Genomic DNA, 144,179 nt, shown 5'->3' with positions numbered 1-144,179 from the left:
GAATTAGATTTAGTAAAAAGTGCACTCATTGCTACTGCTGAGAAGTACTCTCCTTTTACACTGTTTGTAACAAGTCCATTCAAAGAACTGCAACATCTGAAGCTCCCATGCTCTTTCTGCAGAGGTCAACTGCTCATGGTTTGACCCCGAGTATGCATGTAAAATGTGACATGTTATTATTCAGACCTGAGGGACTGATCATAATAGATTGCCTAAAAATACAGACTTTTTTGAATTATCAATAATCAAAGAACATCCTTGTCACTATCATTTGTACAGAGCTTTCCTGACTACATATATATTATTCATGAAAAGCTCTCTGAAAACTGAAGTAGCTCTTATCATCCTGGCTTTTACTGACAATATTGGAGAAATCAGAAGTGATGAAATTCTGACCTCAATTTGGTTTGGGATTGTGACTGCCTTCAAATGTTCCCATTTATTCTGATCAGTTATCCTCATCTGGGCCTTGTCTTAAGTCCATTTCCATTCATACTGTGTCTACTGCATAAAGAAAAATGTAGGAAACACTATTAAAGTTGCAAATTATTCATTGTAACGTTCTTTAGTAGCTAGTTATCTGTTCTTCTCACTCTTTGTACTGAAAATTTTCTTTTCACCCATCAGTAAGCTTCATGAAATTGGATTTGAATAAAAGTGACTTGGTTATTCCTGTGTTCATCAGAGATGGAGAGAAAAAGATACACATTCTTTTATGCGTTTCAAGTCTTCCAGGCAAAACAAGTGTGCTAAAAGAAAAGGGATATTATTAGGGGTATCTCTGTCAGACATTGACTGTGTTCTTTTCCAGAAGAAATTTGTTTTGGTTTCAGGAGGCTTAGAAGGTTTGAAAACTGCATATCAGTGAAGTATGTAATCATCTGGAAAATGCTGGTGTAATGAAGAAAAGACTTATTGTTCTAATAAAAACTTAGGCCCAGAATATGTACAGCATGTACGAAAGATCACATTCAGGAAAACTAGATTCTAGTCTTGTCTCTTCTGGGTGATCACAGGCATGTATTTAATTTTCTCTAATTTAGTTTCTCCTCCTGAAAAATGGTGATAAGATAACTTCTCCATCTAAAGAGAGTTCTGCTTAAAAAAACATGTTAGAACATATCACTATTTCAATGGAAAACCAAATCTGCAGGAAATGCATCAGGGAGGTCAGCCTGACCCGATAACTACTATATTTGGCAGACCCTCTGAAATCTGGCCATCATTCCTTACGTGAAGCTCCCCTGCTGTAGAGTTCCTATCTGCTGTCCTCCAGCCTGTTTACACTGTCTTGGACATAGGCATTGTCTCTTGTGATATGGCTTGAACGATGCCTACTACTATGGAGCTACCTGGGTCTGGAGTGGGCTGCTTTATATTAATTGTAATTCAAATAATGGATCACAATAAATAACTCTCCCATGAAATTCAATAATATAGTTGTATATACAGTCAGAAGAGTGGGGAAGTTTAGGCATTCACATGACTAAAACCAGGAACCTAGTTTCAGGAAAAATGATGTTGCTACAACATAAAGAAAGAAATAAAGAGACAAAATTCTCTCATAAATCACATATCGTTAGATGTGCTTTTAACTATATATAAAAATATTTTCAGAGACAGGGGGAACAGCAAGCTCTCAAAAACATCCATCCATTTTTCACACAAAATATCTCCATAAAATATTGTACTGTCTTAACACCTCATATCAGTTCTAAATTATCTTTACTTCTAAATTTGAAAATTACAGTGGAAACAGTAAATTCTCTTCATTTTCCCATAATATTGTTGTTTAATCCATAACCCTTACCGATTCCTCTTTATGGAGATGCCAAGGTGGCAAGGCAGAGGTGATGCCATGCCAGGATAGAGGAGACCTCTCCTGACACGATCTTTTGAAGGTGAAGCTCTGCTCCAGTGCTCTGCCCCAGCCAGGACCTGGGAAACATAGGCCCATCATGCATAGGTATTAAGCAGCTGTAATTATGTATCCCTCAGATACAATTAACAAGGAATAATAAACGAAAATAATACACATGAAGTGACATAGAATCCTTCCACGACTCTACAGGTATTTTCACAGCCTGCTGTACTCAATGTAGAGTGAGTTCCCCTATAAACAAGCTAAATCATCAAACAGGATCGGTTTTTAAAGATTCACACATAACAGGCTTTCCCAGATTCTTCTGTGGCACTTAGGTGTAACTGGCTACTTAAGAGTCTTAAAGGCAGGTATGTGATTGTCCTCAGCAGATGGAAAAACTATGGCATGAAGGATTAAAAATTGGGAGTTTAAGAAACTATCAGGTTTTGTAGAGCTACAGTACTATGCCTTCCTACAGTAATAGACAACTTCCGATTTGTGCATCTTTGATTAAATCAGTATGAAATCCTAAAGAAGGACTGATTTGGCTGGGTTTTACACTACTTCTGTGAAGTTTTCTACCACCATGTCCCACCTCCTTTTCTGAAGTGCTGCCAAAAGAATGTTTAGAGCTCTCAGAATTTAGGAGCAAAGATGGAAGAGGACAACAAAATGGCAATAAGAATGGAAAAACTGTAAAGGGAATAATCTGTGCAGTAGATGGAAGCCCCTCAGAAAAATTGTACAATATATAAAACCTGCTCTCAGAAAATAATCCCGGTCCAAAAGAGAAATAAACAATTGTGCTGCGTAGTCATTAAAGAGCGACACCTCTATGTATGTCTGGAATCACACATACTTTCTTGCATGCTTCAGAAACAATATAACAGGGCCACCTACTGAAATTCAGCATCTCTTTTCCATATTATTTATTTCATTTTAGTACTGAAGCAGCATAATAAGGACAAATTAATCATAGGAGCTTCAGGGACTTATTTCACAGTGTATCGAGCAATTATATATTGAAGGTGATGAAATAATAGTATCTTTGATGTAACTTCCCACCTAGCACCTACAAAAGAAACCACTAGAACGTAGAAAATAAGAAAAGAAAGGAAAGAAAATTAGGGAGAAAAATAATTATAAAGGAATAGCCAAGACTACATTGCTCTAATGTTCTTTTCTTAGCATTCTTAAGACATTCAAACTGTTTGAAAAAAATTAACAAAAAATCAATCAGAAAGGGGGAATGAGGGGAAGAGTGTTGTCATTTTTATTACCAGGAAAGTCCTATAAGGGAGTAACCCTACTGTTCATTATGCACATTAAAATATACATGTATAACATAATTTAGCTCATTTTAGCTTTCCATTCTTTTCCTATTGCTCTGAGAGAGGGGCTGTATACTCAAGATAAACTGATTAGAAATGCACAGATGCTGCAAATAGAATTTTATGTATCTGAACAAAATAAACATAGTGCTGATACCAACAGAAAATATTAATTTGTCAGTAAATATGTAATTGTAACTGGCCACAGATTTGGCAAGGAGACAAAAAACCATTCACACAGATGAATTCCATGCCAGAAAATAAAGAAAGTAAACTGAAGAAGATAAGTTGTACCCCATCAACAAGCTGGACAGCTATAGCATCATCTTGTGCTCTCTGACTAGCAGGAACTCAGGGCCAGCCCACAGATTTGTTCTATTTTTGACAATGGCACACAGCTCAAAAAAATCTAAATACAATAAACAAACAAACAAATAAATAAATAAATGCACATATTAGAGTGACAGTCAGAAAACAAAGTGCTGGCATTTTGTTAAAAAGAGTAACTTTACCCTGGATTTATAAAATGTGCTCAGCAGAAGACAGACCAGCAGCTGTCTTGCAGCCTTGACAAATCCTTATAGTGCTTTGAATATCAAACATTTTCAAGGAAAAAAGATATAACTTATTTATAATGGCAAAATTGCAGCTACGCTGCCTTCTATCAACTTCTGTACACAGGAGGCACAGGGAAGGATTGTACTACTGTCCACCTACTGACCTCTGCTGTGGTATAAGATTTCAAGCCCATAGGGGCAGAGGGAGCTGCTTTCAAAATCTGGACATCACCCAGCAGAAACATAGTCTTCACCTCAGAGATGAGGGATCATGGCCCAAGAGGCAAGGACATAATCAGCTCTTGGTGTTGAGGCTAGAGTTCTGCAGGAAAAGCAAAATATAACTACAGGGATCTCAAGCTTTTTGTCAGTATGGATGTCTTGCATTTACTCTCCTTCTCTACCACTGACAATAAGGTTACCTCTAAAATCAGTCAGTCTACTTTGTTTGTGGTAATGTAATCCATTTTACTCATAGATAGCTACTCATCTCTTTCTGTATGGGACTAGGCTGGGGTTTGTGCCATGTACATCCATATTTATCACTCAAAAGTGCAGAAGGTTAATAGAATAAAAAATTTAAAAAAATATCAAAAGAGGAGAATAATCACAACAACCCACAGTAAACTCCTGAGTCCCAGCTATATGGAAGTATTATGTGAGTTTCTGAAGGAAATAAAGTGTGGTGTGGAGCCCTGCACTACCTTCTAAGGTTCCATGTAATATTAGACTAGGAACACTGTGAAATGCTGGGACATCCCTTATATTAATTTTATTTTCTCTAACAGCAGTCTAGGAACCTAAGGTTGACCTTGCTGCCATGAATTGTAACTACCAAAAGGAAGCCTCTAGATTTTATTTTTTTTTACAGATCAGTTCACTGGAAGACCAATAATGAATGTTCTCTTTTTTAAGTGTGACAAGTAATATGAAATAATAGAATATAATTTAATTTGGATAAAGATGCTGTGTTGACTTTGTCTAGCAATGTAGAGTTAACTTCTGCTACTGTTGTATTAGCAAAGCTATACAGAAGAGAGTAGAAGAGGACTCGCTCTGTCTCCACGCAAAACTCTACTTTATCTTTTGATTAATAAGAAACTATAGTATTTGAGTCAGATGAGACTAGCACTGATCCCCATGCTACTATTTTATCTTAGAGAGTGTTGGTGTGCTTGCAAAACCTCAGGCACCGATTTCATTCATAGTTTACGTTTTCACCAGAAATATCAATCACCATGCAGGTCAGAAAAGGTACAATTTTGTGTGCAGTGTATCGATACTGTTTTTGTCTGAACAACTCTGCATGCATTATTTCTGGTTGGTGACTATGAAGGCCACAGCAAAAAGGAAAGACACTATCAAGCACCAGGAGTCTACTGGCTCCTTTCAGGATGCACACACTTCCGTGCACTGTAATATGTGCTGAACACAACAGCAGGACAAGAGACCTAGATACCATGAAGAGATATCAGATGCCAAATTACCATTACTCTGTACCAGTAGAGAACACCCAGATGATTTGTCTAGAGGTGAAATTAAAATGAATTTATATAAATTGTTAGCACATTTTGCAGCTCCCTCAGACACAAGAAAAAGTAAATTTTCAGTAAGTATAACATACTACATGGCAAATATTTGAGCTAAGCGAGGTTAGTGATCGAATTTGTTGGAAAAAGATTTTATTAAAGAAAAAAAATCCATAAGTGAGGTTGTTAATCCTGCAGTGAAACTATTGTAGCTTGCATATTTCATTGTAGAACTGGGGACAAAGTTATAATATACTTCCATGTTGTACTACCTCTAAATTTAGGGAACCATGTAAGATTTGACTTTTTCTTCACCACCAAACTTTTAACTACAATAATCCATTAAAAATAGCAGAGTCTTCTGCAGTGCCTGATAAGAAAAAAAAAATGTATCATGGCTATTATTAGTCAAAGATCACTATTTTCTTCTGTATGTTAGCCTATGCTAACTTTAAATAAAATTCCTATTAACTTTGTGAGTTAAGAGTAGGCTTAGATCTGCTGGCTTCATAGTGGTTACTTTCATTCAGTTCTTTCACTTTTTTCCTCCTTAGATTACCACTGCACACTTGAGAGGGCTATTTTACACCTCCTCATAAATGAACCCAGTACAAACAACTGTTTCTCAGATAAACCCCTTTCAGTACAAGGATGATAAAGAAAATGGAGTAAAGGTAGCAAAACATTTGTCATTTACTTAACTGGAAGTAATATCTAGCAACTCTGATCACCTCCCCTTCCTTGAAGTCCCCTTTATATCTGTACCAGTGTTTCAGTTTTTAATGTTGAATAAAGTTATATTATTGGAAATCATCATGCAAAATACATTAACACTGAAGCTTATGCAAGCATTAGTATACTTGCTTCAAATCCTTCTAGTATGCCCAGAGCCTCCTCTCCAGAGTCTACCAGCATCAGGCAGGTCTTGAGACATAGTCAAAGAAGTGAATCAAACTATTGACTGAAACATGGTCTGTCTCTCTACAAAAACAAGATGAGGCAGTTTGCCCCAGTGAAGACATTACAACAATCCATTCACCATACAAACTACAAATACAGGCTTTACGCTTTGAGAGAAGCAAGCTCCAGTGCCTTTCTTGCAGCAGTTCTGGCCAGATATTAGCTTTCAGTTCTAGTCCTGAAAAGCAGAGGCTTCTTGAGAGATGTGTTGAACAAGTGCATCTTTGATCCTCTGCTAGGCTGGCCTCCCTAATGCTATGAAATATCCTCAGAAGATCTGGGCCATTTTTTTCCTGGCAGTATGGGCAGTGTCATTCTTTGCGGCACCTCTTGCCTTTCTGGGGCCCACAGGCTGGCTTCTACAGCCACCAAGCTACCTGTCATTGTCTAAATCTGGCTTGCAACTTTATGTTTCATAATACATGAAAAAGCAAAAGGACTAAGTTTTGCCCATCAAGTACTTTCTGTGAACAGACTTCTCACCCACAGGTGCACTGATAGGTAGCATAGAGACTTCCCTTCAAGTGTCTCTGGTGTCTCCTGACCTTCCCACATGATTCATCAACATCTCAGCCTACTCATGTTTAACATTTTCATCCAGTCGTTGTCAAACTTCTTTTCATATAAAATGCTTCCATTCTTCATTGAAATGCTTCCATTCTTCATTCATTGGTACACCAAATATTGAATTGATGCATTAATTTAAAATTCCCTTGCAGGGCACTAATTGTGTTTATTGGTCTCAGGAGTAGTTTTTAAGCAGCCTCTGCTTTGAGACCTTTGGCTAGTTTTATTGTCTGATATTTCATGCTTACCTGATTGTACAGGGTATCCTTTAAAATGGCACAAGTTAATCAGGGTCATCATTAAATGACAGGATTACAGAAAGGCTGAATACTGGAGAAATACTGCTTGTATTCAACATACATTACTCACAAAATTAAACACCAAGCACATGATATAAAAAGGGAACTGGAAGAGCAAAGGGTAAAGTATCTGAACAGGGATAGGAAGGGTGTTTTACTGATTTGCGGTTAGCTGGACTCTAATGGTGCTTACAGTCTGTCTTCCTAAATGTTTCAAACATAGATGCCACTATTCATTTCATAGTAGTCTGATTTCAGTTTTCATACTGTCAGTCCCCCTGGTGACTGCTACTTGATATTAATTCAGAGAAAAATTGCATGCCACTCTACTGTTAGCTGCTGTACGCCAGTCTGAATGTAGTTGTATTCCTGTGGTGGGGAAATAAATCCTATTGACCTTATCTCCATGGATTTCTGATACCTAATTACTGCTTGAAAAACTCTCTGAGATCATTCTTTTTTTTAAAAAAAAATAAAGCCCTTCAGCCATACCAAGAATCAGAATACAGTTGTCCTAATAATATCTTCAGTTTGAAAGTCCTGTAGTATTTCTCTGAATAGAGCTGCAAAAGAAATGAGTTATTATGCTTGGGTTTTTTTTTTTTTTGGGGGGGGGTGTTGTTTGTTTTTTTTTTTAAGATCTAGATCAGTCAGTTCAACCATCATAGTAAAATACATCAGGCCAACCTCCAGATCCATTATCTTCCACACAGAGCATTAATTCAGGCTTACAGCACAAACGCAGTTCCTCATAATATCAGTCTGTTACCAAGATCAAAATAATTCTTTGACAGAAAACATGTATTTTGTATGAGGTCTAGATATGTACTGTAGAAGCACTTAAGAGTCACTGTTGTTTGCCTTTTGACAAACTGGAGACAGGCATTTGTAATTTTTATTTATTTATTTATTATGCATACTGGAACATCTCTGCAACTGAGACTCCAAAAAGAAAAACCTAAATTGCCCCAAGTGAAGTACAAAGAAATTCAAGATTAGATTTTGGCTCTAAAGCTTTACCAGTACTCTAACACTAAATTTCATAGGCCACTGAAATGGTTACAAATTATTTCCAATATTTCTACGGGGCTGCTGAAGAAAGAGTGGAAGGAAAAAGAAAAAAAAAAAAAACAAACATACTTCTTAGGGACTGTCAGAGTGAGGTGCATTATCATCAAAAGAAAATAATGCTGTGTATCCCTAGAACTCCCTGCATTGGAAATAAGCTAAGACACCAAGGTGTAGGTTAGCCAATATTGGTATTGTAACAGCTACAGACACCACCATGTTGTGGGAATCTTGAGCTGCTCTGTAAAAGATTTTTCTAGACTTTTTTCTTCTAATCTATCAAGTCCTCAGCTGCTATTTCTGAGAAGCATATCACAATTTCACTTTATGTCTTTCCAGATTCACCAACAGGAGATTTATTTTATAGATCTCCTGAATCATGAACAGTCATCAAATTTTCTTTATTAAAAAATCAGTTCATTCTCACAACTTGCAGTCCTGTGGTATACTCTAGGTGATTATGATCTGCATTTTAATGTCTCACATCAGCAGAAACAGAATGCAGGCATTTATTAGCACATCTGTCATTTGTTCCTATTTAATAGCATAGTCTATGTCTTATTAAAGAAAATGGATATTTATCTCCAAAAACTTAGAGCTAGGAATCTTAATATAAAGATTTAAAAAAAAAAAAAAAAAAGTATTAAAAAAAAAAAATCAGATTCTTTGTCCTAAATGAAATTCAACTTAAATCAATAGCAATTAAAAAGAATATATTCCTTTTACAAAATCAACAGCCATGTCTAGTTCTTCTAAATATACAGAGCGATAGCTATAAAAAATAATAACCTCACAAATTCAGTTACAAAAAAGTGAATTAGCTTTCTGGTCTGTCACCCTACTTTCTGTTGCACTTCTTTATCAGAAGCATTAAAAGTAATCTTTTTTCTCAAATAAAGCCCATGGTTTTGGTGACTTGACTGCCACCCCCAGTGATTTCCCACACTGTCCAACTGTTCTAGCTGTTGAAGACTTTTTTTAAATGCTTGACTTAAGCTTTTACTTTCCTATCTTCAGGCCATCACTTGTTGTCATGCCATCTTCTGAGACAGTATAATTCCATTCATTCATTTTTATTGTTACCTTGATGGTGTTTACAGACTGTGATCATCTTCCTCTTGAGCCTTCTCTTTCCAAGACTATAAAATGTTGTTATTTCCCCATACTTATCCTTGGACTGGATTATTCTTGTTGAATCTCATCATATTTTCTGACTCCCTCCCTGCATCCTCCCACTCTTCACTATCAGATGTGCCTGCAGTTTGTCAAGTGACATGCCCAGGATCCTTCAGGTCGTGCTGGTGCATCATAACAATGCATGAGCTTTTTGTTGTGTTACAAAAAAAAAAAAAAAAAAGGAATGTACAGGAGCTGTATTCTCACTTGCTGTCCCTGGGGTGGGCAGGGGCAGGACCTGGCAGCCAGGGTCCATTTGGTGGTAGGGCGGACTCTGCCTGTGGGGTCCTGCCCTGTCTGCCCCCAGCCAGAAGCAGGGCAAACCAGGGCAGCAGCAAGCAGCAGCCCCAGCTCCATGCTTCGGGCACCTCCCTGGGGACAGGGACGAGCCTGGACAAGCTGTGTAATTCTTACCTTCTTGCCCTAGAATTAACTTGTTTATCATTTCTGGCCGTGCATTTCATACAACTTTTACTCTTTTGGTATGGTCAGGTCATTCTGCAATTAGCTTTTGTATCTCAGTGGCTTTTCTACGCAGTTGGTACTGGCTTTCAGAGAATTCTTCCATTTTGCTGGAAACAAGACAGGGGACTGAGGGGGTCAGAAGACACAGAAATGAAGCACTAAATTGTGCTGAGCTGGAAACCTCAGCCTCTCTAATCAAAAAAAGTACTCCAAAAGCATTAATATGATCACTGTAAACAGGAATGATATATCAGATTAATATATATCATCATAAACAGATAGATTTAAAACAGATACATTTAAAAAATTAATTTTTTACAACAGCTCCACTCCTATCAAATAATTTTCTTCCAAGGAAAAACAGCTTCACTGAGGAAAATTTATTTGTTCTGCTTAAGAGTAGTGAGCTGGTAGAAAAAAAGGTGTAGCAAGTGTTGAATAACTATAAAATAAACACTTAACAGTTATGGTAGGCTAGGTATATCTGATGTCATAAATTAGGACTACAGCATGCTATGGTTATCTTAACTAATGTGAAGAAAAAAAAAAAAATCCATACAAAGAAGCAAGCCAGCAATGGGAAATTAATAACAAAGGCAAGTGACAAGTGGGCATTTTCTGAGTGTTGTTACCTTTGTACCACAACAGATGTTATCTGCAGACATGATTATGGTTTAAGTTACACTTTATTCCACAAAACTTCAATTGCTTATACTTCAGTAATACTATTCCCCTTCTTAACCCCCTTAATAGACATCAAATCCATGCTACAGCATTTTGGTCCACCTAGTATACATTACACAAATATGCTGTTCTACAACTGATAGAATTCCTTTACTGAACTCACTTTACCACATAAATCAGGACATTGAGGACAAGGAATTGCATTCAATTGACATAATCACTTTAGTAAACCCGCCTAGCTTATTAGCTACCAAGGGCCTTTTTCCAAATATGGTCTCTTTTCCAAAAGATGTTGAGATAAGTGGTCATGTGCTGGGCCTTAATGCAGTGATGGGGAGCCCAGTGCCCACATGTCAGTATAGCCATATAGTGCCAGTGGCACATTCACAGAACCCTCCCCACCTCCTTCCTCACCATCTTTCCTTACTCTTTTTTTTTTTTTTTTTTGGTATAATCAGTTGCTAAGGGGTTAACATAGCTAACACAGAAATCATGTGGATTTGTGGAAACAGAATAAAAGATTAAATTGTTCATCATTCTGTATATTTCTCTGTGTCCTACCAAGGGTGGATTTGCTAGGGGAAGGAGAAATATGGAGGTTATATATTGCAACCACACAGCCCTATGCAGAAGAAGATAACATTCAGCAGTGTGTGTGTATGTATATGTTTGTTCACTTCTGTTTTATTCTCAAATTTAACTTATTGGAATTCAATTACATTGACCTTTCTCTAAATTCCTTCTGACTCTTCTCAGTGTGTAATATATGTGTGTATATATATACAGACACATATATATATTTCAATTCTAATACCTAGAAGAAAAGAATAGAATCATAGTTACTTATACAATTTCATTCCATGCCTGTTATTTCAGTAATACAAACAGTACATGCCTTTTTTCTTTTTTTCTTCCCCCTCCCCCCGCCCTGGAATATGAAACAAGACCGAGGAAACACATTTCCACACTGCCATCCACTGATTAACTCGCTAGGACAGTTATTAGCCAGACTCCATTTGCAACCCATGTGGCGTGCTGCTGGGAGAGCTGACAGCCAGAAGAAGAATGACAGTAAGGGGTCATACGCTGCTCTGCTACCCAGGAGGAACCCTCAAAATAACTCCACTGACTTTGAAATCAAAGAGTAAGCGTGTTGCCACAAAATTTCAACATGCAGCAGGACACAATGTAATCATTGAGCCGAGCATCTCTCTTCAGTAGATACATACTTAATGTTTCTCTGAAAATGTTTAGGAAATCTTCAGTCAAGTTAGGCCAGCTCCAGTGCCTACTGAAGTCCATGACAACAGTCCTACAAGAAGCCAGCCTGAACTCTCCCTGCTATCTGTAACATTCTTACATTGAAGGCTTTCAAGTGTTTCTCTCATTATTTCACAGACTTGTTTTACATTCCCAGTCTTACTGTGGAAAATGAAGTAGGAACAAAATTACTGTATAGTTTTTGTATAAAAGAAAGTGGGTCAAAAGAAGAAAACTGCAGGCCAGAGTTAAGATCAGTTCCAACAACACTGCTCTTAGCTCTGACCTCTCTTGAAGTTCTTTCCCCAAATTCTTTTTTGGCACCATTTCAAACATAAAGAAAGGAGTATGAAAGTTCTCTCTTTAGTGAAAAATCTCATTTATAGAATATCCATGTATATGTTTGTGTCTCCGCATTCTCTGCTACAATTTTTAATTTTTCAGCCTAAGACTATCTATTTAAATGCACTGGTTTCAAACAGCAGCAAAACCAGCCCACTATGTTGACTTGTATCTCTAGCAGAGTTTACTCTTTTTCATTTATAGACTGTTTTTTTTTCTGTTCCAAGATTTATCTACAGTACTGCTTGTAACTCATTATTATGTGCAAACATGAACATCTCTGTGGGGCAGTGTTGTAATGAGGATCAAGAAATTCCACTTAAAAGATCATTAATAGTAGGGAAGGGGTGGTATTAGCACCACATTTTACTTTTAAAGCTCCTCCTCTACCAGTCAATGGAAATCAACCAATGCTGCTTTTTGTTCCAAAACATATAGAAATTAACTGTAAGTAAAGCATATTTTTTACAAAGGAATACCCAATGGATTGAATTATGAAGAAAGACTGTGACACTTATGGAATAAATATGATACTATTTTCAAGCCTTTTATGTATCCTTCATCCACTTGAGATTGCTGAAGCTTACCCCACTGCAGCTGAGGAGTCAGAAATCTCATTTCTAATGTCATAATCACAGCGATTAGTACATAGTGTCTGGATTTTTACACATCAGGCAGAGTCAGAAGAGTCTGTAAAATATGGTCTACTAAGGAAAAAAACAAACAAACAAACAAACAAAAATAAACCAAAAACCTCACACACACACACACAAACTCAAACTAAAAGAAAATCCAGATAGACTTAGAGCAATCCTGCAGAGCTGATTCTACACATGTAGGTGGATCCATGCCTCCAAGTGGCTCAGCTTCATGACCTGTAGTGCATTCAGTAAATCCTGGGTGCCAAAACTAAGCTTAGTAAATTTTTTTAAGAGAGTTGTCTGAATTCTGAGTTATTTAATTTTTATCAAAAAAATCAAAGTACAGATTTGGAGGACAACATAAAATCTACTTGCAGTGTTTCTGTGTGGGAGAACAAGAATTAAGAGCCAGAACCAGGGGCCACTGACCTCTTTTCCTTTGAATCTGAGGTGCTAACAGGGGTAACTGCCTTGTCCTTGTCTCTTTGCTTTATCCTTTCCTCCACCCAATGAGGTCACTCTGTTTTCAGTTAGAGTAAAAGGCAACTGCATGACTGAATATAACATTTGTATTAGGATAAAAAAATATCCCGTATTATCTGAATGAGGTAACAACTCCTAGGTTCTATGGTGTGACACGAGTGTGATCAGCCATTCCTACTCCATGTTGTTATTTTGAATAAATGAACAGGTACAGAAGCAAGTGTGAATTAGAAATGCATTTTAAAGTGTTTCAGTTTAATGGAAATTGCAACAGATGTGGATATAAAAGACCATATTCTCTGTTCTATTCCATCTATTTTCTCAGAACCATGCAGATATATGACTATATAGGCATCTCTTAATTTTTCTGCAGGCTACCTGTTTTATGTGGAGAGATGTTGGAAGGCCACAATTGCTAATGTAATTTCTGACTGGTTCACAGTCTCTTAAGGGCTATTATAAATTGGCACAGAACATTTCAGACTTAAGGTTAAACTATGCATTCAAAGTCTAGTACAGAGCAGGCTCAGGAATCAGAGATTGAAAATGGGATCCTTCAGCCTTCCTTCTTTATCTCCTAGATACAATGGAGAGAAAGTATCAAGAAAACTGAAACAAAGTGGTGTGTCATTAGTCAAGATTTCTGCTCAGTTCTCATCTGTTTCAAACATTGCCAGTCTTTCAGTTTCTTCTTCTCACTGGGAAAGGACTGAGTATAATTTGACATGATTTAGGGTATATTTTGATGGGGTTTTTCTTCTGTGGTGGAAAGTGGAGATAATGGAATGGTCTCCATGGCTAAAAAGTTACCTGCTTTGAAGTTAATGGGACTGGATTTCATCACCTGACTGTAGCAATGTTAGCACACTACTCAGCATGTGCTAGTGTAATTGTTCCGCATCTCTTCGCCATCATTAAGCAGTTTCTGTTTAGAGCAGTTGAGGATCCTACTTTCTGTATACCACAGGACAGAATTTCATTTTAAGTGGTCAATAGATACATATTCATGAAATTATTTCAATAAGGGTTTGTGGTGAACAAATATCTCAGGACAAAATATATTCAAAGTTAATTAAGTTAAAATTTCATCATCTCCTTTAGTTTAATCAAATATGAGTTTCATTCATTTAGTAGTAGGATTTATTTCACTTACCTATGTGTGAAATTTGGGTTTGTCATTGTTCTCTAACCCATGGAGAGAAATGAGCACACCCGGAGAGAAATTAATCCCATTCTGTATTGAAAATCTATTTCAGGCTATAATGACCAACGCTCTGAAAATATCTTCACTGACTAAGCAGCTGTCTAGACAACCACCTTAGGCTAAACATGTAATTTTCATATAACCGAAGTTAGGTACGACATATCCTATTAAAGTGTCAATAAAGTTAGCTTCATACCATTTTCCAGGCTAATAGAAAATGTTTATCCACAAAATTCACATGCTGAAATCTGTGTTATCAACAAATAACATGTTTTTAATTAAAATTTTCACTACTTTTCAAGCAAATATCAAGCCACCTACTTTCATACTAGCATCCATTTTGGAAGTGCACAGTCGTCCATCAACAATAGGCATTGCTTTGTGGCCATAGCAAATATATAAAAAATTACTGCTCTGGATTCTTAAAATGTAACCTATACAGTGAGGAATTCTACTAAACAACATCTAGATTCTTGAAAGAGGGTAGGTGACACATTTATTGTTAAAGGTGGACCCTCATTAACTCTTGTACACCCTCTGTACAGTCATTATGGACAAAGGCTAAAATACTTGCTTCCAGAAACGTAAGACAGGCAATGTTAAACTCTTAATTTCACCTTTAGTCCATTTCAGTATTTGTAGAAGTACAACATATAACACAAATCTACTGACTGCCTTTTAAAGAAAATTAATTTATTCTGCCACTAAATCCTCCGAGTAACATACAGTAATTTCTAGCTGTTAAGAAAATCCAGAGATATCTTTTCCAAGTGTCATGCATTTCTGTATGCGAGCAGTGTGTGATGGTAGTTCAAGGTACTTTGTTCTTACTGCCAAACACAGAACAAGCTTCTTAAATATTCTCTTACCTAGTTTTATCCATAATATCCTCTTAAACAGGACTAACACTATCTGAGATATATTTACATTTATACTGGAAGATTAAAGATGCAATTTGTAAGCCAAAAGATTTTTTAAAATTATCTCAGACAGCATTTTCCAAAACCATCCCAGAGAGATCATGATGCTATTTTTATGCCAGTCCCTCTGTCAAATCATTGGCACTGTCACTATGAGATTTGCTGCCAAAAAAGAAGGCAGCAGATACAGTACTTTTTGTATGACAGCCACATCACAAAACTGCTTCTTAGCTAAGAAATGTGGAATATTTGTCATGTTATTGTCATGAATGCACCAGTCAACACAGTTCTGCGAAGATGATGACATGTTATGAATAATTTTCTGTTATGTTTTCGTGTTACCCACTGGGTAATATATGTTAGGTATTGCTTTCTGTGACTGATCTACATAGTATTTAGAGTTGTTACAGCAGAAAGTTAAGATCAAGCTGTACTGAATCATGATCACACATCTGAAAATCTGCAGTTTGGATTTTAGTGCATCAGAGAGTCATGGCTATGGCAACAGTGAGAAAGGAGAGGACTGAGGCTTTGAAATGCTTGGGGTGAGATCTTGTAATGAAAGGGTATTCTTTTATGTTTTGGAACTGCAAAAAAAAACCACTGGTCACAGTGTTACTGTCCCCTTCTGTGCTTAGTTGCACCTTATGTGTAAAAGGCTTTCTGCTGTGAGAGACTACACTAGGGGCTGAAAATCTTTTTTCCTTACTCTTTTAACCTGACATACCTACTGAAATGCTTACTATGTTAATTCCAGAAGACTGAAGACTCTCAGAAGAATGCTCACACATATTTCAAGCCTCGTGCTGTCAAGAGGTGCCTCCTATCTTCTGAAACTCTATCTGCCCGGAGCTACAAATGTGCAAGTTCCATTTAGTTTGTCTGAGGCATGTCAAAGGCGTGTAATAATATATAGTGCAGAATTAGCATGCACTGTATTTCATATATTCTTCCCTTTCATAGCAAAATCACACACAGTAAAAGTTTTTCTGTTGGCTTGGCATAGTGGGAGCAAACTAGATGGCATAAAGACAAACAACAGTGTGCATGCATACTCTTGAAGCAGAAAGGAGCTTCTTCAATCAGTTCTTTCCTTTTTCTTTTATTTCCTGCTCATTATGCGAAGAGCAGAGATACCACATCAATGAGCACAATGGGCATGCTTATATTAATAGGTTTTCCTCAAAGTATACTTTCAAAAACATTAATTTGCTCACATTACTTATGCATAAATTAAATCCCTTTAACAAACTAAAATCTTGCTGAGTTTGACTCAAAATCATATAATAGGTCATATTCACAACAGTTTTAAAAGGGATACAACTGACACAAAGTGATATCAACTTCAACTTATATATGCTGAGGAATGAGAGGTCTTAATATGGTTTCAATGGATGTGGCATACCTATATATTAACAAATGCGAACAGAAAGACACCCCAGTGGCAGTCTTTACAGTGGTCAGGGGAGGCTGATCACACTTCCTAAATCTTTTTAATGGCTAAAGTGTCCTACAGTTAGAACAATGCCACCATTTTAAAATTTTTTAGCAGAGGAGACTCTACTTATAATATCATGACACAGTATATTCTACAGAGTTGCATTGTTTATTTGTACCCATGTGATGCAGGCCCCAATAACTTTAATAGAGATTACAATTTAAAGGACAGAAGCATGCTTTTCCACAGTGTTTACATGCATTGTAAGTTTTAGTCCATAGACATGATGAGCATCTGAATATGGAAAGGTTTTGTCACTGTATCAGATCATGTACACTTATAATGTGATATGTGCTCCAGTCTTTTGCAGTAAACAGAGAAACTGATCATTGTAACAGAACCTAAAGAAAAGGTAGAACTATGACCTCTGGGGAACACTAAGACAATTTCACTATGTGCCTTAATGCTAAAAGAGAAAACTGTATTAAAAAATAGCTCTTCTATTTGGTTTTAAGAAATATCTGTAAGTCATAGCTACCTTTCAGATTTTTTTTTAAAGAACAGCACACTAATTAGAAGATACAAATGCAGATGTAAAATATTATTTTTTTTTAATTATTTTATTATTCCTATTAACTTGGACATTCCTTAAAGATATTAAAGTGCTTAAATGAAATGACTGCTTTCAAAAGCCCAAAACTGCCCAAAACCTGGGCTTTGTTCCTTGGGGACAAAAAAATTCTTCTCATCTGTTTCCTGGTGATTTGTCTGATTGCAGCTGGCAGTACTGGTGACTTGTTCCAGCCTGAAGCTTAGGAATTTTGCAGGGGGGCACTATGTCTTGAAAGTTGAGAATATGTAGGAAACCTCTTGCATTTCACCACAGCAAATGGTCAGCTTGTCAATTCTAAATGTAAGTTATCCTAATCTATGGAAAAAGTAAATTAAAAAAAGGTAAAAAAATCACTCAAGGTACAAGAAACAGAAGGATTTAGTATTGGAAATCTGTAGATGGAAAGAAATCTGGGAAGGAGAAGATCAGGAAGAACACTGGCACTTGGCAAAAGCATATCTACATGAGTGAAACTTCATATTTAGAAATAATTTTTTAGTCTGTCACTGTAATGTTTCTAAAATTACTTGTTGCTTGCCATGATCGAGGATATGCATTGTAGATGAAGGGGCTGAAGAGAAAGGTAACTACAACAGGTATCCTGACTGTGCTTTACACTGCAGTGCATGACTGCCAGTATCCCACAGGAAGGTGTCACGTCCCTCACAGAAGGGTGCATGGAGGATTACACAGATCTGCAGAAGAGGCTTACAGAAGTACAGGCCAAAGAGTTTTTTTCTAAAGAAGTAAAGACAGGATAATGCAAATGAAAAGGTGATTTAATCATGTGAAAAGCTGGGAAATCTTAGCACTGGGAGAATTTATTTAAGGATTAATTCTCTCAGTTGATGAAATCCATGTAAGTAGCTGGGAAAATACAGATAACACAAATTTTCAATTGCTAAATTACTGAATCACATAACAGCCATGCCTGATTTCAGTACAAAAGAAAAGGAAAATCAAGACACAGGAAAGAGAAGGACTGCAAGGGGAGTAAAATGGTAAGATTTATAGGAAAAAGGCACTAGGAACACAATCACTGATAGAATGAAATCTAATCTACCTGGAAAATTTCGTGAGGGCAGTAAAAATCTCAGAAAACTTGTGCGCTGTTTCAAGGAACAAAACAGAAGCATGTGAATTACTGCCATAAGACATAAAAAACTTATAGTTTACAAGCAGCAGACAGGCAAGAATAATAAAACACAGTTTCTGAAAGTTATCTGTTATTAAAGATAGCTAGAAATAAAAGTGCTGAGGAAACACTAAGTAAATAATGTTACAGGGAGAAGTGATAGAGCAGATAGAACTGAGTTAAGCACTGGAAAATAGTATGGAGGAATTTGTTTCAAAGTCCAGAATCAACTTTAAATACTGATGCTGTCTCAAACCCTGGAACTATTTATTCATTTACATTATGTAGAAGATTGATATAATCCTGAGAACTGGAGAGGCTGAAACCCAGATTTTTTATACTGCATTTGAGCATCCAGTTCTTTCTCATTCACTTTTTTTGTGCATTTGCTATGCTCTGAGGCTCTCTGTCCACTGGTTAAACTGGGGACTCTGGCCATGAGCTAGGCGCTCATGGTTTCCCCAGACTGGACTGCTTCTGTGTATAAGTAGGAGTCTTACTTCACAGGGCTGAGGAACTCTGAAGTTCTAATGTTGACACCAAATTAAGCGATGAGTTCTGGGGAATAAGCTTTCTTAATAACTGTGTTGCATTGTCCAGCCACATGTTCAGATTCCACCAAAAACCTATCCTAGATGCCAAAGAAAACCCTCTGAATGTTACCTGGCCTCAGCAAGACTAAAAACAGGATTGCTGAGACCTTCAATTTCACAGATCTCTTTGATCACAGCAGAGACATTTCTTATGGGTTTAGGGCATCTTCTCTTATTGGTAAGTATGAAGAAAGCCAAAATTCATTTTACTTCCGTATACTGTTCTACTAAGCCAATCTGCACTGCTTGTGGAGAGGAAGGTTTGGGGCAGAAGGAAGACAAAATAAATCAACTGAATAGTAGCACATTTTATTAGACAGATTAAGGAATAGGATCCTGCTCCACAAATACCCTACCTTTCTACCTCTGGCCCATTGCTAATGGAACACTTCGATTATTTATTTTTCAACCATAGATAAGGAAGGTATACATTTATAAATGTAGTGCTCCTTTCTAAATTCATTTACAAGTGTGTCTATACAAATTTGCAGATATGTAAACAACTGCATGTTTATCTGAGGTGAAGCTAATAAATGTTTAATGTATTCTAAAGCAAAATAACCTTTTCAAGACAGCACCACAGCTGAGTCTAATGCTTGCTGACAGACTCTATTTTGGCAATTATTTTTAAAGGTCTGTTTCTCTTCATTTTATTAGTGCATGATAAAGTCAAGCCGTAAGGCATTCAATTTCTGAGTTAAATGATTAAATACAGTAGTTACTGAAGAGGACTAAATTAAAAAGATAGAAATGATAGTAAGTTTGCAAAAAGAAACCTCCACACAGAGTGATTTTTTAGAAACTTGGGCTCTTACAAAGAGTAAGAGTACATAGTAAGCATAAAGTGACAGTATTTTGTTGACATCCCATGCTTTATAGTTCAGTTTTCATGACTTCCAGTTGTACTAGATGGTAAGGTACATGTTGCTACTGAATGCAAGACAGAATATTAACCCCTCTGACTTTGTGCTGTTTAGTCAGTTAGTTGTTGGGATTCAAGAGGACTTTCTGTGAGAGAATGGACATGTGAGCAATCTTGCGTGAGAACAAGATTGATAAGAGCCTCAGCCTGAGCAAGAATGTGATAAGGATGTGACCCTGAATGAGGGGGGAGAAACTCGAAGAGACAAACCCCTGGAAGGGGTTGGGACGGAAGAGGAAGTTCCACAAGGCAGGAAGCCTGGCAAGGCTGATGTGGCACTTTTTATCCAATTATAAGAAGGTTTAAAGCGCGGGCTAAGTTAACTGTCCAATCTTGAGGACTTGTACTGCATGTTACTCACGTGTGCGGGAGAACATTATAAAAGGGTTTTCTTAGTTGTAATAAATGGGCATTGCTTGATCACATTGGTCGTGTGTGTGCTCAGCTCTCCCACAGTTGTTAACAGATTTGGTAGGAAAGGTATTGACAAATCTGCTGAGAAAGGCAGCAAGCAGGCAAACCAGCAACAGCTACACCAAGGGTGAGAGGATGCAAGCTAACAATTAAAGCCTCTTCATTTTGGAATTGCAATGATAGAGACAGAAATGTGAGCAGAAAAGCTGACTATCATTTCAAAACGTACCTTTTTGTCCAATAAAAAAGCATGAAATAACTGATCTAAGCTCAAAGACATGTTTCACTAATTATCCAGACAAGTCTAACACCAGGGAAAAAGGATTTAAAGCAGAACACTGTTTCATCTTCTTAGGACTGCTTATTTACAATTTATGGAGAAGTCTTAGGATAAATGATCCTGTGCAATAGATGGATGTAAAGAAAACCTGACCTGTCTTTTTGGATACATAAAATATATTACATTGTCAATAAGAAAGTATACATAAAATATTTTGAACTGTAGATGTGAGAAAGAGGCCTGGGACAGCAGCAATAATAGCTTACATAAGCTATTCAAAATAAACAGCATCTAGTGACAGCATTGCAGCATGACTAGTAAAAGGCCTGCAATTTAAATAAATACTGCCTTTAGGGAAAAGAAGCTTACTGATTTTGTAACGCCCATCTATAAGAAGGGTCAGAAGGATGATCTGGGAAATTACAGGCCTGTCAGCTTGACTTTGGTGCCTGGGAAGCTGATGGAGCAGCTCATCCTGAGTACCATCACACAACACATGTGGGACAACCCAATGCTCAGGCCCAGTCAGCATGGGTTTATGAAAGGCAGGTCCTGCTTGACAAACCTGATCTCCTTCTACGACAGGGTGACCTGCTTATTGGATGAGGGAAAGGCTGTGGATGTTGTCTACCTCGACTTCAGTAAGGCCTTTGACACCATTTCCTACGGCATTCTCCTGGTGAAACTGGTTGCTCGTGGCTTGGATGGGCACACACTTGGCTGGGTTAAAAAACTGTCTGGATGGCCGGGCCCAAAGAGTTGTGGTGAACGGAGTTAAATCCAGTTGGCGGCCGGTCACAAGTGGTGTCCCCCAGGGCTCGGTTTTGGGGCCACTCCTGTTTCACATCTTTATTGATGATCTAGACAAGGGGATTGAGTGCACCCTCAGTCAGTTTGCAGCTGACACCCAGTTGGGTGGGAGTGTTGATCTGCTCGAGGGCAGGGAGGCTCTGCAGAGAGACCTGGACAGGCTGGAGCCATGGGCTGAGGCCAACTGTGTGAGTTTCCATAAGGCCAAATGCCGGGGGCTGCCCTTGGGCCACAACAACCCCCAGCAGCGCTACAGGCTTGGGGAGGAGTGGCTGGAGAGCTGCCAGTCAGAGAGGGACCTGGGGGTGTTGATTGACAGCCGGCTGCACAGGAGCCAGCAGTGTGCCCAGGTGGCCAAGAAGGCCAATGGCATCCTGGCTTGTGTCAGCAATAGCGTGGCCAGCAGGGACAGGGAAGGGATCTTGCCCCTGGACTCGGCACTGGTGAGGCCGCCCCTCGATTCCTGTGTTCAGTTTTGGGCCCCTCACTACAAACCCTCACTACAAAAAGGACATTGACTTCTTCTTTCAGACTGTGAAATTCTTGTGTATCTGTTTTGTTTATTCTTTCCTTTCCAACAACCAAGAAGAAAGGAATGGACTGCAGTGATATGATTTTTTTCTATATGCTTCCAGTCAGTGCTATAGACTTCAGAGTCAGAGCTTCTATTTCAACAAAATCTCCAATAATCTAACACTGCCTTGTTTTAACATGATCCCTCTGAAAATTTGGAGTAAGAATTTTAGGCTGATAGCTAAATCCCACAGAAAATAATCAGGAACAAAATAAAGAAAATACCCAAGCCTATGTCATTTACTCATAAAAATGGCTGAGAGCATTATTGGTAATGTTCTAAAATATAACAATAAAAATCAAATTAAGTAATAAAAATATATGTTTAAATAACATTTAAAGCTTTAGCTACTAGCGCTCATAAGCCAGATGATGGAAGTTATAACATATTTTCTTCCTTCATGTTACAACTACATTTCTGAACAGGAGCCGCAATATTTTACAGTGTAATAGGCAGAGACTATAATAAAATGGTTAAAGAATGGAGTTAAAATGCTAATTTTGTATTCTTTGTGTGAAGTGGGCCCTTATGTGCAATACACTTATGATGAGAGAGCTTCTTGACAAGAAGAAAGATTTGCCTATTTTTCAAAGATAATTAAGAAGCAAAGCAACAACTGAACAACATTAGTACTACGCAACATTTCCAGCCCTCAGTCTGAAGAGAGCTACTTCTCTCAAAACATAATTATTAGTTATGATTAATTGTTCTCCCATACAGACTGGCTAGGACCATTGATTCACTTCAGAACTTAACAGTTTATTGTCTCAAAGGAGGATATTTAAGTCAACAGCAAACAGGAATAATGCTGAGCTAGAAATGATGTCGAAGTATTTAAACTGAAAGGGCTGAAACACAAAAACATATACCAAAAGGACAACGTGCAAAATTTACATGTTTGTTCTTGCCTTTCAACGAAGAAATGCAATGTAACACCTCTCAAAGTCTGCTTGCTCCTTCCATTAGCTTTGCCTGTTTGATTTTATCTTTTAAAAATAGGTCTGTTGAAGGATGATTCCATGCTTGGATTTTATGCTGAGCAAATTTTTTTGTCTGTTAATGCTACATAAATTGTTGCTCATAGACAGTCTGGTTAAAGAATACACATACACCCTTGCACTTATCCAAATTAAGGCTCTTCAGATCCAGGGAAGTTTATTCAGAAAACTGTTTCAGTCCCCTCTGTGCTACTGCTACCGTCTAGTTGATCATTTAAACTAACAGATTACATGACTGCTAGTACACTTCAAAAGCACACAAAACTTCAGTTTATGTTCCCATTGAAACAATGGGTATTTATCATGGATATTAGTGGGTTCTAACTTGACATAGATGTCTTTTTTGAGGCATTTGGTGGTTAAGATAAATAATTTTGCAATGATAAATCACAGGAATAACAGGCTATTGGAACAGAATTCAGCAGGGTTTTTGTCTTAAAATGAAATGCGAGAAGTAATTTGGGAGGTATTCCAGTTCAGATCCCTCAGCCCTCATGATGTGGCTGAACTGTGCATTGGGAAGCCAGATACTCTAGGGCCAGGAACAGATAGGTCTTCCAGGGTGCTGCAGGCCATGCAACCTGTTGAATTTAGCTTTGAAAAACTGGAACAGCCACTGAATTGAAAAATGCCCTCAAGACTAAGCCCCATTCCTTGCCAAAAGTGTTGCTGAGAAGGAGCAATAGGCAGGGTGCTTCCCAGGGAGTGCAAATCACAGCCAAGGTTATGCACAGCACAGGATCACTGTGTCCTCAGCAGCAGGGCACACACCCACAGTAGCCGAGCAGGGCAAGCACAGCAGAGATGCCCATCACAGTGGGTCCCACCCACAGGCCAGACAAAGCTGAAGTAAGAAGTCATTGTCTAATATCAGTCCAGAAAATCTAATCAACAGCTCAGAAATGGCGGTGGACAGGGCTGGAGAGAAGCAGATGAGGCAAAGACAAGGGGCCCAGGCTTGAGCTGAAAGGGGGCTCCTGGCCATGGACAGAGCAGGTGGGTAGGTGGGAGGCCCAGGTGAGGCTTGTCAGGGCACTAAGGCTATTTCACAAGGGGATTCAGGAGCCTCAGCAGAGGAGGTTTTCACAGTTAGAAAGAGGAAAATGCTCACAGCAGGGCCTCCAAGTTGTTCTCTTACTTCTGTAGCAAAACAGTCTCATTAGAGTTAGAATTACCTCGGGTAACCGACTGTGAAGGAAAAGCAAATGACTGTAGACAGACCCATAAAACCAAAGAAATAATTAAATAGGTCCTTGTGGGTAAGTAGCATTCCAGAAAACAGAGCAATGTTTGAGCCTATTTATTATTTGGTAGATGGTGTTCTGACTTTATGGGAAGAATTAAAGCTGCTTATTACTTCTCCCATTTTCTGTATTGATCCTGGTATGAAAAATAGTGCTTGGATTATGATTCCAACTGGTTCCTGGGAAAGTAGAAAGTACACAAACCGTATCTTTCACATTTCCCTCCTGATGCAACACCAGCGCCCATCCTGCCTGTTTCACCCATGATTAGTGTTAGTTAAATTTAAAATTAATAAAACCCTAGCAGTATAGATTAAAAGAGACCTTCTTGCTCTCTGATTCCAGTCCCTTGCTTTCTGTTCTATAATACAATCAATAAATTACTAAGCTTGGTATTTGAAGTAACTGGTGTTTGTGCCATCACTTTTTTTTGAAGGCTACTCCAAGCTATTTCTTTCTTCACACTCTGTAATCAGGATGTGCAATTGTTAACACTGGTAGGTCTTACAATCAAATGTTCCTGGCAGATTTTTAAAAGAAATGGCTAATTTTATGACTGGCAGTATCAAGTCATTTATTTTATCAACAAAAATTGATCAATTCTTACTCTTCACTGAATCCACAAGTGGAAAGACCATTACAGAATTGATAAGTAAACGGTCCTATACTGCAGGGCAGGAATGGGTCATCAGATCATTGCAGTTTTCTCAGCAACATCACTAAGACTCTTTCAAATGTGTTTATCAAGTTGAATAAATGGTTTGATCAGAATTAACAGCTTCACTTGACTTCCATATTGAGATTTTTCTGAGTTCTGCTTCATTCTCTGTCCCTTCCCCCAAATTTTCTCTGGTATGTGCCAGAAACATGCTAATACTTGCCCAATAATGGCATAACATTTAAATTAATTCTCTTTCCTCCAGCTCTGCCATTTTTTTCAACTATTTGACTACTGCCACTCTATTTATCTTATATTTCATTTATCTTTATACCACTGTGGCTACAACAGTACTACTAATGGTGAAAGAAGATCACTTAGAGCAGCCTTAGTACTGGCAAAACAGTTTGAGTGCTGAAGTAGCGGATTTGCTGTGTAAACTTAGAATATCAAACTACTCTTATTCATAAGAAGAGTTGAACTGTTTCTTGGCTTACCAGGATCGTAGAAACAGAAATTGGACTTTAAGCATAGTTCACCAGAACTCAAGGGAAGCTGTTTGGGCTTAAATAGTTACTCGCTGGTCTTAGCTTAGTGTCTGAGTATTATTTAATATGGCTATACAGAATTTTTAAAAAGTAAATATCCCATGGAGAAAGGATCGGTTCTCCTAATTGCCATCTTTAACTTTACATGTTGTGAGCTGGATCCATATCTCTCTGAACACCTGCCAATTACTCTTCCATCAGGAAATCTGGTATAGTAAAAAAAAAAAAAAAGAAACAAAAAACTAGGCTAGCCAGAAGGGCTTGTAATAACTTACCTCTACTCCTTAATAAAATCTAGGTGATTTCCCTTGAGGGAAATCACAATTTTACAGCATGAGATTACATTAAATTTTAAAAAACTGAGGTAAAATTCTGGGGTGATAGTTTTTTCTTTCTTATGTGAACTTTCACTGGAACAGAGAAGCCAAAGTCACTGCTTCCTTTTAAGCGAACTGACCCCTGGGGTTTTATTTATTTTGTGGTCATGAAAATGTCTACATTTTTTACTAAGTCTGCTCCATCTGACTATGGAATTTTAAAAGAAAAAAAAAGTTTTATTTTACCTATATGTGATGCTGCTGCAATTACCAGTGTTTGTCCATAATATCAGCCACTGTGAGATGTCCTTCTGATTTCACAAGTATTACTTATGTCAGTAATATTAAATGCATGCATCTATGACAACAGAGAGTTTAAAATAATGTAGTATATGAATTACTGTATGCCTTCAAGGACTTCCGCAGTTAATTTTATGCACTTCTTGTATTTTATTATGTTTTGTTGCATATTACATTTACAGGAAAGTTTACTGACAATTTCTTTTTCCAAAGCCTCAGTGTATTCTGGTGATTCATGAGAAGCAAAAATATTAAATTACTAGACCTAGGTAGTTGCAGAGAAGTCTGAACATCTGAGATATAACACTTATGGTAACTTGAAGCAATAAAAGAAACCTCAAGTTATTTTCTTAGTTGACCTTTCAGCCAGTTTCCTAAGTATGAAAGACCCAACTTACTTTTTCTGAATGCAGTTTCAGTAACTCAGGGTTGTAACAGATCAGAGGGAGTTTTATGGAGATCAAGTAAAAATGAAGGGAAAAGTAAGATAAGACACCTGAGAATTATGCTAGTAAATGAAATTTACTGAGAGTATTCCTGGGTCTTGAAACCAGCTGGCACAGAAAAGCCTGTTTCTACAGTAGTAATTGCTGTTATCCTGGATAATCGGGCAGTTGGATGCAATTTATTGGCAGCCCTCACTGGAACTTTCCAACTCCAGTATCCTGCCCAGGAGTTCTTTTGGTAAGTTACTCATGGCGTACAAAAATATCATGCCAAAAACACCAGCTAAAGCTAAAAGCTTACTAGCATAGGCAGTTGTGTTCCAACACTCGGAAACAGCACTACACATTACATAAAGAGCTAGTAGTTTGTATCCAGTATTAACATTGCATGGAATATATATATATATATATATATAAAATTTTAGATATACATAAAATAAACATATTTTTAAAAATGCTGTAACAGCCATATAATGTGACAACAACTCCTGTAGCTTTCTACATATGTTACAGTCTCAAACACTATGACTATTCATAATGATTAAATTTTACACCATGCCCTTACATTGGGTTAATCTAATGCTATGTTTACTTATTCACTATTCATCTCACACATTGCTCTTCTGCCCCAAGTTACAGCTAACTACCCTGGCAAGGGAACCTGCTGCATTTTCACTGAAAAAACCCAGAGAGTACAGCACAGAAGCAAAACACAGGATGTCTGACACGCACATGTTCCTTTTGTCACATATTTTCTGACATTGTTTATAGCTCTGCCATTCTTCAAGAAAATCCTCTAACTCACTGTATCATGATCACAGAACACTCTCAGACTGAGCTGACCCTTCCACCATCAGTAGAGCAGCACCTTACATGGACAGGCTGGAGTAAATGGAGCTGTTGACCAGTAGCTATTAACAGTCTCCACAATAAGTACAAGCTATGATAACATACAGCAGCAGGGAATTTCTCCTGTCTAAGTAAACTCTGTTGGTATAAAGTTAGCAAAAAAATGTATGCAAGGAGCATAGCTGGACTAGACAAAACTGTTTTCACACAGCTCCAAACAATTCTAAATTGCTTTGAACTATGTTGCTGCACTTGCCTACTTGCAGTTGTCCTGTTCTATTATGCCCAGCCTCTGGAAGGTATTTTGAATGCAGAGATCACAACCTCAGGATGAGGAAACTTATTGCAGAAGACTACCAAACAGTCCTTCCTGTTAACAGAAAAAAGAAAGAACACTATGGCTCTTGTTGGCCAAACCAGCCATGATCATCTCCTGTAGCTGTTTCCAGGTGATTAATAGAGTGAACACTGTCTCGAGGCACGAGAAATTGTGGAAGGCTTTGTGAACAAAGTGCTACACAAACTGCAGGCTGGGACAAATGTCTTGGACTCAAAGAAAGTAAAAAACCATTCTCCTATTCTGAGGCATTTTTCATCTTGAGGACGGAACATCAGGTTTGGGAAATTTACAAACCTGCCAGGTGAAACAGTCAAATTGATTTCCAGAAAAGTGTTTTGAGCAAGAGTGGTTCAATTTGTCAAATTTGGTTGTTCTCTCTGCTGACAGAGAAAATGTCAGGTGTAGTAGCACAAATCAAGCTACCTCAGGTAATGTTTCCATGCATGTAGCAAGAACAAAAGGGTTTTCTTATTACTCTGGGCTTTCTGACATATAACTGCCACAGCAGAGCCAAGCACACTGGTTAGTACTAAGGCTGTGAGGCAGAAATGATTGCATAAAAGATTGAAGGTCACATTTCTAGTGCTGTTTATGCCATAAATCCTCCGAGGACTTCTGTGAGTTTGTGAATATCAATTACACATCTCTGCCCACACATTCAACTAATCTCATGCTCAAACTTCTGCCAATAACTGAAAGAGTCCTGCTGCTTTGGCCAGCACTGAAAGACCACTTCTCATCCTCTGAAGCAACACTATATATGTTGCTTTGCTAAGCAACAAATCTGCTCTGTCTTTGTTCAGAGTCTGGTATTGTTATTCAGAAAAGCCAATGCAGTTTTCAAAAACCTGAACTAATCTCTCCACTTCATGCAAGAGATTAAATCAGTACAGAAGACAGTAAAAAAAATGAATCCCTCCAAATTTCTACATCACATCATGCAATGATACTATATCAATAGGCTATACCATTTCATAAAGTACAATGATGTGAATGAAACTTAATTCCAGTTTAGAATTTCACACAGTCAGAATTGGTTTATATGTTTGTATTTTTATTTTTCCTCTTCACTCATTTTTCCCCTAGTAATTTAGATAGTTTCACTTCTTTTAACTCATGGCATCTGATAAAACATGACAAAAATCGATTTCACTAAAATATCACAAATCACATATGTGAAAAGAAAGTGGGAGGGAGACATATTAGGATCTAACCTAACTTTTCTTAATTTAATGTTGTATGTATTGTAACAGCTTAATACCCTGCTCTTTGAAATAGGGAAATAAAAATAGGTTAAAAAAAAAAAATCCATGAAGTGGAAAACTTCTTTGAAAACATAACTTCAAAAAGATGACAATATTTGAGGAATGGAGGACTCAAGTTGTTTATCCAGCCAGCAAAACAAGTGGGTTTTTTTGATTATCCAAGTGCTTAGAGGTTGTATCCTAATCATTTTTATAACATACACTCTAAGAGCTTACAGATAGGGTCCAAATACTTCCTCAAGGGAAGCTCTGAGGTTTCCTAGACCAGTGAGAATTTTCTGAAATAAATCTTTGCTGCACAGCAGACTCTCAGATGTTGTTAGATAATTTTTAATGACGCCCTCCTGCTACCTTCTGAGCTCCTTTCTTTTGTCAAGATTTAAAAATATCTTACACTATTTCTAAATTAGTCACACTTGAAGCAATCACCAGGGGTTTCCTTGCAGGTCTCTCAGAATTGGTTGCTTCACTGAAATGTTGACTTTATGAACTGTGAAAAGATTGGAGAAACTGACAAATTTGTCAAGCCTGAACTGGAATGTAAAGACAACTTGTTTGATGCAGTAAATCATGTGAAAGCTATTTCCAAGGAGCCTATTGACAAGCTGTCAGGGCATTGGTTGGACAAGCACCGGGTAACGCTACTCGGGAGTGAAATGGTGACAATGGTGAAGAAACTCATGTCATTTCAGCTGTGTCCCACTTCTTGAGAACCAGTTGTCATAGCATAGAAAATATCTTTCCTGTCAGATTGATTTTATGCACTAGGGCTCTACAAGCTGTCTGCTTAAAAAGTGCACATTCACAAAGTGTAACTTCAGGCACAAGAGCTTAAACTATGTAGGTTCCTCCTTTCTCAGCCAGTGGTGAGAGACAAACTCTTCTGCAAACTCCTTCAGAGATCACAGGTGAGGCTCTTTTCATTAATTCACTCTAAAATGGCTTGTCTCCTGGTTTCTTGTTGTCCCACTTCTTTAGCCTGTTGGGGTCTCTCTGAAAGGTAGCACAACCATCAACCACTCCTCCCAGTTCTGCATCATATTCAAGCTTACTGAAGGTAATTTCCAGGCTGTTAATGAAGACATACTGGCCCCAATATTAGTTCCTGGGGCATACCACTAGCGACGGCCCTCCAGGACTTTATCCTGATGATTGCAGCCCTGTGAGCCCAGTTCTTCAGCCAGTCTTTAGCCTACTTCATTATCCACTTCTCTAGCCTGTACTTAATCAGCCTGTCCTCAGAGACAAGCTGTTATAAAAAATAGAGACGTTATCACCTAAATTTTTCTACTTTATTACAGATTACCACAAGTACCACAAAAATCACCACTAGCCAGTATACCTATAGGTAATAAAGAAAAAGAACATATATAGATGTCAAGCTATTACAAATTATTATCAGAAGTCAGTAATATAATATCAGTTAATGGTATGGCAACAATCAACTACAGTAACAATCATAGGACACCACCACTTCGAGCAGCCAATGGGTCTCGTTAATTTTTATTTTTCACCTGGAACAGCCAGCAGATGATGATGTTTTCTATTCTCTCAGATGAACTTTTATTTTTCCAGACTGTTTTCCTATTCTTACAGTTAAAACAGACAATGGCAGTTACTGATTCTTAATTTCTGAGGGTGTTTCCCCTTTTTGTGGAAAATTGTGAACAATTTTAAACAGTATTTAAAAAGATTATAATTATTACTGCACTGATTTAAAAGAAAAGCATTATGTCAGACTCATAGGCCCACACGATGAGCTCTGATGTTTCACAAGACCCACCAACAACTGACATCCTTTGGCTTTTATAAGAGCCTTATAAAATTTTGAAGTCTACTGTAGGGATAATTCTCCTTAGTTATATATAAACCTCAGACCTAATTGTCAGTCTCCCCTTTCCTAGAGTTCTTATTCATCCTAGTTTATGCCATAAAGGACAAGGTATAGACTTACAGTAAGTTATAGATGTCTGGACAGATAGTAAAACCTATGTTTTTGGTTTTAGAGCCTTCTTTTTTTCTTGTCCTGTTCTTTTTCTAGCCTGTCTTCCATATCTTCATATCAGCTTTCTCTGGTTTTCTATGTAGATATGCACATGACAGTTAAATAATTCATATAAGGATTGTTCATGACTTTTCCTAAATATCCATTAATTTCTGGAATGTCATTCTATATCATAGAGTCCACATCAGTTCTCAGATGGTTACATGCAATACCTGTTGGTATCAGTGGAAGCTGTGCTCTGTGGTATGTTATATCACCTGATAAACATTTCCAGAACAATCTGATTCCTGACACCAATATAAGAAAGGAAGATTTTTAATATTCTGGGCAGTGTGTGATGATACTTTGCTTTACAAGCACATCGTGGGAAATCACGCTATATTTCAGTGATTATTAAGTTTAGAGTGAAATTACAGTAGTAAACAGCCTACCAGTTAAACAATGTCTTACTATTATCTTGCCTATGAACTTCATGATTGTCATCTCTGCATCTTTTCATTTGTGAGATGTGCCAAACTGCAGTACCACTCTCCTAAGAAAACTCTGTAGCAAAGTCCTCTCCATAGAGACCAGAGGTACTGACCCACAGAATGCAGAAACTTCATCTCTTTGTCTTCTTCTTCTGATCCCAAGAGTTTCGTGAAACTACTATGAAGGGTAGATGAGAAAAAAGGCAGAGATAAAAGGTAGTGATGGCATTTTCAGAGTTTAAGAGATGTACAAAGTCATTATCTTTAATCACTACCGCAGTCCTTTTTTTCCCTTTTTTTCCCCTAATTATCTCTGTTTGTGATTTCTACTATCATTTAGCCAAATACACTAGCTGCGGGATATGTGAATCCTCTGGAATGGTTATTGGATATTTCTCCAATGAAGGTAATGACCTACACTGCTCATTATGATCCTTTTTTAAAAAATCTTGTCCACCACAGTTCATGCCTTCTGGCTTTTTTTCCCTCTTGACTTTTTCTCACACATGAAGACTGGCTTCTATCAGACCAACAGGAAAATGGACAGATGACTCACTAAGAAATTGGACTGCTGACCTTGGCAACACTTAATTTGCTGCTGTGTTAAAACTACCTCTCATCAGGCTGACCTTATTACCTGGCTGGCTTTCTCTTGCCTTCTACTGGTTGAAAGCACTTACTGACTGCAGCTGTTTTTCTCTTCAGGACAACGTGGTGTTAATTTCTGATAAAGCTCATACTTATTACAGTAATAAACCTAATAAATAAGAATAAAATTTGCCCACCCTGAGAGAAATTTAGAGCTGGAGGTCAATATAAATGATAAATTCTCTTTGTCAGTGCATAGCTATATCTCTTGAATATCACATAAGTCAGACTAATAGCTTAAAATACACATTTCATATATTATCTGATTAAAAGCCATGAGGCAGGCTGAGAAGAAAGGAATGATGAAAGATGATGGGAGCATGCAGAACTTCAAATTTCTGGTGATTCTATTCAGTTCATAGTGTGATTTTCTGCCTGAAAAAGCAATCTAAAGTTCCTGTGTTGGTGTGGCAAGGTTTTGGTAGTGGAATGTTGCAGGGGTGGCCTCTCTGGAATTTGGTCAGGGACTGTCCTGCACTGGACATAGTCAGCTCTGGATGGCTCTGGACCCATCTCAGGCCAAAGCTGAACCTATCAGTGAAGCTGGCGTTGCCTTTATGAAAATGTATTTTAAAAAGGACAGAAAATTCCAGAGAGAGGAGGAGGGAACATGGAGAGAATGAGCGAACAGAGATGGGAGGAGGAAATTAGAGGGAAACAGCAAAACATTGAGGTCAGATGTGCTCCATGGCAGAGCACATATTCATGAAGGAACAAAGCCCATGGAAGACCTACACCAGAGCAGAGAAAAAGAGCAAAGAAGGAGCAACAGAAGGAACCACTATGTCCTGACTGCAGACACCACCACTGCTCCACCATTGCTGCTGCTTGCCACACTGAAGGCACTGCGACCATAACAAAGTGGGAGGAGAAGTGTCTGTTGTGAAGTTGAGCCTGTGAAAAGGTGTGGTGTGTTTTCCCTAAATGTTTTCACACTTTTTTCTTGTTTTGGTTTTTGCTTCTTAATACCTGAAAGAGTAATTAAATATTTATATTAATTTTCAATAAACTAATTTCTCCAAGTCAAGTCTATTCTGCCTGCCACAATAATTGGTAAGTGACCTTGTCTGTATTTCAATCCATGAGCTGTCTTGTCCCTGTTCTATTTTCTCTCGTCATGCTGAGAGTGAGGAGAGTGAGTGAGCAGCAGGGTGGGTGCTTGGCTGTCAGCCAAGGTCAACCTCCCCCATCCGACTTCTTTGATAATTATCTTTTTGGTAATGTTGCTGATTTCTTCAGTCATCCCTAGTCTTAACAAAGAAATGAGCCTTGTTTAGAAGAATCCACCTGTCTAAGCCACAGAGAAGCTAATACTCCTGTAGTGCTCACTGTTGTAAATACTTCAGAGACAGCTTCACATTTGAGAAGACATATTCAGATATGAAGCATTTGATCAACTGTAATGTTGTCCTGTGAACAAAATCACACAAAAGATTCACATGACACTAGCAAAGAAATACTCGTATTCACCAAGGCTGAGACAAATGTGATCTACATGACTCTTCCTAATGTGTCCTCTTGGAAAAAAGTCCTGTTTTCTTAGAAAATGTCATGTTGGGCATCCTCTCTGCAGCTATAAATGATATCAATATTAATAATAATATGTAAATAAATTTAACTTCTCCTATAAGAAAAGACAATTTGTATTACCAAGAGTTGCAAGCTCCAAATTTGCTGTGTTATTATACTCCTTCATGCTTGACTGCTTTCCTAATAATGCAGAAATCAGTATTAGGAACCCTTGTCTATATTCAGTGCAAATGCAGCATCCAACTGCATTTTTTCAAAATAATTAGATGCTTCGTTGAGCACCTAGTTTTAGTCAATTCAGTTGAATGCACGTGTAATTATGATATATCAGAAAATACCGTTTACAGTGGTTTGGGGTTTTTTTTGCTACTAATCAAATTATCAAATAAAATTTTAAAATTTAATTTTGAAACCACTTAGCACTTCTTCTTAGATTTTTTTTGAGTTATCTAAAAGATGACTATTAAACCAAGAACATTAAAACACACAAACCACAAAACTGAATGACACTGTCAATACACAAAAAAACCCAGACAACTAATGTGGCATGAATGAACAATCATGCAAGATTGTGTAAACAAATCCCCTAAATGACAGCTTTTAAGCACGTATTAGCCACATCTAATCAAATACAATGAATATATACCAAGCCACAAAAAAGTAACACAAGCTTTCTCAGCTTTCTATTACCGAGGAAGTTTTGATTCCTGATTCCTTAGTACAGCTTAGAGCAGATTCACTGGGAAGTTTCAAAGCATCTTGGTAGAGTCTGGTTCCCAGACACGATGCCCACATGGTAAAGCCCTTAAAAAACTTCAGGGCAGATGGAATAGTACCTTAAACCCAAGCTTACCATATAGCAATTTACTGTATAAGCTTATTTTAATACTATATTTTATACTTTAAGTTACTTCATTGTTTGATTAGAAAACGAATTTTTCATTCAAAAATGATTTACGAAATCCCAGTTCAGAAGTAGAAATCATGGATAGTTCCAAATCCCTTCTTCATTCAAACAGAAATCTGTTTTCTGTTTTAGATTTCTTGTTCATTGACAGCGACCTCAAACTTTTATGAAAATAAAAAATGTATTTAAAATACTGGAATGTACCTGCAAAATAGCAGTTTTAATATGCTGTCCTTCTTTGTTTTAGATACTAGCATTGAACACAATCAGATTTGATCTTTAAAAACCCAAACAAAACCCCAACAAAATTGCATGCTTCTGTTGCAGACCAGTGCATTTCTAAATCCAATCATCTGGATGACAAGATAAAGATTATAAGGAGTATTTAGCAGGCTGTGAAATATACCTGTTCTTTTCTATAAGTCATAAAAGGCAGGAGCAATACACAATAATATAGTTTAGACAATTAAAATATCAAGTTTCCTACCTTATTCAACAGATTATTAGATCCATCTAAAATGTATTTAGAGCGCAAAGAAATAGTAGTGTGAGCTACCAAAAGTGGTGTGGTTTGTTTTCCCTCTATGCATTTTAACGTAGTTTGCTTATGGGGTCTCAGATTTGTGTCTAAACCTGTTTTAAGGTATTTTATGTCTAGTTCAGGAAGTGAAAGCATTCAGGGGAAAAATGTAGATACATTGTATTTAAAAACACATTGGAGTTAATGAGCATTTCTTGTACATTTACCATTTTTGCAGCATATGGTTAGATGGAATAATGTATGGTTTGTTAAATATGATGACGTGGATGTGAACAGTGTGAGACAAGAAAGTTAAAATTTGAATGGTGACCAAGAACTTTTTAACAAAACCTTAGATCTTTTGGCTGCTTTCAATTTGAGAGAATGCCATTGTAACAGTTGCTTAAGCTGTATAAAAATTTAAAAAAATTTAAAATTTCCCCAGGGAGGTGTTTAAGAGTTGTGTCGACACAGCGCTGAGGGATATGGTGTAGTTGGGAACTGTCAGTATTAAGTTAATGGTTGGACTGGATGATCTTTAAGGTCTTTTTCAACCTAGACAATTCTGTGATTCTGTGAAATTGTTAATATTTATTTCACAGTCTGCATATGAACAGACTTCCATCCTTGGCTAGTGATTGCTTTGGGTTCATGTAAATAGCTTAGAATAATGCCATCTAACTGAGAATAATACAGCTTTAAGAAGTGAATAAATTTAAGTAAAAGTTTTGTACCAGATCTTATAGAACCATAGAAAAATTTAGTTGAAATGACCTTCAGAAGGTATCTTGTCCATCCATCTACTCTGAGACAGATCAGATAGTTAAACTAAATATTTCGTTAACATGGTTCAAAAAAAAAAAAATTTAGTAATGCATATTTCAGAAAAATTATTCCATGCCTCAACGTTTATTTTTTTTTGTCAGAAAGTCTGGCCCATTAAAAATAATTCATCTTGTAATTTAAGCTGATTACTTCTCTTACGTACCACTGGCACACAGAAACAATTATTTCTTCTTTGTTTCTATTTTTTATGTACCACATGACTCCACATGAGAAAAACAGATTCTTGACTTTAGGCTAAATAACCCCAGGTCTTTCTATTCGTCTTTGGAGGTCATCTTTTCTAAGCCTTTCATCATTCTTGCTGATGTCCTTCAGAACCTCTCCAGCTGACCTATGTTTTTCTTGAGTTTTATGACAGAAATCGAACACATTACTTGAGCTTATCAGAGCTCTTGAACAGAAAGGTTATTTATGTATCTTATAGGTTATTTATTTCATTTGTTCTTTTTCAGAACAGAATGACATGTCTGACTCACAATCAGCTTGTGATTCATTACTTACAACTTAGCCCATTGTTTACCCTCATGTATTTATGCAGTTTATTATTTTTGCTTAAGCGCAGTATCTTTTGCTTGTCCCTGTTGACTGCATCTTATTTTTTAAAACCATTTTCTTTAATTTGACAAAATACTTCTGTAGTACAACAAAGAATCAACATCCTCTGTATTTGATATTATTTAAGAGTCTTTCTTAGAGTCATAGAATGGTTTGGGTTGGAAGGGACTTAAAGATCATCCAGTTCCAACCCCTCTGTCATGGGGCAACAAGAAATTCCTCAGATTAACATGCCTCCCAGGTGTGCTATATTTTAGAGACCATAGCAACAACTTAATTGTCAAGGCTGTAAGAACATACCAGCATATTCTCATAATTCTGGAGGTCCTGATTATCTGTTCTGATACTTTTATTGAAATTGAGCTCATGCAGTACCTCTCAAGAGCTCAGTAGTCTGTTAAATAAGCTTTTAACACAGTTGAAGAATCGTTATTACCGCAAAATTCTATGTGGCTTTAAGTCCCATTGAAGTCCATGAGAATGTAAGACATTAAGTAATATCACACAGGTGCCTTCAAAAAAATGTGGCCAGTAATGGATGAAATCACAAGCACTCTTGAGTTAAGCAAACTCCAGAAGTAAAGACAAGTGCAAAATGATCACTAAACTGTATATCAGATACTATCACAGAAGTCAGAAGTTTTTCCTGTGCTTCTCCCTTATTCAGTTGCTGAGGGACACTTTCTCATTTCAGTCATAATCAAAAAACAAATGGCATATTTTGCCTCAGTTTGAAAATTTTGGCCATTTCCAAATGTAAAAAAATGTTTATGTTTACCATGTTTTGCAAAATACTGTTTCTGTTTTTCTGTAATACAGAAGCTCCAAAAAATAATCATCAAGTTTAAGAAAATAAACAGATAAAAATGTTTGGAAGATTAAAGACAAACATCTTCAAAGTTATAAAAGTTTAAAAATAATGGTCTGCCATTCATGGTAGAACAACTTCTGTTCAGTTTTTCATAGAACGCTGAAGCTAAAGAGGTTAAGAGCACCAGATATCCAATGCTTTAGCTTCAGGGTACCACAAACCACTTCAGGCCCTTTGAGCTAAAACCCCAATTAAGGACTTATTAGAGAATGTTCAGGATATCTCAGGATAGGAGGTGAACATGACTAGTGATAAAGTAATTCTGTTTAAGTCACAGGTCTTTTCACTCCTTTATTTATTTTGATTTTAATTTAATTTTCCCTTTACTTTGATCTTACTGAAAGCCAAAAGAAATACATAATTTTTTAAAAAAAAAAATATACAAAGTGAGAATTAATTTTAAAAAGCAGGAAAAAAAAAAAAAAGCTTTTTGTGCTTTTAGTGTATTTGATATATACCAAAAAGTCTGGGTTATCTTAAATTATAATTAATTCTATATATTAAAGTTTTCTCCAGGCTGAAGAATGCAACCATGTCTAGAAAACTGGCACCATTCTCACACTAGCGAAAGCTAAGAAACTTAATAGAAACAGGCTTCCCAGTAACATCTCTTCCCAAGTCTCCTCTTGCTTCCTGATGTACTTGTTTGTTTCCAAAGTATCCCACTACATTATAAATTAAATGCAGTTCTAATTGTCTCAGTGCATTTTGACTGTAAACCTAGTGGGGTGGAGACTGGCTTTTTTTTCACCATTGCATTGTAAAACACAAAAGGATTCCAGTTTATTATGGCATCTATAGATTTCCAGAAGGAGGACAATGATGCCTATGATAATAACCATAGTTAGACTTTCATTCCTGAAACTGAAGAACCTGAATTTTCCCTGGTTCATAAAAAATTCTGTTTAAAAAATCAGAAAAATATTCTCAGGTTTTAAAATGTTTCATAGAAAAGCAATTGCTTCCTTCAGTTAATGAAAATAACAGAGCAAGGAACACTTTACTATTTTACAAGTAAAACTTAAATAGCTCTTACAAAAATAGTTCTATTTATCTGTGCTCACACAATTGTACCCTTTAATAAGCTCTTTTAATGGCCTCCTTGAAAATATGTGCCTAGATTCCTGTCCACTGTCATCTCCATCTGAAGTACATGTACCAAAATTCACATGCAATGAATGGACATGGAAACAAATGCTCCGATATTAAGTACGAGCACTTAAACTATTAAACACTTCAGTGATGCCATTTTGTTTTTAATTACATTGTACCTATGAATGTTGTGCTTTTCTTGCAGAAATAGCTTAAGATATTCCTGGTTTTATACCTGTGTTTGTAACAAAAGATCCAGTGCTTCTGAAGTGCTGGAGTTTCCTTTCATTGTCTTACTCCCAGGATATGTGTCACACTATGAAGTGCTAAGGCTTGGACAACCGGCCCAAGCCAGAGTTGACCTATAGATGAATCCTGTGTATTTTATAACTGATAACCATTGTGCTAGTAGGTATTGTACTAAGTTATAACAACCCACTTATGCTGATGTAAAAAGTGCTAAAGCATTGAAACACTGAAGCCTGAACAACAGGCCCCAAGCTGAAGCTGCTAACTTAGTCAGTAATCATTAACAAAGTATGTAAACTCGCTAGTGAAAGATGCAGCTTAGACAGAATATAATCAGCAGTGAGGAGAGAATGTACCCAACTTCCCTTGTTTAGCCTTGTTCAAGGCTGAGAACCCAAGTATCTGGCCTTGTTAGAAACTCCCTTCGTTTCCCTCCCCGAGCCCTGGCCAGGCTTTGGGTGGAATCCAACAGGAGAATGAAACCAGAAATTCTCCGCTCAAAACAAAGGTGCCAGCTATTCTGGCTTGTCGATCTCTGGTATATAAGGCTGGGCCTGTTTGCAGGGACTTTGGCAGCCTCACCTATGGGGGACGCACCGCGTAGGATTTCCCCCTTGCCGGGACAGGCTCTCCAAACCCTCGCTGTAACCGGGGCTGCCCAGCCACTGCGGGGCTGGATGATGGTAACGTGTGCAAGTGGTGATGTGTCTTTCTTAATCACTATTCTCCCTCTTGTGTAGTAATGATTTGATCCATTACCCTGTATTTTCCTATTTGTTGCTTTAAGTGCAGTATTCTGCCTTTTCTTACTGCATGTTTTCTGTACTACACTGTTACATTACTTAGTTATCACTAGTAGAATACGCCTCCTCTTTTCACTCTGGTGTCTGAGTTTAATTGGTGTCCTTAATCAGCAAAACATACTAACATTTCAACTCCTTGGGAAACTATATAAATAAAGATTTATTTTTGCATTAGCCTTCTTAGGCAGTATAAGCTTATAAGCATCAGTGAAGGAAGCACAAACTTCTATAGCTTGTCAGACAGCTGAGGTTTTAGAATCAAGAACAATATTTCAACATTCTTAGAGCTAGGGAGTATTTAATTTAAAATACAGAAAACCTGCTATGCAAAGAGGTAACAAATATCCATTATTGTTCATCTCTACAGAAGGCTTTTGGATAGCCGTCTCATTTGAAAACAAAACCCTATTGCTAAGCATATTAGCTAAGAACACAACCACAGAGCAAGCATACTTAATGACTGTATTAGACTTAGAAAAGAAAAATGTCTCATTCTAAACGAAGAAGCAGACTTAATACTGGCAAACAAAAATCTAACCTGCAGTATGTGTGATGATTTTATTAACAGGAAACCCTTGAAACCAGTGGAAAGACTAACACTGATGTGAAACAGCTTTGGGTCAGGTTCCAAAATTTACACTGACTCTTTATATTCTATTAGCATCTGTCTTCCTGATGCTCAAAACACCAGCAAGTTCTGAAGTAGCCAGTAGGCACAGGAACTATTCCTTTGTGAGAGACTCCACGTATCATGTATCACCTTCCTTTGCAAGAAAAGTTGGACATTTTCAGACATGTTTTAGACTTGCTAAACCACATAATTGCCACAAGCAGAGATGTCTCCAGAATCACAACAGTGGACACCTTCTTCACTCCCTTGCCTACATTCAGCCTCTTGCTTTTCCCTGGACCCTCTCCCATTTCTTTTTCTCATCCCCTAAATATAGGAGAAAATTGTCTCCCGCTCAGAATGAGTCTTTCTTCACCCACTACTCCATTAGTGAGTTATTTAAAGCTGGCTTCTGCTAGTCAGGGTGCCAGTCATGAATCCGCTCTGTGAGTGAGCTACCGAAATACCAGCAACAGCCTGTGAAAGTGTTCCACTGCTATCATAAAACTTGTACAATCTACAACCTATACAATTTAGTCTAATAAAAGGTTTATCCTCCTCTGCAAATCTTGCTTCTTAAATTACCATAATGTACCCATTAAATACTTATTAAATGTATGCTCTATTTATTTTTACATCCACATAAGCTATATCCATGTAAGTGAGGTTCAATTACATGGAACACTAATGTAATACAAATAGGGAAGAATTACTTATTTTAATACTTCATATATATATTTATTTCAAAAGATGCTAATTCTGGCCTCTGCATTTCAGGTTTGCCAGCAGTGATAAAAAAACTCATGTTGAGTTCATGACTGTCCTTTACAGAAGGAAAATCACTTAAGCACAGCACTTTGTAGTGAGAAGCATGTTATAATCACATGATTTCTTATTGATTCATTGCACATGAACTATGTTTATAAAGATGCAATTAGTCAAAATGCACTCTTGGAAATAATCTAGAAATTATTAAATATTTATATTGTAATAATTTCAGTAATTTTAATAAATCTGGATTTTTAACATCTATTAGCCTATCAACAAGCAACACATCATTTCAGATGTATTGTAAAGGATCTCTGCCGCATAACTGACTGAATTTGGCCTGTATCCATAATAGTCTACTAAAAAATGAAATGCTGTCATCAAAGCAAGTTAAAAGAGTGGAAAAGGGCTGCCTTTAGCTGTGGAGGTATTTGAAATACTTTCACAACAGCTCTCAAATGAAATGAAAGCTGTTCCTTTTTGAGGAACTCCTTTTGAGTTAGAATCATATCTAACGTTGTATCAGCAGCCTGTGAAATGTCTCATGCTGAACCTGGAAAACATTATACCAAGACAGCTGCTAATGGAGTTAGCCTGTATTCCTACAGGACAATTATCTAGCTATTGTTTGCTAAGATATCCGAGGAAAATAAGGTCAAACAGATAGAATATTCAATATTATTGCTTATGGATTTGGCTATCATTGCAATTTAGTTTTTTCAAATCACATTTGAAAATCTTGCCCAGTATTTTCAAATGGCTCCAAAAATTTGAAAAAAACCCATGAGCTTGAGGTTAGTTTCCCAACCCATTCAGTTTCCTGCCTTATTAAGAGAGGTTGTCAGGAACTCCCATGACTAGGTATTGATTTAATATATAATGCTTCTATTTCTGAAAGCTTTGATTGAGTGTCTTATGTTACATATATTTTCGATGCACTGGGGGAAGTTTCGTCTTGCTGAAGTGAATGGAAAGTTTTCATTATTTTCAGTGGGATCAGAATTTCAGTTGTATTTGGGGCTTTTAAGAATTCCTAAACTGGTTAGAAGCATGGGCAACTGTTATGTGAGGACCCTCTTTGCAAACCTCCCCATTTCAAAACACAAGTTCAAGAAATAAAGCTACCATGTTGTTTTTATCAGTTTTCATTTAGTAGGGAAAGCTTTAAACATGGTTTATTGAAAGTCACACATCAAACCAATGTTAAGAATTCTCGTTTGGGGAGGTTTTGGTTTGTTGTTTTTTTTTTTCCTCTGCAGAGGTATTATTTTTTACTATGATATGTATAAATTGCAGCACATTTAAAGATTACTGCAAGTAGCATGAGAACATACAGTACATACTTACTGGAACATTAAAAATCACCTTCTGATGTAATGTAATTCAATACATTGTTCATCCAACTTCTCATATTGACTATAATATTCTGCTGTCAGAAACTGGATAATTTCTTGAAGAAAAATAAATAACTGGAAAGATGACTATCATTAAAAAACAGTTTTAGAAATTAAAGAAAAACAGATTTCAGGCTAAATTTCTGACAGACCCAACACTTATTCTGTCAACACATAAAACTGGGATATATCTTCTTTTATGAAAATTCTGCTCCGCTTTCATTTTTCTATTTTGATTATACACAGGACAGCACAGACAAAACTCAAATTCCTCTAGGTTTGAGATGACTTTATGAAATAATTTAATAGTAAATTTAGAAAAGGGAGCTGGGAACAGAAGCAGTAAAAGATGAGAGAAAATGAGAAGATCGAGTAACCACTTAAATTAGGAGTGCAACTTGAGGTTTCCAAATGATTTTAATTTAATTCATCTATAATGTATAAGCTTTCCATGATTTCACTTCACCGTAATTATAATTGCTAAGCAGATCTTTCCCAGACATGAAAAAAAAAGAAACAGAAAAGAGTAGGTTAAGGCAGAATTGCCTCACTTTGAACTCTCTCAAATTTTCCAAGTTTTTTACTCAAGGAGCTCTACAAATGTTTAATTCCTGATTGTATCCTTCACTGCTTTTTTTGCTGATAAATTTTTGTTATCAAAACTGTTGTTTTCATAGAGTCAAAAGAGAGGAGAGATTCCACCAGAAATGCTCATTTCACAAAACTTAAAATAGTGTAAAAATAAACTTGATTTCTCCAAACCTTTTGATGGAAACAAAGGACATAGGCTGAGAAGATTGGTGCTGCTTGCCCATCTGCTCCGCTGTAGTTGGCTCTTCAGACAGCCAGATCATTAGTCCTCCAAGTAATCAGGTGTGCTTAAATTCCCAGCTCCACCTTAGCTCTGGCTGTGGGCTATTTTTATCATGCCTGTATGACAAGGTCTTAATAATATTTTTGCTTATAACCAAGCATGCTACATTAATACCCAATGGAAGGTATAGGATTAAAATTTATTGAGAGCAGCAACAATCAGTGAAACCTGTTCCAGAAAGGTTGTCAACAATGAAAATGAGTACAGAACATAAATGTCAATAAATCCCTCTCTAGAGGCTTTCTGAACATGCATGGATTTTAATTCCAATTTTTGAACTGAATTTGAATTCCAAGTGTAACTAAAACACTTCAGACTTAAATAAATAGGAGGGTGGTTGTGAAGGAAAAGATTTAAAGGTAGAGAAAGGAGAAAATTATTTTCAGTGGGACTTTTTTTAAAGTCACTAAGTGATGAGAAACAACAAAAACTGTCCCAGATAAGCAGGATTACGAAGACGAGGGCTCGGTCCCTGCCGGCAGTAGCTATCCCCTTCCAAGAGGGCTGGAAGACGGCGCGGCCTCGGGCCTTCCCCAACCGGCAGCCCGAGCTGGGGGAAGACCAAGGGGAAGGCTGGGAGGGGGCCACCCGCAGGGCCGGCGCAGCTCCGGCAAGCGAGCCAGCGCCGCCGCGGCCGCCGGAGAGCGCCGCCGCGGGGCGGGAGGCCGCACGGCCCCGCCCCTCCCCCGCCGCGCGGCCCCGCCCCTCCCCCCGCCCGCGCGGCCGCCGAGGGCGGCACCTCCCACCCTCCGCAGGGCGCGTGCTCGCTCCGCCCCCTGGCGGCGCCGGCGGCGGGTGCTGCCGGTGCGCATGCGCGGGCCGCCCGGGCATGCTCGGTGGGCGGCGGGCGCGCGGAAGCGGCCGGCGGGCGCGCGTGTGTCGGAGCGGCGGTGTTCCCCGCCCCGCGCTGCGAGACAGGTACGGCGGGACTGCCGCCCTCCCCTTCCCCGGGGCTGAGGCGAGCGGGCCGGCGGGCTGCCGAAGAGGGGTCTCTCGTAGCCCGAACACGCCGCCGCCTTCACCTGGTCCCTAGGCCGCCGCCGCCGCCCCGGCGGGGCAGAGCCCTCGGCCTTGCCTTGTGCCCGGTGCTCTGCGGGGCCGTGCTTTCCCCTGTGAGACCTGACCTTCCCTTGCGCCCTCCTTCCCTCCCTGAGCTACCCTGCACTCGGTCTCTGCTGGGGGAACTGAGTCCCCGCTTTGAAAAGCACAGTGCTTACGTATTGGAAGCTCCTTTTCTCCCTTCCCTTTCCTCTTAGTTTTTTTTTTTTGTGGTTTGTTTTTTTTTTTTTTTTTTCTTCTTAGGCACTGAGTGTACTGAAATTTAAGAATCCATTTTCCTCAGGTAACCTTTGGCCTATTGCTCAATATTAGATTAGTAAATTTTAATCTGAAATTAATAAAGGAGATTTTGGATTGGGTTGGGGTTTTTTTGAGAATTCTAGTTGTATTCTAGTGAAAGTTAAGTGCCAGCTGTGTCAATAAGAGTGAGAATAGCCTACGACGTACTTCCAGGAGTGCCTGAAGATCTGCAGCAACAGCAAGCAGATGCCTTGCAGCTAAGGAAATGTGTCACGATGCTGACTTTGTTTCTCCGTTTAGTTAGATGATGTGGTGTTTTCTCCTCTTGAGAAGTCTCAAGGAAATTACAAGATAATCTAGACTTCAATTACAAAAAATCTAGACTTCAAACTTTTTTCTTCATGAATGTCCTTGTTTTCATTAAGACTGCTCTATGACAAAAGATTTCTCTTGTGACTACAGGTTGAGTTTATGGTAGTTCTGTACCCTCTGCTTTGTTCAGTGGTGTAAATATTCATTTTTATGAGAAAATTTTGCATAAGCTATATAAACAGTGTATGACTGTGTCTACATACGTGTGTGCATTTAAAGTGAGGCATTGCCAATTTCATAGTTGGTTTAACTTTTGCACAGTTAGCCCAAATATTGCACTGACTAACATTAATGTTTACAGGGGCTTCAGATATCTACTGTTCTGACTAACCACATCAGTAAGATGCTGATACTTTTGGCTGTTCCTTCATTCTTCATGAAACTTTGGGGAGCTTTCCTCCAGTGGTCCCCAGAATTATGTGTTTTATTCTCCAGTTTAGAGAATGAGTTTATGTGTGTCTCTGCAAGTAGCATCTGCTTTGATAGATAAGGAGTCTCCTCATGCCTCTGACTGCTACAGCTTCCTTTTCCCAAAATGACATTAATCGCCTTTATGTCATTTTCATCTCTCACTGAAGTATTTCTTGGTTGTAGAAAAAAGAGTAATCTTTCCAATTTACCTCGCATCTCTTGTGTTTTCTTCACTTTTGTCTCCAAAGCAGATCTCAGTTCTTGAAGAAAAGTGTTCTAGAGGAGGCTGCAGAGGTATAGTCCATTCGTTGTAGTGAGAACTAGTCAGGACCCAGTAGTGTCTATCTTTGGCTTGAGCAAAAGCTCAAATGTTGAGTGAATCTGAGTAATCAAGGCAAAGAGGTGTTAATTACATGCTGTCCTGTGCACTGGATTTTGATGTACTATGATGATAAACTCTAAGATGTGATAAACTAACAGAAAAACAGATCCAACTTTGATTTCCTCCTTCATGAAGTTAATTCTGGAGTTAAGATGGAGAATATAGTGTACTTATTTTTCAGTCTTTTTTTTTTTTTTTTCAGGATTAATGGCTTGCAGTTTTTACAATGGGAGTTCTATTGTCTGTAATATTTTCAATTTTTGGCAGTATGAACCAAAAGTGGTAAAGCTTGTCTTGCATCTTATTTATAATTTAGGGTGCTATCAGTGGCTCAGTTTCATTTTTTTTAATATTTTTCTTTTAAATATGTCTTGAATTTTTACTGAAGGAAGAAGCAGAATTGTAATGTTTCAGAGAACTAGATGTGGAAGACAAATATGGTGGACTTATTTGTCAAATAAAAACAGTGGAGAAAAGTCTTGTTTTGTGATCTCTTTCTCTTCTTTCAGAACATGCTTGTTTCTCTTGATCTGGGAGGAAAAAACCAAGATACTAACTCTGACTGTCATTACCGTATTTTCCTTATATTACTTGTTCCTCATATGCCCTCACATATGATATCTACAGGACATCATTCCATTACTAGTAAAATGAGTTTTCTTTTCATTTGTTATCATCTGTGAAAGTTCACTTGAACTCACTGAATCCTAGAAATTCTCCTTGCTCAAAAGAATTCAGCAGCTTGTATATTTAGAATGTACATGGAGTGATTCCCAGTTCTAACAGGAGATTGACTTGATCCATCTGTCATGGCTAATAAGCTGTTTTCCACTGCTAGAATGTTCCCTGAGGCTTTAGACTATTATAAGGCATGTTGGTACCTTTAGTTTGACAGTGTATGAGAACATTTTTATATCCTGAGCTTGCTACCTACAGCTTTTTGTACTGAAATCTTTCAGAAACTTCGTACTTTTACTGTGTTAGTTGGCATACAAAATTTGGCTATTTCATGTTGCTCAGAGAGGCATGGAGGAAGGGGAGAACCAGTGATGGATTGTCTTGATGATAAGAACAAATTTGCCTTTCCTATGTGGTTTTTCTTTTGTTCCTGTCTTTCAGTCATGTTGGGCTGGTGTTCATGACAACAGTTCATTGTGGCTGTGTGTTGTTAACTTCACTTGCAACTGCAGGATTAAGAAGCTGTGGTTTCTTAATGATTTTCAGTGTGCATTTAAGGGTGATATAATTAAACTGAGAGTTTAAATTCTGGTGGTATTACAAACATAATTTAAGATTATTTTTTGTTTTAAGTCAAAGTTTTGAAAGTCTAGGGAAAAAAGATGTAAGGCTTTCACAAAAAGATATGATCAGATTCTTCCTACCACCCTATTTTGCAGCCTAAAGCTCAGAAATTACAGTCTTTAAAACTCTTGTAGAGCCACTGTCTGATTCTGTAAGTGCATAAGCCTTGGGGTGTGTACTTTGTGTTAAACCCTGAAGTTACCAGGCTCTCAGAGCTTGTATCTGGGGTGTGCTACACATAAAGGAAATGCTGATGCTTTTGCTTTCTGTGTGAACTGCTGAAAAGACTGGGAGCCTGAAAGCTTGTTTCTTGTGCATGCACCCCAGACCATACCTAGCTGCCTAATTCAGATCTGTAGAAGCTTAAAACTCTTAAGCTGCAAGCGAGAAGGATAAGGTAAAGTCCTTCAGATGTATTATAGGAATTTTTCTCATACTTCTGGACCTAGAGATAGAGGCATTTTGTGACTGAAATATTTTGGTGGAATAATGTCCTTGTGCCAGAATAAAAACAAAGTGACTGCTTATTTTTGTTGAAGGTTAACCCTTGCTCAGAGCCATTTCTACTAGGCAGTTGTTTTCTAGTGTACTATTTAAGATGTTTTTTATGCTTTTGAAATATATGTTAATATTCTGTAGGCAATTAGGACAGAACTAGTGTGTTGTGTATTGTTCCACTGTCAGAAATTTAAGGTCTAGAAAATTAGTAGGCAGAAAATCCAGGATAGGGCAGAGCAGCACATAGACATCCTCAGTGTTACATTTTTATAAGCAGTGTTATATGCTTAATCAAATATATATCACTTTTTCTTTCAGGGTGTTACTTATGGGTTCTCATATAGTGTTCATACTTTCAAATAATTATTTGCTTTTGACAATTATTGAGCTTTTTGGTTGCTCTCCATATTTTCATCACTTTCAGCTACTGGAATACAAAAGGTGTTTGTAGCTTGCTGCATTCTTCCTTCTACTCTGTGTGTGTGTGTTGTGCATCCATCCTGCTTCAGCAGTGTCCCATGATGCTGTATGCCTTTCTTGCAGCCTCTTTTTTTAAACACCCATCCTTATGAATAGTTCTGTTTATGCCACTTACAGGCTTCTTGAGCAGCAGACTGAAGTTGGAATGGTCCTTGTTAGTGTTATGAAGTCAGCTTTTTGAGAACAACAAAGACACTTGACAGACTTATTTTCACTTGGTTGCTATTCAGTAGAGTTTGAACACCAAGGACAGCACTAAAGGTAGCTTCATGTAGATTTAGGAAGCCAGTGCTGTATCAGTTTGGTTTTGAAAATTAACTTTTGTAGCTCTTAGAACAAGAATCTGGGAGCTTCAGTGGTTAGCAGTTAAAATACATGTTATATGTACAGAAGTTTAAGAACTGGGAAAGAAAAAATCTTGTTTTCTACTTGAATGTTATTTACATAAATGTCCTAAATTGTAGGAGTATGCAGTAAGTAAATAATATGGGCAAGTCCCACTGTATCAGCCTACATATGGCTCCTTTTTAGGAATTTTCCTTTGTAACCTTGAAGGTACACGTGGAATATTATTTGTCTTATTGAAATAAATAGCAAAAACTCTTTTTAAATGAAGGCAAGGGAGCTGCAGAATTTAAGACTAGTCATTGGAGAGAGATGAGTTACTAAACTTCAGTTCCTTTCTTTGTTTTGTTTTAGCTATGTTTGAATTGTAACTAAATGCATCTTGCTGTTAGACATCTTTGTGGGGAAAAAAACCCCAGAAAAGTCTATCTAATTGTTCAAATAGAGTCACAGAGAACAACATAAAAAAAAAAAGAAAAAAAAAAGTGTTACTCTGTTATGTTGTACATTTCCCTAGCTCATTATAGTGTTGCTGAATGAAGATCAATATTACTGATTAACTTTGAAGTTGACTATTTCTAGGTGGAATAGATCAGCTTCTCAGTGTGAAGTGATACTTTGAACTGAAAAGCTTTGTAAGACTCCTAGTTGCTCTTTTCACTAGAGGCTTGAAATTCTAATAAGCTAATGATGATGCTATCATGCTTTCAAAACATAAAGGCCTAATTTTTAGCATCAGTTAGTAGTATTTTACAAGAATTTTAATACTTTAATAGTTAAAGCAGTCAAGAGAGATGGAACAGCATCTGCATCTCTGCACCAGGCTTTTGCTTCTCCTTCAGCACAAGCAGAAATTGAAACCTGCCTGGTATTGTACCTCCCAGTTGTATGCTGTGGTCAGTTGATGGTGGCTGGCCACCAAGTGCCCACCAAGCTGCTCTGTCACTCCTCTGACTCCACAGAACAGGGGGAGAAAATACAATGAAAAGCTCGTGGGAGGGAGATCACTCACCATTTATCATCATGGGCAAAAGAGACTTGGACTTGGGGAAACTAATTTCATTTATTGCTGATCAAATCAGAGTAGGATAATGAAAAATAAGAGCAAATCTAAAATCACCTTTCTCCTCCCCCTGAGCAGTACAGGCGGATGGAGTATGCGAGTTGTGGTCAGTTCATAATCCATAATTTCTGTCACTTCTTCCTCATGCTCTTTCCCTGCTCTGGCATGAGGTCCCACCCACGAGAGTGACAGTCTTTCATGAACTTCTGTGATGTGGGTTCTTCCCATAAGCTGCAATTCATGAACTGCTCCAGTATGTGTTCTTTCTGTGGGGTGTCACTGTATATTATTGGATATATTTTAGATATATATACTGGGTCTGTCTGGGGCGGATTTAACTGTCTTTGTAGCAGCGTGCATGGTGCTGTGTTTTGGATTTGTGACTAAACCAGTGTCGACACACCAGTGTTTCAGCTGTGGCTGAATAGCACTTCGCAGCACCAGGGCTTTCTCTCTTTGTCCCTCTGCTTCCCCCAGCAAGTAGGTTGAGGTTGGACAAGAAGTTTGGAGGTGACATAGCTGGGACAGCTGACATAAATTGTCCAGAAGGACATTCTACATCATAGAGAGTCTTACTGAACAGTAAAAACTGTGGGGTTTTTTTAATCAGGCCTTCTAAGGGAGCTGTTGGTCAGAGGATGTCAGGGCACTGGTTTGCTTCTGGGAGATGGTGAGTGATTGCCCTTGAATCGCTTGTTTTGTGTTTTCTGGGGGGTATTTTTTTCCCCTCCTCTTTCCTTCACTTACTAAACTGTCTTTATCTCAACCCATGGTTTTTTTTGCTTTTACTATTCCTATTCTCTCCCCTGTCCTGCTGTGGGAAGATGAGTGAGTGGCTCTGTGAGTGCCTATGGACTGGCCAGGGTCAACCCACCACAATAGTGCAGTCAGAAGGTAGAACTCTTGTCCAATGCATTCTACAGCTCCCTGGTGAGGTTATGGCTGGACTGAAAAATGTCATGCATGTTGACATTTGACCCTTAATTAATGTGGTGTCCCCCCCCCCCCCCCCCCAAAAAAAAAAAAAAAAAAAGGCACCAGCATTGAACCCAAAATTGGTTGACACAGTTTCTAGGGAGTCTTATGGATGTTGTTACATCTTTCTAGCTCCTTGGCCATTGGATCTTATGAAGGAGAAGGGTGTTGAGATTTGTGAACCCTTGTAAGAATTTAGTATCTGCTGTTTCATACCAAGTAACTGATATTAGATAATACTTCAGTTTTACCCCAGTAAGAGTGAGATTTTTCTTCTGTTTTATGATGTGTTGAAGCTCCCTGCCATGCTGTCCATTCCAGGTGATTGTTGATCATCTTGTGTCTTCTGGGTTACTTTCTCTTGAGACAAAAGACTCTCAAAAGCTTAAGTAATTAGGTTTAAATTTGTCATTTATTTGTTTGAGGTGTAAGCTAACACATTCTACTTTGCAATTGGGACAGATTACACAGATACTGTTATGGATAATTACTGTAGTGAAGGTTGGTAATTTGTAACTGTAGCTAACTCTTGTCCAGTTATCTGTCCCTACATGAATTCTTTCTGCACATATCCTAGATAATAAACTTTGAGTCATGTAGTGAAACTCTCAAATTTATTAATCAGTATTTGGTAAGCTATGTCTGTTGCGCAAAATCTGTTGCATTTTGAGTAGTGGTGTTTCCTGGATCCTCTGTGTATTCTGAATGTTGTATGACCTCCTTATTTCATGCACAATGGAAAGTTAGAGAGAAACAAGTTGCTTGTTGACTTACATTGTAGATTAGGGGAATATGTATTGTAAGCAGTGAAGATGCATGGCGATGTGGCCTTGTTATGCTCCTGCTACTCAGTGTCCTGAGTTCTTGGGGCTGCTTAGTATTTTGGAGTAGATAAGCACTGGTTTTCAAAGTCTAAGTTACAATTTAAAATAAGACCCACAAGTCAGGCACTAATGGTTTTCCTATTTGAGATATGATACTTGTTAGACTTGGTAGATGTATTTTGCTTTTAAATGCTTAGTTTATTGCCTAGATACAGTAGTTTAAGAAACCAGAGGTTCTTTTGCTGTTACTGCTTTTTAACTCTTAAATGTTAAGGAAAAAAGCTGATATTGCTAGTGAAAGGTTAAGTAGTCTTCTAAGAATTGCAGATTTTAAATGAATGTTTCCTATGCCCAACATTCACTTGCTACTGTACATGACTAAGTAAAAGGTGCAGTCTGGGAAAAGCAACAAGAGACAGGTATGTAAACGGGAAGCTAGGAGAAAAATAAAAGCCAGTCATTCTATAATAGTCATTTTGGCTGAGAGATCCTTGAACCAAAGTATTTTAATTTATAGGATTCTCATTAGTGAATGTGAATTCTTGATAATATCTGTTAGACAGGGGTAATACCACAAGGGAGTTTTCTGGAAAATGAGAAAGAAGAAAGGATGGTCATTCACAACTAGAGAAATAGTTATGACTATTAAGTGAAGTCGGATATCTTTGGATACTGGAGTGACAGTAGGGTGGAATTTTGAATTTTCTGGGGATTAAGGTGGTTTTTTTCTTAAAGAATATCTATAATTTTGCTGAGTATCTGCACCTATCTTCCCATTTCACAATGGCTTCTCATTTCCATTTAATTGTAAGCGAAAATTTTGTAAGAATTCAGCCTGCTTGGCACTGAAAAACCACTTCTGAAGTGAAATGAAAATGTAGTTTAAGCTTTTAAGTAGAATACCAAGTTTTTGTGTCCATCCAAAAGGATAGGAAATACTTTTTTTTTTTTTATTCTTCACTGTCATTTAAAAATTGCTAAAACTTTGTCTGAAATTAGGACTGGGGCTATAATACTACCAGCTGGGTTTTTAGAAAACAGAAAGCATTTCTTGTTTAGTTTGCTAGAAGTTGCTGAAAACAGAAGGTTGATAATGCTTTGACTTTTCTGTAGATACCTGCTTTAAATAAAAATTGTACAACAAAAAACAAGATACCCCAAGAATGACATGACCACTTCAGAAAATATAACAGTAATTACTTATTGATCGATCACTTTCTTACATTTCGCATATGTGTAACCACTATAATAGCTGAGTTTTCCCCAGTCTCAATATTGTAACAGTGATGTCACCAAGAATTCATTGACTTTTAGCACAGTGAGAGCAAACAATAGACAAATCATACATTTCTTAGCTTTTTTCTAGTGCATTTAGTGTTTAGCATTTGTAGATGCCAATTGGATTTTCTTTATTCTTTAGTTGCTACATCAATAATTTGTTTTAGTCTGTACATAAGCATTTTTTGTTTGTTGTAAATTAAAATGACAGACATTTTATGCAGTTAAATTATTCTATAGGGAAACAACTGTATATAAAGACTATACATGACCTGTGCTGGGGAAGGGGTAATTCGAAGTCTCTGCTTGGTTTTTAATGTACATTTCTGTACATAAAATATTACATTGTTTCCATTACCTTTTGCATTCATATATAAAGTAATACTTGTTGCCATGTGCAGTGTTTTGGAATATTTGCAAAATAATTTGGATGACTGTCTATTGCCAAGGAAATGTTCCTTCCTGCTATTCATGGTACTAAGAGATGAGGCCAATCCCTCTAAAGATTTTTAGTCTTACATAATTAAACCTATTATGAAATAGATAAATATTCCTGAGTAAACTGCAACTTCTAGTAACTCTTAATTCAAGAGTCTTATCATTTTGGTTTAGATAAAGCAGCCATGCCTGTTCAACTGCTGAAGATCATTAAAGGAAAACCTGAGACTCCACTACCAAGCCATTTGCAGAAAGAGGATTTGAAACATTTGCAAGAAGGCTTTGATCATACCAACAAATACTTTCAGGTAACTTACTAATGAAAGAATTTCAGCTTCCTTTGAAATAGATCGTAGTATATTTATAAGGGTTCTCCATATTCCAGCTCAGTTGGTGACTTGCTGCAGCTGTGTGCCTTGTGTGCATCTGTTGAATACCATTAAGTAACATGAAATTATGACCCTGTTGAACTTTGTTGCATGTTGCTATTGACTTCACTGATTCACAGTTCTGCCCCTTCCTCTTACATTGTCGGACTTAAATGTTATGAGGTTTTCTTTTCTTAGTTTCTAAATTCTGAAGCTGTTTAAAAACACATTAATATGTAGAAGGCTATGCTGCAAATGGAAGGATTGAGGGAGGTTAAGTGGGTTTGTTGGGGTTTTTTTGTTTAAAAATAGTAATAAGCACCACCATCCTGTTAAAGATCAGATTTTAGTGTAATGACTTCTCAAGCAGTTTTCTTTTCTTGTATGAAGCAACGCAATATCCAGTTTCATGAAAAGAGGACTCTGTAGCAACTACCTGCATTAAAATACGATTAGGTTTTTTATCATTACCAAGTATGCATTTATATTTTACAGTAGTCACAAACATATTTCAGATTGGAAGATCCTAATGTACTAGTGAAATGCAGAAATATATTTTTTCATCCCGAACATAGGTACGCTCTGTAAAATGCAGTGTCCATTCTTGAGGACTTTCTTTTTTAACTTGTTTAACATTTTTTGTGAATGGTTCTGAAAATCCTTTTAATCATCCCTGACACTCAAGTGACAGGAAATCGATACCATCCCAGTCTTGCCTTCAGTCTGTTACAAGAAAAAAAAAAGGAAATTAAAAAAAAAGCTAATTCAGTAGAAAACCTTAGGTGGCTTGAATACTTAAAAAAATGGCACAAATATTTTAAAACTTTGAGCTGAACTGGCCTAGTGATTTTCTGTATCCAAAATTCATTTTTGCTTCCCAGTTCCAGCTCTAGCGCTTATCTGATCCTGTGATTGGATTTATTCTGGCAGAAGACTATCCATATTGATGGATAGAGAATAGTTCTCTGCTGCTCTTACTCTCTGAACTGGTTCATTATGGTGTCAGAAAGATGCCAGGAGTAGTGCAATTAGGTAAAACAAAGGGGCAAACCTGCCCTTTTTGGAAGCAGGCAGCAGTAGAGTGTGATAGGAGGTGATTTGACTGAGAATGATCCAGCCTCCCTTTGGTCTTGTAAAGGAACAAATGGAAACATCAATAACCAAAGCTGCTAGTAAACAAGGTTTTTATTCCTCAGGGTGTAGTTTTCTGTCCCCATTCACCTGCAGGGCATACAGACTTTCCAGCTTTTAAGACCTATGTCTGCAAGCACCCCTGATATGGAAGAACAGGGATTCTTGTTCACAAAGGATATGTTAGAAGCAGACAAGAACGAGTTGTAAATTAAAAAATGTTTCTGCCAAAATAAATGTTTCCATTAGGAAAGCATAACAGTTATTGCCAGACTATGATTTAAAGCATACATGCAGTGTTATAGCTGACTTCTGAAAGAGAAGGTGTATAGAAACTCTTTCTCAGACTTCTGCCTTATGTTAAGAGAACTTCATGCTGCTGCTGGCATGGATTAGTAGATGACTAAAAAAGCTTGGCATAAAAACAGTGCAACCAAGGAGCTGATAAAGCTGGTGCTAATGCACCATTAAATATGTAGGAAAATCCGGTTCTGCAGGCTGAGCTTGAAGCGAATTTTAGAATGCACTGATGTTAGGTTATTTTGGTTGTGGCACAGCACACTGTCACTCTAGACCTGCTAAAATAGGGATGAGGTCTTGCTTTGAGGATGGAGGGATGGGAGGATTTTTCTAAGCGTGTTGCGGGAAACAACAGAAAACATCCAGGATGCTTCTGTCTGGTCTTGTGTGCCTCAGCCCTTTTGTTCTTCAGAAACTTTGCTGTTTTCTGTCATCCCTCTGAACAATACAAATTTTAATTTAAATTTGTGGGAACACAGCACAACCAATGTCCATACATCCTTAGTCATGATGTCTATTAAGTGAACCTGATATCTTCTCCCATTAATTATTCATTGTCATTAATTAATCATTGTCTGGATTTTGCTGTGGCAAAGCTGAATCAAACCTGAAAATCAGCTGCCAAATCAGCTGTTGGACAAAACTGAGGCTGCAGCAACGAAAGAGGCAGATCCACTAGAGGAATGCAGATCGTTTGATAGTAATACTAGTGGCATATGGAATGGAGAAGGTTTTGGAGGAAGTTTTTCTATGGGCTCAATAAGCAGTGCAGGTTTTGTGGGGGAAGAGTGAATTTGAGGTTTTGCTAAGGTAGGTTTTGTTGAAGTTTGGAGCTGTCATGGATGGAGTCATGAATTACAGAGAAGCAACAATATGCTTTTCATATAAATAGAGTTAAAGTTCAATGGTAAATGCAAGAGTGGTTTAACAAGATTTGATGGCAAGGTACACTTGATTATTTACTGCATAGAGAACAGGGTCAGACAAAATTGTCAGTGAGACCCTTGCATTGAGCCATGACATTTAGAATGGACCTCCTTGCTTTCTAACATTCTCAGACTGGAGTTTAGGTGCAGCTGATCCACTGCTATTTCCAGACCTGGTCAATGGTTGGTGTCTAAGGGATTATAGATGTGCAGTCAATCCTTTATACCACTTGGCTAAGATTTCAAAGTTTAGCATGCTGTTATGAACAGATTGTCCCTGGTGTCTCTTTACAAGAAACCTTTTGTTTCCTGTGCTGTTTGTGTAGTTTTCTTAAACACTTCATAGTCTGTTTTCAAATTTTTGTAATTTTCTTTATTGAACAAATTTCTGTGTTTCTGTCATTGAGAAGGATACAGTGCTTTGCCTGCCGTACTGTGGAAGAATACATTTGATTGACATTTTTGCTACTGTGGAAGAAGAACCTTTTTTGATGAGATCTCATCTTTCTTTAAAACGTGTGTTTTTCAGAGATGTTAACATCAGTGAAGTTGCTGATCCGTGATTTTTTGCTTCATTGTAATGTCCAACTTTACTATAAAGAAAGTATTTTTACATAGTTAAAGAACCTTTGCACCTTCTAGAGCATTTGTATTATTGACAAATCAATAGTTCACTACAGTTTCAAAACTGTCTAATACTGTTTTCCTAGCTGTACTGTTTATTTTTCACAGATTATTTATCTTCATATACATCTTTTATCTCTTGACTATGATTTTTGTTTTGATATTTAAGTTGTAATCCTTTACCAGTATTTTTTGAGAAACTGCTGTGTCTTTTAAGATTTTGATCACCCTACCTTTTTAGCCACCTTTCAGGTTTTGTGCTATTATTGTAACTAGTAAAAGGTACTTCCACAACTACTGTTCCATTGTTTAGCCTAAACTTACCTAGTCAGTAGCATCTAATTAGTATTGATATATAATATTTTCTTAAGAATTTTGCTCTTCAGTGCTGTCTTTAGCAGTTTTTAGGGTTTTTTTAAGAATTCAGATGGTAATTTACACTTATCATTTCAGTTCTACGCTTAACTTACAGATGTTTTAGCTGTTGTCAGTGTCTCAGCAGCTTAGAGGCATATAGTCTTAGTTAACAATATTTATTGGTTTTTTTACTTTTTAGGGAATAGTTATTCTTTACTATCCATTAACAAAACTCAGTGATGGGAGAGACTTCTTCAAGCTTGTTCTTCAAGGTACTACATTTAAGTATATATTTTAAATTTATTTTGTTGAACTTCTTGACACTTTTGTGACATCATGCTATTACATCACTAGTACCTGCTCTTTTAGTGTTCAGTAAAATGTTGTATTTGAAATGCTCTCTAAAAGTGTTCATTCTCTACAAAAATACATTATTTTAAACTTGTCAACTAAGTTAGTGGAAACGATACAGTCCTTGTATTTCAGTGACTTGTTTCAGAATCTTTTCAAATACTGTCCTGGAAATACATTAACTATATGTACAGCTTTAGTAGTGTTTTTTTAAACTGTTTGTCATAAAGGAGGACTAATAAAAATGCACACTTACTAGTTACTATATTATATACATAGTATATACTATATAAATGCACATTTAATATAAGTTAGTATGTTGATTAGCAGAAAAAAAATTATATTTCATTCTGGTTTAAGCTGTTAAAAAATAGAATTTAACCTCATTACTCAGGTATTCGAATATCAGTAGACACATTGGCACATTGAAAGACTTAAGTTGTTCATTGTGTAGTAAATGATACTAAAAATAGTATGTCCCTTCTAAGTTCAAAGCTTATCACCCCTTCCAGCCAGGAAGGAGAAGGATGTCATTAGTCTTCTGTGGGATTCAAGGAGCTTTCCATTTCTTTCCAATTCCTTCTCAGCTCTGTTCCTTACATTGATTAGAGAATTGTCACTTGCTCTGTCTTGAGCCTTCCTGGTTCTACAAATTCTCTGACTGTGATGGAACAGCAGGCTGGGAGGTGCAGATGCTACCTGGTGATACTGCCTGTGAGTGGTGTTAGAAAAGAGGTGAATGAAGTTGATGGGACCTGAGTCAGTTTCCCTGCTGGCTTCAGAGTTCCCAAAGAGGGACACAAAACTTCCTGGAGTCTTGCTAATTTCATATGGCTGTTCAGGAAAGATGAGAGTTTCTGCACATTCTCCACAACTTCAAAAAATGTTTGTGCATCTAAATTATTAGGGTTGTTTCTGAAACAGTAAAATGTAGAAAACTTTTTAAAAATAACAATGTAACTTATGCTTCAGTCCTTCTGGAAGGCTATTTATTGATATGTCTATGTCCTCTAATATTTCCAGTTTATATTGTTCTACAGTATGATCTGTGTTAATGTAAAAAATCAAATGTTACTGTATAATATTTCCTCTCTAACACTATACATTGAATTGTCTATGTGGAAATCTTTGTAATTTCCGTTTAATGTACATGGATGTACAAAGTGTGCACATTGTAAATGGTCCTCTTATGCAGAATATTCTGCTTGATATACCTATAGTTAGTACATAAAAGCAGTTGTATAACTATTTGAAAGGATTTTTTGTTTGTAGATTAATTGCAATGACAAGTGTTAAACTCTGTAGATCATTTGGAAAAAATGATTATTTGGGAAATCTCTTCCTATTACTGTTTTGTTTTGGAGAAGGTGTGGTGGTTGGAATCACTTTTGCTTTTTTTCTGTAGATATGGATAACTCATGTTCACGGATCGACAGCGTCAATATTTTAATCTATGGGAAAATGGCAGAGGATTGTGCAAGAGTTATACGCCATGGGGTAAAATATATACATATATTTTCATAGAATCATAGAATGGTTTGAGTTGGAAGGGACCTTAAAGAATATGTAGTTCCAACCCCCCCGCCGTGGGTAGGGACACCTTCCACTAGACCAGGTTGTTCAAAGCCCCATCCAGCCTGGCCTTGAACACTGCCAGGGAGGGGGCAGACACAGCTTCTCTGGGCAACCTGTTCCAGTGACTCACTACCCTCACAGTAAAGAATCTCTTTTTTAATCTAGATCTACCCTCTTTCAGTTTAAAACCATTACCCCTCATCCTATCACTACACTCCCTGATAAAGGGTCCCTCCCTATCTTTCCTGTAGGCCCTTTCTAAGTACTGAAAGGCCAGTGTAAGGTGTCCCTGGAGCTTTCTCTTCTCTAGGCTGAACAACCCCAACTCTCTCAGCCTGTCTAAAATTTTCTTATTTTAGGAATTGTTTTCCACAGATGTGTGTTGACTTCTTTTCTTTGTATAGCTATCACGAAAATTAGAAATAGTCTATTCAGTCAATTCAAATCTATAAATATGAACTAGAAAAAAACAAAAAGTATTTACTTATGTAAATTTTTTTCTAGCAATAATATTGAATTAAAGCAATTCTTTTAATCAGTACTGTTTACCTAGCAAGTAAAGAATCATGAATATGGATTATAGAGAAGTCATCCATTTATGTTCATAATTTGAATGTCTATTACCATTTGATAAGACAGATTTTAGAATTAAATTGATTTTTAAAAGACAGTTTTACTAGAAGGCTTTTAAAAAAAAATTCAAAACTATGTACATGGTTTTCTTTATTTGCTGGGTGCTGCTGTCTTGCTTTATTAGAGATACAAGCTTGGTTTGCTTAGCTTGTATTTGCTTAGGGTAAAGGACACTGTCAAGTCATCCTATGAGTTTATAAGACAATGTGCAACTAAAGAAGGAAAACAAGCTGAAAACAATTACTGCAATATTTTTTTATTAGATTGCCTGTCAGTTTGCTGATATTTCAATATTAGCCATATAACAAATTAAAATTAGTGTACAATAGATTATGAGCTCATGTTAGTGCTTTTTCATTTGTGAAATAAAATCACGCTAAATCATAGAATGGTTTGGCTTGGAAAGGACCTCTTAAAGATTATCAAGTTCCAACCCCACTGCCATGGGCAGAGACGTTTTTCACCACATCAGGTTGCTCAAAGCCCCATCTAACATGACTTTGAACACTTCCATTGATAAGGCATCTACAGCTTCTCTGGACAACTTGTTCCAGTGTCTCACCACCCTCACAATAAAGAATTTCTTCCTTATGTCCAATCTATACCCTCTTTCAGTTTAAAAGCATTGCCCCTTGTCCTGTCACTACAGGCCTTGGTAACAAGTCTTTCTCAATCAAAAATATGGCAAGTTATTTAGTGAAGAAAATAGGATTTTATTTTCACATTCTTGGAAATATATTATGCAAAAAAGGTAAGGGCTTGCTCAAATATGGAAATAGTAATAGCTCAGTTAGAATTCTGTCAGGGTTTTTCAGCTCAAATGGACTTGTAGACCTGAACTCTGGTGATCTCTATGTTGAAAAAGGGTAAAAATTACAGCAGACCTTGGGGAATGACATCAAAATATGACTTAAGTCCAAGCTGCTCTGAATTGATGGGACACTTCAATTTCAGTTCAGAGACATGCATGTTCTTTTTATGTAATTCTACCTAAGGTTAAATAATGACTTTTGCTCATCTTGGTTCCCACCTTTATTTTTGTGAGAGGGAAAGATCTATTTGTATTCTTTGAGAGTGATCTTGCTGTTTCTGGATGGTAGCTTAGACCTGAATTGTATCATCTTCAAAGATGCATCCATCAGTTCATGAGATATATGGGACCAAAGCTGCTAATATAATGAAATACACCTATCATTAAAGCTGAAGCATTTATATAATGTGTAGTGACCTATATTCTAGTTTTATATAAAATATGTGCTTTTAAATATTCAGCCACTGAAAACTTCTGAATCCCTGTATTTTCAATATTGTTAATCTGAATAAAGTAATATGGATTTGATTAATATCTATAGATCAGAGAGAATGAACGGAATGTTTAATTATTGCTTTTATCATGTAGATAATCCTCAAACAGCAGGTGACATACACTGGCTGCCTTTTCAGATGGGTAAAAAAAAGTATCTTGTGCAAGAAAAAGTATTGTTTCTCTTCAACAGAGATGTAACTCTTTTGAGATATTTTTAATCACTCTTCAAATTTTAGTTGAAGTCATAAAGAGGTTGGGAAGTTTCAGAACATAGGAAAGACTGACATAACAGTGAAATTTATCTCTATAAAAAGCAAGGCTAAAAAAATTACCAGTTTTATAAATGTTTAGTGAATAGTTGAAGAAATTGATTTGAATTTATAGTTGTGACCTAGTGCAGCATTTGAAAAAAAAAAAAAAAAAAAAAGCAGGATCATGTATAGGTGAAAACTTCCCATGAAAATGAAAGATGATGGCATATATCTTTATAGACCCTTTTCTTTGTCACTCATTTCCAGTCACATACTTTGTTTTATTAAATACTGAATTAATATTAATAATAATAAATAATATTAGCAATTAATATTAAATATTCAGAATACTTACTGCCTTTTTAATGAATTTGTAAAATGCTTCAGAAGTCTTTCTTAGCAATGTGATTCCTTGTACTTTGAGGATTTTGTTCTGGCATTATTTAGCATATGGCTTCCATCATCAGTCAAGCTTGTGTCATGAACTGAATGGGTTAAAACTTTTTGAAGAGGTCACTGAATCTAAGAAACGTTTTCCAGTAAAAGGTGCTTGCTCTTTACATTGGACTGTGTTGTATATGAAAGTCTTGTTTTAGTGTTTGTCAAATGCTGTGCTAAAGAGAGAAACATGCCTTGAAGATCAGCAAAATTAGTTCAGCCTGTTTAGGGCAGAAAAATCTTTTACAACCATCAGATACATATAAATGAAGAAGTGACAGTCTTTATACAAATGTCTTGATTCCACAGAATTTTGGCAATGAGTCCAGGATGGGAAGTTCCTGAGCTAATTTGCTAAATATACAAGTGGCAGAATCATTTTAAATTTAAAGAACAAATCAGTTTTGTTGTCCTGGTAAAAATACAAATCTTGAACAAGGCCCTGAGCAGCAATTGGAAGATGGAAAGATCAGTAGCAAGGAGCTGAGTAGGAAACCACAACCCACAGGCAACAACCCTTAACAACCTTAGACAGCCAGAGTGCTGTAAAAAAAACCATGTTCGATCTTTCCCTAGTGTACTGAGCCTTCATGGTCCTTTGCACATGTCTCAAATGAGATTTTAATTTTGGAATAATCTGAATCTGAGGGAACACAATGATTTCTGAAACTAGCAGAGTTGCAATTTAGCAGTTATGAAATTTAATTTGAAAAAACCCCACAGTTTTAGCCATTAAACAATTACTTCAATAAGGTCCAGTACTTTTTGTTTGCTGCTTACAATTTCAAACTTCACAGTTCTGTAGATTTCCATATTGTACTTCCCATACTGTAACAGCTTCAGCTAATTAACCTGGGAGAAGCGGGGAGGAGCAGGCTATTCTCAAAAATGTAAATAACTGTGTTGTTCTTAACTCCTGAGAGTCTCCCAGTTCTGTAACAGAAGAACCATCAGGGAAGATACTTTCTTTTGTTTATTTCTTACTTCTTTTGAATGAGGGGAATAGGATATTTTTTGATATTTAAAAATGTTTGTTGACTCTTCTAGTCTTAATATATATGCAATGTAATACTCTTCTGTTGACATGAAAATCCACCAATTTATGTAAATGGCTTTGATTCCCAAACCAATTATAGGAGAACTTCTAATAATTACTCTTAGCTAAAGGTGAAACGGAAACTAATCTATTTTGAAAACTAATAAAGCATTAAATTTCAAAGCACTGTGAAAACCTGATATAAATATTTTGTATATATAACTACCTGCTAAAGTTGACCGTGAATTTGTAACAAATCTATACTTGTTCTTTCTACCTGTAAAACTAGATTGAGGTTAGTGCTATCTTTTCCTCATTGAAATTGCAGTCTTTTCACAAGTCTTTTGAACGTTACGCATTGTATATTACATGAGTTGTCACCAGTGATCTAATATTCACAAAAAAAGTTTCCATTTATTATCAACCTGTATAAAGGCTTGAGTGTGTAATTCTAAAGTTTCTTTTGACACGGGAGAACAAGACAAGTCAGGTCAGTTGTACAGAGCTCCAATCCTGACTCAGCAACCAGGTCCCAGACTCTTGTGCAGCCTGCAATCTAATAAAAAGCTGAAGTAGGAATAATGTATAACAGGGCATAGATTTTTAGCTGAAGGTTGATTCTACTGTTGAAGGAACACCATGAGTAGTATCAGCAAGAGTGAAGGAAAGACACATGCTATCACCTACTTTCTGAAAGCTTTCCTGAAGCTTATGTGTGTATGCATCTGGAAAGAATGAAACAACTTTAATGTATGCTAGCAGGGTGGTGTGTTCCAGGTGCGAGGAATATTGAGTTGTGTAATTATTTTGTCCCATTTTAACTTACTTTGGTCTGAGTATGGCTTCCACTTAGGTGATTCACATATTATCTTTTAGTCAAAATACACATTGTATTCCCATTTATGACACTACCTGAAAACTACCATGCCCTAAGTAGTTTTTGTATTAAACTGTGTGATCAAACTTAAGTTTTCTGCAGTAATTTTTTTTTTTTTTTTTTGCAAATCCTTTAATAACTGAATATATCACTGTCACTTCAGCTAGCAGCCTTTCTTTTTCTGGCACAAAACATTAAGGTTTTGGATCTTAAATCATTTAGAGTAGCATTGTCAGATTGCTGAAGTAGCAAAAAAGAGCCATCATAGTGCAATGTTTGGCTGAAACTGTCAACTTTAATCAGAAAACTCTTTTATTTGTTGTAATCAAATGAACACATAAACAAAAGTCATTCAGTAAAAGTTTACAGAAGTGCTTTTTGTAGAAGGTCGAACAGAAATAGGGTTCTGAGTCTAACATGTTTATTTGAATGGATCACACTGGTACACCCCTGTTATATAGTGCTGGTACCAAAGGAGCTGTCTGTAAATGAGCCTTACATTTTGTTAGAGTTCTCAGCATTATCTTTGGTCAGATACCTTTCTTATCATCCTTATCTCCTAAAATGTATTTTCTATCTTCTCCCCCTTTTTTTTTTTTTTTTTTTTTTTTTTTTTTTTGTAAAGTTGCTACTCAGAGGTGAGCTGCTGCAGGGACTTAAGTCATGTACCCCTTGAATCATCCTTTTCATGTTCACTTTGTGGTGTATGAGGAACTTTATACCAAAGCAAAAGTGCAGTTGCAGATGCAATGCCAAAATCTCAGGAGTTATGCCAGAGAAGTTTGTAATGTCTCCTTTGCTACCAGAAACTTACCTATTGATTGACCTACCTATTTGACTCAAGGAAGGAACTGAAGATGTCAGTCCAACCAAAACAGAAAATATCTACAAGGAGAGTCTTCAAAGTGCAGCTGTAACCCAATAAGAAATAAGCTCTGAGAAAAGAGTGTTTTGTTAGTGCTGATCTCATGTGTGATTTCTTTGCTATGTTAGTTAAGCTTACTGAGAAAAGGGTTAGTCTTCAGTATATTTGAAGGGAAATTATTATTTTGCTTTTTTCAGTGTGACTCTTCTCCTCTAGCCCATATCAAAATTAGCAGTCAGTCACAGTAGCATCAAGAGTGGAACAATTTTAGCATATTTTTTGGGGGAAAAAAAAAAAAAGTTTGGCATTGGCTGGAAATATGAATTCCATGGGTAGAAGAGCTAAACAGAGAAACTTAAAAGCAGTGCTTAGAATTTCTTCAGGACTTTTGTTTCTTGAATGTCTTGAGATTTTTAGGGTGAAATTTCACATCACATACTCTTAAAATACAATAATGTGATAGAGCCTCTGTAATCATTTGTTTATCATCCTGTCCCCATAGGACACCTTTGTAGTTGCAGGATTTAAGTTGGCAAAATCGCCTACAGCGGGAGAAGATGGTAGACATGGTTACCATCTGGAGGTGTCTGAAGAAGCTGGATCAGCCGTTTATGTACGTGGGTACCCAACTTTGTTTTTCTTCTCCAAATACCAACATTAATATTTTGTTTTACATTAGAAAAAACAATAAAATCTATTAGAATCTGTTGCAGATTATTTTAGCATGTTTATCAGGAAACAATCAGGACACGTTTGTGTGTGTACATACAATTTTGTAACAATGCTAACCATTCAAGGCCCAAATTATCTCAGGCCTCCCAGGTAAATTTCTACTTGTTGAGTGCAGAAAATTGACCTTAGTTGGCTTTAGCAAGATTCCTAGAGCTGTTTAAACCATTCTTGTGCATAAAACAATGCAATAAGGCAGACAAGTTAGAGGGTGCAGTATGATCAATATATGATCCAATCCCAAGGAAGATGTGCAGCTCGCTGAATGTCTAGGTTCTGCTGAGGAGGTGTCTGTCTCATCACTGACCACAGAACGGAGCTTGTGGCACTTAATTTACTGACGTGCTCATTGAATGCTTAAAAGTAATACAAATTATCTGAATTTCTTGTGTGCTTTGCTTTCTCAATGATAACTGTTCACTCAACTATTTAAAATAAACAAATGGAAGTAAAACTAGCTTCAGGAATGCATTTGAGGGTAGAGACTACAATCAGATCCCTAGCAGGAGTCAGCACTTCTGAAGCAATGTGCCGCTCTGACATGGGACCCTGTGTCAAACAGGCTGTGGTGTTGTATCAGGATGGCAGCTGAGCCCTGTGTTTCTCGTAGGGTGGGTATATGTTTGCATTACGTCAAATCAACCACAGTTAGTTCTTTAAAAGATTTTAGAGTGAAAATAAGTCTGGCTTGTAAGTATGGCTCTAAAAGCTTAGGACCTTTAAATAGAATTTATTCCATTCTGCTGAATTTGCCTTGTCCTTTTTTTTGAAAATATTTTTTGCCCCAAAGGAGAGTAATGAGTCACTGAATGTAGATCTGCTCTAGGCATTGACATGTACAAAACCTAAACCTGTTTAAGTTCTCTGTTAAGCACGTACGGATTTAAATTCTTGGTCTCAGACTCTCAAATGCTGACTCTACTAATGTGACCTTCAACTAAGTACATTCCTACTTTAGAAAATGTATGTGTTTAAAGTAACTTTTGGCTGAGTGTAATTGGGGGTAAATATTTTCTTTTTTTCTGTAGGATAAAATTTTACTAGTTTCAGAGGTGATTCATACAGTGTCTATAGCACTGTTTGGTATTTGCTGATAGTGATACATTTTCTTTAGTTATCAGATGTTATATTTGGAATGCCTTCAATTTTGTAATCAGAGAGTTTGCTGTTTTTCTCTCCTCAGATTTATACTAAACCAAGAACAACTGCTGCTTCAGAAACTGCATCTATGGTGAGTTTATATTTGGGATGTTTTTAAACTGCGTGAGACTAACTGAATGTAAATAAGAATTTATGGAATACTTTTGTTTATTTTACTTCCATACCCTCATTAGTCCTTTGCTTAGCTTTTAATTTTGTAAACAGTATGCCTGGAAAACAGTAAAATACGAAAAAATGATACTTTTTTCTATACTTGCAGTATTGTTCCCATCTCAATCTTAAAATGAGCTGCATGTTAGTTTAGGAAATATGAAGTAGAAATTAACTACCATTCTGAAGAGGATTGTATGCTTGTGTTTTAAAAAAATGGAAATGTGAATCTTCCTTTAATTTAAAATCAGACTTCATGTACTGGTCTTAACATTTCTTTTGATTACTGTTTGGAACAAGCCTTTATGTGTCTAAATTAAAACTCTGCAGTGAAGTGCAGAACCAAACTCTACAACTCACTAAGAGTTATAAAGTAGTATGTTTATTATGACGTCGGGCACACGGGGGATCGCTCCGCCACAAACGTGTGCGCTGGGAGCCAAAAAACCAGCTCCTTTTATTGTTTGAAATGTTACATATGCATTAGGATTCTGAAGATAAGGAGGGAATATTACAGTTAGCTCTGAAAAATTCCCCTCAGGAAACGGTACATTGAAGGCATAGAAATTAGTGTATGAAATTTTATTGTTCTTTATTATAAGGTTAAAGATTTAATACTGAAGATGATATAGCTTGGTTTTGTCTTAAATTTATGAAGTCTATTTTTCTCCCCCCCAATGTAGTAATTGAAAGCCAGTTTTCAGTCAGCTTGGCAGAACTAGAATTCTTTAAAAGATAATAATCAGCGTATAGTATAACCATAATAAGATCAGAGTAGAGTAGTCCTTACGCAGTAGAAGGTAGTGCTTAATTTCTTTAATCTTCCAAGTGTGCTATTCTAATAGGAAGACTTACAAAATGGCTGTGAGAGGTAAATTCCCCTTCCCCCACCACCCCATTCCAAGTGGTTCTGTGAAGTGACCTGTTTCATGTATTGAAACTTACTTGAACTGACTGGTTAGTTTATTGTAAGGAAGATGCAATCATAAAAAGAAATTAAAATAAGTCTTGTGTGCTTTATTGCCTGTGAATATATACATATATTTATCTTTAGAGAGTCTAAAGTGAATAAGATAGAAAGAAATGGATAACTTTTTTTTTAAGATGAAATAAAGCATATCTGAGCGTATATGATGTTAAATACAAAGTTCTCTGTGTTTGAATAATTTTTTCTTCTGTTCCCTAATTTTATCATGCCTTTCCAGTCTGTTGCACCAAAATATGCATATACTTCTCTGAATCATCTTAAAGATGGAACTATAGTGAATTTGTACGGCATTGTGAAATTCTTCAAACCTCCATATGTAAGCAAAGGAACTGGTATGTACTATATTCAAGAGATTTAAAGTCTCCCCCCAAGCAGAACTGGTTTTAGTATGTTAAAAATCAACCAGAACAACAAATTCAGGTGATCCTTTCACAATGGGTCTCAGCTTTGACCATGGTTCTCTCAAGAAAACAGAACAAATAAATAGGTTAGGGATATCAGAGTTGTTTTAAGCAGGATGGTGGAGATAGCAAGTGAAGAAAGTATTTATCAAGCTAATGCTACCAGTATAAAACAGGGAAAAGGCCCTGTACCAAAAAAAAAGTACAGCAGCCCTGCACCTGTCCTTGTGGGAAAGGATTGTTGTGTAACTACACACAATTCTTCCTTGAGATTTTGACAATAAGTGTAATGCCATAAATGTGGTGCCAGCATATTTGTTACTTGTAGAAGCTGTGCAATGACTGAATCATTTTTTTTCTCTATGAGGTGAACACTTACTGATTGTTCTAGTTTTGCTAGAAGATTGCACCATTTCACTAGGTGCTCGGTAAGTAAATAGCTAGGTGATATCCCTGCTGAATTCAATTAAGTAGTAGAATTTCTCATTGGATTCAGAGTTAATCAAAGTATTTTCTGCATATTATAAATTTACTGTGCATTTTAAAGCTGGAGTTTTTTCCTTCTAGATGTATTTGTAATCGAACAGAGAAGAATAGATTATGGTGGTGGCTGTTGATTTTTATGGTCTTAATTATGCATGCAGGTTTCTTGGATAATGTTAATAGCCATGTATTTGGCTTCTGAATATAGAAATTTAAGAAGTGAGTATTAAATCAGAACCAAGAATTAGTTCTTGTCTGCAAAACCTTTGGTAAACAGATTTCTGTGTTCCTACTTGCTCAAGAACTGCAGAAGCAGTCAGAAGGTGATGGGCTCAAGGCAGTAAATGCCTTTGTGAGAACGCAGTGCTATATCTGGCGTACCATGGCTTCCAGAATGAAGCTTGCTTACAGCTAGGTAGCTTGAAACATAAGTGAAATAGCTGAAAGGTGTGCAAACAAGCTGCCACACCCCAAAAAAGGTTCCAAGTCCAGCTAAGGTTCAACTAATGACTTCACTTTTTGAGGACCAAGCCATCTTCAGCATTTATTTGGATCAGTTTAGAGTGTATGAGAGGGAGGAACATCTGGGAGGTCTGTGCAAATGTGTGTATGCTGGTTTCAGTATGTTCGACTGAACTATGCTGATATAATCTGTATTGTGGGCATGCTTAATTACTTCTATCTGGTGCATGTAATAGTATTCTAGCTAAACAGATATACTGGTATTAAAGACCCTATTGACAGGAATTTTTTGGTCTCACTTGTAGCTGAAGTGTGGCTTCACTGTACTTGTTCTTTCTGTGGACAAGTGTCAGAACATACTTTAGCTACAAGACGTGCGTGTGCTGCTCTCTGGGCTGTTGTACACTGTCAGCTGTACTATAGGCAGCCACTGGCCCAGACAGCAGACAAAGTTAAGTTATGCAGAGCACCGTAGGATTTTTCGAGATTTTTTTTCAAGATTAACTGGGTCCATAAGCTGATGAATAGCTTTGGGGAGTTGAATGGCATTTTTACATCCTGTTGACTGTGCCAACAGAAGAAACAACGTATTCACAGCGCTAAGTCTCAGTGCCCCGGTGTCTGCCTGGAGCACAGTTCTAGGCTTCCCATACAGTTGGTTGTTGAAACGTATTCCCATTGGTGTTTATTATAGCAGGTGACAAGACTTGCTCCTAGAAAACCTTTCTGCTCTACGTTCTTACTCAATGTTGACAAGGCAGTAGTGTTTCCCAAAATAACTCTGAAACATTAAAAAAAAAAGTAAGTCTGAAGAATATGGGATAATGTAATTTAAGTGTTAACATTTAAAAATAGATGTAGTCATTAAGTTGGGAACTGAGCCAGTAACGGTCCATGTGTTTTTATAGTGTGTTGCATTTTTTTTTCCATTTGAGACTAAATTAAAATATTATCATATTCTGCACAGTCATTGATACACTAAAGTTATTTTGCTAAAGAATAAATTGCAAATCTTTAGGATGAAATATTGTTTTTATTGTTTTATCTAGGAAAAAGCAAATGGTATTTGTTAGAGAAAGCTGTAGAAAAGTTGGATGTCACTTTTTTCAGAACATAATTGTTATTTTGATAATGCTGCAGCCCAGTAAATGTGGAGAAGTACAAATTCCAATTGGTTTACATTATGAATGTTACAGCATGATATTCCTAGATGTAAATGAGGAATAATGGTAAGTGAAAATATCTGCAGGAACTCAATGCATTTAGACTGGAAACAGAAAAGTGTTCTGGCATCTAATTAGAAATGCAAAGATTCATAAAATACTGAATTAAGTGTGTGTATGTTTGCTGTGTGTGTAGCAAATCCTGTTATAATGCTAGCTTAGAAGTAATAGTAATAAAAATTATTCAGCCCCTAGAGCTGAATATTTATGAAACTGTTGTGTGATTTGGCTACAGTTAATACTTAAGTAATACTTAGTATTTGAAAAGAATTAATACAAAGAAAGACTCCAGAGGGAGTTCTTCAGATGTTGGCTATGGATTCCCAGATAGTGAATGGGTGTGCTCGGTTGCTGGGGGCTTAAGGAGAAGGATTTGGGGCTGCCAGACATAAAAATAGATTGAAAATGGGAAAGCAAGCTGTACAGGGTGCAGGTGCCCGGGTGTTGGTAACAGGGGGGCTGCTGGGCAGCCTCTGTGGGGAGAGGCCGGGGCTGCCCCGTGCCGGACAGAGCTGCTTCCAGCCAGCTCCGACTGACCCACGGCAGGGCATGGCTGAGCCCCTCGGCCAAGATAGTGGCAGCTCTGGGAAAACAAAGTTGACAAAGAGTAAAACACTGCATGGCAGTGAGGAGTAAGTAAAGACTGTGTGAGAAACAGCTCTGTGACACCCAGGATGGAGTAGCCAGAGGGGAGGAGGTGCACCAGGTGCTGGAGCAGAGGTTCCCCTGCAATCTGGGGAAGAAACCTGGGATGAGCAGACTGATGTACACTGCAACCTGTGAAGGACTCACACTTGAGAAGGGTTATCCCAAGAGACTGCAGCTCATGGAAGGACCTACTCTGGAGCAGAAAAAATAGTGTGAGAAGGACGAAGCAGGAGAGAAGAGGAGCTGTTATGTGAAGTTGAGCCTAGGAAAAAGGAGTTGGGGGAAAGGTGTTTTAGCCTTTGTTTCTCACCATTCTACCTTATTTTTACTGGTAATAAATTAATCTTACCCAAGTTGAGTCTGTTTTGTCATGATGGTAACTAAGTGATCTCCCTCTTTCTCAGCTCATGAGCTTTCCCTCCTTATTCTCTCCCCTGTCCTGTTGAGGAGGGGGATTGAGAGAGCGGCTGGGGGGTTCCTGGTAGCCAGCCAAGGTCAACCCAGCACACATGCTAGGACTTTCCAGGTGTTTTGCTGATTAAGGATACCAATTAAACTCAGACACCAAAGTGAAAAGAGTAGGCGTATTTTACTAGTGATAACCAAGTAATATAACAGTGTAATACAGAAAACATGCAGTAAGAAAAGGCAGAATAGTGCACTTAAAGCAACAAATAGGAAAATATAGGGTAATGCATCAAATCATTACTACACGAGAGAGAGAATAGTGATTAAGAAGAATACATCACCACTTGCACACGTTACCATCATCCAGCCCCGCAGTGGCTGGGCAGCCCCGGTTACAGCGAGGGTTTGGAGAGCCTGTCCCGGCAAGGGGGAAATCCTACGCGGTGCGTCCCCCATAGGTGAGGCTGCCAAAGTCCCTGCAAACAGGCCCAGCCTTATATACCAGAGATCGACAAGCCAGAATAGCTGGCACTTTGTTTTGAGTGGAGAATTTCTGGTTTCATTCTCCTGTTGGATTCCACCCAAAGCCTGGCCAGGGCTCGGGGGGGGAGACCAAGGGAGTTTCTGACAAGGCCAGATACTTGGGTTCTCAGCCTTGAACGAGGCTAAACAAGGGAAGTTGGGTACATTCTCTCCTCACTCCTGATTATATTGTGGCTAAGCTGCATCTTTCACTAGTGAGCTTACATACTTTGTTAATGATTACAGACTAAGTTAGCAGCTTCGGCTTGGGACCTGTTGTTCAGGCTTCAGTGTTTCAATGCTTTAGCACTTTTTAGCACTTTTAGCACTTTTTACATCAGCATAAGTGGGTTGTTATAACTTAGTACAATACCTACTAGCACAATGGTTTTCAGTTATAAAATATACAGGATTCATCTATAGGTCAACTCTGGCTTGGGCTGGTTGTGCAAGCCTTAGCACTTCACCAGGGTTTTTCAGAATTTTCTGTTCTTTGTGTTATAATAACATGAGTATAAATCTGGAGAAGGGATCTTGAGAAACGAGTTTCCTTAGAAGATAAGAATCTCAGGGGAGTGAAAAATCTCTTTAGCTTAAAAAGAAGAGCGATAATAACATACAGTCTCTATGCTTTCTCAAATGGAAGGACCAAATTAAAAAGCTTACATAACACTTCCTTTGGGTGGGCAATCTCATCACTGGTATTCTTTCCGGCTTGATGGATTTTAGTGGTACATCAAAGGCATCATTGTAAAGATGCAAGTATCATCTAGACCTGTACAGAGTAGAGGATTGTGTTTTTAAATGATAGAGTAAATCAATATTAAAATAATTTATCAATTTAGTCTTTTCTGTACAGGCTGCTAAACAACATCTGTCTGTCACTGTAGTGAGCTTCTCAAAATCTTCATTTTTTGGTGGTGGTTGGTGCTTGCTTGCTTATGCTAGACCTGTTCAAATACTATCAGTCTTACATGCCAGCGCATGAAATGGCTCTTGTTTGAAAATTCTGTAGTCCATTAGATCTGGCGCAGTCCTGCACTAATACATTCTGTTTCTGACCCTGTGTTAGTAGAATCATAGCTTTAAGCTGGTACCTGCTGGAAGCATGGGCAGTGGAGCAACTGTACTTAACTCTTGTTGGTCTTTATTCTCTATATAGATGTGCCCCTAGATATGAGATACTGCTCCTTTTTACATATATTAAAGCTTAAGGTTGAAGCTTTGCAGTGTCTTCCCACTGAAAGCAAGTGGTTAACTTAGCTTTGTCAGTACTTTCCCACTGAAAGCAAGTGGTCTAATTTAGCCTTCTCGCTTTATGTAATCTATAATTAAATGTTCAGCACTTCATTTACCATTATTGCATTAGATGAATGTTAAAACACTGATGAATAAATGAGTTTTCAGTATGATCATAAATTATTTTTCATTTCAGACAAAGTTGTTTTAACTGACCATGCTTTAGCTCAGGACATGGATTTTGGAATGTCTGTACATGAGAATTTTATGTGTTCTGAAAATTGTCCAAGGAAATACTTCAGTTCCTGTCTGCTGGAAGGTCTATTGGAAGTGTTTAAAATTATATTCTAGCTTTTCTTACCGAATAGTTTTAAGAGTCTTACATATTTTAAATTTTTTAATAAAGGCGATTTTCTCTTCTCTCCCCTCCCTTAAGCCCAAGGACATCTCAGGTATTTAGCCTGAGTAAAAAAAGTAAATTAAAAATAAAAAGAGCTTCTGTCTTTGTAGTGTCCAATTACAGAGATTATGTCCTTGACTGTGAAACCTTTGTGACATTACAATGTGATGCTACTCCTTCCCCAACTCTTTCTGTTTTTTTCCTGCAGATACTAGTCAGTGTTTTCCATAATGCAGGGAAAAATTATAGCAAGAAGAATCCTTGCTGCTGGTTAACAATAAGTCATAAGAGTGATGTCGTATTTTTTTCCACCTACCTTATTCTATTAGATATATGCAGTATATTCATATGTCATGTGTTGAATTAAAATCTTATTTTAGCGTACCTAGACATGTATGTGGACGGTAACTTATTTTTACAAAATATTTCTTAGAAGCAAAATTAATAAAGGATAGCATTTTCAGCAAGTACTCTTCTAAAAACCTTGAATAGTTCCAAGTCAGTTCTGTATATCCAAAATACAGCTTAACCATAAATCAGGTTCTTAAAGTTATTTTGAAGCCTGAAGTTTTATTTTTGTTCTCAATTTTTATTTGATCCTGAGCCAAGTTCATCAACATTATTAGCCCAGAATTTGTTTAAATCTATGTAGCTGAAAATAACATTAAACTATAGCATGTGGGCAACTTCAGTTAAAATAGTCAATTTTTAGTAAGTAATAGCAAACCAACTTTAGAGAGAAAAACAAACCAGTCACAGACTGTTGTGATATCTGATGGTATATTTGTGAGTAAGCAGACTCAGAGTTAAATCTGCAGTAGTTTGTCCTTTAAAGTATTGTGTTCCATTTTGTTTTTTCCAAATCCAAATAATGGTGTTGTATTTAAATTTTGCAGAACAGAATAAAAACTGTTGCAGAAGTGAAAATAGTGATTTCGTTTCTGGAGCCTAAAGATGCGAGTGGTGTTCTATCACTGTGTTCTGTCGTCTAATATTGAAGATAAATAAAGTTTAAAAAATTTTTAAAACTGAATTAAGAATTAAACAGTTGGGATATCTGTCTATTAACTATTTATTCAAGACAGTTACTTTGATCTACAATTTACAAATAATGGCATTAAAGCATCTGTTTAGCCAGATGCTTCCTTCTGGTAGTTACTGAATGTTTGTATCTGTTAAGTGTATTGCCATGTTAGAAATAATAGTAGTAAAATATCTTCAGTTTGATTCTTTAGTAGTTTTGTTTTGGGCTTCTGCAACATCTGTGTTTGTGTGTACATATATATACATACACACACAGGAGTGTGTGTACATTTGTATTCTTTTTCTTCTTTTGTTGAACATACTTGGTAGGTTAGCTGGTTCAACTACTTAGCTTTAGTACAAAGACACTTGTGTATTGAATGGCCTGAGTAATTCTTGAAAACAGCATTAATGTTTGGTGTAGTTTTGAAGCAAGAATAACTTGCTACAATAATCTCTCCTTTTCTGTGTGTATTGAAATAGAAGAAACAGAAGGCAGTCTCTATATCAAGTGCCTCATTGCCAACAACATTGCCAAAAATATTTCTGTCTCTTTGCGTGGGGAGGTTATTGATTCAGGATAGTGGATTTTTGACTTTAAAAAGTTAAAGTCAAGTTAGTCAGGAATTCCATATGTGATTGCCTAAAAATGGATTCATAATTAGATTGATGCTTGATACCTTAAAAATTTATACAAGCCTATTTGATAAGAACTGCTGAAGTCTTCAGTAAAACTAAAACAAATGTTTAAGCAGTAAGTACTAAATGTCTTCCTACAACATCAGTAACTACTAATCTGGAAAGCTTTTGTAGAAAGCTTTCTGGTTTTCTTATCATGCCTAAAAAAGAAATTTGTAAGTGAAGCTGTGGTTTTGAGGTTTTTTAATTTGGTGGGTTGGGTTTTTTTTTATATATCTGTACACTGTGGAGAGATGCTTCCTGAGTATGCTAATGACTGATGTAACAGTCCATAGAATCATGGAAATGCTAAAGCATTTATAAAAAGCTGTAATCTGAAGAATGAACACGAACTGTCAACACAGTGGAGATTCTTTTCAATGACTGTTACAGGGCTACAAAACTTCCGTATTTCAGACTGTTTAAAATTGGGACCTAGAAGCTTGGAGATCAGCGTTCTCTATGTAGTTAATGTGACCTGCTGATCTTGACTTGGAACTTCATTGATTTTTAAAGTAGTCCTTGCAATAATTATTAATTCCTTTTGTTCCTGCTTCACCCCAATTGTTGTGGGTGTTTTATGAGATGAAACAAAAAACCAAGTAACAAGTAATTGTATTTAAAGAACAGTAAGAACTAGTCTGAAAGGATATAAGAAGCGTGTAAGACAGATGAAGCGCTCAGTGCTTCCATTTAAACCAATGTCACTTCTCTCTTCTTGTTTTCATAAACACCAATTCTGAGGTGTTACAAGCATCCCTACAGAGAGCTGACCATTGCTGATGGTCCCCTCATGTGCTGTTAAGCCTGAGTGGGAATACCTCTTAATTGTGTTAAAAAAACATAGGTGTGGTTTGGAGTTCTGTGTAGTGTCAGCGTAAAACCAATGCTTTTACTGAGCCAATTTAGTATGAAAGTTAAAACTTTCTTTTATAGTATATAAATTTCCTGAACTGTGCATCCGTTGTGTTGTATTTTTAAGACAGATTATTACAAGTAAAAATTGCCAGTGGTAAAATTTCCCTTCTTCAAGAAAAGTTAATCAGTGGTGTAAATTTATCTAGTAAAGGAAAATTGACTCAAGTATGTAAACTTTCTTATTTTTTTTACCCAGCTTGGTAACCAAGGGATTTTGTTTCATTGGAAAGTACATTGTGAAAAATCAAAAGTTTGAACAATGACATTTATTGTATTGTTTCTTATAATTCAGCAGTACTCTTTAGAGTTGACTCATTTGTGCAGAAAAGTGAATTCAGTCACTGAACTATAATGCTGCTGTGGAAAGCAGAAAGCAATTTTCACATTCCAGCTGGTGAAGGAAAGACAGGTGGCTTTTTATTTTTAACCTTCAGAAAGGACTTTCTGGATGTCCTGGTTTCAGTTGGGATAGAGGTGGTTTTTTTTCTTTTTTTTTCTTTTTTCCCTTTTTTCCTTTATTTTATTTTTTTTTCTTTTTTTTCTTTTTTTTTTCTTTTTATTTTTTCTGTTATTTTTTTTCCTTTCTTAGTGGCTAGACTAGTGCTGTGTTTGGATTCAGTGTGGGATTTGGTACAAGAAGAATGATGGAAATGTACTGATGTTTTTAGTTGTTGCTAAGAAATCAAGGACTTTTCAACTTCACATGACCTGCTAGTGTGCATGTACACAAGAAGCTGGGAGGGAGCAGAGCCAGAGCAACGTACCCAAACTGGCAAATGGAATATTCCATATCATGTAAAGATGTACTCCGTATATAGATAAGGGTTGATCGAGAAGATCACTCTGGCTTCTGGGATTGTGGTTTCAGGATTCTTTCTTCTTTGGGATCACTAGCCAGGAACGGGATGGTCAGCGTGTGGTGAGCAGTCACATTGTGCGTTACCTGTTTTGTGTTTTCTATTATTATCATTATTAATTTAATTTTATTTCAGTTATTTTTTTTTCTCTCAATTCATGAGTGTCCTTACTCCTCCAACTCTTTTCCTCCATTCCATGGGGGTGGCTGCATGGTGTTTGGCTGCCAGTGGGGGTTAAATCACGACACTGGATGAGGATTTCTTTGAAAGAAAAGCGTTCTTTATGCTTTGTTCTTGAAGAGCTCTATTTTAATTAGGTTTATTGTAGAAGTGGTGTTTTGAGGTGATAGTTAGGAATGGAAGTCTGAAATCACAGCCAGAGAACCTATATTTTGTAATGTTCCCTGACTCTATAAAGCAAGTATATTTTATACTACTTTGATTAGGGTGATTATTAGTCTTGAGTATGTTCATTGCACAGAAAATGGGGGGTGTATGTTAACTTTTTCCCGCTTAAATAGGCAGCTGCACATGTATGAAGCTGACTAGGTTATGTAATCACAGCATCAAAGAGTAACCACAATTTTAATGTGGAATGTTTTTGTTTCACTCTTGATTTATATGTTGGATTATATCAGTGCATTGTAATGTTATCCTGTATCCTCACAGGATTGTAAATCTATGAAACATATGGCTTTTTTCTTCTTAATTGCTCATTTTGCTCGTATCGCTTTGCAGCTGAGCTGTTAACGTCTAGAATTCATACCCAAAGAAATAAAACAATCAGGTTTTGGATTACAATAGTAAATACTTGCAGTTCTGTCAGCCACTGACTAGGCTTTAGTCATGTCTGCTTATCCTAGCACAGAATGTCAGAATAGGTGCTGTATGATGCTTGACCTTGTGCCTTTGGTGGGAGTGTGCAAAAGAATGCTTATATCTTTAGAAGTAGTTATATTTTTCTTGGTTAAGCCTTCACTGGATTTCTTCTTTCAAGACTTCAGTCATTCAAATAATTAGAGAATGTGAAGTTCAAATAATAGTAAAATTTAAGGGTCTGTTTGCTGGAAATGGCAGAATATTTCTTTTGAGGGCATAGGCAGTGCACACAGAAGCATGTATTTTAATCCAGTCCAACATATCTGTCTTCATGTTTGGGGAATCTGTTCACAGACTTTACATATGACAATTGTCTTCTTTTGACTGCCTTCTCACAGTTTTTATACAAGGCAAATCTGTCAGTTTTAGGATTCTCTTTCAGTGCTGTCTAGCAACAGTTTATGTGTCTGTATCTTTATAAAACGCATGATGGAGATTTTATTGGATTTGTTTTAGTGCTATGACACCTTTGTTCAGTTCCCAGATATGTAAACTTTGGTTTAGTGTCATTATCACAAACTGCCTTGTAGAATTATAGCTAAGAGAATTTATGGTGTTAGATTTGTTTGCATTTTTTTGCTTTTTTATTTGGGGGTTTATGTTTGAGAATTGAAAAGGTGTCCATCACGGGCAAAACAGATTTGACTTGGGGTATTTATTGCCAGTTAACATAATTTAATAGCTGATTCAGGTATTGAGAAACAAAGAGGAGAAACATTGAAATGCTTAGGGAAAACACCTTTCCTCCACCTTTCCCAGGCTCAGCTTCACTCCAGACACATCTCCTTTCCCCTTCATAGTCTCCACTCCCCTTGTTACAGTTGCAGGTTAGACTGTGTCTTAAGGGGGCAAAAGGTGGGGTTAGAACCTAGCAGTTTCTTTTTGCTGCTACTTGTTCCTTACCCCCTTTTTTTTTTCTTCTTCTTCCCTTTATCCCCACTGTACCTTTTTTCTTAGTGGTGTTCTCTTCTCCAGTGTGGGTTTCTCCATGGCCTCAGTCTTCTGTGGGTGTATCTGCTGTGGCATGGACTTACTCACAAGCCACAGTTGCTTTGAACTTGAACTGCATTTACAGTCTTCCAGTATTTAATTTCACCACTATAGAAGTTGGGAAAGCTTACACTGTCAAACAAGAATTTTCTGGTCAGTGGTTTGAAATTTCAGGTTCTTTCTGTAGTTTGTTCAAGCAACAGAATTCATACACGGGTTTAATCATTGTTTGTTAATTTTGCCTCTTTACTGTTGACTTGATGTCTGCTGAACTATGATCATGTCTTTCTGTGTTACTTTGTTTAGAGAGTTTTATATTTTGAACAGTGTTCCCATTCTTGGTACCTCAGGAGAATGGATGTAGGTTTTCATGCAAGCCTGTTTCTAAGAGTCACAACTACTGTCTTTTTACAGTGTTGAGATTCTGTTGTTGGCTGTTACCAAAATGCAACAAAAATTGGCAAAGAACTTTTTGTTTAAATGTGGGTGCACAATAGTAAGATTATGGCAGGAGTAAATGGGTTCTGTACATAGAAGAATTGTTCCTGCTTCTGTACATAGAAGAATTGTTCCTGCTTCTGGATGGTATGTCTGCATTTGATATGCAGGTCAGCAGGATGAATAAGCTGACTTCTACAATGAAAGCTTACATTCTTAAAATAGGATTATGAAACAAAAATATGAGTTAAAGTGGATGGCATTAGAAAATTAGAGAGTTGTCCAAGCATTCCGGGTAATTCAGATGTAGTGATTTATACTTTTTTAGTCAGAATGAATAATAGCAGAATCATTTGATTCATTATTCCAGTCTGGAAGTACTGTGCGTGCTGCAAATGGTTTAGATATATCCACTCTTTTCAGAGTACAGAAAAATGCTAAGAAATAGTAAATCAGTGTTATACCAGTGTGGAAAAGTATGAAATTATTTTATCTAAAATTTTCACCACTCTTACTGGTTTTGTGTTTTCTCATTTGGACATGTAAGAATTATATGCTCAAATGGAAAACTAATGGAGAGTTCACCATTGCAAGAGTTCAAACAAATCATTGAGTACTGTTAATGCCTAAAAATTGTGCTTTTTGCTTGAGGATCTTGGTAACTCTTTCTAAAAACCAAAATATTGTTGTGTATGTAAATGTATCCAGGTTGCCATCAAGGTGAAAATAATAGTTTATGATGTCATTGCTCTACTAATCTGCTGAAAAAGTTTTAATTCAGCCCCGAACTTTTAAGTTTCAGTAAATGCTAGCACAATAAATATTTAAAACAAAAGCACTCTGTCTTCTTGATTAAAAGCAACTAGGACAAGATATGTGGATGCTTCAGGTTCTAAGCACACAGCCAAGTTGATACTGGGTATTTGAAAAGTTCTCAGGCAAGTTAACTAGCTACCATGCTGTGAAAGAGCAAGTGTACTCTCACTCCATTTTATGTTTATAAGATACCTGAGCACACATGCTTCTCTAAGCTGAAATGGAAAATACAAGTTTAATTTATGTCATCTGCAAATGCTGCTCTATTCTGGGCTCTGTTTGTGTATCATTTTGAGTTTACTTTTTACGTCATTAATAGAAATGAAATTTTTTTAATGATATATCACTTCTAAAGGGCACATGTCAGGTTCTTACTATACTTTCTATCACTGTGTGACTGTATCTTTGTGGTGTATATCTTGCATATTTTGTTGAAGTGAAAGATAAGTAATTTATGCTTTAGTTTGCTTTTAGAATTTGTAGAACTCATTACCTCTTCAGAAAACAGTGAGAAACTAAATCTTAGGAAAGGGTTGTACAGGATGGTACATATGCTCCTCATTTTATGGATTAAACTTGAAAAAATAGCATACCTGTTGCAGACAGAAGAAAAAGTTTTGTGTGTTCCTAGCTCACAGACCTGTGCTTAATTATCCATTTCATTTTCAGTTATTTGGGCTAATTATTGGTAAGATGGGCCACACTTCAGTTGTGTGTAACTGTAACTAAGTTGACTTTGGAAGATCATAGCAGAAAAAAATTGGCCATATGGTTGTTCATCCTGTTTAGTATCTGTGTATTAATTCATAATGTCTATTACTTATTCAAACACTTTTATATTTTGCAGATTATTGCTCAGTTGTAACACTTGTGGACCCATCAAATGTGAAGTTAACATGCACTCTTTTTAGTGGTAATCTAGATTCTCTACCAAAAATTTACAAAGTTGGAGATATTGTTCGATTTCATAGAATAAAGGTATGTACTAGGATGTGGTTTGGGGGGTTTATGTGCTTGCTTTTTTGCAGTGAGAGGACTTTAGGAGTAATTTAATGCTTCGGGTACTGTAATTAATGCATGGAGACATTATATAAAGCATTTGATTGATAAAACGGCTATAATTTCCAAGATTGGAAATAAACTAGCATTTTTTTAAAGAGTAATAGAGCCCTAAGCTGGTATCTCTCTTCAAAAAAAAAACGTGTTAGATGTGGTTATGACAACTCCAGAACAGCTTTATTTTTTTTTTAGTATTTGTTAAACTAGTTGACAAAAATCAAGTGGTAATACTTCTAGATGAACAGAATATAACTGTCATAAATGTGCACAATTTATTCATCTTCAGACTAATATAGCTGAGGGATTACTCTAGAGCTTCTGTTGTGGAGCAGTTTAGATCAGCTGGAGACTTACTAAAGTAAGTGTAATCTATCTGGGCTTGTTAGTGTGCAATATGCTCTAACTGCTTATTTGATGTTTTCCTGCCTTAGTCCATATTTATCTGTATCACAGAATCATCTTGGATGGAAAACACCTTGAAGACCATCCAGTCCAACCATTAACCTGACAGTTCCCAACTACACCAGATCCCTCAGCGCTATGTCGACCCGACTCTTAAACACCTCCAGGGATGGGGACTCCACCACCTCCCTGGGCAGCCCATTCCAACGCCTAACAACCCATTCTGGAAAGAAATGCTTCCTGATATCCACTCTAAACCTTCTCTGGTGCAACTTGAGGCCATTACCTCTTGTCCTATCACTTGTTACTTGGTTAAAGAGACTCATCCCCAGCTCTCTGCACCCTCCTTTCAGGTAGCTGTAGAGGGCGATGAGGTCTCCCCTCAGCCTCCTCTTCTCCAGACTAAACACCCCCAGTTCCCTCAGCCGCTCCTCGTACGACCTGTGCTCTAGAGCCTGCACCAGCTTCGTTGCCCTTCTCTGGACACGCTCGAGTCATTCAATGTCCTTTTTGTAGTGAGGGGCCCAAAACTGAACACAGGAATCGAGGGGCGGCCTCACCAGTGCCGAGTCCAGGGGCAAGGTCCCTTCCCTGTCCCTGCTGGCCACGCTACTGCTGACACAAGCCAGGATGCCATTGGCCTTCTTGGCCACCTGGGCACACTGCTGGCTCCTGTGCAGCCGGCTGTCAATCAACACCCCCAGGTCCCTCTCTGACTGGCAGCTCTCCAGCCACTCCTCCCCAAGCCTGTAGCGCTGCTGGGGGTTGTTGTGGCCCAAGGGCAGCCCCCGGCATTTGCCCTTATGGAAACTCCCCCAGTTGGCCTCAGCCCATGGCTCCAGCCTGTCCAGGTCTCTCTGCAGAGCCTCCCTGCCCTCGAGCAGATCAACACTCCCACCCAACTGGGTGTCAGCTGCAAACTGACTGAGGGTGCACTCGATCCCCTCGTCTAGATCATCAATAAAGATGTGAAACAGGAGTGGCCCCAAAACTGAGCCCTGGGGGACACCACTTGTGACCGGCTGCCAGCTGGATTTAACTCCGTTCACCACAACTCTTTGGGCCCGGCCTAAAGGCCATCGAAGTATCAAAGGCAGTGAAAGTAACAGTGTTTATAGCTTTGGTGTTGCTTCTACTGGATGTTCTTATGCCCACTGCAACTGTATAGGGAAGAGGAACCACACTGCAGAGACTGAATGAAAGTCTTGTAATGCTGGACCATACTTAGAGGCACAGAATGGTACCAAAGCTGTGATTTGACCATGTTACGTATTAATTTGCAAGATAACCATACATAGTTGTATATTTTATTTCTCCTTAAAATAATTGTGGCAGAAATTAGTAAATGTCCTGAAAGAGGCTTGTTAAAAAAAAAAAAACAAAACAAACAAAAAAACAAAACCAAAACCAGTTTGCATATTTGAAAACTCTTGAGACATCTAGGAAAATTAGGGTTGTACGAAAGGATGATGAAAGGGATGAAGATCAGTAGTACTAAGCATGTACTTTTTGATATGCTGTAGCAAAAGAACAAAGAAAAAAAACCATGACAATAAATGTAAAAAGTGGTAAGATTTATCTAATAATTGGGATTTGTACCACTGAGATTATTAAGGAGGAACTTGTTAAGATTCAGAAGTAGTTTTTAGTTATTCATGTATATTATAAATATTTACAGCTGAGAGAGAAATTAGCTAACCTATCCTGGGTTAGTATAAAACTTCCTTAAGGTCATCTTTATATATAATTGGAGTGAAACTATATTTAGATTTTGAAGCTTTTGTTGCTAGTCGGTGCCTGAGATGTGTTAGTGTTAGAAGCTCACTGATTTGACCTCACATGGTAAGGTCTTATGCTAAATTTTAAATTCTTTCTGAATCCAGCAGGATGAGTGTTACACAGATATATTCATTTCTGAAATTCACTGAAGCTAGAAACATGTTTATTGCTTCTGAAATCAAAATACATATTTTATTCTGTGTGTATGACAAAGGAGAAAGTAGAAAGGAGCCTGATTAAAACAATAGAAAAGGTGCATGTCTGTGGTATGTTAATATTGGATTTTTTTTGAGTTGTGGGAAGTACAGGTTAAATAAACAAGCAAGACCACTGTCAGGGAAGTTATGGATGTACCTTCTTTTACGCAAACATAGTAACAACTCAATTCCACTATTTAATATAAACTTATTTATATTAATAGAAATAGAAACCTATTGATATAACATATGTAAGGAACCTTACTATTCTGATTTAATATCAAATTTTTGAGGATATCATTCTAAAACCCTTGTCAATTGGTACTTCATCCTCTAAAATGTTGTTTTGGTATTTAAAGATAGGGTCTGTTAATTCTCTCTCACATACACTTTTTTCCATCACAGCTGAGCTGCTTTTAAGTGGTTTCAGCCCTGACTGACCTCCATCTGCTCACAATCCATATCTCCTCAGATGCATAAGCTGACAGCTTATTTACCTTCTAAGTTAGTATGATCTAGAATCACTAAGTTGTCTTTTTCTGGATGGGAATGTTTTGAGTATCCCAGGCTAACAGTTACTTTGGAAGTTTTTGTATCTGAGCAGGTAAAAATCTGACATAGAAGTCTGGTGCCCACTGCTGGGAGTGAACTGGGAAGGGGGGGTGAAATCTTCATCTCTTTCACCTACAACCAGCATAATATGTGTGATTGCTGTGCAATGGTTTTCAGTGAAAAAAATAACTCTAATAGAGTTCTAATTATAGAAGTTCCTTCTTCACTCTCTTCTCCCTTGTTTTTCAGGCCTTATCACCTTCTCTTAGCTTGCTGAATGGAAAGCAGTCGAAGGTAGCAGAGGCCATATTGGTCAGAGCTGTGCTTACCAATGAGGACAGATATACATAGTCCTTACAGCATGTATTTGCATTTCCCTGTCCCAAATAGGCTTTTGAGAAACTTCCAATAAGCTCCCAGCTGCACTCTCTGCTGCAAATGAAAAACTTCTCTTCATAGTAAAACAGGTGTTGGCAAGGTCTGATGGTTCAGTGCTAATAGAAGTTAATGTAGAGGATTTATTTGCTCTGTATTTGTTGCAGAGAATGAAAATTTTAAGTGTCTTAGAACTGAAAGATTATCTAGTTATAATTACATTTCTGTTAATATTTTTTGAAGTGTATTTTTATGAGTTATGATGATTTATCATGAATTACAATACTTAATGATTTGCAGTCCTGTATTTGGGTCTTCAACCACAGCCAGAGCTCTGCAGAGATGGTGGGGCGGATCCCACCACCCCCAGTATAAAAGCTAGGCCTGTAATCTAATTGTCTAGCCTCCCTCTATCTTCATGTCAAAGAATGAATTATCTCAAGTGGAGTTTTCTTGGTACTTTTTTTTATTGTTCACTGTGGATGCTCTTAATATCTTAGACATAATAATGCCTAATGTTTAAGCTGTTGAAGAGAGGGAAAAGGCAACCTGATGATACTGAATGAATCTGCAGTATTTTAGCCTCACTTGGCTTGAGAGTTTTGGCATGTATTCTGCCTTTCTTGTATTACTCAAACCCTTCTATGATGATAGAATTGTTAATTTCCTCATTGACTTTTCTCTAGTATTCCTTATTACCTCCAAGTGATTCACAAATAAGAATTTATTTCCTCACCCTATGAAGTGAATTGGTATTTCATTTCCATTTTTAATGTTTGAGAATTGGAGAAAAGTGAAGCACTTTCTTATTTAGGTGTTCATCTTGTTCAGCGTAGTCTAGTTGCCTGATACAGTCCCTGTCTGTGATGTGTTTTGGTGGGTCTTCTTCCTGAATACACAGCATTATAGAGCTATGTGACTTGTGTGGAACATTTGGAGAATAAAGACCAAAGGACTGACCTCTTATTATAAACTTTACTAATGTGACTTCCCCAGCATAATTACAGTTTTATTTCTCTAGCTTTTTGTCGTAGTGATTTTGATACTATTCTCTTTTCTTACTTCTGTGCCTTAACTTCTGTAAATAGGCTCCAGTTGCTGTAACAAATGAAGTAGGAGTCTTAAAGATGATGGCTTCTTTGTTACACATCAGTAATTCATTACCGCTGCACTTTTCATAATATAAATGCACCATGAGCTGAACTGTGTTTGCACAGACAACAGTAAGTCTGTCATCTACTAGCTTTGGAATAGTGCTTTATAATTCTAGTGTTTAGCTTTGCGGTTAGTTGCAGCATCCTAGATGTTTAGAATAACAATGGAGAAAAACAGCAAGAAAAAAACAAATTCCTTGTATGTCATCAATTGCGTCTTCATCTGGTTCAAACTGTTTAGGTTTACCATATAAAAACATTGCTGCTTTGAACAAAAGTACTTCATAGCCATGATATAGGTGGTTGTTCCCTCCATAGGTCAGTCAGTTGACAAATATAAGATGCATGATAGTGAGTTTCTAAGCTGTTTTCCTGTCCACAAAGCAGTGAGAATCTGAATATCAAACATTTATGGAGCACAGCTTCATAAAAACATAGAAGGATCAATCACACTCCTCTTTTTGTTATCGATACTAGTTCTGTCCTGTCTTTCTTCTTGTGCATCACTCTCCTTAACCTCGTCATACTTAACATAGCATTTTTTCCACTAGGTAACCTATTCTGATCTTTAAAACAGTCTGCCATTATTTCTAGGAGCAGGCTTCTGCACTTTGCTAGTGGTTTCCTTGTCTTTGTGTATTCCCTTTATTTTAATCCAGTTTGTCCCATGAAAGTTGATTCCTTCTCTTTCTATTTAATGTAATATGGAAGACACTGAGAGAGACAGACAGGAGAAGTATCTGCTCACTTCTCATTCCTAGGGAGCTCTGGCCATAGTTGTCAGGTTGATGAGAGGGGAAAGTCTGGGGCTTAGATACAGAACATGTTGAGAGAACATTAAACTTGGGCAGAATTTAGCTGCCAGACTCTTAGTGTTCTCTGAGTAAATGTGGTCCAAATATACAAACTTGGGCAAAGTTAGGTTTGAAACTTTTTTCTAAAAAGGATGTCGAAGAACATGTTGTCTGCGGCAACCCTGTTTTCAAATTTTTGCTCTGAAAAGTGGAAGCAATTAAAATTTTTTTAGTAAACAATTATGAGATTCTTTTAACACAGAGAAACCAATATTTTTCTTAAATATCAGTATTGCTATTATTTTTCGCTTCCCTTCAAAAATTGTGTAAGGCATGCAACTCGAAGTTTTGATGGAATTTAAATTAAAAACAAGTATTATATTTGTCCTGTAGTGATTAATATCAGGAAATATTGGCTAATAGAGTTTCTCCATAATTGGAAGCCTTAGAATTTTGCATGTTTTCTGAAATTTTCATCAGAGTACTTTTGGTCAAGTTACCTGATCATGTCTTAAAAATGCAGGAAATGTTCAAAAATTTTTTAAAAAATTTTTTTTTACTTTACTGGAATTTTCTTAAATATACTGTGCCACTTTCTCTGAGGAAGATGTATCACAGAATTCTAAAGAAGTATCACAGTGCCTGCTGGTGTTTTAAATTATTATCAAAACAAATTATTTCAGCTGGTTTAAGTATGTATACTTTTTGCATACAATTCTTTTTTCCATAAAATAGTTATAATTTGTTCAGGTGAACTGGTAAATGAAATGTACAATGTTTTGTTCATTTTCTTTAATATGTATTCCTATTGCTGAAGACATTTCTGATAATCTTATTTTGCAGACAGCTATTTTCAGGAATAGTAGAGGATGAGCTATTCATGGTCCTAATATCTGTGTGTATTTTTCACGTCTTCATAAAAAATCATTTTACTTCCATATGACTAGCCTTGTTAACTTCCTTTTGGAAGGTGCCTGCAGATAGTTTTTTGTTGTTTAGTTTTTATGTTGTTATATTTAAATATGTTTGTAAAATGATTTGAATGATGTAAGGACAGAGATTATTTACTAAGTTACTTCAGTTTGCTTCTCTATTTCATTATCACCTCTCTGTTCATACAGCTGGAAGTACAGGTACGCTAGGATTGTATTATTAAAATACAAGAAAATATAATCAGCATACCATATTATCTAAACTTGTTTAGGCTGTGATTTACTGTCACAGTAGAGACAGACTCGACAACTTTTTTGCAGCAGAATAGCCATCTTTATTGTTCCCCCATCTCATATACTTTATTCTTTTATCCATACATCATTCTTATTGGTTACATGGCTGTTTGTCTACTACATTATTGGCTACTTTTCTTAAAATCCCCCACTGTCCGGGTATCTGTGACAAACACAGTATTTTTCTTCTTTCTTCTTATCTCCATTTCCTTTCCCAGGCTGACACAGCACTCCTCCAGGACTTTTCCAGCTGCTTAGTGGGTACATAACAAGCTGGTCAAGGTCAAACTGTTTTCTCTCTGTCAGGCATTCGGCAGGCCCGCTGCCTCCCCCAACAATTTACCCTACTTAATGTGAGAAAATAGTTACAAAATATAAGGAAATACTCCAAATGAATTCAGGTGGTTTTTTTCATATAAACAGCATCAGTGACAATCATCAAAGACATTAACCTCTAGATCTGATATGGTGTTAAGGCTCAGGTTTAGTTGGCTAGCATATTTTTGAGCAATAAGGGATTAAATTAATAACAATTTTAACAGTCTTTTTTTTTAGTATTGGAGTATTTGTCTGTTTGCATGTTCTGTTATGGGATATCATTCAAAGGCTTTATCTGCAACTTTGTTTTAGCTTGGAAGTACACCTTCAGTGTTTGTGATAGGGTGGTGATTTGTTGGGTTTTTTTTAGCCCTCCATCCCATCCCACCCTTGTGCACTGTATGACACTCAGAATGGAAAGCAAGCATTACCTGTTTCCAGATTGTAAGACTGAAGTCGTTCTCATGTTGCCAAGTCTGGACAGGGCTAGTGAGAAACATCTACAAAGGTCTTAACTCTGACTTTTAGCCTCCTCTTAGCCCTGTGCAATTCCTAATAAAGCTCAAGAGTTTCAGCAGCAGTGGAAGAGGGACAAATTAAGGGTATTGATTAGTGACATCCTGTAGGTGATACTGGACATACAGTATCACCTGTACAATAAATACAATACAGTATTGTATTTAGTGGCTACAGTCTCTAAGTTGGACAAATCATCATAAATCTAGGACTTTGATTTTTCTCTTCGAAGTCCATAATACAAAGGAGTAACTGCCATTTTATAGAAAGACCATTTGGGAAAAAAATTGTTGAGCCATTCACACCCTAAAGGCCTTCAGGACAATTCTTTTGGGATTTCTGACATTTTAAATAACAACATTTAACAGGACAAAGCAACCTTTTTTTGTAACTCATCACTGCTCAAATGGCAAGCAGTACCTACAAGGTGTTTCCAAGTTTTAAAAGCTCTGTGGTTCAGTTCAGAGAGGTCTGAAGCCCACACTGTCTTGGACCAGTGGCTCTTAGATGCCATTATGTTCTGTGTCGACTACCTGTGCAGCCACAAATAAATAAGAACGAACCCAAGGAAATAAGCTAAATACCTAAGTGAACTAATAGTTTGTCTTGACACAATGGAAAACCTATGTTTTATTTCTTCATATTTTTCCATCAAGTAGCTCCAGCTATTCTAGACCATTTTTCAAGTTAAAGTGCAGTGAACTATCTCTAAAACTTTCTGTAAGGTGGTGAGTGGATGGGAAGAAGGGCATACCTGTGTGACTTGGAACCCCCATCCCCTAGCATAAGGTAAATTTTTTTTTATCCATCTTCTAGAAAGAAATCCTTTTTTATAGACATCGTTTATAAAAACAAATTAGAAGAGTGTGTGGCGCCTAGTGTATTGTGTTCTTTTTTTTTTTTTGCACTGTCCTAAGTTCCAGACTAGGATTTTCGATGAAGTTTCTCTTGAAATACAATTCAGGTGTAAGTATTTTCCCCGAATTCCCACAGATTTTTTTAAACATTCAGTACAATCAAAATATTTAATAATCACTTCTGGGAACCTTACAGATCTAGAGAAGGTAAGATTTAGTATGGCAAAGGGGGTGTTCCCAAGGATGGTTGTGGACTATGAGAGTAGCGTGTTACTGAAAGGGGTTACGTGGAGACATTCTGGAATCTCCATGCTTGGAATTTTCAAGGCTCAACTAGCCAGAGCCTGTGACACAGTGCTGACAGCAGCGATGACCTGAGAAAGAGGTGGGACTTCATGATCTCCTAAGGTCCTGCCAACCTCAATTCCTGCGGTTCTGTGATTGGGCCATACCCTTCTAGTACTTAGGACAGTGTCCCTTTTCAGTACAGCCTTTTGTAACCCTGTCTATACCTTCATAAATTTTTTTTCTCTTAAGGCTTGTGATCAGATTCTGTGAGAAGGAGGGGTGTTTTTGTGTCACGTGTCACTGCTTATTTCATAAGTTATCTTGCTTCTCTGTCAACTGAACCCTGTTTGTGTCACACAGTGGCATGTGTTTATATATGCTTGTTTAACTGAGAGGAGTACATTGCTCACTACAGTAACTGTAAGTCTTGCAGATACATTGCCTGTAGACAATTTTTCACTCTTCCTTTCCTTTTCACTAGCATCTTACATATACTACATTTCTGCAGTTAAGGGCAAACTTGGTAGCATCACGTGAACATTGATCTTCTATTATTTTGTTGTCAGCCATGAATTGCAGCGATATTTTTGACTTCTGCTTAGGTAAACGATACCTTACAATAAGGTCCTTAGCTGAATGTGTACTCAAATTGGAATAGACATTTGAACAGTGCATTTCAGATGATGCAATAATTCCAAGTAAATAAAAAACAAGCCCACAATGTTTTGAAATAATTTTATATGTATAAATAATAATGAAGTTTTAAGCTTAATGTTTCAATATAGTATTTTGTGTTCTTGATCCTTCCACAAATCAATTGTTTAATCTGTTTTAGGAAATTTTGCTTCTTAGGATAAGAATGTCTACATTAGCTTTGTATATGTTGTTCTACAAGAAATTTTTTTAATATTCTAAGATGATCTGTAACTGCATTGGTTTCATATTAGTTCTTTACTTCTGCAGTTTAACCATCAGTTTTGATTGAAAACTACTGTGGAGATGCTGTTATTCCAGCTTTATACAATACTTACTATCATGCTTTTCTCTCCCATTGAGTGAGGTGAATAACACCAACTTCAAACAAAAAATAAACTCAGGTGGTTTAGGTTGCTGTAAATCTACTTATAAGTATTTCAAGATTAGCTTCTTTTCAATGAGCTTATTCAGGATAGAGTTGTGCCCCATAGAAATCACTAGTTTATTTTTCGTGCGGTTTGTTGAGGTGACATTTCACGTTTTGTTCTTAAGTTTATAAAAACTATACTAAAGACTCCTTCAATATGTGTTGGAATTTACTTGACAGCTTAGAACAAGCCAAATACAATATATCTGCTCCCTTTTTGTCCCAGAAGATATTTTTGTTTAGCAACCATTGTTTGCTGAATTTTTTTTAAGTTCTCAGGGAATTTTTAAAGTGATAGACGTCTGCCCTCCTTCCCTGTTCTCCCCAACCCTATTTTTTAAAAAATACCCAAGGCCTCCGGAAATGACACAAAATATACTGAAAAGGAATTGTTATTATATACAGAACTCTCAGATTAGCTCTTTTCCCTAAGTTTAATTGAATTTCAAGATCATTTTTGCGTGGAAAATATAACTAGTTTACAGTATCACCGCTTAACTTGATCTGAGATCTACTTAGAGTGCCATAATGAAACAACATTTGCCCATGGATTTTGGTCATTTTATACTCCAGTGATTCCTCATCACTTTAGCAATTATTTGTTTTTAAAGGACAATCCCAGAGAATTTCTGTTAGCTGTTATCTGTTCTGTGGGTCTGACATAAGTAATGTTCCAGCTGTGAAACATTTTTTTCTGTCACCCATTCTGTGTTTACTTTTCCTGTTTGTTCTGTTGTTCACTCAATAACGTTGAATGCTGTTTACCTTTGAGACCACTCAGTGGCTTCTCCACATACCTGTGCTTAAGGACATTGGTTTTGCTTCAAGATTGTTGGCAATTTTCTCATCATGACACTTTAGGTTTACCTTCTTACATATTTTATTTCTTTTTTTTATTTTATAACTGCCTTTCCCTACATTAAGGCTGATTTGAAATCCACTAAATTAGGGTATTGGGAGATGTCAGAAGTACAGTATGTTCAAGCATATACTCGTGAATGCTCAAAACATACCACACAGGATTTGGGAAATGGGGAAAATAGTCTATGATGAAATATTAATTGAAGCTGAGGGAGACAATGTAGTTTTCTGAACTGGTTTCCTGAAAGGTTTAGAGCCCTCATAAAAAGGTTAGAGGTTCAGGACTTCTAGTAAGAAAGAATTCAAGACATGTTGATGATGATTTAAAAGAATTAGTGAAGAAATAAGTAGGTAAATTGGAAATTAAAACACTTTGATAAACATTAGACATGTCAGACAGAATACTTAAAAATGTGCTTGAAGTATCTTTTGATAGCGGATGAATGAGTAAGAGTGATGAAAGAGTTTTCCTCCCCTCTGGATGTTACCTATTTTGAGAAGCTGTGGAATATTATGCCAGTGGCACTAACTAAATTAAATCGTGTATTTATATTGAATAACATCCTAGTATTATAGTGGAACATTTTTTTTCAGATTATGAGTAATGGGCATGAACTGATTATGAAACTATACGTTGATCTGATTTGTCCATTGGCTTTTCTTGTATTTTCAATATTGAAACCTGAAGATTAAAAGACTAAAGCGCTTCAGTGTTACAATTAAGAAAAACTACACCATGAATTGATGTGCTCCGTTGGTCAGGTCTGGAGAATGCTTAAGTAAATGAAAGTTTATCCTGGAGATGATCTCTAATGCATTTATGCATCATGTCAAAGAAACAGGGATTAAAAAAGTTCTGTCCCCAAGACTGAGCAGTTTTGCATATGGATTTCCAAGGAATAGTTGATCTGTGTGCTTTTTAGATTTCAGTGTGTTTATAAAAGAGAGGCCTAAATTGTTGCTACTGTTTTGGTAAAAAATGTTGCTCCTTAGAACTTCTGTCACATCTTTCAGATTCTGCACTTTTAAATCGGTAGGATTTTCAACCATTTGAAAATTAAGCACTGGGAATCCTAAAATAGATTGTCTCACAAATGCTATATTCAGAAGTCTTGTTGCTTTTTTGGTAAGCAAGTTTTAATTAAACAGGGATGGATCAAAACAGCCAGGTTGACATTTCTGGATACCGAGTCATGCAGTGCATTGACATATATATATATATGTATGTATATAAGTGCAGGGAACAATAAGACTAGACTAGATTCTTGAAGGACTATTTCAGACTTTGAACAGTGTTTTTTATACGGTAGCAGATAAACAACTAAATCAGCAGGATACAGGGGACCTGCCATGTGCAGGCCAGTAGACATATGAGTAATTGTGAAAACTGTATTCATAATTCAAGGGATGAAAGCTGGTCACTGTTTGCTTTATAGAAAAAAAAAATAGCTCCTAGAACTTTTATTTTCTTTTTCAGTTCTATAATATCAGGAAATGAGGCTATTGTGAGAGGCAGAAAACAGGAATCCATAATAACTTTGCCATCTCTCTACTGTGTGACCCCTAAAAACTAATTTCTCTTGTGCCACAGTTTCCCCATCTGTAAAAGCAATCCTGATGTGTTCCCCACACTAACATTTTGAGATCTGTGAATAAAATACTTTGCACTGTTGTTGTATATTTCCAGGTAGGTATTAGTCTGACTCTTTAAAAATATTTTTGTGTTAGATTATGTTTTCTGCTTATTCACTTTGTTTTCGTGTTAGTGTTAATTTCGCTTTTTGTTGTTTTGTTCTTATTTTGACTCCATTCTCCTAGTAGGACCAGGCCAAAAAATGATCAATGGTCCATTCTTTATGCACATGATAAAACAGAAACATATATATATTTTGACCCACTGCGACCATATTTTTCTTCATATTTTGTTACAGATCAGGGAATACAATGGACAGATGCAGGGAATTACCAGTGTGGGATTTGCATCCCTGACATTTGATGGAACTGTAGGTGCACCAGTAGTTCCTCGAACCTCTAGCAAAGTGTACACTTTCATGGATGAAGAACAGAAAATAGTAGAAGAATTACGTGTTTGGGCAGCCAGTAATCTTTCCATCTGTGGACCAGCAGCAAAATTATCTGGTGTTCAGCCAATGCTGTTCTTTGATCTCACTTGCCAGCTGGTAGGAAAAGCAAAAGTGGATGGATCTTCTTTTCTTCTAAAGGTAGATTATTTTTATTTTTTTTAGAATAATCTGTTACATTCATTTGTTAAGACATTGTCATCAGTTTTCGATAAAATAGGAATATTCATCTCTTTAAATAATGTTATGTAGATAAATATTTCAAGGTTAAGTGAATTTATCGTCCTTGACCATTTTATTGCAAATAAATAACCATTTTATATGGATATAAAACAGAAATCCCAGTTCTCTTAAAAGTTGCTCATCTGATTTATTTATTTACAGAGGTTTTGTAAGATGACATTGGTATGGATCATCATTTCACAAACATTTGTAAATAACTGTCGCAAGATTTCTTAAAGTTCAAAAATACTGTTAGTTTTAAATTTTAACTTTGGTTTTTTTAGTTAGCAGCAATTATTGCTCATTTTTCTAGATTGCTGGATATAATTAATGCAGTAAGTAGCACTGTCTAGAAGATTAATGAATGGATTATGTTATTTAGCTTGATGGATTTTAGGTACCTTCTTTTAGTTGTATATAAGTGTTTTGTGGATCAGTGCTCACTGAAAGTACAAAATGCCACACAACAGGAGAGTACTTTCCAAGGGTGATCCCTAATATCAGCTAAATGAAAAGGAAGTCTGCATAATTTTCCTGGGATTAGCTTCAGATGTATCAGTCTGGTGTTATTCTGAAATTGCTCCGTATTTCTTTTTCTAAGTTGATTATTAAAATGTGAGTGATGAGCAGTCTGTTATTTTCCATTTATGACTTCGTAACATTATTGATTCTATTGTATTAAGCTGTATTGTTACATTTTTAGAAACGTCACACTGCCTTATTCCTTCATTAAAGCAGCAGAGGTTTTTCTCGTGCAAAACAATGCATGCATTACACAGAAACAAACCTTAAGTGTCATCATATAATATGTTTTGCAACTGTTACAAATATTTCCATTTAATTATCCCTTGAGAAATAGATGTCAAATGAGACCCCGTAAAATTTCAGAACTTTGTGAACCCTAAGTTTTCATTAATAAGTATATGTTCAGTATTGAAGGACCCTTTGCAAGGACAGAGACAGGTATTAAATTATTAATATTTCTCTACAGTCTTCTATGTTGTAATATCTGAAGTTGATTCTGTCAGTTTTGTATAGCAAAGACTTGGGGGCAAAACTTAGGATAGACTTAGGGAGGTAAAAGTTTGAAATCAAATAACACTAGATCAGTTTTTCTGATATGTAATTCCTTTGACAGTATATTTTTTTTTTAGTAGTATAAAATATTAAATACTTAAATCCATAATTAAAATACACCAAACAAGCTTAAAAATGGTAGATTAATGTTGGTATGCTGTTGCTAATTTCCTCCATTTTTCAAGCATGACAGAGTTCCTTTTGCATATCAAATGTTGGTCATGATAGAAGAGAAGCCTTTTTAAAAACTTCTAGACAGATTTTCAATTACTTTGTGGATTCACTAAACAGCAAAGAAAACCTAGCAAATTCAATATCAGCTCAAATAGAGTGGTTGTTAAATATTACTATTATATTATTTTGGTTATACATTTTATAATACTGATTTAAATTTATCATGTCATTCAGAGTAGATCAGTTCTATTAATAGTTGATTATACTGTAAAATATAATTCTTATTTTAAGTGTTAAGTTCATGTAACTAGTGGGGATTGCTTCAAAGACAATTAAAATTACTTTCAGTGATTTTTTGTATCACCCATAGCATAACTTTTAATATTGCACTTGTTCACTTGATAAATTAATTGGGACATGCACAGCACCTGAGCCTGAAATGGCATAGAGATGGTGGAGAAAACTGATGGAGACTAAAAAGCTCACACTAGAAGTTATTCTGCATTTATGACCTTTATAAGAGTTTTACTATTACTCTTTCCTTCTGTCAGTTAAGTTGTCTACAGTAACCTCTGTCATATCGGCTGTTCGGAAATTAATTGCCAATTTCAACCTGTATGTTTGAAGTAGCATATCTCAGCTCAGATTAAAATTTATTAATCGAACTAAAAAACATTGGAATCAACACATTTTTGCTGACGAGAAACAAGCATATTTATTCTGGTTGCATAAAATTCTGGACTTCTGGAGACAATTAAGTCATCGAAGGCAGTTTCGGCCTCCCCTTGGTTTCTGAAGCGTCTCCTGCACAGGAAGCTGTCGAGATGCTTGAAGAAGTGACAGTCGGTGGGCGAGAGCTCTGGTGAGTACGGTGGATGAGGCAGAGATTCGTAGCCCAGCTCGTTCAACCGTTGCAGTGTTGAAAGTGCAACGCGTGGCCACACGTCATCCTGGAGAAAGATTGGACCCTTTCTGTTGACCAGTGCGGGGTGCAGCCGTTGAAGTTTCTGGTGCATTTCATTGATTTGCTGGATGTACTTCTCTGCCGTGATCGTTTCACCCAGATTCAGGAAGCTGTGATGGATTAAACCAGCAGCAGACCACCAGACAGTCAGCATGACCTTCTTTTGGTGCAGATTCGGCTTTGGGAAGTGCTGCGGAGCTTCATCGCGGTCCAACCACTGAGCCGATAGTCACTGGTTATCGTAGAGGATCCATTTCTCGTCGTACGTCTCAATACGGTCGAGAAACGGGTCGTTCTGGTTGCGAAAAAGAAGCACCAACGACACTTCAAAACGTCAATTTCTGTGATTCTCATTCAATTTGTGCGGCACCCATTTGTCGAGCTTCTTCGACTTTCCAATCTTCTTCAGATGCTCAGAAACAGTTGATATGCTTACCCTGAGTTCTTTTGCAAGTTCTCGAACAGTTGTGCGAGTATCTGCTTCCACCAGAGCCTTCAATTCATCGTCGTCAGTAGCAGAAGGACGTCCACAACCTTCTTGAACTTCAAGGTCGAAATCGCCACGTCGAAATTTTTGGAACCAAAGTCACACTGTCTGTTCGTTAACACTTCCCTGGCCGTATACCTCATTGATGTTTCGAGCAGCTTGCACCGCATTACATCCAAGTTTGAACTCGTAGAAGTAGATCTGTCGAAATTGCTATTTTGACATCTGAACTTCAAACCTCCAAAATTTGTCAAAAACGCAGTTTATATTATAATTTAATTATACAGCGTGAAAGTTCATAACATGAGCTTTTCAAAAATATATAACAGTACGCCAGTCGAGAAGGTACTATTCCTGAAACATACGCAATGGAAATCACATTACAAAACAGAAATTAATTTCTGAACAGCCTAATACAATTAGCATACTCTGCTGAAGAGAGAAACAGATTTCATTTGTGTCTCTCCTGTTTCACTGTTTTGCCAACTCTGGTGATCAAAGGTTGTCACTAAATATTCCTTAGTCTGTTCATGACTAGTAATGGAACCATTTGCTGTTTCTTATCCAGAATTAATTTAATCGGTGTTGTTTTTTAGATGAGTGTTGGTTTTTGAAACCAGGGCTTCTGTGTTTTCATCCATAATTTGAGTAAAGTGAAGTTGACAAGCTCCTGAGATAGAAAGGTTGATCTTTTTTCATATCTGTGCAAGTAAAAACCAAAACCAACTACTTTTTTAAGGGTTTGTTGGGGTTTTTTGTCTTGTAAAGTAAGCTTACTGGCTTACAGATTCCTCCAGAAGATCCCCTGATGCTAACCCCTTTAGTTCCTCTGGCAAAGAACATTTTAAAGCTAAGTAGTCATCCTTGTATCTGACAGGGAGCATTCAGGTTATTTCAATCCATTTGTCAGATCCATCTCTTGAGTGTAGAACTACCAAAGTGGCCCAAGTAACACCAGTTGAAAAATAATAGGAAACTTGACGAACTTAAGGTTCTTTGTCAAAGTGAGTAAATTCATAATATATATGCACTAAATCTATGTTTTTCAAGCTCAGTTCTGGAAAACATTTCATAATTCAAGCAATAGGCAACCTCTCTTTCAAAGGTAGTTTTAACTATTTCATGGTACAGGCTTTTTTTAAAATCTGTGACAGCATGTACCACCTCATTATCTGGGTCCTTCAGAATACACTCTTCGGAAATATTGATTTGATATTATGGGTTATTTTTACTGTGAACATTTTTTTTCTTTTATCTCTTGATTTGGGATGACTATTTCAACCATGAGTTGTTCTCAGTGTATTTACACATGACTTTGCTAATTCTTAGATCTTTTCCTGGGAGTCCTTTGATCCACAGCAGTTAAGCATAAGAGGTAGAAACCCTTTAAAAATTAAGCTTTGTTGTCTTTTTTTGAACCCCTCTGCAGTGCCTAACTCATGGGACAAAATGTCTTGGTATCACAAACTGAAAATTAGCTTCTGTTGAACCCATATGCATGAAATTCTATGAAATGAAGAATTTCAGTTTTACAGTCCAAATGCCTCTAGATTTTTTTTCTTTTTCTATGCCAGTATTCCAGACCATTATTTCTGTTGTCTGTGAGAAGAGTTTATCTTCAGGAACTCAGGAAACCATAGTTTGCAGAATATATCATCAGCAGCTATCACTGAAATTTTCATGTTTGTTTTAAGTAGTAAGATTTTGGTTCCAAAGTGCTATGTCTTCTGGTAATCTTACTTTTTCACAATAACTTGGATAGCTCAGAAATAACTGTTGATATTTCCATACTTAAGTGTTTCAAGAGCTTAGCTTCAGGTAAACAATTTTTAGAATCCTCATTATTAAGTATATATTAAATACTGATAATTTTTTAGTATGTTCTGGATAACTAGCAGTGTATGTTTACATAGGAGATCATCAGTGTCATGGTTTCAACTTGGCCAGTAGCCAATCACCACGTGGCCAGTTGTCTACTTCCCCGCCCCAGTGAAATAGGGGAGGGACATTAAAAAGAAAATTTATAGGTTGTATAAAAAAAAATCTAGTAACAAAACAACAGTAACAGTAGTAAGTCCAAACGGGTAATATACGATGCAGTTGCTCACCAACTGGTGACCGGTACGCAGCCTGCCCCCAGCAGAGATCCTGACCACATCAAAAATCCCACCGTGCCAACCAGAAAACAGAAATGAGAGAGCACGTGTCCCCTTATATACAGAGCATGACATCACATGATATAGAGTACTCCAATGACCGATCCAGGCCTGGCCCTCTAGCTGTGCTCCCTCTCAGCCCCAGGAAGTTTAACTCTATCCTGGCCAAAACCAGAACAATCAGTAATTAAGGGAGTATATGCTGTGTAGTCAGTCTTCACGTATTGTAGCTGGAGTACTTAAAAATTGTAGTGGGATTAAAATACGAAGTATAGACAATTCTGCTTATGATGAATTCTGGTTGTAAGTGGTGGATAAACAGTTGAGGTTTTTAGTGCTTTTTTTTTCTTTTTATAAAATATTAACAAATCCCAGATCTTAACACTTGATCATATTCTCCACAGAGGTTATTTTATAATCTGTTAAGGACTAATAATTTTATTTTTAAATCACATGAAACCTAATTCAAGTAACTTAAAGAATGTAAGAGTGAGACTCCAACTAAGATTTCTTATTGTTATAATTTTTTAATCAAACAAATTTCTTTTAAAAATAAAAGTTTTTGAAAATACCAATCTAAAGTATTCTGAGCATATTGAAATAGTTCATTTGCATTGCAGGTATGGGATGGCACAAAATGTCCCTACCCAACATGGAAAGTGCCTGTGGAAGCAAGAGACCTAGAAGGAGAAAAAGTTCTTCTTCATCAGCTCCAAAATCTAATGGTGGACATTCTAGTCTATGATAACCATGTACAACTGGCAAAATCACTTAAGGTAATATACAATTTGGTATTTCTGACTCTCATTTTGTGGCCTATCTTCTGCTTAGAACTCACTTCAAATAATGTATCAATTCAGTTCTTCTGTTAGTTAGTTTCAAATGTTCCTCTTTGTCTTTCACTGTATTTCCCATACCTTTTATTTGATTGCAAAACTCCTTCAACGTGTAAAACAGCCTCATTACCCTAAAATTGCCATGAAAAGAATACTTCCAATTAAGGAATTCTTTCCAGACTCTGTAATATCATAATATAATCCTGTGAAAATAATGCACTCAGAAAATGTATTCTGTGCTTTAGAATTGTTTTTTACATGCTATAAAGTGGGGATAAACTTTTAGTCCTATTAAAGGACCATGATTCTAAAGTCAATAAAAGATTTTCTGTTCTATAAACTTCTGCAATTTGCAGTGCAATCTTCATTTAGTGGGTCAGTAATGTGGTTTATGCTTAGATAGAGAAAACAACAACATAATTAAACATCTGATCTTCAGCAATACTGCCATCTTGCTTATGAATACAGTAAATTAACAAAGAATACAATCTTTCATTTTATACCTTGCCCTATATACCCAACCATCGTTTTTAAGAAAGTGTTTACCAGAAAATAGACATAAGTCATAGCCATTTGTTAGTCTGGGACTATGAACAGATGTGAATTCAATTTCCTATATTAATGCCTGTTCTTAAGTAAATGACAGATAGCAAAGTAACTTGCCTTTGTGTAAGAGTTAATAACAAAATTTATTCACAGAAGTATTTCATTACTTAAAGGTTCTCTTCCAGAATTTTTCTCTTGCTAACTTTTGTAATATATTGATATAAGTAACTTCACTGTTCCAGTGAAGCAGTATGTTCTGAAACTTAAGGGAAAAAATATTTCAATATTAATAAAACATATTTTCTTGAGTAGCTGATGGTATTTCATTCATTAAACTCTCCCATTTATATTCAGGAATTCCTACTGAATAAGTAGTATGTTGGATGTCTTAATCAGCTCTTTCAATATCTTTCCTTTCTGTAAGCCCTTTCTTTCTTATCTCTAAAGTATCTGTGCCTTTGCTGGATTCTGTACTGTGTAGCAGAAGCTCTAACATCAAAGGAAACTGTTAAGAAACCTGAGCAACATTGGCTGTGTCCAAAGTTGCAGTAGTTTCACGCATGAAAGCTGTAGAAATTAGATAATTTTTGAACACCACTTTTTAGTGGGTTGTCTTAGTGGAGCTGTTGAAGAAAAAGTGCCGATACCCTAACGATTAAGCTTCAGGAAGATTTATTAAATTCAGGTTGCAATATGTGCAATTAATCTTATTTCACAGAATAATCTAAAGATAATAAAGTTTTGGGAGACTCTTCCTAAACTGGAAGATGTAATAAAAGGTTTTTAAGTACTAGTGAAATTATGTCATATTGTGAAAAAATTGAATTGAAATACTCTATATTAATCTGTATAATAATTTATTTGTTTCAGGGTCTTGTTAGTTAAGATGCTCTTTTTAATAATCATTTGTGTAGAAGTATAAAACTGGAGAGCGTTTAGTGTATGCATGAACACCCTCCCAAGTGTGAACATGAGAACAGTGTGGACAGAAACTATCGTTTCAGCCATCTCTTCTGCATTTGACAGTAGCTTAGAATTGCCTTTTTTATGTAAATTGTTGTGGAATTGTTAGGTTACACTCCCATGTTGTCATGTACCATTTGCAATGACAGTTGCAGCTCTAAAATGAGGTTTTATGTAGGAACAATCTGTTTTACACAGCCTTGATACCAAGAAGGGCAGATTGGAGAAAGAAGAAAAAAAACCCAAACAAAACGGAACAAAACCAAACAAAACCCACAACCCAAACAAAACAAACAAAAACAAACAAAAAAACCATCCCAGAAAAAAAAAAAAATCCCTAACTTGAAATATTCTTATTTTAAAATTTTGTCTGTAGGCCCATGTTCAGACAAGGAAGCTCTGAGTAAGCGCTACAGTCTAAAGAAAGTGGGTGATATATTACAATGAATTTTTAGCAAATCATGGACCACAGTGTTGGGAATATATTCCTGCAAGAGTTTGTTAAAAGCTCCTGATTTGGATTGTCTGTCCAGAAAACACTGAAAATACAAACATTTTATCCCATTTTCCAAGACAGTCAACTAATATTTACAATTTTCAATGGAGAGAACTTGAGTAACATTGAAGGTTTGATACCCTAAGTAGACATTTTGTCCCCTATATTTACTGGCCTCCCTTTCCTGCTTGGCAAAATTGTGGCTTTTCAGCATTTGGTTCTTTAGCAGAACTAATATAGAATTTTCAGAAATCTCCTTGTTTTCTTCCTTAGCAGGACAAATACAGAATTTTCAGAAATCTCATCTCTGAAGTAGATTATTTCCTGGAGCACAAAGATGCAAGCAAGAGCTACACCTAAGCAAAGACAATGGTGTCCAGTGCTTTTTCCTGAATTTCCCTCATACTCTGTCTATCTGGGGTGCATGAGGCTTTCTTGTTACTCTAGGAACCCCATCCTGCAACTAACTCTCCAGAGTACAGTTGCAGCCCATAGGATGTAGTTTGTTTTTCAGCGTTTCCTATTGCAGTTTTTCAAGAGGTTCTAAGGATTCAGTCAGACCTTGCCATACAACTTGGGAATAGATCCATGACATGGGTTTCTCCATCTGGGGCATTCTGCTAGATGGTGAGCGTTAAGTTGAGCAAGCATCAGTGGTCACTTAGTGCACCGTAGAGGTCCAGCTGTCCACAGCTGGTTGGAGGTTTCCTTATGTATTGTCATTCAGTGAGTATGTGATACTTTCTCTTATGGCTTGATACCATTAATTCTATGTTGCTATGCATTTTCTGGATAGTACAATTAAAGCAATTAACCTTGAGCATGCATGTATGTCCTAGTCCATAGTTTCACAGTATTTGCTTCATGTTATGTATCTTCAGATGCAGAATTTGAGCATTTTCAGCTGTTCCTACCACTGTATACAGTGTCATATCTTTTTTGATAGCTATTTGGACTAAGAAGTCTTCCTTGCTGTTCTGGTCTCTTGAGTCACATTTCCAACCTGCAACTTAAATGAGTTACATGGCTTTAATATCTAGCTCCATATCTTTCAGGCCTGGGTATCATTCCTTTGACCTGTCAGTGGTATTTGCCCCACTTCTGTAGTCATTAAAAGGGGAAAAAAAAAAAACCACAACACACCCCATTGCACCCCGAAGTCCTCCAAACCCCGTAGTGGATTTAAGTTGGTATTTTTTTATTGGAAAGAACCACACCCCGATGCTGTGCATATGCTTTCTCTCATTTGTAAAAAGTTGTGCACAGTTTACTCAGTAAAAGTAGACTGTTGATAGGATGAAATAATGACAAAGTAAAAAGCCTTAAAATAGACATAAAAATTACTACAAATGGTTTTAAGTGATTCCTGTAGATAGCCTCTTGTCATGAGTGTTTTTCTGTCCAAATGTGAACATTTAACTGCCAAGATAAATGACCATTGTGAGCTTGTCAGTGTCTTAAATGTGAACACAACCCTATGTGTTTTGAAATAATTATGAGAATTTGCTATGCTGAAAAGTTTAGTTGTCTAGTTACAGGAAACTTCATGTGTGACTTCATTTGATTTCTTTTTAGCCTTAATATGTATTTTTAAAACAGTCATATTTGAATTAGACTGCAAATAGGGTATTAGTATATTTTATATTAGTGCAAGAAATGTGTCCTTATTGCTTTAATTTCATTTTATATTAGCTTACTCTAAATGAGGTAGGTAGTTCATAAACAGAAGTGCTGTAAGGTCAAGGAGTTGGTTTTGTACTAGATTTTTGTCATGGCTCCGTAAATCACACTGTTTACTTTAATGGAGATTATAATTTCTTCTCAGTCAAGTATGTAAAGTGTGCTCGGTCTGCAGGCATTCTGTAAACAACAGAAATACAGTAACGTTTTTAGCCTAACACCCACACTTGCCGCTGTTAACAGTAGGCAATGCTGCCTCCCAAAGGAATTCACGGAAATTGCACAGTCTCGCACGGTCAGATCTGGTGGTCTGTGGTGACATGCATAACCTTCCGGACTTTTTCAGTATTAGGCAATGCTGATTATAATTCATCTCTTTAGTACAGTTATAAGTGAAAATATATAAAATAATAACATTTTCAGAAAAGTGGTCTAATAAAATGCATATATAGGAAGCTATATTTTTATAGTGATCATAAATCTTGGGAAGTTGAGTGTTGCACTAAAACATGTAATTTGGTTGACTTTTGCATGAATTTCAGCACACAGGTTTAGAAGGCAAAACCAGAATTTTGTGTTCTTGGCTTCTGGACTCCTCCCTCCTATGTTTAATGGTTTATGTACATATAGTAAATAATTAAGTTTTTCATATATTGTTTTTGAAAGACAGACATTCTTCAATTATAATCAACTTTTTCCTGCTTATATACAAATTAATCTTAAAAAACAAGCAAACAACACCTAGTTTGGCGCTGTTATTTTGACATAAGGTTTTTGATAAGCAGAATTCAGCTAAATGTTTTTAAAAAAATTTTTTTCCAAAAACATTTGTCATAGTCATTAGATTAGTTTTATATGACTGTCCCTTGCATTTTTGGATATTCAACATAATTAAGTTAAATTTTGCATCTGGGGGGAAAAAAAAAAAAAGCCTCCAGATAAGCCTCTTAACTGCCGTCTAAATAAATGCACAAGCTGTCCTGTTGATGTGCTTTGAATGAACAAAATGAGCAGCACCCTAATGGTGCAAATCAGTTAAAACTCTGGTAAGAGCTCCATGCCAGAACAAAATAGGTGCGGGCTGAGATGCACTTTTTATGTCCCTGGAGCCTGAATTTGAAAATATGCTACCTTTATGTGTGATTATTGTTTAAAAGAGCAGTTTATACCAGCATTACATAGTCATAGCCTGTTCCTTGATACAGAGAAGGATTCTATAACCGGGATGCTACTCTCTCTGCATTTGTGCATATATATGTACATACTAAGACCTTGACAATCCAGTCTAACAGGAATACTTTTTAGGTTTCTACTGGTTAAAGCAGGAGCTGAAGCCAAAAAAAGACTCAACAGACTGGCAGCTGTAATATTAATGTTAATTGAAGTCAATTTAAAATAATTTATCATTTATGTAGGACTGTTTAAAAGATACTTAGAGTGAACATAAATCCAGATTATTGTATGTGTGTAGCTTGCCGGCTATCAGATAGATCTTAGGTTGTACTTTAAAAAAAAGCATTTGAGTGCAAGTTAATTTGATTCAAAGGCCTTTAAAACACATCAAAGGGAAATTAACTATATAATTAAGTCTCCAGATTATCTACCTCTAGAACCTTAGTTTTGATTCGGAGGGTTTTTTTGGGGTGGGGCAGGAGGGAGGAGGATAATGGGAGTGGCATTTTGAAATAATAGCAAAGTTATAAAGATGTCCTTGATGTTCAGCACTCCATAACTTCTTTCTTGATAGGTACTTGTATAAGGTAGTCTAAGTCCATTTTTGTAACTTGATGAAAATGCTTCAGAGAACACAAAGTAATTCTAAGCACAGTAAGAAGCACATTCTTAACGTACCTGAGGAGAAAATCTAACAGTTAGGAACAGTGTTAAAATCTCTGAATTGTAATTGTAACACATGTTGCCTGTCATCCTGGTGCTGAAAAAATGTTACCTGTAATGTAAGAGTAGGATATGATAAAGAAATCTGAGTAAACAGATGTGCTTGCATGCATACATAAACAGATAATATGCCATGCATGATAATGGACATGAGGTCAATTGCTGAGTGTGACCATACATGGGAAAATCACAGACATCTGTCTCTGGAGGGCTTTATTGTGAATATAGAAGACAAATTGTGCCCTCGGGAAAGGAATATATTGGCTTGTTTGATCTGTCTTCTGAAGTCTGCTTGAGCATCAGATTTAGTAAGAAGGCTTATGCTGGTTCTGAATCAGCCTGTGCTGCCAGTAATGTTGTCTAAGAAAGCAAACCAAACAGGTAACCCAGAGAGGTTTTGGAGTCTCCATCTCTGAAAATATTCAGAACTCAGCTGGAGACAGCCCTAAGAAACCTGTTCTAGTTAACTCTGCTTTGGGCACAGGGGTTGCCCCAGGTTCCTGGCAGTTCCAGCTGTTCTGTGATTCGGTGAAAATAGGGAATAACTTTGAGGCCTAGAATTTTCCAAGTAAATAGCTAACTTTGTTGTCAATTTATTATTTTTCTTTTAGATTGGAAGTTTTCTGAGAATTTACAGTATTCATACAAAACAAGCAAGTGCTGTGGATGAAGATACCTCGCATATAGAATTCCATCTTCATGGTGGCACCTGTTACGGTCGAGGAATAGGAGTCTTACCAGAAAGTAACCCAGATGTTAAGGAACTAAAAGCGTATGTTCTATATATAGTGTTTTTTTCTAAGTTTTTCTGGAAAACTCTAGGTTAATGTAAGAACTGTACAGTTTAGAATTGTAAGCGTATGTAAGAACCATAAACTCTGGAACAGAATATGTGTTTAGCACCACTAAGATGAACACTAAGTATTTGGGGGGATAGATAAATAAAGGATAATTTAAAATATAAAATACAATAGGGATTAAGATTTCTATTTTATAGTGCTGTAATAATAAAACCTGACCACATTAACATACTTAATCTATTTTATACTGGCATATAATCCTGTAGATATAATCTATGGTTAAGCAAATATATTAAGCACATTTTAAGCATGTGCATATATGTTACATAGAAATAATGAGGCTTAAAGATGTTCAAAATGAAGCATATAAGTGCTTTACTGAACTGTGTTATATACATAAGGAATCATAAAATCATTTAAGTTGGAAAGGAATTTTAAGATCATCAAGTCCAACCATTAACCTAACACTTCCAAGTTCCACTAAACCATGTCCCTAAACACCACATCCACACATCTTTCAAATACCTCCTGGGATGGGGACTCCACCACTGCCCTGTGCAGCCTGTTCCAGTGCTTGACAACACTTTCAGTGAAGAAATTTTTCCCAATATCCAATCTAAACCACCCCTGGTGCAACTTGAGGCCATTTCCTCTTGTTCTATTGCTTGTTACTCAGGAGAGGAGACTAATACCCACTTCACTACCCTTGTAGAGAGTTGTAAGGTCTCCCCTCAGCCTCCTCTTCTCTAGACTAGACAGCCTCAGTTCTCTCAGCCAAGACATGTGCTCCAGACCCTTCATCAGCTTCTCTGGACACGTTCCAGCAAGGGCCCCAAAACTGAACAGAGTAATTAAGGGTCGGCCTCATCAGTGCCAAGTACAGGGGGATGATCACTTCCCTGGTCCTTCTGATACAAGCCAGGATGCTATTGGACTTCTTGGCCACATGAGCACACTGCTGGCTCATATTCAGTTGGCTGTCAACCAACACCCCCAGGTCATTTCCGCCAGGCAGTTTTCCAGCCACTGTTCCCCAAGCCTGTAGCATTGTGTGGAGTTCTTTTGACCCAAGAACAGATCCTACCACTGAACCTTGAAGCTCACAGAGTTGGCCTCAGTCCATTGATCCAGCCTGTCCAGGTCTCTCTGCAGAGCCTCCCTACCCTCGAGCAGATCAACACTCCCACCCAACTTGGTGTCAGCTGCAAACTGACTGAAGGTGCATTCGATCCCCCTCATCCAGGTCATTGATAAAGATATAACAGCCAGTGCAACTAAGAAAAGGCAATGGGTCATAGTAGTAGGCAACTGTCTTCAGAGAGGAATGGAGGCTACCCCTTTGCAAACCTGATGTGCTCTCTAAAGAGGTGTGCTGCTTAGTGGTGGCTCATATCAGTGATTCCGCCGAGAGACTACCGAGCCTTATACAGTCCACTGACTGTTATCTACTGCTGTTGTTTCATGTGGACAGCAATGATACAGTCAGAAGTCTGAGGAGTATCAAGGATTACAGAACCTTGGGAGCAGTAGTAAGGGACTCTGGTGTGCAGGTAGTTTTCTCATCAGTCGTCCTGGTCAAAGAGCTTGAAAGGGTCAGTTGAATCTGGCAAATCAGCAAATGATTATGGGACTGGTGCCACAGCCGCAGGTTCAGATACTTACAGTATTGGACTGGCATTGAGAGACCTGGTCTACTGGGGGCTGATGCAGTTCATCTGTCAGAGAAGGGGAAGAGCACCTTCAGTCATAGGCTTGTCAAGCTGGTGAAGAGGGCTTTAAACTAAAGTTTCTTATCTCAGAAGTCGTGGCACTCCAGTGAAATTCCCACTGACTGGAAAAGGGGAAATATAACCCTCATTTTTAAAGAGGGGAAAAAAGGAAGACCCATGGAACTACAGGCCAGTCGGTCTCATGTCTGTGCCTGGCAAGATTATGGAGCAGATCCTCCTGGAAATTATGCTATGGCACATGGAAAATGAGGAGGTGATTGGTGACAGCCAACATGGCTTCACTAAGGGCAAATTGTGCCTGATGAATTGGTGGCCTTCAATGATGGGATTATAGCGCTGGGTAAGGGAAGAGCAAATGACATCATCTAGCCGGACTTGTGCAAAGCATTTGACACTGTCCTGCACGATGTCCTCGTCTCTAAATTTGAGATGCATGGATTTGATGGATGGATGCGCTCAGTGTATAAGGAATTGGCTGGATGGTCTCAGAGAGCTGCAGTCAACGGCTTGATGTCCAAGTGGAGAGCAGTGACAAGTGGTGTTCTTCAGGGGTCAGTGTTGGAACCAGTGCTGTTGGTGACAGGGACAGTGGGATTGAGCGCACCCTCAGCAGGTTTGCTGCTGACACCAAGCTGTGTGGTGCGGTCAACACACTAGAAGGAAGGGATCCCATCCAGAAGGACCTTGACAAGCTTGAGAGTTGGACAAACCTCATGAAGTTCAACGAGGCCAGGTGCAAGGTCCTTGTCTCGTCCCACATGGTGGGTTATGAGGTGGGTGAATCTTTTGAATTGCCCAAGAGCCTGCATGATGGTGGAGGAGCCGGTCTCTGCTTGGCAGAGCCACAGGGTGTGATGAGTCATGACGATGACTCAGAGGAACAATTGTGCTGGTGACTTTATTAACTGACCACTTTAGTGAATGAATGGAGACAATTTGGCAACAATCAGCTGATAACAGTCCAGAGGATGATTAAAGGTACTTTGGTGATGAGACTGCTTTCCTAATAACCCATCAGCAATCAACTGATTGCAATTCATACAAAATGTATATACGTGAATATATGTAAGAGAGAGTAGAAAGAGGAAAGAAAAGAGAGGAGGAGAGGATAGTGTTATAGTTGTATTGAAATAACTAGAGTCTGAAATAAATTCACTAAATATTTATTAAGGTAGGAAAGCAAAACAGCGTGCTGGGCGGCCGGGAGTCGCAACTCTACCCTAGGCTCATGAATTCCGACGAGTAACACAGCCTTTTTATCCTCACAGAGGTCGGTTTCGACATCTTTGGCATGCCCCTTAGCTTCTTTTATTATCATAACTTCTTTAAGGCTGGCTAGCTTCAGAGTCTGTTTGAGCAAACAGTTAGGCTTTCACTCACGTAGCAATGTGGGTTGTACATTTGTTAACAGGAAGCTGTGAAGTTGTAAATTACAAAACTAATCTCTTTTTACACTAAGGTCTAAACAAAGACAAAAGTTCAAAAGTTGTCATGGTAACATAAGATTGTAGTTTTAACAGTTGCCTTGAGACAGTATATCATTCAACCTCCAGGTTAAGTCTTGTTTCTTTCCAGACAGGACGTTCTCAGATCAGTTGCAGCAAGATCATTCCTTTTGTTAAAAAAAAAAACAGTTTGATGTGCAAATTACCCTTGATTACTTATCACAATAGGAAAAGAGGAATCACCACCCTTAGATCCCATGCTGTCACAGAGTAGCCAGCTTGGTCTGTAGGTGGTGAGTTGACAAAGACACAAGTGGGGTGTTGGCTTTATATAGTCTTTCTTACACATGTGCAGTAGGTTGTTTCAGAAGGGTTCTTATTTTCTTTGACTTGTACCTGTGCAGTTTAGGCAAGTTCTGTCTCTGGGCAATCACAGAGGGAGGGAGAGAGAAACAGCCCACACCCCCACCTCTGCAGAGCTCTCTCTGCTTCTCCCCCACAGGGTGTCCCACTTGAGTTGTCTGAGACATCCTCTTTATGAACAGTTTTTTGGTTATAAACAGTTTGTGACAGTCCTGCACATGGGTCGAGGCAATCCCATGCACAAATATGGGCTGGGTGATGAGTGGACTGAGAGCCGCTCTGACGAGCAGGACTTGGGAGTATTGTGGATAAAAAACTATGAACAAGCAATATGTGCTTGCAGCCCAGAAAGCCAACTGTGTCTTGGGCTGCATCCAGAGAAGTGTGGCCAGCAGGTCAAGGGAGGTCATTCTGCCCCTGTATTCTGCTCTCATGAGACCCCACCTGGAATAGTATGTTCAGCTCTGGGGCCCCCAACATAAGAAGGACTTTGACCTGCTCAAGTGAATCCTGATGAGGGCTGTGAAGATGATTGGGGGGCTGGAGCACCTCCCTTATGAGGACAGTCTGAGAGTTGGGGTTGTTCAGCCTAGAGAGGAGAAGGCACCAGGAGACCTTATAGCAGGCTTTCAGTACTTAAAGGGGGCCTACAGGAAGGGTGTGGAGAGACTCTATCAGGGAGTGTAGTGATAGGACTAGGGGTAACGGTTTTAAACAGACAGAGGGTAGATTTAGGTTAGATATAAGGAAGAAATTCTGTACTGTGAGGATGGTGAGATACTGAAACAGGTTGCCTAGAGAAGTTGTAGATGTCCCCTCCCTGGAAGTATTCAAAGCTAGATTGGATGGGGCTTTGCGCAACCTGGTCTAGTGGAAGGTGTTGGATCTAGATGATCTTTAAGATCCCTTCCAACCCAAACCATTCTGTGATGATTCTGTGATATGAAGGAGAACTGTCCCCAATACTGAGCCCTCAGGAGCACCATTTGTGACCAACCGCCAACTGGATTTAACTTTTTGGGCCTGGCCATCCAGCCAGTTTTTTACCTAGCAAAGCATATGCCAGTCCAAGCCATGAGCAGCCAGTTTCCCCAGGAGACGGCTATGTGAAATGGTGATAAAGGCTTTACTGAAGCCTAGGTAGACAACATCCACAGCCTTTCCCTCATCCGCTAAGCAGGTCACCTTGTCATAGAAGGAGATCAGGTTTGTCAAACAGGACCTTCCTTTCTAAACCCATGCTGACTGGGCCTGATCACCTGATTGTCCTGTATTTGTATGTTGCACTCAAGATGATTTGCTCCATAACATTCCCTGGCACTGAGGTCAGTCTGACAGGCCTGTAGTTTTCTGGATCCTCCTGCTGGCCCTTCCTGTAGGTGGGCGTCGCATTTGCTAACCTCCAGTCAACTGGGACCAAAGTCTACATTCCTTTATCAATAATTCTGTTTCCAGTGGTTCGGATTTCTTTTGGCACTCTATTGTGTTTAAAGTTCCAAAAGTAATTTTGAAAGGAGTATCTCATCTCCATCATTAATACAGGCTCCATCAAATTCTGACTCAATTGTTTTATATCTCTGCTGGAAAATTTATGTCTGAGCATTATACCTGTGTATTGAGAAACACTAGGTTTCATGTAAGTGTATGTGTAGTCCCATATATATGTGTGCATGTGGATGTGTATATATATGAAAGACTTCTCTAGATTATAAAGTATATAGTAATTTATTTTTAGATTCTTAGAAACTGTGGAGCTGGCAGACAATCAGAACGTGGAAAGCGTGTCTTCAGTGGAATTAGATGGCACTTTTAACAAGGTTACAGGTAAAAGCAATGGAAAGCTGATTTGCTCTTTCTTCTAACATATATGGTCAAGATAAGGTCACTGTTACTGCTTCTCTAAGCGTATAATGTTACTTTCACATACAAAGCCTTAGAGAATTCTTTTGGATTTATTAGACTGGAAATTTACATTACACTACCCTTCTGTCTCACAGCAGAAGCCTTTCATATACATGGAAATATACTTTCATAGAAGGTAGTGAATAAATTATGTGAATAATTTACAGATGGTATTCTTAATCATACTATATTAGATCATAAAGCAGAGCAGTGTAACTCCTTGCCTCTAAAGGGGTATTCCTCAGAGACAGGCACTGATAACACACTACTGAACAGCTGCTTGCTGAGGAGCCCTTCTAAAGCCACTGGATGGGAAGTTGTATCCATGGCAGATTTGCAAGATGAAGCGCCATGGAAAAATATCTTACAAACAGTTCTACAGATTCCATGTTATTCTTCAAATGGTATTTTTAGCCCAAAATAAAAATAACTAAAAGTGGATTAAACTCTAAAGCCGGTTGGACATAGTCTGCATCTTTGCTTATGACTTTAAAATCTTATGTTACTTAACCATTATTAAATACTGTGACAAGGTATTTCTAAAAGGGTGCAAAAGTCAAGAATAAATAAATACTTCATATCTAGACCATAACAGGGCAAATTCAGAAAGAATTTTGCACATACTTACTTCACTGTGTTGTGTAGTAGAGGTTGTTTAGAGGAGGGACCAGGCAGTCCATATTGGTTTTAGAATAATGTATTTAAGCTCTTGTCCAGAAGGGTTACAGGGGGATGAATACAGTTTATGTCAGCAGTATCATTCAGAGTATGCATTTGAAAAGGGTTCATTGTGATGAACATTGCTCTGTAAAGTATAGCTAATTTCTCCTTAAATATATTAACTCTTGATATCTAATGTTTGTCTCCTGCTTACTTTGCTTTTAACCTTTTGCTATATTATTTTCATACATTATTAGGATTTTAATTTTCCTTTGTTCGGCTTTTGGCTTTGTGTGTGTATCTACATGCCTATCTATCTGGTTTTGTGTGTCCACATGATAAAGATGAAAACAAGGGAGGAAAATAATTAGGAAATTCTTCTTGATTCTAGATTTTGAATCACACTTAAAGAGATGTCAGCAGTTACCTGTTACAGGTAGGAAACCATTTGAGCTAAAGGTGAATTTCATTTTTACTAAACAACAAAAATATTTTTGAGACATCAGCTCAAAGGTTGAAATACCTTTTACTTATTATAGAAAGAGCTATTCTAATGTTACATTGGTTTTATTCTGGTTTTAAAGGAATAGAGCATATTGGTATAATCTACTTCCATTTATTTTTTTTCTACATGTTGAATATCTGTACCCTGAAGTACACTATGCTCTCCCAACCTGCCGTGATTTATCTTGAAGACTGCGGTAACACATTTTATTGATAAAACAGGCTGCAACTGAGAAGGGAAGAAAAGCTGGGAAGGGAAAATGCATACCTGCAATGGCCACTTCCAATATTCTAAATATTATGGTGTTTAATAGGTATGCATGGTGCTTTTTTAAATGTGTTTTTATTTTGCAGTATTAACAGATCATCAGGATTTGAATAATACAGAACTGAAAACCATTCTGAACAGCACAGCTCCTCAACAGTATCGCATCAGAGCAAAGCTGAGAACTTATAAACCCCAGAAGCTTTATCAGTCTATTAAACTTCACTGTTCCAAATGCAACTCTTTGTAAGTGTTTCACACAATAAAAGTAATCAGGAATTTTTCTATGTGTTTTGGGATGCCTAGATTTTCAGTGTATTTTCATCTTTTTTTGTGTAAAATAAGCTGAATGTAAATGTGTTTTATTTTGAGCAAAGATCTGAAACTCACTGGTAATAGGTAGGAAGATTTTAAATCATCTGATGAGTTCCATTTACAGAACCCTTTGAGTGCTTTCAAAACTATTTTTCTTAATTTTCAAATTTCGCAGTGCTGCTTTTCCCATACCAAAGTTATATTTAAGTACCTGTTTCTGTATTGCGGTTTTAAAATAGGATATACAAAAAAGTATGATAGTCTCCAAGTGAATGAATAAAATATCTTTGACTAAAGTGTATCTTCCAGAGAAGGCATCTTTTCTGGATCCAGAAATATCAGGTAAACACCATTCACCTTAGTATTAGTCTTTTTTCTGAGTCAGTTCACTGACAGTTTTATCATTGTTATTTCCCCTTTAATGCTGTTTGTCATTGTATTAAATAATACTATTGCTTTCTTTATCTGATAGCATGTTATCATTCTCCTAGTCTTCTGAAATTTTTTGCACAATCAAGATTTATTAGGTAGAAACAATGCCCCTACTATCATTTTTTTTACAGCTTTTGGATGCAAAGTAGCACACTTGCAGCTTTAACAATATTGGCCCTTATCAGATGTCGTTATAAATTCTCTTGATCACTAATGTAAGAGGAAGTGCTTCATCTTCACAGCGTACAAATATATGGTCTTTATTGCCAAGTATAAAAAGGAGATAATAATTACCAACTATCTCTTTTGTCACTTTTTGGATATATTTGTCAACTCTGTATAGTAATAAGCAGATACAATTGGTAGAATTTTGTTCATTCCTTCAGAACTATATCCTTATCCCACAGTTTTCTATAACTACTATAGCCTTGTCTTGTTAATGTCTTCATTTCTGTTCATCTGAGTCTCATCCTGTTTCACATATTGCTGTCTTCTCTTTGCTGCAGAATTAGGGCAGATTTTAACTAGATAGATTTGTGAGGCTTTAGTTAGCATATTTCTTGGTACTACTTCTAGCATCCTGCTGCAATGGTGCAGTTATTTGTAGTGCTTTCCCAGAAATTTAGCTTCCCTGTTCTCAGCTGTGTGCATCGGGTGGAAGGAATCAGTGAAATATAGTGGAGCTGTACTGCAGCTTGGATTGGGTGAGTTAGGAGGCCAAGGAAAGAAACATGATTTAGGGGCATTCTTCTCTCCTACGTGTTCTGGTGTGGCAGAAGTTGTTGTTTCATGTTTTAGCGTATGCTGAAAAGCCTGACTGAACAAAGATCAATGCACGTTTGATCCTTTAACACTTTATGCAGTAAGATGCATATAACACTTGGGGTGTAAAATCCTTGAGATGTATTTTTGATTTCTAGACTTTGTCTGGAAGCTTCCCTGTAAATAGCAAAATATTTGTATACATGGATGTAGTTTTATTCATGTATCCACGTTACAGAAGTTTCATTCCTCGTGTGTTGGTTTGTTCAAAAACAATTCATTCCATTCCTGCCTCTGCAGAAAATCTATAGGCAGGCTGTAGAGGCAGGAAGATTTTAATGGATATATATGGAAATATATCCTGTTATTTTAGGTCCATTACTTTTGCATTTAAAATAGGAACACAGGTGGAAAGAGTTCATGTGAACAGTACTGTTTTCATGAAATGAAAGTTCAGGTTCAGGAAGACCTCTTGTGTACCAGTTCTACAGTCATAGCAGAAGAATATCAAAGTTTGATTTCATAGGCAGGAATTGTTCTATTCACTAGTGGAAGAAACTGCTCTTGGGTTTGAAAGTGGAATTGTCAGAATAATCTGCAGGAGTTGATGGTATTTTTTCCTTAACTCCATTCTGAACTTAGCACCTACTTTCATTCAGTATTTTATGAAATAGCCCTAGATTTTGCCTTTTTTTGCTGTCATTTTGTCATGGTTTGTATTCTGCCTGAAGCCAGCCCGTCTGTCTTGCTTAGAAGAAAACATTTGAATGGATTTTTAATTTGTGTGCCAACCACTGGCTTTTTGCCTGGTTTTGGCAGTATTGGTAAAATGTGATGGCCTGCATGACTTCTCTGGATGACAACTGGAAATGCAGGAATGGTGCACTCTAGCAGGACAGGAAAGAAACTGTTTGGTGCAGAGTTGCAGATTTTCCCTCTACAGTACATATGTGAAGCTATTCTGCTCCTGCTTTTTCTTCTCCCCACCCCCACCCCACCCCCCGCCATGCAAATTAAAATAGCCTAGAGCATAAAACTTAAAATTATATGACTTTATGCAGTGTTTTCACTCTGCTGAAGTGGTATGCAGTTGTGTGGCCCTTTTAAGGCCCAACTAAAATCACATAAAGCTGATATATTTGTTTTTCCATATTTTTATTTACATATGTGTGGATAAAGCCATGTAGTGGTTTAATCCCAGCCAGCAACTAAGTACCACACAGCCACTTGCTCATTCTTCCCCTCTCCCCCTCAGTGGAAGGGGGCGGAGAATCGAAAACAAGTAAAACTCGTGGGTTGAGATAAGAACAGTTTAATAATTGGAATTAAAAAAATAAATATAATAATTAAAAGAAAGATAACAAAAAGAGTGAAATAAAACCCAAGACAAATGATGCACAATGGTATTGCACACCACATGCTTACCAGTGCCCAAGCAGTGATCTGCCCCTCCTGGCCAACTTCCCCCAGTTTATATACTGGGCGTGACATCATATGGTATGGAATGTTCCTTTGACCAGTTTGGGTCAGCTGTCCTGGCTGTGTCACCTCCCAGCTTCTTGTGCCCCTCCAGCCTTCTTGCTGGCAGGGTATCAGAAGCTGAAAAACCTTTGACACAATATAAACATTATTTAGCAATAACTAAAAACATCAGCATGTTATCAACATTATTCTCATACTAAATCCAAAGCACAACAGTATACCAGCTACTAGGAAGAAAATTAACTCTATTCCAGCTGAAACCAGGACTAGCCACTAGGCTGCCACTGCTCCTAGGTAAGATTAGATTTCTTAGCGTATTTATTAAAATGGAAACAAATTATCTTGTCATAATTTGCTGTACAACTCTAAATGTTTAAACTGATAAAACAACAAAGTTATTTTTCCCATATATTCTTTAACTCTCACGACTCTTTTAATATTTATTTGGAGTACTGTCATCCTTGTTGCTAGATTGTCATAGCAAAGCTGTTAGAATTTACTTACTCACTTTGCAAATGGTTTTAGGCAAGAAGTTCCAGATGGAGATGACTTTGACTTTATTTTACAAGGCTCTGCCGTTACTGCCCCAAAAGCAGAATTACAAAATACATCCTGGTATGATTCCGTAATGTGGACTACACAAGATGAGAAACAAAGGAAAATAGCTATCCATTTTGTAAAGCATGATGAAATGCTTCAACAGCCTGAAGATACTTTGCTTATGATAGAAGGTAAGATAAATTGCACATATACGACTTCTTGTGGCACAGTGTCCGCTCTGTCTACAAAGTTAAGGTATGTTGAAGTTGTATTCAGTGTAAGTGGGTATGATCATAGAGGCATCTTCAACAAGAAGAACTTAGGTGGAACTTTAAGTTACTATTGTGTAAACAGGAAAAAGTAATCTGTGAAGCTCTTGTAAGATGCTTTTGTCTATTGTAAAGCTTTACCAATAAGTTTATTGTTGATTCTGAATATTCTGAATGTATTTTTTTCTACCTGTGCTTTCTGATTCTTTCTGATTTGAAAACTTGCTGAGTCTTCTAAAAAAACCCATTTTTAGTGTTGACGTGGAAAAGTTTTGGAGGACTTCTGATAATACAAGCCTACAGTTAACTTTGTCAACCTCTGGATGTCAGTGTTGTTTCGGATTGATAGAGCTTCTTGCAGTGTGAGGTTTTTTGGCTTGTTTTTTATCAGATTTCCTTGAGGAAGAGAAACAGTCACTGAACTTTAAACAAAGCAGTTTAGCAAGAATACTAATCAGAAATGTTTTGAATAGAATAAAAATAATAAGCTATTGTATCTAGTACCATTCTGAGTTTAAAACAAAGTCTTCAATTGTAGTCAGGTAGTGGTGTGAATAAGGAAATGTGAATCAGACGGTCCTTTGTGTAAGGGTCAATGACAAAACCCCTTCAGTTTTCTGCTTTGTTTTATATTCAAGTAGTTCTGATAGCTGCTTTATTTCTGACATGTTCCAAACTGGGTTTTCTTGCGAGTTTTTTTGCAATCTAAACTTATTGTGGAAACAAAATAAAAAATAATCTATTTCTACTCTATTTTCCTAAAATAACTGAACAATATAACTTGGTAAATCTTTTTTCAGCTATTAAAATACCACCAGCTAAGTATGTGTGTATGTGGATATGTGTGCTTCATGTTGGAGCACAAGGAAAAGGCGTAATCAGTGTTTTAGCACTTTTCTCCCAGAACATTGATCATGAACCTTGCCAAAGCTACATGCTATCTTAATTTTTATCTTTAAGTTTTTGTAGGTGGAGATTTTGAAGTTTCCCTAGAAATCTTCCCAGCACTTTTACAGATACAGGCCTCAAAGGTGAAACACATTATGACATTTATTAGACAGAGGTGGTCTAGATTCTGTTTGTTAAACACAAGCAATTTACTCTTCTACGACAGAGTATTCTTCTGCATAATCATTACGCTGAAGTAAGGACTTCTTTTTGAGAGTTTGGCATCTGTTGGGCTGGAATTTAGGAAGTAGTTGGATAATATACAGAATTTTATGTGACCCTTCAGAGGGCATAACGGGAATCCATGACCATTGCTACAGATCAGTTGAATTGATGAGTGGTATGTTACAGTTCACGAGTAGATTAGTGCTCCTTGCATATCTTCATTATTTGTACGTGGAATTGGTGTGATTAATATCATTGTTAACCCCTGGTAATTCTCTTGTGTTTTACACCAGTCTATTAGAAGCCAGAATATATTTGTTCAGTGTAACTTTGTATTACAGCAAAGTTGAAATTTTGAAGACCTTTTAGCAATGTTAATTAAAACTATCCTGAAATTTGTATGTTAATCTCTTGAATGTGTACAGCTTTATCTGTGTCACTGTACTTGGACGACCTTTGTTTTCTAACCTTTTGGGAAGCCATTTCAGATTTCTGTGCCTCTGCTTTATTTTTTTTCCACCAGAAGTTAGGTTCATTGAGGAGGTTTCATGCTGTGCGTTTTTTCATCACCAGTAATAATGCAATTTTATTGATTTTATTTTCTTCTCTAGTTACCTCTGCAATACAAGTAACATATGCAATAAATATTACACCATCCAGTGTCATAATTGCTTGTCATAAAGTCTTTGAAACATCTTAGGTTTTTTTAAACATCTTAGATAGTTAGTGGTAAATAACACAGTTGTAGAATATGTTTGTTTTAAAACAGTTTCCTCACTTTTTTTATTGTTGTTCACAAGCTGATTAAATATATTTTTATTGAACTGTTTTCAAATAACTGTTCTGTCTGTGCTAAGTTAATGCATTTACCACATTTCCACTGAATTGGTGAAATGTCAGAAGGATTCTGTAATCAGTTCTGCAGTCCATACTACAGAGTCTGAAGGCAGGTAATTCCATGATTTATAATAAATTTGAAAGATCTTTTTCCTGTCACTGGAATTGGAAAATCTCAGCGTTCTAGCTGTAATGTACTAAATTTCTGCTGTGTTTCTAGAATGGACCCAACTTAGTAACTCTGAAATTAGCATGAAGTTTGGTGGTTCTGTTCTTCCCACCTCATGTCACTGAAGACATGGTTGAATAACTCCTTTTTCATAAACTGCTGGTTAAAAAGTAATAGATTTTGGCACTTGAAAGCTGAAAAAAAGTTAGTTTGGAGCAACTGCAAAAAAACATTTTATTCTCCCCCCCCCCCCCCCCCCCCAAATGACTACTTAAATCATAGGAGAAATGTGGAAGTGGTGCTAACTAAATACAACTTCATGGTTACAGTGATGACTGTGAGGAAGATACTAAGGCATCTGCTCTGATAAATGTCCATTTTTGATTATTTATTGAGTCTGTTGTTGAGTAAGAGTGAGAAAGTTGCGGACCATTTTTTTCAGTTTTCAATAGTGAGTCTCTATTTTTCTTGAAGATCCTGAAATCAACATCTAATCAGCCAAGAAATGCAAGTTGTTCAGTTTATTCTTGACTACAATTTAAAAAAAGCCATGTTTTTTCTGTTTTTAATAGGTGGAACACTAAAAGAAGTTTGGAAACTTACAAAAATATTTAAAGGTGTTATTCCTGTGAGATCCACAGAAGATGATCTTGAATTATTAGATCTTTCAGCTCCTTTTCTTTTACAAGGAAATATAAAATATTATGGGTAGGTTAAAACTATTTGTGGATATTTCAGTAGTTGGACTAATAGATATAATTTTCTTCAGTAATTCAAACTGCAGTGCTCAAGGAATAACTTGCCCAAATATTTTTTGATGCAAAATACATAACATGATCAGCAGTACTGACATCAGGGATGAAATGCCTTACTACTCATATCTTGTATGAAAGGACGTAACTGCAGCTGGGCTTTATCTTGCTCTATAAATCTTATGCCCTTAGTTACGCACCACCTCAGGTTCAGTCTTGCTTGTGGTATGTGGGTAGGGTGGTATACTACAGAGACAGAAATGCATGTATGAGTCTCTTTAGGCTGCAGAATGTCTACATCTTCTTTTAGTCCAGATCTTCCATTTTCTGGCCAGAAAAGTACCCTTTTCTGGTCTTACTCCTTAGACTAAAGTCAAAACAGTTTAAAACTGTATGCTGGGGGTTTTTTTGTACACAGATAATATTTAAATAGAGACTCAGAGAATAATTTCAGGGTGTCAATCCATGTTTCATTCTTTCTCTCATTCCTAGTGTTGGGAAAGCTTGGGTTTTGGAAGAATTAAGGGATTTTGGACATCCTTTCCTCAGCATTTGCCATTTATTGAGATCTACAACACTGCAAAGTGCCTTACCTATTTGTGGATATCAGTCACTGTAGACACCTTCAATGGGTTTCTGAATTCCTCAGTTCCAGGGCTGTGGAATATGGTAGATGCATTCTAGGTCTGGTATCTGTGCAGTGCCATGCAGCACCATTTTCCTGCTCAATGAGAGCTAGCAGCAGTACATTCTCCCAGTACTGCACAGCAGCATGTAGTTACTGAGCTCAGAAAAAAAACAGTCTACTTCATGCAAGATACTGAGTCCACTCTCTCAGCAGCCCCAGTAAGTTCAAGCAAAGCACTGTGTTGTGCTACTTCAGTCCTGTAGGCAGTAAAAATATTCTGTGCAGAAATATTGCATGTTTCACATGAACCGTAAAATTTCCCATAAGGGCCTGATAAAATTAATACAGATAACTATTTCTCTTTGTCATATAATGTTTTGACCTTTTCAAGTATGGCTGCCCACAGCTTTTTTAAATAAAGACAATATATGGGTGTTCCTACTGGGACTGGATCTTCACCAGTACAAAGTATTTCCCCTTGCGCTTTCATAATTAATATATTTCCCCAGCTGCACACAACTCACCTTCAGACCTCATTCTCTGTTTAAATGGCTGTATTGTAAAAGTTAGTGCTTTACAAGATATTTGTGATTGTTTATAGGATATTTAGGAAGGAACCTCACAAGGATGTATACATTTCAGAGCTTTCTTCCATGTGCTTTTTTTTTTAATCAATAACATATACTTAGCAAAGTCTAAAAAAGTTTCTGTATAGTAGAATGAAAAGAAAAGTTATCTTTTCTGTAGGAATGAGCTTGAATATCTGTATAAATACTTATATATGTGTGCGTTTGCATGTATAACCATATATGTATAAATAACAAAATTCATAGCTAAGTTTCTTTACTGCAGTATGGGTGTTTTATTTAAAGGAAAATAACTTCATTTAGCTTGGCTTTATATCCCTTGAGCAGAACTGGTGCTATTGATTTTTATGACACATTTTGCATGTCGTTCTAAAGGATAATAAATGTCTATTTTAAGTTCTAACTGTAAAATACTAGCACAGAAGCTAAATTTGGAAATAATAGTTCTGTAATTTTATTCCTTGAGGCAAATGAGAACAACTTTGAAAACAATTTTTCAACATTTTCATCTACTTGCATCATTTGCTTACTGACACAGGTAACATTTATAATTAGTAGTGTATTTACTGGTGTAAATACACCAGTAATAAAAGAGATTGTTTTATTAACTCATAATTAATATTTTTTAATATAGGTAAAGCCAAGTTTTTGCTCTAACCCTGTTGTGTTTTTAGTGTGTGCTGCAAGCTTGGATTCAGTCCTGCTTTTACAAAGTGAGATGTTGTTTGTATTGCTAAATAACTAAGTAGTGACATGTCACTACTAAACATATATTCACATGAATATAGGATTAGCAGTGTAGTGATCTTAGAATCATAGAATGGTTTGGGCTGGAAGGGACCTTAAAGCTCATCCAGTTCCACCCCCCCTGCCATGGGCAGGGACACCTTCCACTAGACCAGGTTGCTCAAAGCCCCATCCAGCCTGGCCTTGAACACTGCCAGGGAGGGGGCAGACACAGCTTCTCTGGGAAATCTGTGCCAGTGTCTCACCACTCTCGCAGTAAAGAATTTTTTCCTTTTGTTCAATCTAAATTGACCATGTTTCAGTTTAAAACCATTGCCCCTTGTCCTGTCACTATGGACCTTGATAAAAAGTCTCTTTCCATCTTTCTTACAAACCCACTTTATATATTGAAAGGCTGCAATAATGTCTTCCCAGAGCCTTCTGTTCCACAGGCTGAACAATCCCAAGTCTTGATGTACGGTTTTCTTCATTTCTGTTCTGTTCACTGAGGTGGTCTTTTCCAGACCAAAATTATTTCTTTCTTCTTGGGGACAATTCAAACGCAGCATTAAGGGTTTTAATGTGGTCTAAAGTTTGTATGTCTTGTAAAATACTAATTTTAAACAACAGTAGAAATACTTTTGCACTCCCACTGGGTAAAGAGATCAGAAATTTTTTATTTTTTTTTCCTGTGCAGAAAGCTTCTGGTATAAATAAATCAGTCTCAGTATCTTGTTTTAAATGCTAGGTGCAAGCAGTGTTCAACTCCAAAGCCTATTAAGAGTCTGAGTTCCATTGCAGCAGAACAACGACCATCATGGGAACCAACTGAAATAGCTCAAGGTCAGCTGATGTGATAGTATCCTGAAATACTCTCATGCCTTGATTCTGAAGTGTTTATATGAAATAGTTTGGTGTCTGGGTTGCAGTTTTGTACCAAAAGCATGTAATTTATGGTTATGCTTGAGTATGAAGCTCTAAAATTTAGTCACATTTTACCAGTTGAAAGTATGTATTTACTTTTGAAACCATTACAGTATGAATGAAAGGATTTTTATGCTGAATAGTTTCTTCTACCATAGGTGTCACTAATAACACCTATCATATTGCAGATGTGATGAATTTTTGATTGCAGATGTCATTTTTAAACTGTGTAGATGCTTGCAGTCCTAGAAATTTGTATTGCTTTTCCTTTTGAAGATAGCATTTTCCTGACCTGAACTAGAGAGTCTTATTTAATGACTAGTACAAGTTAGACTTTTATAGTCTGTAAGCCTTATCAATGCTAAGCATATTCCAGGGAGTCTACGAGAAATAATATTCAGATGAAAGAAATTATACTATAACATGTATGTCCATGCTTTGTGTGTTCTTTGTGTTACTTTATGTAGCCGACGTGCAAATGCTGGAGGTAAAATGAAGCTTAAAACATCACAGCCCATTAAGAAGAATAATATTTTCATGTTTATCAATTTGTGTTCTAACATATTAAGTTGGAAAATCTACCAGTATCTAAGCTTAGTAAAGACTTTATAGAAGAAAAACCTATTTGAGCAATGCAGTGGTTCCCTTAAATAAACTATGTCGTAATTGTATTCTATTAAATAACTGTAAATATATAACCATCAGTGTTAGAGCACCTGCAATTGACATTTAATTATCAAAATTTAAATAATATTCATTAAATTTTATTTTTTTTTCATTTAAACTATTTTATGTATATTATCCTTTTATCATCTCTATTTTCAGACTAAGCGATAACCTGCAAATTTATCAGATCGGTTGAATTTGAAATGATTAGCCAATTTAAGTAGATGTACCCAGAAAAGACTGATGAAGAGTTGCAGTAACTTAGTATGTTTAAGATAATTTATGTTTGCGAGATAGCATACTGCTGCCAGTGAGAAAATGACTGTAGCCATTTACTGATGCTGGAATATTTTCAGAACTTCCAGCAAAGTTTTTCTGAATGAGATTGCCTGGTAGCTTTTACTACATCATGTGAATTTTTTTTTTTTCCTCAGAAGATAGGTTTTCAGGTGCAATGCTATATTATTATCACTGAATTAAGAGCTTGTCTCCTTTAATCCTCCATGAATTAAAGAACAGGAGTAGGAGGATCCTACCTTGGTAGGATCCAAACTCTAAGCAAGTATTACCATTTCTTTTACTAGGATGAGAGTAAGTACTTTAAAATCTTTCTGCATTTTTATAGACTCATTTATTAAAGTGTTTCTAGGCAGATTGCAGTGCACTCAGAAAATACGAACCACATTTTGCTGTTCAGATAATCTATTTTTTGGCCTGTCAATTTATACTTTTCATGACAGTATTCAAAGTCAGTTACTATTAAAGAAAGGTTATTGTCAGCTTGAGTTATGGTTTGTCTTGCCTATTCAGTCTAAGAAACAGATCTTTTTTTTTTCTTCAGTTCTAGGTATTGAGCTGCTCCAGTATGTTTTTATTATGAAGTTTACACTGATTGATGGAACAGGAGCACTAAACGCCTACCTTTTTGATTACGTAAGTAAATCTAGGTAGAGGTAGACTCCATAGATTATGTGGGTTTGGATTTTATTTGTTTTTAAAATAACAAAAGTATATAAAGAAATATTCATTCTATGTTACCTGCAGTGTTTTGCAGGGACAGTTGCAAGTGCTGTAATGTTATTAATACTGTCCATCAGTGAAGAGGAACAGAATGTAATTTTTAGTAATTTTTCAATAAAAGGTCAGACTGTAGAATATTAAAGCATAAAGACAAAACTGAAGCTTGTAGATAGATTATTTCGTATTTCCATAGGCTTTTATATATTTCCATGGGTGAATTTATCTTTTATTGGCAATGTTAAACTGTGCAGCCTAAATACTTCGTGAATGGTGGGAGTGTTTCAGGATTTATGCAAGTAACTTCTGGATTAGTTCAAAATCTCATTACCTCTTTTTTTAACTCTCAGTAGAATCTATCCATTCAGTAAATCTTGATCTATTTGTTTCATATGACCGTGAGGTAGAAGAAGCCTTCATTCCCCTGAACCTAGGCAGGACTCAGCTATAGCTATACAGATACTTGTCTGCTTTCAGAACCAGTTTATTCAACTACTTTGCTAACCTTAGAATTAACCTATCTTCAGTTTTCTCTGAAGCAATTTAAGAGCATTTCTGCTACCCAAGATACTGAAGAACGGATGATTTTCCTGTCTCTACACACTGTATAATGATTTTACCACACTGTATAATGATTTTACCTTCTGAAGGCTAAAAACCCACCATTCATTCTATATTCTTCCATATAAGAGGCTTTTTCTTCTGTATCAGAGTTCTTTGAAAACTGCCCATCCTCACTGTTCATCTGAATTCTTCCCAGGCGATCCACATGTTCCCTGAAGTGCTAAAACCAGTATCCTAGAATCAGGCATTGCCAGATAATGCATATGTATAAACTAGTATGGTGATCACTTAATCTCTTGCTTACTGATTCACTTATCCCTGAGTGGAACCTCAGCTTCAACAAATTATTCCTCATTCTTTGTTGAGCAGTTGATTTAGCTTGCTGAAAAGCAGTATTTTATACATGTATCTGGTAGAAAGTGTTGGAGGAATTAGGTTGTTTTGTCCTACTAGCTCTCAGGTTGTCAAAAATCAATTCCAATTCTTCGCTCCTGTTTACTTGCAATTCCTCCATCCTGGCTTTGTCTGTAAACATAGTGGTATTCCATAAAGCATGTCACTAATAAAAAATTCTCAGAATCACCAGGCTTAGGACATTTGACAGTAAACTCCAGATTACTCTTCAGTATTTTTTAATTTCTTTCCTTTTTACTCTTAATTCATAAGCTTTATTTTTAGGTTAGCTGTTCAATGCACAAAGATGACTTGAGTAAGAATTTTTTGTGATGCTGAAGGTGGAGGATTTCTGGCTGACAAGAGCTGATCATTGCTTCCTATGTCTCCAATTTAGGGCTGAAAATAAATTGTATACATCTAGTATCCTCCTCAGTGAATTTACTCCATTAAATGTATTTATGGGTGCAGTAGAAATATCTGTTGTTATGTATTTTGTTTTTTTTCCTTTTGTTTTACATTTTGGGGGGTTTGCTTTTGCTTGTTTTGTTTTGTACACATGTATACATACATAGATTTTAGTTACTACTGTAAATTTTGAGATGGTACGTCAATCATTTTGAGAAGGGAAAATAATTAAAAAGTGAGAAGAACTTGGTAAAGAAGAGAATTATAATCTAAAATAGATTAGTATTACATTGTACCTTTTGTCCTTCTATAAGTGCATTTGTTTATTTTCTTATCTCAGCAGTTCATAGGTGGGAATATCAGGATCTCACTGTACATGTTTGAAGTAATCTGTCTACCCAAGTGGAAAATAGTCACTGTAGTGGCACTTCAGAGTTACAACTTTGTCCAGAATGAGACAGAGAAACAATTTAGTGGGATTTTTTTTTTTCCCCACAGCAGTACTATTTAATGGAGGTATATCTGCATATTTTCCACCATTGTACTAAATTATTTCAAATGGGACTTTGAAGGGAATACACTTCCTTGTCAAATTTCCAGACTGGAAGTAAAAATAATACTGGAAAAAATGTGTTTTCTTAAAATACACAGTGTGTTAGCAGCAAAGGACATCAAAGACTGCAATCCTCTTTTAGCTAGTCATTTCCTTCTACTGTCCTTTTTCCTTTTTTATATTGAGGAACTAAACTGCAAAAAGAAGGTGGGGAAAAAATTTTAAACAATTTCTTGATGCAAAATTCCAAAAGTCTCTACTTTATGGTAAGTCAGATTCTTATCAGGTACTGCACCTTAGCTGCAGGAAAAAAACCCACAACTTCTTCTGAAATTCCAGCTACTAGCATTCCTGTTGGTGGTACTTCAAAGACAAGCCAGTATCTTCCAAGTGTGAAATCAGGTCCTTCAGCACCACCTGAGAAGGAACTAGGCTACTCTGAAATCCAGCTTTACACTAGCTTCCAGTCACACTTCATAGGAATGCTCTCAGTGTAGTTACCTGTGTCAGTTTTGCTGCTGGATTATCCACTAACTAATCACTTCCATTAAACGTGTCATACAAAAATTATACAAAGGCAGAGTGTTCTAATTTGTATCTTTTAACAAAAGAGAAATTGCCATCAGAAACTTTAGCTCACTTTGAAAAGGTGTAAGATGATGAGCCTTTAGAGATACAGGAAGTTTTGTCAGTCATGTTTACTGAATATGGTTTAAAAATACACAGAAAAGGTTTAAACATTTTAGTGTTCCATTCTTATTTTTCTGAATGGAGGAGTAAAATAATCTCACAGTATAAGCCTTTCTCCATAGTTTCTAAAACTATCAAAAAATGAAACTCAAACAAAGGGAGTTCCACTTGTGTGAAGCCAGGTTGCAGTGCCCCCTTGTTTTCAAGTGACTTTGCTCTCAAAATGTTCTGCTTACTGCAGTGAGGGACTGCTGAGGAGGATTGACCATTCTCTCTGGCCGTAATACCGTCTGGTTATGGAGATATGTGAGGAATATCTGCCAGTTGTGTATACAGACCTACATGTGTGTTTTCTGAGAGGTTGTAGTCCCTGAATACTCAGGGGTACTGAAATACAGACTGTTATTTTTTTCAGACAGTTTGGTTTTTTTCTGTATCTGAACAGTTTTAGAAATAATGTTGTTCTTCAGTTGTGTGACCTATGGCTAATTTTAACTTCCGTAAATGATAAATGAACATGCAGTCAGGGTTCTGGCTAATGATTTCTTACCCCTTTTCAAACACCTCATACTTTTCTGTTCTCTTCCAGGAAAAGTTCTTCCAAATTCCTGCCTCTGAAATCTTAAGTAATAATTTTCTTCAGCAAAAGATGCAAATGACCATGAATACACTCTGTCCTCCAGGAAGAAAATTAGGTCAGTTCGCTATTATTTTAAAAGGGGGATGGGAAGGGAAAGGGTCTTTCAATCTGCTATTGCATATGCAAAGTCTTAGAATTCAGTTTATGCATGGGCAAAACTCAGAAATGCAGGAGTCTATAAGGAGAGTTCCAATTAATTTGTTCTAATACATTTATTTAATAGAACTCCCTTTTGAGAAAGAAAAGTAATGGTTCAATAAATTCTTATGTAGCATGCAGTCATATGTGAATACAGTCCTAACATGTCATTTGTATTCATGTGGAAGTTAACCAGAACACCCTCGCACTGAATGTCACAGCACATTAAGAAAAACTGAAAGGGAATTCAGTGTATGGCACGTGCTTTGGGTGAGATTCTACTTTTGGATGCACATGCTGATTTAGAGCATCCCTTGTTAGAGGAAACATCCATGGAAATTGAGCAAAAACTTAACCCAAATCCAGTCATAGAGGTTTCTGTGCAGTATTTCTGTTGTGGCAGAAAGTAGCTCTGCTTAAACGACACATCTAAGGTAGCTGTATGTCTCAGCCACATCTCCGACCTCCAGAGCATTCCCCCTCTAAGTACATGGGTGTCAGTGACCACCACAACCACACTGGAGTTTTTACCATACTTTAAAAAAGTGGCCCTATTGTAAAGGGTGTAAAGGATGTTCCCTTTGAGACCAGTGAAGTTGTGTCATTGAGACACACAGAGATGAGTTTTTATTGTTGGAAAGTCCTTATATGTGCTGTTCTGTGGTACAACTACTGTTACCAAGTTTTGGGGGTACGCTGGGGCAAGGAGGCTGAGACTTGGAAGATTGTCACTGAACACCATTTCAGATGGTGAAGGAAATTTTAACATACAAATTGGAATTTCAAAATTTTTCTTCCTATTAACTGTGGTATACATTTATATATCCTAATTAAGATCCTGCTCAACTTATACTTCTATAAAAGTTAGAAATTAATATTAAACAATAATTTGGGTTTTGGTTTTAGATGACTTGCCATGGCTGGAATGCTTCATCAAGTCTTATAATGTCAGAGATGGGATGAAACATCAAGTTTATTACCAAATTTTTGACACTACAGTTGCTGAAGATGTTGTATAGTGATGTGTTGCTAACAGGAAGTAATTCAGTTTTGCGGGTTTTTGGGATCAGAGACTGTATTTAAAAAAAATCTTTGTTCCTTTCTTAGGAATTCAACCTGTATGTATGAAGTTTTAGTTTGTCTATTAATGTGAATGGGAATTATGCTTTGATGTATTTACTGCTTTCCTAGCATATACAGCCTTATGATCTGAGTGCAAGTGCAGATCCTAAGCTTTTCACTGGAGGCTGCTTGGCTCAGGCTGAAGGATGCAAGCTAGTATCTATCTGTCATTCAAAAAGGCAGTAATGAGGTTACACTAAACTGATGAGTTTTGCTCAGAAAATATAGTCGGAATGATGCTGCTTTATTAATTCTATATTAAAGTAAATGATGCCAGCAGAGATAGGGAAAAGCAGCTCTTGAATAAACTTTTTCTCAGACCACTTTGTGCAAGCATATGTTACTGTTCTCAGCCAGTTTGACTGGGAGGTTGTCTGATTTTAGAGATTCATTTGATTTTGCACTGATACGTACATTTAGGAAGAACTCTTCCTGTTAATCATACTAAGGTAACTGTTATGAGTACCAGTTACTATAGGTTTTGATGGCATTACGAGTGTGAACATGTAATGATTATCACTAAAGTTAAAGTCAAGCTGTGAAAGTAAGGTAGTGTAAAACTGATACTGACATTTGCTAGATTGTAATGATTTTTAAAGTGGCCCTGTTGGGTACCAAAGTTGTTAGCACACTTACTATGTGGGTCTGTGTTTTCAAAGGCTCTCATTATCTGGCTAAATTTACTGTCAGGTTACACTGCCCAGATCTGATGTTTCAGTCTTACATAATCAGGTTGTATGACTAAATTTAGAGATACAGAACTGATCTAGTGATACCATGGCTTGAAAATACTGCTGGGCTAGAAAAATTACTAGTGGTTTTACGTTGCATTCAGAAGTCTGTAGAACAAAGTCAGGACATGTTTCTCCAATGATAATTAATGTAGAAATTCCTGTCAAACCAAATGCTTTCCATCAGAGCAAAATTACTTAATATTTACAGCAGCTGTTTTTTAAGCAAGTTCAGAAATAAGATGGAATACTTGTACACAGATTACTATTTTGATAGTAGATGACAATCTTTTTTTTTAATTTTTCAGGGCTGCATAGTAGATTGTACAATTTGTCATTTAAAGTTTCATTTAAATATCATCTGACAATTTTCTAGTACTCTAAAAAATTATACTGGGTTTATATGTCATAAACCAGGAGATTATGTTCTTTATTGATCAGTATATAGGGAGAACCAATATTAAAAATGGTTAGTGGAAGTTTCCTTTTAAAAGCAGGAAAAAATCAACTTTGGAATTGGTCAAGCAGTTTACCAAAGAGCAGTACTGTCTTATGAAAGTTTGTCTGAATCTGTGAATAACACAGAAGTGAAAAATAGTTATAACAAGTTATTAAATGGCTATTATAAAACTTTAGACACTGGTCATATCCAATTATTTCAGAAGTTAGGGGTTAAATTGAAGGCAATGTTATTTACTTTTCTTGTAGATAGTATATGAAAACTCTGGAAGGAAATGGTTTTAGGTTTAGATTTTTTCTTAACAACTCTGATAATGATATTGTACATTTTTTTCTAAGTAAGTCTTTGTAAAGTAATGGATAAGAATGTTTTGAACTTCCGTGTAAACTAAATCAATTTCACCACATCCCTGCTTTGAGGTCCCTGCCAGAAAACCCTGCATATACACCACTTGATATTTCTACTGTTGGATAATGTATTAAAATGTTGAATAAATATTGTTTAAAATATTGAGGGTCTTTTGTATTTGTCTTTTAGTTCATAGTTCATAAGACTGTGAAAACTTTGTCATCAGTAGCCTTCATCCAAGAAAATGCTCCAAGTGAATGTTTGTATAGTTTGTTGGATTGAAGCATACATGTTTAATTCTCTTTCTAAATATAATTTATAGAAATAATTATTAATAAAAATTATGTATTTGGCAATACTAGAAATAACTGTAAAAAGGAGTTAGTGCACAGACACTGAAAATGTTTGTGTCTCATTGTTAGCCTTTATATGGAACAATGGAAGTCACGGAGATGGGACTCGGATCTTTAATTACTTAATTACTTATCCTGATCAGTTCTGCAGCCTTTGAATAGCTGACTGATGGATGGAAATCTTGAGATTGCAGTGTCCTGAATTTACAGCACTGACAGACTCTCATTTCTGAAAGCTGAGCATCTCAGGCAGCAGTGACTTTTAGCCATTACTAGCAACCTCCTTAATAGAAATAAAAGTCACATTTTCCTTGATCAGTTTCTTAACCAGGTATGTGATTTAAGTTTCTAATACATTAATAAAAGGTCAGATATCTGTTTTAGTGGTTAAAAAGATTACTGAAATAGATCATAATATATTTAAAGACACTCATAAGTTGAAACAATAGTGGATCAGGTTGACACTGGTACACTCAGAACCAATGAAAACTCCAGGCCTGTCCTCTTGGTATCTCATCATCTTCCTCCATCGCCATACATCCAGACATACAGGTAACTGCATCAAAACATCAGCTTCTCGCTAGAAATTGGACTAAATGGCAAATATGCTTGGAATGTGAAGTATATAACGCACAGCAGCAGCATCACAGGCAAGGGCAAAGAATATCTGATTGTAAAGGAGGAGCTATAGGAGAAAATAATAAAAATGTAAAAGAACAATATAGGAACATGAACACATCCCCCCCCCTCCAATTACACAGCTGAGTGCATAAAAGTGGTAACATTATAATTAAAAAATAAGGAGACTTTTCAGGGAAAATAAATAAATGTGGAATAGCATTTTCAGGGGTGTCTGTTTGATTGGGCTCCTTGAAGTCCTTGTTTTAAGGGGGGTTTAAAAATGTAAGACTGAAGTCTTTCTAAAGTCAGTTGAATTTAAGCTCTTGGATGCTTCATGGTCTCTTGAAACTCCAATTGAAAACCCAGAATATAAATAACTAACTTACATTGCAATAACAAGGAGGCGTTCCTGGTAGGTGACCTGCTGTTCAGTGTTGATTGAACTTTCTCATCGGCTTTTGCTGTTATAGCGTCCAGAGATTTACAGACAAGACTGAAATGCTTTCCTTAATACCAGTCCTTTGGCTACTGAGCAGCAGGAAGTGAGATTGCAAAAAAGACAGTAGAGCCCACAGGATAACAATTTGAGGTTTGCCACAGAAGGAAGACAGTTTGTTGTGTTAACAGGGGTGAGTGCATAGCTTTTCAGTAGTGTTTTACATCATAAGAATTTATTCACATTAAGTCACTTTTGGCCAAAACCATTACATTAATACGTGAAACTTGCAGGACCTGGGGCACTGCAATAAGGAGAAAGGCCAAATATTGAAATGGAGTTGTGAAAAAATTAAGCAAATATATATGTTCAAGTTTTTTTGATGGAATGGGAGGACTGCAGAAAATTTTCTTCAGTGGAGAGAAAAAATTTCAAATAAGAATTTACTTCAAATAAACATTATTCCAAGTGTACTGAACAGAGACAATTATTAAGATTTGGAAACAAGGAAATCCATTAGCAGATAGAGAAGGAAAGAACAGTTTCAGAGGACAGTAGCAAAGGCATGCAGTGAAAGTAGGGAGTCTTTATGAGACAGTTTGCTGCAGCTCCTGTTCACAGCGTTTCCTATACGTTTAATTTCCAGTAAAGACTGTGGTTTACAGAAACAACTGTCTGATGAAGGATTACCAGATCTGAAGTGCTTGAAAAATGTAGAGCAGAATTGTGCTATAATTAATGAGTTCATATCTGTGGATGGACTTCACTGCTGAACAGTGCTACAGCGTGATTTTTCTTGTTTTCTGCTGCAACTCCGATACATGCTTACAGAGGTACCTCCATGAAACTGCTGCAATGTTATCATTTCTCTGCATAAACCAAGCAAAGTGAAAGCATAGATCTATATTTAGTAGATACTTGGTTTAATTTGAATTTTTGCAGGTAAACTAAGAGGAAATATGCTTAATGTGGAAATATGCACCAGAGAGGAAAGACTGAGTATTTTTGTCTCCTAACTGTTCTATTACATGCAAAGCTTTGAGCATAAATTTGGTCTGTACCTTCTCCTGTGTGCATAGAGCCTGTGGACTACCACTGTTAAAGAAAGTGAAGTACAGGCTACACCTTTATAATTGAGTCTGTATTTCGAAGAATGGCTGTCAGGTAGCTTTGAATTATGGAGCAAGTAAATCTTCTGTGAGTCCTGCAGTACTGTCCAACAAGACTATGACTCTTTTTTTAAGTTTTGCCATAGGGTCATTCATTTGGCTAGCCATGTGTCTACTTAGGTAAAATCCAAAGTCAAGACCTATGCAGTATTTCTTAAAGCAGTGGCTATAATTTGGGCAGTCCAGTCCATTTATTCAACTATTATCTTTTGCAGCCACTTGAAATACAAAGAGCTTTGTGAACCTGAATAAAAAATTTCATGGTGTACCAGTAAATTCAAATATTTGTTAAGGACAGATGAATGAAACAAGCAGTCAGATGAAACTGTTCCTCAGTAACTACAGCTGTAGTTGCAAAAGGTGTTAGATATAATACTGTTTGGGAAGTAAGATTTTTACTTGCCTTTGTTTTTTTGACCAGCATCATCATATTGATGGAGGAGCATTTAATTCACTGGGGTCATATTTCAAACTTAGCTGAGAACATCAAGTGAGATTCCAATACAGAACAGAAATGAAAAAATAAATTCTGACACAACAAGCTGAAGGGGAACAAGGGGAACAATAGGAACCATATTTCATTGTAATTTACTTAAAGAGTAAGAACTCAGCTTAAACAATCACATTATCTTGTTAGAAGTGCTTCTAAAATATTTGCTATTTGATCTCCATGCACAGAAAACATCTGACTAATACCCCTTATTTTTAAAGTCAATTAGTCAAGCCAGGGACCACAGCGAGAGTTGGGAACTGTGTGTTATGCCCCTCACGGACATATGTCTATGGAGACAGTTCTTGTAGATTGTACATGTTTATGTTCAGATGCAACGCATAAATGAAACCTGAATGAGAGGGATGTGAAAGAAAGGATGTCAGGATAAAAGTATAATTAACAAACTTGCCTAGTAGCTACAGGCCAGCTCATGGTGCCCATTTTCCTGTAACGGGAGTCATTCCAAGTCCACTGAGTAAGAGATTTAGTTTTCATACTTAGCTTTGCAACAGGTCAAGGTTTCAAATACTGGTCATCTCCCACTTGAGAAAGTAACTAGATTTTCAAAAGCACCTTTTCTGAGAGCTGTTCAGCTTGTCTTGAAAAGCTGGCAAGGCTTTTGCCCAATGACTTCGTTAGAAGCTTTTGTTCAGAGCTGTGAAACACTAGTGAATTACTCTGTTTCCTAAGGAAACAGACTCAAAGCAACAGGGCATCATGCACAAAGTATGAAATAGACGTTTCCTCTGTGTTAAAAATATAGGAGCAAAACTACTGTATATAGGGAAAAACAAATCTGATTAAAGTTTTTCACAGAATCACTGAATTGTCTGGGTTGCAAAAGACCTTGAAGATCATCCAGTCCAACCATTGGCTTAACACTGACAGCGATATGCTGTAGTTGGGAACTAAGTGCTAAGTCGACCCAACTCTTAAACACCTCGAGGAATGGAGACTCCACCACCTCCCTGGGCAGCCCATTCCAACGCCTAACAACCCGTTCTGTAAAGAAATGCTTCCTGACATCTAGTCTAAACCTTCCCTGGTGCAACTTGAGGCCATTACCTCTTGTCCTACCACTTATTACTTGGTTAAAGAGACTCATCCCCAGCTCTCTGCACCCTCCTTTCAGGTAGCTGTAGAGGGCGATGAGGTCTCCCCTCAGCCTCCTCTTCTCCAGACTAAACACCCCCAGTTCCCTCAGCCGCTCCTCGTATGACCTGTGCTCCAGACCCTGCACCAGCTTCGTTGCCCTTCTCTGGACACGCTCGAGTCATTCAATGTCCTTTTTGTAGTGAGGGGCCCAAAACTGAACACAGGAATCGAGGTGATTTTTCACTTAATACTTCTAAAGGAAATAGAAAAAGCTCCTACCTTTTGGGATTATACACCTGAGTCTTGAAATTGTGCATAATGCTGTGTGGGTGTGAAAAGTAGCTAAGAACTGGATCTTTCCAAATTCATTATCATTTTTTGTGCATGTCCAAGTGAGGCAGAAATCAATTTTGAATGTTTGCCTAATGCATCCATTGCTGGTTTTCACTTTCAAGGAAGCTAAACACCTTTAGCAGTCTTGGAATTTGATTTGAGATTGACATAGCCCTTCTTTGAATGCTGGTAAGTGATCACTATCTTTAACATTTTATCTTTGGAAATAGAGAGATGAGTTGGTTTGTTGCTTCGTTAAACTCAAGGAACCTTATTCATCCCTTGTGTAATTATGGCAGTTTCAAAGCAGTTACACTACAGATAAGTTGGACCACTCATGAATCAGATTCCCAGATCTATGGCTCTTTCTAGATAATGGAATGAAGACCTAAATGTATTGCACTTTATAGCAAAGATTTACTGTTGGCTTCAGACTGCTCCAGTTGATTGCTGATTAGACATTTGGCCTTAAAACCAAAACTTTATGTGAACACACAGAAAAGCTTTCTTGATTACGTTTGTTAATCTTGTTAGAGTGGCACAGTTACCAAAACCATCCTGGGAAAGTAAGTATAGTTATTATACCAGTACAGGCAAAAAAACTTTGTAACTTATTTCATTGGCAAAAGGCAAGAGCTCAATTCTTTCCAATACAGAAAGCAATTATTATATCTCAAGCCCTCTAGTTTATTATGTGTTGGTCTGGTACACGGAAAATAATTCCTCTAACAGATTTATCCCTTTAACAGATAAGCTATCCATTACATTCTACCTTTTTATTAAAAGGAGCTTGTGTGTATATATCTAATAGGTTTAGTGCTCCTGCAAAAATCCATTTAAAATTGCTTCATCTGTAACAAAGAACATTGATGGAATTGGTGCACCTGAATGCAAGAGGAGCTGAGAGCCGTAGCTTGATATGAAGTTCTGTGGAGCTGTCTCTGTGTCTGATTTACCTGGCTGCATTCTGAAATGCTGCACTACTCTGAGCATTGGTTTTCTGGAAGCGTAGCAGTTGCTTCCCGGTCTGGGAGGGACAATGTGAGTTCAAGGATCCCACACTGATAGTGTTAGTTGATACTTAATGTTAGATGATAGGTCCTCCAAATTCCATCTGAGTTCTGTGAATCCAGCTTTGCTCTCAGACACTACCACAGATATCCTGAGATATCACCACTGGATCCCGAAGACAATGGCTGCCCTCCCTAGTATCTCCATGGAAGATCCTGTGCATCAGCAGGCTTTGCATAGACACAATTCTTTTCTGAAGATGCAGCTTCATAAATCATGTCCCAGCAAGTCCTTGATGCCACCAAAATGATGAGTCCTGCATTTGTCTTTGGTTGTAAGTTTCCAAGCCCTCCTTTGTACTGGTTGTAGTAGGATCATGTGATCTGGCTCATCAGATCCTTGAGGTAGCTCAAAATTAATCTTTGTAGGAACAGAGAAAAGGAGGGGGGGAATGTAGAAAATAGCTATGTAGATGCAGGGAACAAGCATCCATTTTGGCAGCATTAATCTCTTAGGACTTAAGCAATTAAATATGTGAAACTGCGTCCAGCCAGGGGCCATTATGGGAGAAATGGTAGTAATGGTTGGCTCTTCAGAGATTCCGGAACCCAGAGTTGGGTTTGGCTATGCTCTTTCATGTTTCCAAATGAAAATATCTGTATTTTGCTCCAGAGCAACTTAAAACATTTTCCACATTACAAGTTTTAGCCATGTCTGAACTGTAAAATCCTCACAACTAGAAGTTTGCTTTTAGTAGCTTGATAGGGAAAGAAATGTACCTACTTGCTAACAGAGATGGATAACTTCTGAACATGGGGGAGCACAAATGAGATGAGTTCCAGTCCAAACAGTTTACAGCCAGTTAAAAAAAAAAACCAAACAAAACAACAACAAAAAAAAAAACAAACAAGAAACACAACAACAAAAACAAAACAAATCAATTGCAGTGGCCTCAAAATCCACATGGCAAAGCCCTTACTCAAAGAGTACCTTTGGTTACTTTCTGAAACACACAGACACATTTAAGAATTAGAGGGTGGAGAGGTGCTTTCCAGGTAGCCCCATATTTCTGCAAAGATAGACAAATGGGCAGAAGCGTTGCTGTGTGTTGTTGACCCAGCATAAATATGAGCTGTGATCTGGCAAAAGTAGGCTAAAATTTGCTTAGTAAAATGGACAATGCCAACTAACTAAACACAAATATATTGCATTAACACATCCCATTCAAACCTTTCTGCTGGAATGCAGACAATGCTCAGCTGGAGGCTTGCCAGCTGCCTGGCAGAACCAGATGCTGAAGAGTCTTGTTTTCCAGGATCTATTGCTCGAGGGCTACATCACCATGGGGACGACCCTGGGGATGACCCTGGGCTCCCAGGTTATCTGCTTCCCATCATGGAGTCTGGAAATCAAGAGAGCCTTGACCTGAGACCAATGTCTGAAGAATAGGCTTCTCAATCCTTAGTAGGAAGCCATCCATCCACAGCATCAGCATTAAGGTTTACTTCAGCATTTCTTTTCTTTCTTTTTTTTTTTTTTTTTTTTAATGTCACCATTTTGGAATTATCAGCACATCTGAAAAACTTCATTTGCTTATTATAAATAGATGCTTGCATAGGATGCAGCGGAAAATCAGATCTAGTCCTACTCCCACACCCAAGCAGGACTGGCTGCGCCTTTCCTACAAATGTTTGCTTTAACCGCCTGTAATTGACTTTACTGCCCATGGCAAGGTCAAGAAAAGAACTTGGGCAGTGAATATTGTGAGGTTAAGTTATGCATGTGCATATTGTTGTGTAGAAATTTTTTTAGTCTATACCACTGCATAGCCAGGTTGACCCACATCTAATCAACACAACTTCACATTTCTGTCTGTAAGGACTGGGTGAAGCACCTCACAATGCATATGTGGCCATGAAATCTGCAACATGGATTTAAATTTGTAATGGAGATAATCCATTCTGAATTTTGTGTAAGTAATAAGTACCAAGCAATAATTACCTAATTTAAAAAGTCAGGAGAATGAGGGAAACAATAAAGAGTAAAGGACATTACAAAAACTGAAGTGCTGAATAGCATTTTAAAAATCGGTGAATTTTGCGTGTCTTTTTCTTAATACTCCAGGAAAAACTTATATATAAATTTCATTAACATGTTCTAAAACTTGGCATATTATAAGAAATTGTTTACAGAGAAGAAGCAGCCTTAATATCTCTCCCAATCTGTCACTAATGAAAAAAAAAAAAAAAAAAAAGCTGACTCACTAAACAAAGCTCTTGCTTGGGGAGCTTTGCTGTCTGTCTAACCAACAACATTCATGATTGCCTCATATTTGAATCATCTGACGCATTATTTGTGAGAACAAAACTGCACATTTGGAAGTGAAAATAAGAAAAATATGTTTGTTAACAATTTGCATAAACCCTTATTTCAGAGGAGACAGTGCAAATTTGTCATGTACCATAAGAAAAAAACATAGATTGAAGTGAATATTTTGGGGAAGTAGTAAAAACCAAAAACATGAGAAGGTAGAATCTTACCAGCCATTTGTATTTAACTGTGTCAAACCTTCAGTCAAGTTAGTAATGAACACGCAGGTCATTAAACAGCTTAACTGAATTTGAGTGACATCTGCTTTTGAATATCTAGATGGCACAACATATTTTCATAAAGTATTGACTTAATGTCCCTCACTGAAAGTTTATTAAGTAGTTCAGCCTTTAAAGTAGTGAAGCCCAGATGGCCAACCACTGTAAGTGTAAAGAATAGCTGAGCCATGTCAGACCTTAATTAAGTGACTGCAAATTAGAGGAACATCACTCAGAGCACAGAGGTTGAAATTACACTTTCCTGCCATTCCATAATGATTTGTGGAGAGAAAAAGAATAAAGTCTAAATATGATTCATTCAGAAAGTAAATGTAACCACAACATAAGGAAAATATGTGACATCCCTGGTGTTACCCTTGTACCAAAGCTCTGTCACTGCTTCTGTTGAACTTGCAACTCCTGAATACTCTTTCTTATTTGCATTTGCAAGGTGCTATCACTCCTGTACTTCACATGTCCTCAATGGGAACTGAGGGTACTCAGAAACTGAAGGATTAGGTTACAAGTCTGTCATTCATATTTAGTTATAAATCTGTCTTGTTTCCTCACTCTGAAAGAAAAACGAGCATGTAATAGCCATACATTTTTTTCCTAAATGTAAGTAGTGGCTAAGGAGTGCAACACAGGGTGAGACAGGTGTCTGTCTTCTCTGATTCAAATGGTTCACTTAATATGTACCAGCTCCCATGGGACTCTTTTCTTGAGTGACCATAGAGACCCACAGCCCTCCCAGGCCCCATCTTAGCAGTTCTTCTGTCCCAAAATATCTTCTTTACAGAGGATGGCGAAAGGTGCTGTGATTTAGACTATAGTGGATTTTCATTTTCTGATGATCCACAGCTACCACTCAGGCCAGTTTTCTGCTTGCTTTGCTCAAAGCTGGTGGAAAAGACATCCAAAGACCAAGTTTATTAAGAAAGGATCATGGCAAATCTAAGCCCTTTATAAATATGGATTTATGTTTCCCATGAGATGTGTTTTTCAGTAGCCGGGTTTTTTTGTGGCTGAGCTTCCGTTTTTATTGCTTGTTTCTAAGCTGAGTACTCAGGCAAAACTATCACAGCTTAAATAACAAAAGCAAATTTTGTTCAATGTTCAAAAATTCCCCAGTAAGTTCATCTCTCAGAAGCATGAGAAGAGTTTTCCTAACAAAACATAATTGTAATCCAAGATGGGAACCGTTGCAACCCAGGCATTCCATACTGCTATTTAAATAACTGAAGATATCAATTAGAGCCACTGTCCAGGCTAGTGCTCAAACACTGAAAATCAATTTAAGCTTAATGCTGCACATAATTCTTTCTAGTGTAAAGACTGTAAAAAATCTATAGGACATTTCACAGAATCACAGAATCATCCCGATTGGAAAAGACCTTGAAGATCATCCAGTCCAACCATGAACCTCACAATGACCGTTCTCAACTGCACCATATCCCTCAGCACTGGGTCAACCCAACTTTCAACCCCTCCAGGGATGGGGGCTCCACCCCTGCCCTGGGCAGCCCAACAACCCCTTCTGAATGAGGTGCAAACCAATCCACGAGAATTGCTAAAAACTAGGTGAGATAATGATTTTGATTTAGTGGAAGTCTGAGCGAGAAGGACCAACAAGCTAAACAGTCAAATGCAGAGTTTAAGCGCGCTGGACTAGGATTTGGGTTGGTGACCATGGCTAGCACCCAAATGACCACCTACCAAGACCGAGTTTTGGTGATGCTGGAATGAACACTTCCTCCTCCCTGTTCACCCCGAGGGCCGAGACATCTTGCAGGCCCCAGCAGAGGGAAGGTGGCTGGGCAGGGCGAGTGAGGGTGGGGAGAGAGGCAGGCAGTTACATATTCTCACCTGAGGCCACTGTAGCGTTTGTAGGGGTTGAAGCAGCTGCTTGGTTCTGGGCATGAACAGGAATGAGGATCAAAGTCAGAGATGGGTTACTTGACAGTTCTTGAGTGGTGAAATATCACTTTTCCTTTAAGCATTTACGGACTTTCTGGATGTTGCTATCAACAAAACAGCTAGAAGACAACTTTTAGTTGAATGCAGTCATGACACAAGCCCACCAGTCCTTCTATCCTCAACACAGGGTCCTTAATCTACACAGTATCACAGGGAATGATGTCTCAGGCAACAAACCAGAGGTGACATTGTTCTTAAGCTCACACTATTCCTTTTGGTTTAAATTTTTTTCAGTTGCAAAGGCCACAGGCAATAACGATTGCTTCACAGCCGAAGTTGGTGATACCCACTGCAACCACATCACCTGACTGCAGGAGATATTAGATGAACTTTGCTGTGGTTTAGGCCACCAGTTTAAACTCTCAATATTTTGCTCTTGTGAATTGAAAACAACACTGGTCATATCACCTTTCTAGCAGGAAATGGGAGGTGAATTTCACACTGGATGCATTAAGGATGAGAAAAGCCAACAGATCGAGGACAAAATGGCTGCTGAACTGGTAAATGATGCAGTCAATACATTGCTGATGCTGCTGAAATCAATAGGTTTGTTTTGCTTTCAATTTCAAGGGCTGGATTTCACCAAAAGCTAGCATGTGCTTAACTCCTGATGAGATTTACGCCCATGGTTAACTGCTTAGCAGTTCTTACTTCCAGGCTGTTCTTGACTAATTAGAAATATTATTTCAGGAACCCTCCCAAAAGCATCAAAAACCCATGGCAAAACCGCAAGACATGAAGGCAGAAACCCGGGGAAGAGGGAGAGTCTCAAGTCGCCTCCCCCCTGAGCAGAAAGAGTGAGCTGCTGCGAACGAGGGCAGCGGGGACTCAGGGCGGGCAGAGACTGGAGTGACGATGCTCACACCCCCACGTACAAGAGCAGCCCACAGGGAGCACAAGCGAACAGGAGTGCGGCGAACAGGCCGAGGCCCATCAGAACAGTGAGGCCTGTCAGTTTGCGCATCAGTTGGTGCAGTCAGGGCAAGCAGACAGGGTGCAGTCCCTCTCCGGGGTCTAGAACTTATCTGAGCTAGTTCCATCTTATCATCCTCCATGAGTAGACTGAACTATGGTCTCCACTCACATCAAAACCACCACCAGAAAGAACATGCTGACCCAGACGGAGCTGCCACGCAAACATGCAACGGTCCAGGTCCCGGGTTGCAGGGAGTGCCTGAGCCTGTCAGTCCTGTCAGAGGGCAGCAGTGACAGCACCTGTGTGCGCTGTGATCAGCTGGGTGACCTGCTCAGCCTGGTGGTGGAACTCAAAGAAGAGCTTGAAAGGTTAAGAAGTATTTGGGAGTGCAAAAGGGAAATTTTCTGGTGGAGTAGCACCTTAGCACCCCTGAAGCAACAGGAGCAAATGGAGGCTCCAAACGATGCAGGTGATCCCTCACCCTCTTGCTGCAAGGCAGAAGGAGGGAATCTAAGAGATGAGGGAGACTCGAAACAGGTCCCCACTCAGGGAGGTAGGAAAATCCTCTTCTGACCTCCCTCACCCTCCATGGTGTCCCTTCACAACAAATATGAGGCCCTGGAACTTTTGAATAAAGAAAGGAAGGAGGAAGAAAATGAGACAAATGAGGAAGACCAAGGTCCACCAAAGCCAGGTTATCTAGACCAGGTGTTAAAACCAGTTTTGAAAAGAACCCCAGAAGGGTCATTGTAGTGGGTGACTCCATTCTGAGGGGTGTTGAAGGCTCCATATGCAGACAAGACCAGCTTAACAGGGAAGTCTCCTGGGGCCTGTGTGAAGGACCTCACGGCAAAACTCCCTGCTCTAGTGAGACCCAAGGACTACTACCCTCTCTCCTGGTTTTTCAGGTAGGTAGTGACAACATTACCATGAGAAGTCCTAAAGCAAGAGAGATTTCACGTGTTTGGGGAAACTGATTAAGGGGTCAGGGGCACAAATTGTATTCTCCTCCATCCCTTCAGTTGCAGGGATGGATGAAGAAGAATACTGGAGAATGCAGCAGATGAACTGGTGGCTCCAAGACAGGTGTTACCATCAGGGCTTTGGATTCTTCAATCATGGGTTGGTGAGGCCGCCCCTCGATTCCTGTGTTCAGTTTTGGGCCCCTCACTACAAAAAGGACATTGAATGACTCGAGCGTGTCCAGAGAAGGGCAACGAAGCTGGTGCAGGGTCTGGAGCACAGGTCGTACGAGGAGCGGCTGAGGGAACTGGGGGTGTTTAGTCTGGAGAAGAGGAGGCTGAGGGGAGACCTCATCGCCCTCTACAGCTACCTGAAAGGAGGGTGCAAAGAGCTGGGGATGAGCCTCTTTAACCAAGCAGAAAGTGATAGGAGAAGAGGTAATGGCCTCAAGTTGCACCAGGGAAGGTTTAGACTGGATATTAGGAAGCATTTCTTTACAGAACGGGTTGTTAGGCGTTGGAATGGGCTGCCCAGGGAGGTGGTGGAGTCCCCATCCCTGGAGGTGTTTAAGAGTCGGGTTGACATAGCGCTGAGGGATATGGTGTAGTTGGGAACTGTCAGTGTTAGGTTAATGGTTGGACTAGGTGATCTTCAACGTCCTTTCCAACCTAGTTGAGAAAAACAAAACAAAACAAAACAAAACAAAACAACTCCCTAGCACAGCACATGCCTAAATCACTAAGGCATATCAAAGGACATTATCCATGAGCGCTGTTTCTTATACTCTTCCTCAGCTTTTGTCAGATGGAAGAGACCGGGCTATATTTTAATGGATTTTTATGATTAATTGACATGAGATTGTCTTTCAGTTACATCTGGATGAACTCTGAAATTTTGAGGGTTTTCAGTTCCCCCTGTAACTTTGTGATGAGTGTACCAGCTGTTCTTTTAGTTCACAGTGCTTACAAGGACAGAATCACAGAATATCTTGAGTTGGAAGTGACCCATAAGGATCACTGAGTCCAACTCCCAGCTCCTCGCAGGACTACCTAGAACTAAACCATATGACTAAGAGTGTTGTCCAGACACTCCCTAACTCTTACAGGCTTGGTGCCATGACCACATCCCTGGGAAGCCTGTTCCAGTGACTGACCACTCTCCCGGTGAAGAACCTTTTCCTCATGTACCATCTGAACATCCACTATGCTGCCCACCTTGAAGAAGTTCTAGACTGAGATGAGGTCACCCCTCAGGCTTCTCTTCTCAAAGCTGAATAAACCAGGTGACCTCAGCGTCTCATAAATCTCAGCATATTCCATTATAGTTTACCATTGGGTCTTACAATGCAAAAGAAGATAATATTCTTAATAGGATATTACTGTCTTTTTTTTACAGGACTATAGTGTATTTATTCAGCAGTTAATAAAATAAATGGCCATCCATCTATTCACTCTTCTTAAAAAAGCCTTCCTTTGTGTTATAAAATGGGTTTGGCTAAAGGGATATCATTGAAGGATCAGATATGCAGCACTGCAAGCTGTGGGCCTCAGCTATGGGCTAGTGTGTCATCTGAAAGAAACTGGGACAGCATAATCAATCTCAGTTAAGTTATGCCCTTTACTCTGGTCAACAGATTAGACCCCAGAAATATCATGTGCAACCCACCAAAATAGTACCAATGACACCAAAAAGTAATTGTGGGTTTTAAAATATTTGCTGGATTAAAAACAAAACAAAACAAAACAAAACAAAACAAAACAAAACCACCAAAAACCCGAGAAAAATGCATCAAGAAGTCCATGTGTCCATGTTACTAATTCTGTCAGGTTTACTTCTCTTATTCCAGTAATAATTCGGTAATGACTGTGATCTGATCTTAATTCCTACTGTATCTTTGTTATCTCGGAAGATTAATCAGGAAGCAAAGAAAAGTCAGAGAATGTTACATGTCAGCACTGACAGGTGGAGATCTGACATGCTTTGTATGCTGCACCCTGCCTAGTAGCCACTTCTCATGGAAGTGAGAATAGAGATGAAACCTGTTACCTCATCAACATCTTTTTGTTGTTCTTAAAGTGGTCAGTACATAGCCAAATATTCAGTCTACCAACATCTCCATAAGTGTGTATGTTTTACCGATTGCAAGAGTGAGAATTTCACAAGGACTCTTGTGCCTTATATCATGGTCAAAAACAAGCAGCTTAGCAGTTCGCTTTTGCTCTGAACCTTGGTATTTTGCAGATCAGATGTTGGAAAATTATTAGCATTCATATTTGACAGTTTTAATGACTTATTAAAATAATGAATGTCTGGATCTACTTGATTAGTATTAGTGTGTTGCACATTATTTGATATTAAGCATATATAGAGAATGGTGTGTATAAACACTGGATTCTTTTTAGAAAATCAAGCAAAAGTATCTGAAATAGACATTTATTAACTTTTTTCAATAAAGCAGACTCAATCCCCACTTGTGTAACGCTGAGAAGGATGTTTTAAGAGCCAATGTTCGAATTTCTAAAGGTAATGAAATTCTTTTTTACAATCATACTTTCAGAATCAAAAGAAACATGTTACTGGGAGTGAAAATAATGGATTTTTCAAGAAGGTGTTACATAGCAAGGTTAATAGTCTGTTCTACAACTGTGGGTCTGCAAAATACATAGGATCTGGCAAACATATCATATTAAATTCTAACTAAGGTCAACATATCTACTTCTTTGTTCAGTTTTAAAATCCAGGTGTCTTACTCATTCCACCCACTCTACACCAGAAGTGGACCATTTTGATTCTGGGGTGAGAATGCTTTCATGTCACACAGCTGGACCAGCCCATTTACACCAGGGCTCTGGCTGT

At 37.3% G+C, this 144,179-nt stretch overlaps 1 protein-coding gene across 4 annotated transcripts; it reads left to right on the top strand.

Moving 5' to 3' along the window:
- The first annotated feature begins 44,051 nt into the window (after positions 1–44,051).
- On the top strand, positions 44,052–129,499 carry POT1 (protection of telomeres 1). Of its 4 annotated transcripts, none has more exons than XM_074903201.1 (20): positions 44,052–44,154; positions 53,078–53,211; positions 56,809–56,881; positions 58,366–58,457; positions 64,444–64,554; positions 65,854–65,901; positions 67,187–67,301; positions 80,202–80,332; positions 92,787–93,077; positions 98,637–98,792; positions 105,045–105,205; positions 110,507–110,595; positions 111,725–111,769; positions 112,192–112,348; positions 115,619–115,824; positions 118,594–118,729; positions 121,463–121,557; positions 123,146–123,237; positions 126,519–126,624; positions 127,614–129,499. In XM_074903201.1, exons 2-20 carry the CDS (start codon positions 53,089–53,091, stop codon positions 127,724–127,726), a joined length of 2,340 nt encoding a protein of 779 aa, XP_074759302.1. In that variant the 5' UTR covers positions 44,052–44,154; positions 53,078–53,088; the 3' UTR covers positions 127,727–129,499. The 4 variants fall into 4 exon arrangements, with proteins under 4 accessions (XP_074759302.1, XP_074759303.1, XP_074759301.1 ...); XM_074903200.1 differs by lacking the exon at positions 44,052–44,154 and adding an exon at positions 45,251–45,362; XM_074903202.1 differs by lacking the exon at positions 111,725–111,769.
- Positions 129,500–144,179: the final 14,680 nt, after the last annotated feature.

Source organism: Athene noctua, chromosome 3, assembly GCF_965140245.1.
Source record: "Athene noctua chromosome 3, bAthNoc1.hap1.1, whole genome shotgun sequence".
Taxonomy (NCBI): Eukaryota; Metazoa; Chordata; class Aves; order Strigiformes; family Strigidae; genus Athene; species Athene noctua.
Note: the sequence above shows the minus strand (reverse complement) of the source record. Positions and strands in the feature narration are given on the sequence as shown.

Excerpts from the sequence above, each read along its gene's own strand:
- POT1 (XM_074903200.1), top strand. The coding sequence starts at position 45,251 with ATGCTGATACTTTTGGCTGTTCCTTCATTCTTCATGAAACTTTGGGGA. Across the intron at positions 80,333-92,786 it reads TTCGATTTCATAGAATAAAG|ATCAGGGAATACAATGGACA; the intron begins GTATGTACTAGG and ends ATTTTGTTACAG. Across the intron at positions 110,596-111,724 it reads CACTTTTAACAAGGTTACAG|ATTTTGAATCACACTTAAAG; the intron begins GTAAAAGCAATG and ends TCTTGATTCTAG.